General features: G+C 44.9%; 3 protein-coding genes across 4 annotated transcripts in view; 2 read left to right on the plus strand and 1 right to left on the minus strand.

The window, feature by feature from the left end:
• LOC120024617 (lysophospholipid acyltransferase 2-like) overlaps positions 1 to 30,447 on the plus strand; it is a 77,484-nt gene extending 47,037 nt beyond the window's left edge. Inside the window, exons 3-13 of the mRNA XM_038968913.1 lie at positions 8,527 to 8,604; positions 13,429 to 13,524; positions 14,129 to 14,184; positions 18,137 to 18,191; positions 25,190 to 25,376; positions 25,770 to 25,962; positions 26,852 to 26,955; positions 27,071 to 27,135; positions 28,025 to 28,157; positions 28,801 to 28,952; positions 29,537 to 30,447. Coding sequence (XP_038824841.1) covers positions 8,527 to 8,604; positions 13,429 to 13,524; positions 14,129 to 14,184; positions 18,137 to 18,191; positions 25,190 to 25,376; positions 25,770 to 25,962; positions 26,852 to 26,955; positions 27,071 to 27,135; positions 28,025 to 28,157; positions 28,801 to 28,952; positions 29,537 to 29,693 — 1,276 coding nt within the window. The 3' untranslated portion in view covers positions 29,694 to 30,447. The remainder of the gene's footprint in view (positions 1 to 8,526; positions 8,605 to 13,428; positions 13,525 to 14,128; positions 14,185 to 18,136; positions 18,192 to 25,189; positions 25,377 to 25,769; positions 25,963 to 26,851; positions 26,956 to 27,070; positions 27,136 to 28,024; positions 28,158 to 28,800; positions 28,953 to 29,536) is intronic.
• A 3,177-nt stretch (positions 30,448 to 33,624) lies between these two features.
• On the plus strand, positions 33,625 to 94,916 carry LOC120024186 (kinase D-interacting substrate of 220 kDa B-like). Its single transcript, XM_038968368.1, has 29 exons — positions 33,625 to 33,711; positions 38,944 to 39,108; positions 39,441 to 39,539; positions 39,742 to 39,840; positions 41,724 to 41,822; positions 41,989 to 42,090; positions 42,235 to 42,333; positions 44,063 to 44,260; positions 44,355 to 44,453; positions 44,790 to 44,888; positions 45,011 to 45,109; positions 57,479 to 57,656; positions 58,091 to 58,255; positions 62,625 to 62,804; positions 63,303 to 63,468; positions 63,580 to 63,731; positions 64,449 to 64,738; positions 65,647 to 65,787; positions 71,691 to 71,928; positions 72,200 to 72,288; positions 77,667 to 77,811; positions 78,959 to 79,121; positions 80,610 to 80,788; positions 81,071 to 81,306; positions 81,890 to 82,015; positions 86,601 to 86,738; positions 89,036 to 89,134; positions 89,406 to 89,636; positions 91,531 to 94,916. The coding sequence occupies exons 2-29, from the start codon at positions 38,977 to 38,979 to the stop codon at positions 92,716 to 92,718; spliced, it is 5,229 nt and encodes a 1,742-aa protein (XP_038824296.1). The 5' UTR covers positions 33,625 to 33,711; positions 38,944 to 38,976; the 3' UTR covers positions 92,719 to 94,916.
• A 541-nt stretch (positions 94,917 to 95,457) lies between these two features.
• Positions 95,458 to 97,762, minus strand: LOC120024192 (DNA-binding protein inhibitor ID-2-like). 2 transcript variants are annotated; one of them, XM_038968379.1, is made up of 3 exons: positions 97,329 to 97,762; positions 96,775 to 96,838; positions 95,458 to 95,886 (listed from the first exon to the last, which is right to left on the minus strand). In XM_038968379.1, the coding sequence occupies exons 1-2, from the start codon at positions 97,725 to 97,727 to the stop codon at positions 96,794 to 96,796; spliced, it is 444 nt and encodes a 147-aa protein (XP_038824307.1). In that variant the 5' UTR covers positions 97,728 to 97,762; the 3' UTR covers positions 95,458 to 95,886; positions 96,775 to 96,793. The 2 variants fall into 2 exon arrangements, with proteins under 2 accessions (XP_038824307.1, XP_038824306.1); XM_038968378.1 differs by having other exon boundaries at positions 95,458 to 95,901.
• Positions 97,763 to 144,179: the final 46,417 nt, after the last annotated feature.

Raw genomic sequence — 144,179 nt, forward strand, 5'->3', positions numbered from 1 at the left:
TATGTTTGGAACAGAGAGTACAAGGAGCAGGTTTCTGGGCGCGATGGAATAGATTCAAGGCATAATGAACAGACAAAGGTATGGTAGGATGTGAATACATTTGAGGTAAACCTACGCATTGTGTGATGATGAGAGAGATATTGTCTCTAGAAACATTTAAACCAGCCGATGTCACCGCATGTGTGGGAGGTGGAACTAAAGGGTTGGCTAAGGCATATTGAGCAGGGCTAGAGGCTCTACAGTGAAATAAGACAATCAATAACCAGAACAGAAATGACAAGGCATATTGACATTAGGGAGAGGCATGTGTAGCCGAGTGATCATAGGAGTCCAGTGAGTAGTTAGGCTGGCTGGAGACACGGCGATTCAGACAGCTAGCAGGCCGGGGATAGCAAGCTAGCAGAAGGGCCTAAGAGGGACGTCATGATGGAGGAAGTCTGTTATAGCCTCCTCGTGCGGTTACGTCGAATAGACCAGTCGTGATGGAGTAGTAGGGTTCCGTGTAGCAAAGGGGTTCAGTCCAGTTGGCAAAATGGGTATAGTGGCCCAAGAAATTGGCCGATGGATCTCTTCAGCTAACAGTCCAATATGCTCTAGACAGATAGCGGGCCGCGGCTAGCAGGCTAGCAGATGTGCATTCAGGCGACGTCGCGACAGAGGGGCCTGTTGGGGGGGAAAAAACCCTCGGGTAGATTACGTCGGTAGTCCAGTCGTGATGGATAAGCAGGGCTTCGTGTAGTAAATGTGGTCCAAGCCAATTGGCAAACTAGGTAGAGTGGCCCAAGAAATTGGCCGATGGACCTATTAGCTAACAGTTCGATATGCTCTAGACAGCTAGCAGGCCGTGGCTAGCAGATGAGCATTCAGGGGACGTCGTGACGTAGGAGCCAGTTGAATAACCCCCTTGGGCAGATTACGTTGGTAGTCCAGTCGTGAAGGAGCTCCGTACCGGCAGTAAAAGGGGTCCGGGCCAATTGGCAAAATAGGTGTTGTATACCCGGAGTGGCTGATGGACCTCTTCAGCTAGCCGGGAGATGGGCCTAGCATGGGCTACTCCAGGCTAATTGGTGCTTGCTTCGGGATAGAGGCGTTAGCCGAGAGTAGCCACTCGGATTGCAGCTAGTTAGCTGCGATAATCCAGGTGAAAAGGTTCAGAGCTTGCGATAGGAATCCGGGGATATGGAGAGAAAATAGGTCCGGTATGCTCTGGTTTGAATCGCATTGTGCAAATTGGCAAGAGTTTAACGAGCTAAAGGTTAGCTGATGACTGCTAGCAGTGGTTAGCTGGCTAGTAGCTAGTAAGCTTGCTAGCTTCTGTTGGGGGATTCCGGTTCCGAAGTAAAGAAAAATACTTTAGAAAAAAGCAGATCCACACCACATTGGGTGAGGCGGGTTGCAGGAGAGTATTTTGAAGTTGAGGTTTAGAAAAATATAAAAAGGATATGAAAAGAAAAAGATCTATACATGGGACACGACAGGACGATGACAAAGATGTCTGACTGCTACGCCATCTTGGACAGACCGGTGACTTTAAAACAATTGCAGAGTTTAACCTCTCTAGGTTAGACGGTAGCGTCCCACCTCTTCAACAGCCAGTGAAACTGCAGGGCGCCAAATTCAAAACAACAGAAATCCCATAATTAAAATTCCTCAAACATACATGTATTTTACACCATTTTAAAGATACACTTGTTGTAAATCCAGCCACAGTGTCCGATTTCAAAAAGGCTTTACGACGAAAGCAAACCAAACGATTATGTTAGGTGAGTGCCTATTCACAGAATAACACAGCCATTTTTTCAGCCAAAGAGAGGATTCACAAAAAGCAGAAATATAGATAAAATGAATCACTAACCTTTGATGATCTTCATCAGATGACACTCATAGGACTTCATGTATGTTTTGTTCGGTAAAGTTCATATTTCGTCTTACGGCGCCTTATGTTCAGAAGTTCCAAAACATCCTTTGATTTTGCAGAGAGCCACATCAATTTACAGGAATACTCATAATAAACATTGCTAAAAGATACAACTGTTATGCATGGAATTTTAGATGCACTTCTCCTTAATGCAACCGCTGTGTCAGATTTCAAAAAAGCTTTACGGAAAAAGCAAACCATGCAATAATCTGAGTCGGCGCTCAGAGCCCAATCAAGACACAAATATATCCGCCATATTGTGCAGTCAACATAAGTCAGAAATAACATTATAAACATTCACTAACCTTTGATGATCTTCATCAGAATGCACTCCCAGGAATCCCAGTTCCACAATAAATGTTTGTTTTGTTCGATAATGTCCATCATTTATGTCCAAATTCCTCCTTGTTGTTCTAGCGTTCAGTACACTTTCCAAACTCACGACGCGCGGGCAAGTCCAGCGGAAAGTACGGACGAAAAGTAAACAAAGTTATATTACAGTCCGTAAAAACATGACAAACGAAGTATTGAATCAATCTTTAGGATGTTTTTAACATAATTCTTCAATAATGTTCCAACCGAAGAATTCCTTTGTCTTCAGAAGTGCGATGGAACAGAGCTCGCTCTCACATGAACGCGCATGGTCAGCGCATGTTCAGCTCATGATAGACCTTACTCAATCCCCTCTCATTCACCCCCACTTCACAGTAGAAGCATCAGACAAGGTTCTAAAGACTGTTGACATCTAGTGGAAGCCTTAGGAAGTGCAACATTACCAATATCCCACTGTATCTTCAATAGGAGCTGAGTTGAAAATCGACCAACCTCAGATTTCCCACTTCCTGGTTGGATTCTTTCTCAGGTTTTTGCCTGCCATATGAGTTCTGTTATACTCACAGACATCATTCAAACAGTTTTAGAAACTTCAGAGTGTTTTCTATCCAAATCTACTAATATTCTAGCTTTTATGGCTTTGTAGCAGGCCGTTTACTCTGGGCATGCTTTTCATCCAGATGTGAAAATACTGCCCCCTACCCCAAAGAAGTTAATGGCTGTGATAGGAGAAAACTGAGGATAGACTTACTCCACAATACTAACCTAATTGACAGAGTGAAAAGAAGGAAGCCTGTACAGAATAAAAATATTCAAAACATGCATCCTGTTTGTAAAAATGAACTAAAGTAAAACTGCAAAATATTTGTCAAAGAAATTGTCTATGTCCTGCATACAAAGTGTTATGCTTGGGGCAAATCCAGCACAACACATCACTGAGTACCACTCTTCATATTTTCAAGCATATTGCTGGCTGCATCATGTTATGGGTATGCTTGTCATCGGCAAGGACTGGGGAGTTTTTCAGGATAAAAATTTATGGAATAGATCGAAGCACAGGGAACATCCTAGAGGAAAATCTGGTTCTGTCTGCTTTCCAACAGACACTGGGATACAAATTCACCTTTCAGCAAGACTAACCTAAAACACAAGGTCAAATATACACAGGAGTTGCTTACCAAGACCACATTGAATGTTCCTGAGTGGCCTAGTTATAGTTTTGACTTAAATCGGCTTGAAAATCTATGGCAAGGCTTGAAAATGGCTGTCTAGCAATGATCAACAACCAATTTGACAGAGCTTGAAGAATTGTAAAAATAATAATGTACACATCCAGGTGTGCAAAGCTCTTAGAGACTTACCCAGAAAGACTCACAGCTGTAATCGCTGCCAAAGGTGATTTGAGCTTGTATTGACTCAGGGGTGTGAATACTTATATAAATTAGATATTTCCTTATTTAAATTTCAATACATTTGAAAAAAATTCTAAAAACATGTTCTCACTTTGTAATTATGGTGTATTGTGTGTAGATGAGTGATAAATAAAATCTATATTATGCATTTTGAATTCAGGCTGTAACACAAGAAAATGTGGAATAAGTCAAGGTGTTTTAATACTTTCTGAAGGCACTGTATACTCACTCACTCACTCACTCACTCACTCACTCACTCACTCACTCACTCACTCACTCACACTATGTTGACACTCCCACACAAAACCCGACACAACACAGACATGTATACATACACGCACACACACTTTTACACTCATAATTTGCTGCTTTGTTTTACTCTTATCTATCCGGATGCCTAGTCACTTTACCCTGCCTTCATGTACACATCTACCTCAAGTACCTTGTACCTCTGCACATTGATCTGGTACTGGTACTCCCTGTATATACTGTAGCTCCATTCTTGTGCATTTAATTTTATTTCTCGTGTGTTACTATTTTATAAAAAAAATGTTACTTTTAAATTCTGAATCATTGAGAAGGGATTGTAAGCAAGCATTTCACGGTAAAGTCTACACCTGTTGTGTTTGGCGCATGTGCCATCAAATTTGATTTGAGTAGGACTGTGAATGGATATGACTGAAAAGGACTGTGGATGGATATGACTGAAAAGGACTATGGATGGATATGACTGAAAAGGACTATGGATGGATATGACTGAAAAGGACTGTGAATGGATATGACTGAAAAGGACTGTGAATGGATATGACTGAAAAGGACTGTGGATGAATATGACTGAAAAGGACTGAATGGATATGACTGAAAAGGACTGTGGATGGATATTACAGGTAGTGGGACAATTAGAGTATTGACATGCTGCCTCTTGGTAACTGTTACTGAAACATTTCATACAATTTTGAGCAAGCATTTAAATGAGTGGGAGAAAAAAAAGTAGGCCACTGTGTGTGTGTGTGTGTGTGTGTGTGTAAAATGCCCAAAATGGGACTCCCCCCTCTCTAGCCTGATTAATGGGGGGGGGGGGGGGGCGTACCAAGGGATACCATGCCAGTATGTGTATGCTGATAGATTTATTATAAGGCCAATACGCTGCTGGACTCTTCACCGACCATTGCTCTCCACTCAGGGCTGAATCAATGTTTATTAGCGCTGCTGAAAGAGTTCTGTCATTAACAGATCTGCTTTAATAAGACGAAACAGGTTGATGTACCGATGAGGCCTGATGCAAATGAGGGTTGCGTCCCCAAAATGGTACATTATTCCCTACATAGTCCACTTCTTTTGGCCAGAGCTCAATGGACCATGGTCAAAAGTAGTGCACTAAATAAGACATAGCGTGACATTTGGGATGCAGACAGGGACTGAGTGCCAGAACGTTTAGTTGTAACACCGTAAACTATCTGATTTTATTAGACCCACACACATATTTACAGGGTGTGCATCCCAAAAGGCACCCTATTCCCATAGGTCTCTGGTCAAAAGTAGTGCACTATGTAAGGAGTTGGCCACATTTAAATGGGGCGCCGTTTGTAACATGCTGTACATTGTGAAAAATATTTATTCCCTGACACAAAATGGCCTGCAAACATTGCAATCTTTTTGCCCACAAAATGACACACGTGGCCAAATGAGGTCAAAACTAGACAAAACATCTTTAATGTAAACAACGACTGGGTAAAGGATTTGTAGCACTAAATGATGTGCTTATGATGTGTTGTGTATCCACTATGGCTTTGCTACTGTGGCCCAGTCATGCTGTTGAGTGTGTGTGTGTTATCGGTGAATGTGTGTGTAATCTTTGTGTGTGTAGTCTGTGAATGTGTGTTAAATGAAGCTAATGTGCATTTGATGCCAGGGACAAATGGTTCTCTCAAGGCAGACTGGGCACATGAATCTTGGCCCATTACTCTGACAGGCACATACAGTGCCTTCAGAAAGTATTCACCCCACTTTACTTTTCCACATTTTGTTTTTTCACATCCTGAATTTAAAATGGATTAAATGTGTTTTTTTTTGTCACTGGTCTGCACACAATACTCCATAATGTCAAAGTGGAATTATGTTTTTCTAAATTTTTGCAAATTAATTAAAAATGAAAAGCCGAAATGTCTTGAGTCAATAAGTATTAAACTCTTTTGTTATGACAAGCCTAAATAAGTTCAGGAGTACCAATGTGCTTAACAAGTCACATAAGTTGCATAGACTCTCACTAATAGTGTTTAACATGATTTTTGAATGACTACTTTAACTCTGTACCCCACACACAAGTATCCGTAAGGTCCCTTAGTCAAGTAGTGAATTTCAAACACAGATTCAGCCACAAAGACCAGAGCGGTTTTCCAATGCCTCAGAAAGAAGGGTACCTGTTGGTAGATGGGTAAAAAAAAATAAGACATTGAATATCCCTTTGAGCATGGTAAAGTTATTAATTACACTTTGGGTGGTATATCAATACGACCTAACTCGGTTGCCGGAAAGGAAGGAAACCGCTCAGGGATATCACCATGAGGCCAATGGTGACTTAAAAAAAGTTAGGAGTTTAATGACTGTGATAAGAGAACTGAGGATGGGTCAACAACATTTTAGTTACTCCATAATACTAACCTAAATGACAGAGTGAAAAGAAGGAAGACTGTACAGAATACAAATATTCCAAACATGCATCCTGTTTGCAATAAGGTACTAAAGTAAAACTGAAAAAAAATGTGACAAAGAAATTAACTTTATGTCCTGAATACAAAGCGTTATGTTTGGGGCAAATCCAACAAACCTCATCACTGAGTACCATTCTTTGTATTTTCAAGCATGGTGGTGGCTGCATCATGTTATGGGTATGCTTGTCATTGGCAAGAACTAGGGATTTATTTTTATATATATATATATAAACTGAATAGTGTTAAGCACCTGCAAAATCCTATAGGGAAACCTGGCTCAGTCTGCTTTCCAACAGACACTAGGAGACAATTTCACCTTTCAGCAGGACAATAACCTAAAACACAAGGACAAATATATACTGGAGTTGCTTACCAAGATGACATTGAATGTTCCTGAGTGGCCTAGTTCGAGTTTTGTCTTAAATCGTCTTGAAAATCTATGGCAACTTGAGAATGGCTTTCTAGCAATGATCAATAACCAACTTGACAGCTTGAAGAATTGTAAAAATAATAATGTGCAAATATTGTAAAATCCAGGTGTGCAAAGCTCTTAGAGACATACCCAGAAAGACTCACAGCTGTAATTACTGACAAAGGTGATTCTAACATGTATTGGTTTGGAGTACTTATGTAAATGAGATATTTATGCATTTCATTTTCAATAAATTTGCAAACATTTCCAAAAACATGTTTTCACTTTGTAATTATGGGGTATTTTGTGTATATGGGTGAGGAAAAAATGTCATCCATTTTGAATTCAGGCAGTGACATAACAAGATGTGGAGTAAGTCAAGGGGATGAATACTTTCTGAAGGCACTGTTTATGGCGCAGGGGACAGGGAGGATGTAGGGAAGGAGAGAGACGGGGAGGATGGAGGGAAGGAAGGAAGGAGAGAGACGGGAAGGAAGGAGAGAGACGGGGAGGATGGAGGGAAGGAAGGAGAGAGACGGGGAGGATGGAGGGAAGGAAGGAGAGAGACGGGGAGGATGGAGGGAAGGAAGGAGAGAGACGGGGAGGATGGAGGGAAGGAAGGAGAGAGACGGGGAGGATGGAGGGAAGGAAGGAGAGAGACGGGGAGGATGGAGGGAAGGAAGGAGAGAGACGGGGAGGATGGAGGGAAGGAAGGAGAGAGACGGGGAGGATGGAGGGAAGGAAGGAGAGAGACGGGGAGGATGGAGGGAAGGAAGGAGAGAGACGGGGAGGATGGAGGGAAGGAGAGACATTGAGGGTGGGGGGAAGGAGAGACATTGAGGGTGGGGGGAAGGAGAGACATTGAGGGTGGGGGGAAGGAGAGACATTGAGGGTGGGGGGAAGGAGAGACATTGAGGGTGGGGGGAAGGAGAGACATTGAGGGTGGGGGGAAGGAGAGACTGAGGGTGGGGGGAAGGAGAGACGGGGAGGATGGAGGGAAGGAAGGAGAGAGACGGGGAGGATGGAGGGAAGGAAGGAGAGAGACGGGGAGGATGGAGGGAAGGAAGGAGAGAGACGGGGAGGATGGAGGGAAGGAAGGAGAGAGACGGGGAGGATGGAGGGAAGGAAGGAGAGAGACGGGGAGGATGGAGGGAAGGAAGGAGAGAGACGGGGAGGATGGAGGGAAGGAAGGAGAGAGACGGGGAGGATGGAGGGAAGGAGAGAGACGGGGAGGATGGAGGGAAGGAAGGAGAGAGACGGGGAGGATGGAGGGAAGGAAGGAGAGAGACGGGGAGGATGGAGGGAAGGAAGGAGAGAGACGGGGAGGATGGAGGGAAGGAAGGAGAGAGACGGGGAGGATGGAGGGAAGGAAGGAGAGAGACGGGGAGGATGGAGGGAAGGAAGGAGAGAGACGGGGAGGATGGAGGGAAGGAGAGACATTGAGGGTGGGGGGAAGGAGAGACATTGAGGGTGGGGGGAAGGAGAGACATTGAGGGTGGGGGGAAGGAGAGACATTGAGGGTGGGGGGAAGGAGAGACATTGAGGGTGGGGGGAAGGAGAGACATTGAGGGTGGGGGGAAGGAGAGACATTGAGGGTGGGGGGAAGGAGAGACATTGAGGGTGGGGGGAAGGAGAGACATCAAGGGTAAAGGGAATGGGAGACATCGAGGGTGGAGAAATAGTGAATATTATGTCTGTGATTGATTATAAACAGTTAATCACCTCTCTCTCTGTATTTAGGTATGCTCTCCACTTCCTGGTTCAGAGTGGGCTCACCTATGGCATCATGATCCTCACTGGAGTAGAACACATGCACAAGTAAGTCCAGTGTGTCTGTGTCTTTCTGTGTGTTCTAGTGCCTGTGTTGGTGTGTTGTCCAGGGTATGAGTAGTCTATGAAGGCCTGTCTGAATTATGATGTGCAGACTGGCTACAGATGTCATGCTGGACTTACTCCAGAGTGGCCGTGGCTGCTGCCGGACCAATAATGTTCAAAACATCAAGCAGAGGCAGGCACACAGTGACTCGCAACGTCATCTCAACATCGCACACTGTGTTTCCCATCAGCCACTTCTTTACTTCTCATAAATCACTCTCCGGGAGTCGACCTGCATGTACCAGCAGACCACCGCAGCCGCCCGCTCTTATTTTTCAAATGTATATCTGTTACACGCTGAGATCATTGGAACACATTTTTATTCTGAATTTAGTAAAGTAACTGGGGCAGTAAAAGTGTGATTAATCATAAGTTCTTTAAATGTGAGAGCCGTGTGTGCATACATGCGTATGTGCGTGCATTTTGTATGTGTGTGCGCGCTTCAGGAGTGGTGACCTAGCTCTACAGTTTATCATTATCTGTGTTGTAGCTAACCGTGGTGTGCTGACCACAGGCAGACTACTAGATACATACAGCAGCATGTCCTGGAATACTTAACTGAGCCGTCTTGGCTAGCGGCTCCTGTCGCTAATGAAGTGATAAGATCCGTTCCTCTCTGTCTGTCTCTCTGTCTGTCTGTCTGAGGCGAAGTGACTGTTAAGGCGCCGGCGTAATCGTCCTGGGTTGCATCCCAAATGGCACCCTATTCCCTTTTATAGTGCACTACTTTTGAACATAGGGCTCTGGTCAAAAATGGTGTACTATACAGGGAATTAGATGCCATTTGGGATCCCTGATGAGGGATTGAAAGCTGACCTGGTGATAATGATGATTGGCTATCATTCCTTCCTGTTGCTTACCACCTGTTGGTGGCCATTTTTTTCGTTTTTCTCTGGCTTCATCACTTTAATAACGTCTTCTAATTATTTCCCCTTTGATCTCCTGTGTCTTATTGCTGGTTGCGTCCACCGCCAGTTGTTTTCAGACAAATGAGCATCAAAGCATATGAGCCTCCTCTAGCTCACCCTGTCTTTATCCTCTGCTTGCCCAGCTGGGGCACCTCTCTGTGGGGTTGCTAACTAGTTGAGTCCCATGCCCCATCTGCAGGCCCAGAGGAAACTAATTATATAGATTACTTTGATGTTCAATTGATACTACAGTGGGAAAAATAGGATTGAACAGGGTGGCAAAGAGTAGCAGACTACTGTTATTTTCTTTCTTTCTTTGTCTCCAGTTGTGTGGGTAAGAGATTGTGGTACCAGAGGTGTTCTGTCACTGAAGAGGGGTGGTGGTGGTAGCTGTCTGGCTGATCTGGACCAGAGGTGTTCTGTCACTGAAGAGGGGTGGTGGTGGTAGCTGTCTGGCTGATCTGGACCAGAGGTGTTCTGTCACTGAAGAGGGGTGGTGGTAGCTGCCTGGCTGATCTGGACCAGAGGTGTTCTGTCACTGAAGAGGGGTGGTGGTGGTAGCTGTCTGGCTGATCTGGACCAGAGGTGTTCTGTCACTGAAGAGGGGTGGTGGTGGTGGCTGTCTGGCTGATCTGGACCAGAGGTGTTCTGTCACTGAAGAGGGGTGGTGGTGGTGGTAGCTGTCTGGCTGATCTGGACCAGAGGTGTTCTGTCACTGAAGAGGGGTGGTGGTGGTAGCTGTCTGGCTGATCTGGACCAGAGGTGTTCTGTCACTGAAGAGGGGTGGTGGTGGTAGCTGTCTGGCTGATCTGGACCAGAGGTGTTCTGTCACTGAAGAGGGGTGGTGGTGGTAGCTGTCTGGCTGATCTGGACCAGAGGTGTTCTGTCACTGAAGAGGGGTGGTGGTGGTGGCTGTCTGGCTGATCTGGACCAGAGGTGTTCTGTCACTGAAGAGGGGTGGTGGTGGTGGTAGCTGTCTGGCTGATCTGGACCAGAGGTGTTCTGTCACTGAAGAGGGGTGGTGGTGGTGGCTGTCTGGCTGATCTGGACCAGAGGTGTTCTGTCACTGAAGAGGGGTGGTGGTGGTGGTAGCTGTCTGGCTGATCTGGACCAGAGGTGTTCTGTCACTGAAGAGGGGTGGTGGTGGTGGTAGCTGTCTGGCTGATCTGGACCAGAGGTGTTCTGTCACTGAAGAGGGATGGTGGTGGTGGCTGTCTGGCTGATCTGATTCAGTGTTCCAAGCCACACACTGACGCGCATGTCCTCAGGTGTGACGCGCATGTCCTCAGGTGTGACGCGCATGTCCTCAGGTGTGACGCGCATGTCCTCAGGTGTGACGCGCATGTCCTCAGGTGTGACGCGCATGTCCTCAGGTGTGACGCGCATAGTCACAGGTTCTCACAGTGGTGCTGAACGAGCAGAGTGCTCTGAATGCCCTCCCCCCTCCACCCGAGTCTCTCCATCCTGACCTTAGTGTTCTGCAGGGAGCTCGACTGCATGCGTCATCGCCACGGAGTGTGTGAACAGACTGAGAGTGTGTTGTACTCCCAGAGACTTGAAACATGTCTCCCCTAACATACTCACACACTTATTTCCTCCCTATGGGGATGTGTGTGTGTTGTGCACATGTACTGGCTGTGCATGCTGTCTGAGGCTGTGTTCCAAACACCACCCTATTTCCATCCCCTATGGGTCCTAGTCAAGAGTAGTACCCTAAATAGGGAATAGGGTGCCATTTTGGGAGGCTGTCTGGGAGTAGCAGGGCCATTATATCCACTTTGCCTCATTACTGAGTTCAGAGGAAGGGAGGGAGAATGGAAGAATGGGAGGGAGCAGAGTGTGGGAGCAGAGTGTGGGAGGGAGGGAGGGAGGAAGAGGGTAGGCTAGGTGTAGATGAGGATGAGAGAGTGAGATCGAGAGAGGGTGGAAGAAAGATGGAGAAAGATGTGCCAAGGACATACCAAGCTTTAAGCTAGTGCATACAGAGCAACACAGAGCCCCTGCCAAATCACCTGCTCTGCTCAATAATGAGACTGCAGGAGCAGGTGTGTGGCTGACAGACTGGCTGACAGACTGGCTGGCTGGCTGAAACACAAGCTGCTCTACATCCTGCCGGGATGATTATGGGATTTTGTCACCTTAAAGAGAAACATGTCAAGGAAGTTGAAGGTCATTATTTGACTGATTTACCCGGATCCCTGTTGTCATCCATGTGTTCTGTTTGTATTTCCCCCTTGTCTCTTTTACTGGCAGTAATGCAGAGGCTGTGTAGTGTAACATATCCCTGTATCAGTCTCATTTGGCTCTGTTACCAGACCACTCATCATTCATGTTAATGGTCATGGGAACACCATGCAGCACCACATCCAGACTGCATCACATCACCACAGCAGACCGCACCACATCCCCACAGCACCACATCCGGACCGCACCACATCCCCACAGCAGACCGCACCACATCCCCACAGCAGACCGCACCACATCCCCACAGCACCACATCCGGACCGCACCACATCCCCACAGCAGACCGCACCACATCCCCACAGCAGACCGCACCACATCCCCACAGCAGACCGCACCACATCCCCACAGCACCACATCCGGACCGCACCACATCCCCACATCCGGACCGCACCACATCCCCACAGCAGACCGCACCACATCCCCACAGCAGACCGCACCACATCCCCACAGCAGACCGCACCACATCCCCACAGCAGACCGCACCACATCCCCACAGCAGACCGCACCACATCCCCACAGCAGACCGCACCACATCCCCACAGCAGACCGCACCACATCCCCACAGCAGACCGCACCACATCCCCACAGCAGACCGCACCACATCCCCACAGCAGACCGCACCACATCCCCACAGCAGACCGCACCACATCCCCACAGCAGACCGCACCACATCCCCACAGCAGACCGCACCACATCCCCACAGCAGACCGCACCACAGCACCACAGCAGACCGCACCACAGCACCACAACATACTTATTGTCCTCTTCAGATCATCAGGGAAACGGGGATACCTAGTCAGTTGTACAACTGAATGTATTCAACTGAAATGTGTCTTCCCCATTTAACCCAACCCCTCTGAATCAGAGAGGTGCGGGGGGCTGCCTTAATCGACATCCACGTCTTCGGCGCCCAGGGAACAGTGGGTTAACAGCCTTGTTCGGGGGCAAAACTACATATTTTTACCTTGTCAGCTCGGGGATTCGATCCAGCAACCTTTCGGTTACTGGCCCGGCGCTCTAACCACTAGGCTACCTGCCGATCATGAAGACGATCACAGCTACATAAATATCTTTGCTGTTTTCCTACACTGAAGGAATTGATTAAGAAGCAAATCAATGCTAGTTTCACAACTCAGACAACTGTTAACAAAATATTACATGAATGGATGTGGAAGATTGGAAATTGAGGCTATACATTTGCTGCTAAATCCAGAACAAATTCCAGAAAGTGTACAGTATTATATAGAGCCATTATTGCATGGAACTCCCTTCCATCTCATATTGCTCAAATGAACAGCAAACCTGGTTTAAAAAACACCTCACAGCACAACTCCTCTTCCCTATTTGACCTAGTTAGTTTGTGTGTACGTATTCATATGAAGGCCAAGTGTACATTTTTTAAATGTATGTAGTTCTGTCCTTGATGTTGTTGTCTATTAATGTTCTGTATTATTTCATGTTTTGTGTGGACCCCAGGAAGAGTAGCTGCTGCTTTCACAACAGCTAATGGGAATCCTAATAAAATACGAACTACTTACATAAGTGTACATAGATGTTCATCTAGCTTACTGTAGTGAACTATAGTGATTTTGTCTGTCTGTATATTTTACCTCAGGTACTGTCTGGTGGTAGCCCTGGGCTATCTCAGCTTCTGTCAGATCACACGCGTGTACGTCTTCGACTATGGCATGTACTCTGCTGACTTCACAGGGTAAGACTTCTCTTTTTCTCTCCGTCTGTGGGTTTGGGTCAGGGCTTGGGTGGAGTAATACAGTGCCCTGATGTCCTCATTTAACATTGTGTTGGAAGACTGTGCGAAACCATGCCTGAATTAATGGGACAGCTTTATAAACGACTATAGCTTTTTTTTCATGATAACTCTCTTATTCCCTTTCCCCCTTCTCTCTCTTTCATACTGCTCCCTCTCTCGCTCTCCCTCTTTCTCTCTCCCTCTTTCTCTCTCCCTCTTTCTCTCTCCCTCTTTCTTTCTCTCTCTCTCTCTCTCTCTCTCTCTCTCTCTCTCTCTCTCTCTCTCTCTTTCTCTCTCTCTCTTTCTCTCTCTCTCTTTCTCTCTCTCTTTCTCTTTCTCTCTCTTTCTCTCTCTCTTTTTTCTCCATATTTTTCTATTTCCATCTCTCTCCCTCTCTCTCTCTCCTTCCCCCTCCCTCCTCTCTCTCTCCATCTTTTTCTATTTCCATCTCTCTCTCTCCCTCTCTCTCTCACTCTCTCCCTCTCTCTCTCCCTCTCTCTCTCGCTCTCTCTCTCACTCTCTCCCTCTCTCTCTCGCTCTCTCTCTTTCTCTCTGTCTCTCTCAGGCCTATGATGGTGATAACACAGAAGATCACCAGTTTGGCGTTTGAAATCCATGATGGTAAGAAGCTTATTTTCTTCAAACCAGACATGGAGTATATATACTCATCAAAAATATAACCGCAACATGCAAAAATGTATTAGGACCTAATCAATGGATTTCACATGACTGGGAATACAGCAATGCATCTGTTGGTCACAGAAACCTTAAAAAAAAAAAAGTAGGGGCGTGGATCAGAAAACCAGTCAGTATCTGGTGTGACTACCCTTTACCCCATGCAGTGCGACATCTCTTTCGCATAGAGATGATCAGCCTGTTGATTGTGGCCTGAGGAATGTTGTCCGACTCCTCTTCAATGGCTGTGCGAAGTTGCTGTATATTGGTGGGAACTGGAATACGCTGTCGTACAAATCAATCCAGAGCATTCCAAACGTGCTTAATGGGTGACGTCTGGTGAACTGGGACATTTTCAGCTTCCGGGAATTGTGTACAGATCCTTTCGACATTATCATGCTGAAACGAGGTGATTGCGGTGGATGAATGGCATGACAATGGGCCTCAGGATCTCATATAGTTATCTCTGTGCATTCAAATTGCCATTGATAAAATGGAGGCTGCTGAGGGGAGGACGGCTAATAATAATGTCTGTAACGGATCAAATAGAATGGCATCAAACACATGGACACCATGTGTTTGATGTATTTGATACCATTCCACTAATTCCGCTCCAGCTATTACCACGAGTCTGTCCTCCCCAAATATGGTGCCATCAACCTCCTGTGGATAAAGTTAATTGTGTTAGTTGTCCATCGCTTATGTCTGCCCATACCATAACCCCACCACCACCATGGGGCACTCTGTTCACAACGTTGACATCAGCAACCCGCCATCTCACACTTTGCCATACACTTGGTCTGTGGTTGAGAGGCCGTTTGGACGTACTGCCAAATGATTAAAAAAACGACGTTGGAGGCAGCTCATGGTAGAGAAATTAAGATGTGTGACAAAACTGCACATTTTAGAGTGGCCTTTTGTCCCCAGCACAAGGTGCACCTGTGTAATGATCATGCTGTTTAATCGGCTTCTTGATTTGCCACACCTTTCAGGTGGATGGATTATCTTGACAAAGGAGAAATGCTCACTAACAGGGATGTAAACAAAATGTGAGAGAAATAAGCTTTTTGTTTGTATGGAACATTTCTGGGATCTTTTATTTCAGCTCTTGAAACATGGGACCAACACTTTACATTTTGCATTTATATTTTTGTTCAGTGTATTTCTGGATTAGTCACATGTCTCTTCCTCTGAAGTCAGATGGATGAAAAGGAAGGAAACTTTAGTAACATGGGGTATTCCTCACATCACAATGCCCACATGGCTGGAATATCTCACATACCATCTCTATTTTTCCATAGAGATGTGGAGGAGTTGGATCATACGGTTGTATTGTTTGTGAGCACACTGTTTCTATTGTACTCTGATAACTGAACGAACAGAAGGTAAAAGAGAGAAAGAAAGCAGAATAGAAAGTATGTTTGAGAGAATAAGATTCAATAGTTTCTCAAAAAGAATAGCTACACACACACACACGGTGACTCGCTCTGCTCTGGAACAGTGTTTCCCAACTCCAGTCCTCCAGTAGATCCCAACAGCACACCTTTTCCTTGTAGCCTTGGACAAACACAGCTGATTCAACTCATTGAGGGCTTGATGATTCGTTGACAAGTTGAATCCGGTGTGGGGAAAACTGGAGGACTGGAGTTGGGAACCACTGGTCTCACCTGTCACATGACGCTCCAAGCTGCATTTCTTGATCCTGTTGGATCCCCTGTGGTGCCTCTCTCTCTCTCCTGCCTTTTTCCCCATCCTCCTCCTACGTTATATTGCATTACACCTATTATCCTTGAACCCTGCGCTACATTCTCCTATCTACAAGTAACTGCCAAAATAAAGGAAACACCAACATAAAGTGTCTTAATAGGGCGTTGGGCACCACGAGCCAGAACAGCTTCAATGCAACTTGGCATAGATTCTACAAGTGTCTGGAATTCTATCGGAGGGATTCGAAACCATTCTTCCATGAGAAATTCCATAATTTTGTGTTTTGTTGATGGTGGTGGAAAACGCCATCTCTGGCACTGCTCCAGAGTCTTCCATAAGTGTTCAATTGGGTTGAGGGAGATCTGGTGACTGAGACGACCATGGCACAGGGTTTACATTGTTTTCATGCTCATTAAACCATTCAGTGACCACTCGTCCCCTGTGGATGGGGATATTGTCATCTTATTGGGGCAGACGCATGGTAGAAAAAAGAATAGCCAAAAGAATGGCCTGCTCAGCATTTTTATACATGACCCTAAGCATGCTGGGAAGTGAATTGCTTAATTAACTCAGGAACCACACCTATGTGGAAGCACCTGCTTTTAATGTACTTTGAATCCCTCATTTACTCAAGTGTTTGCATTATTTTGGCAGTTACCTGTATCTATGTACAGTATGTATGTAAACTCAGCAAAAAAATAAACGTCCTCTCACTGTCAACTGTGTTTATTTTCAGCAAACTTAACATGTGTAAATATTTGTATGAACATAACAAGATTCAACAACCGAGACATAAACTGAACAAGTTCCACAGACATGTGACTAACAGAAATGGAATAATGTGTTCCTGAACAAAAGGGGGGTCAAAATCAAAAGTAACAGTCAGTATCTGGTGTGGCCACCAGCTGCATTAAGTACTGCAGTGCATCTCCTCCTCATGGACTACACCAGATTTGCCAGTTCTTGCTGTGAGATGTTACCCCACTCTTCCACCAAGGCACTGCAAGTTCCCAGACATTTCTGGGGGGGGAGTGTGTGTGTGTGTGTGTGTGTGTGTGTGTGTGTGTGTGTGTGTGTGTGTGAGAGACAAAGTAGACTCTGCTCCCTGGCTTCCTTCACCTAGGTGAAGGCCTGTGACAGATGCTAGGGACATCTAGCCTGGTCCCAGATCTGTTTGTGCTGTCTTGCCAACTAGCAAGAGTTATGGGACATCCTGATTGGCCAGTGTTTTACTGTGTTCCCAGTATGGGACATTGTGGTTGGCCTGTGTTTGCTACTTCCCTTGGTACCTGTTCGATCTAACAAGACAGAAAGGTCTGTTTGAGATCCAAACTAAAGGTGGATGAAATGACCTCGTGTTTGGAAATGAACTTGTCCTAGTGTAAGCATTCTGGAATGTGTTCTTTCTGCCCTTTTTTAGCAGTCACTCATGCAGTCTTGTAGTCTGTCCTTGTGTCAAACAAAACCAAACAAGTCTGTGCTCAGGTCCGACATTACCACCCTTACTCCGTTCTCATTGTCTAGGGAGTCTGAGTTATGCCCTACTGTGTTGTTAGTTATTGAGCCTGTTAATGGAGCCAGATTTGGGGCGACGGTGCCGCCCAGTATTGGTGTTGGCACCTCTCCTCTCCTCCAGTCCCCAGCAGGCATTAGGCTGTAATGTGAGCTGATTAGCTGTGCTAATCTTGTTATCAGCATAATGGCCGCCATAAACAACACAGAATTATTCGGCCTGTTTCACTCCGTTCGCCTCGTCCCCGGTGTGCGGCGCGGGACAAGACAAAGCGCTGCGGCGTGGAGGCGGGGTTGGTGAGACAACAGGGACGCGCACTTCCTGGAAGTCAATTTATCCTCCTTTAATTAGCCCATAGATCAGCGGGGACCTGCAGAGAGTGAGAAAGAGAGACCACAGGGATGTAATGGATATCATTACCCACACAGGACAGACACAGGAGAGGACAAGACACTACTGAGTTCTCAGACCACTGCCTCTCTCTGGGACTAAGCCTATGGGCAGGGAATGGTGGCCTCACCCGTGTCAACCATGTACTGTATGTAGACTGTTATGACATGTTGTTTTCATTCCCTTCCATTGCAAAGTCAGTATCTTTGAATTAACTTTGAAACCAAACCCCACTGATCAAAAGCAAGCATTACATATGAGTTCTTCTCTACCTCCCTCCCCCAACAGGAATGTGCCGGAAAGAGGAGCAGCTGACCCCAAATCAGAAAGTCCTGGCTATAAGGTATGTTTTACAGGTATGTTTTAGTTATTTTGAGTAGAAAATGGCCGCTTCCTGTATGAGCCTGTGAGGACGGTCTAATTGGCTGTCTAGTCTGGGGGATGACAATACCCTCTTCCACAGGGCACAAGTGGTCACTGAATGGTTTGTTAGGGTTGGGACATTATTCCACAGGCCACAATCAACAACCTGATCAACGCTATACGAAGAAGATATGTCGCGCTGCATGAGGCAAATAGTGGCCACACCAGATGCTGACTAGCTCCATAGCCATGGTGTGCACAACATTTGAGAGAAATATGCTTTTTGTGTGTATGGAACATTTCTGGGATCTTTTATTTCAGCTCATGAAACATGGGACCAACACTTTACATGTTGCATTTATATTTTTGTTCAGTGTGTATTGTTGTTTCTCTGGAGAGAGAAATGCTTTGGGGATTCTAACTATGCATGTATCACAGTCTGTACTGTCACTGTAATTACTGTAGTGACTGTTGTGATTGTCTGTGAGAGACCGTTTCTTTGTGTCACAGCCCTTACTGTCAATGTGTTGTGATGGTCTGTGTGTCACAGCCCTTACTGTCACTGTTGACTGTGTTGTGATGGTCTTTGTGTCACAGCCCTTACTGCCACTGTTGACTGTGTTGTGATGGTCTGTGTGTCACAGCCCTTACTGCCACTGTTGACTGTGTTGTGATGGTCTGTGTGTCACAGCCCTTACTGCCACTGTTGACTGTGTTGTGATGGTCTGTGTGTCACAGCCCTTACTGCCACTTGACTGGGTTGTGGTGGTCTGTGTGTCACAGCCCTTACTGCCACTGTTGACTGTGTTGTGATGGTCTGTGTGTCACAGCCTTACTGTTGACTGTGTTGTGATGGTCTGTGTGTCACAGCCCTTACTGCCACTTGACTGTGTTGTGGTGGTCTGTGTGTCACAGCCTTACTGTTGACTGTGTTGTGATGGTCTGTGTGTCACAGCCCTTACTGCCACTTGACTGTGTTGTGGTGGTCTGTGTGTCACAGCCCTTACTGCCACTTGACTGTGTTGTGGTGGTCTGTGTGTCACAGCCCTTACTGCCACTTGACTGTGTTGTGGTGGTCTGTGTCACAGCCTTACTGTTGACTGTGTTGTGGTGGTCTGTGTGTCACAGCCCTTACTGCCACTTGACTGTGTTGTGGTGGTCTGTGTGTCACAGCCCTTACTGCCACTGTTGACTGTGTTGTGGTGGTCTGTGTGTCACAGCCCTTACTGCCACTGTTGACTGTGTTGTGGTGGTCTGTGTGTCACAGCCTTACTGTTGACTGTGTTGTGATGGTCTGTGTGTCACAGCCTTACTGTTGACTGTGTTGTGATGGTCTGTGTGTCACAGCCTTACTGTTGACTGTGTTGTGATGGTCTGTGTGTCACAGCCCTTACTGCCACTTGACTGTGTTGTGGTGGTCTGTGTGTCACAGCCTTACTGTTGACTGTGTTGTGATGGTCTGTGTGTCACAGCCCTTACTGCCACTTGACTGTGTTGTGGTGGTCTGTGTGTCACAGCCCTTACTGCCACTTGACTGTGTTGTGGTGGTCTGTGTGTCACAGCCCTTACTGCCACTTGACTGTGTTGTGGTGGTCTGTGTGTCACAGCCCTTACTGCCACTTGACTGTGTTGTGGTGGTCTGTGTGTCACAGCCTTACTGTTGACTGTGTTGTGGTGGTCTGTGTGTCACAGCCCTTACTGCCACTTGACTGTGTTGTGGTGGTCTGTGTGTCACAGCCTTACTGTTGACTGTGTTGTGATGGTCTGTGTGTCACAGCCCTTACTGCCACTTGACTGTGTTGTGGTGGTCTGTGTGTCACAGCCCTTACTGCCACTTGACTGTGTTGTGGTGGTCTGTGTGTCACAGCCCTTACTGCCACTTGACTGTGTTGTGGTGGTCTGTGTCACAGCCTTACTGTTGACTGTGTTGTGGTGGTCTGTGTGTCACAGCCCTTACTGCCACTTGACTGTGTTGTGGTGGTCTGTGTGTCACAGCCCTTACTGCCACTGTTGACTGTGTTGTGGTGGTCTGTGTGTCACAGCCCTTACTGCCACTGTTGACTGTGTTGTGGTGGTCTGTGTGTCACAGCCTTACTGTTGACTGTGTTGTGATGGTCTGTGTGTCACAGCCTTACTGTTGACTGTGTTGTGATGGTCTGTGTGTCACAGCCTTACTGTTGACTGTGTTGTGATGGTCTGTGTGTCACAGCCCTTACTGCCACTTGACTGTGTTGTGGTGGTCTGTGTGTCACAGCCTTACTGTTGACTGTGTTGTGATGGTCTGTGTGTCACAGCCCTTACTGCCACTTGACTGTGTTGTGGTGGTCTGTGTGTCACAGCCCTTACTGCCACTTGACTGTGTTGTGGTGGTCTGTGTGTCACAGCCCTTACTGCCACTTGACTGTGTTGTGGTGGTCTGTGTGTCACAGCCCTTACTGCCACTTGACTGTGTTGTGGTGGTCTGTGTGTCACAGCCTTACTGTTGACTGTGTTGTGGTGGTCTGTGTGTCACAGCCCTTACTGCCACTTGACTGTGTTGTGGTGGTCTGTGTGTCACAGCCTTACTGTTGACTGTGTTGTGATGGTCTGTGTGTCACAGCCCTTACTGCCACTTGACTGTGTTGTGGTGGTCTGTGTGTCACAGCCCTTACTGCCACTTGACTGTGTTGTGGTGGTCTGTGTGTCACAGCCTTACTGTTGACTGTGTTGTGATGGTCTGTGTGTCACAGCCCTTACTGCCACTTGACTGTGTTGTGGTGGTCTGTGTGTCACAGCCCTTACTGCCACTTGACTGTGTTGTGATGGTCTGTGTGTCACAGCCTTACTGTTGACTGTGTTGTGGTGGTCTGTGTGTCACAGCCTTACTGATGACTGTGTTGTGGTGGTCTGTGTGTCACAGCCTTATTGATGACTGTGTTGTGATGGTCTGTGTGTCACAGCCTTACTGTTGACTGTGTTGTGATGGTCTGTGTGTCACAGCCCTTACTGTTGACTGTGTTGTGGTGGTCTGTGTGTCACAGCCTTACTGTTGACTGTGTTGTGGTGGTCTGTGTCTCCTCCCCTGCAGGAGGATGACAGTGTTGTGATGGTCTGTGCGTATCCTCCCCTGCAGGAGGATGACTGTGTTGTGATGGTCTGTGTGTCTCCTCCCCTGCAGGAGGTTGACTGTGTTGTGATGGTCTGTGCGTCTCCTCCCCTGCAGGAGGATGACTGTGTTGTGATGGTCTGTGTTTCTCCTCCCCTGCAGGAGGATGACTGTGTTGTGATGGTCTGTGTGTCTCCTCCCCTGCAGGAGGTTGACTGTGTTGTGATGGTCTGTGTGTCTCCTCCCCTGCAGGAGGATGACTGTGTTGTGATGGTCTGCGTCTCCTCCCCTGCAGGAGGATGACTGTGTTGTGATGGTCTGCGTCTCCTCCCCTGCAGGAGGTTGACTGTGTTGTGATGGTCTGTGCGTCTCCTCCCCTGCAGGAGGTTGACTGTGTTGTGATGGTCTGTGTGTCTCCTCCCCTGCAGGAGGTTGACTGTTGTGATGGTCTGTGTCTCCTCCCCTGCAGGAGGATGACTGTTGTGATGGTCTGTGTCTCCTCCCCTGCAGGAGGTTGACTGTGTTGTGATGGTCTGTGCGTCTCCTCCCCTGCAGGAGGTTGACTGTGTTGGGATGGTCTGCGTCTCCTCCCCTGCAGGAGGATGACTGTGTTGTGATGGTCTGTGTGTCACAGCCTTACTGTTCACTGTGTTGTGATGGTCTGTGTGTCACAGCCTTACTGTTGACTGTGTTGTGATGGTCTGTGTCTCCTCCCCTGCAGGAGGATGACAGTGTTGTGATGGTCTGTGCGTATCCTCCCTTGCAGGAGGTTGACTGTGTTGTGATGGTCTGTGTGTCTCCTCCCCTGCAGGAGGATGACTGTGTTGTGATGGTCTGCGTCTCCTCCCCTGCAGGAGGTTGACTGTGTTGTGATGGTCTGTGCGTCTCCTCCCCTGCAGGAGGTTGACTGTGTTGTGATGGTCTGTGCGTCTCCTCCCCTGCAGGAGGTTGACTGTGTTGTGATGGTCTGTGTATCCTCCCCTGCAGGAGGATGACTGTTGTGATGGTCTGTGTCTCCTCCCCTGCAGGAGGTTGACTGTGTTGTGATGGTCTGTGCGTCTCCTCCCCTGCAGGAGGTTGACTGTGTTGGGATGGTCTGCGTCTCCTCCCCTGCAGGAGGATGACTGTGTTGTGATGGTCTGTGTCTCCTCCCCTGCAGGAGGATGACTGTGTTGTGATGGTCTGTGTCTCCTCCCCTGCAGGAGGTTGACTGTGTTGTGATGGTCTGTGTGTCTCCTCCCCTGCAGGAGGATGACTGTGTTGTGATGGTCTTTGCGTCTCCTCCCCTGCAGGAGGTTGACTGTGTTGTGATGGTCTTTGCGTCTCCTCCCCTGCAGGAGGTTGACTGTGTTGTGATGGTCTGTGTGTCTCCTCCCCTGCAGGAGGTTGACTGTGTTGTGATGGTCTGTGTCTCCTCCCCTGCAGGAGGTTGACTGTTGTGATGGTCTGTGTCTCCTCCCCTGCAGGAGGTTGACTGTGTTGTGATGGTCTGTGTGTCTCCTCCCCTGCAGGAGGTTGACTGTGTTGTGATGGTCTGTGTGTCTCCTCCCCTGCAGGAGGTTGACTGTGTTGTGATGGTCTTTGCGTCTCCTCTGTGCAGGAGGTTGACTGTGTTGTGATGGTCTGTGTGTCTCCTCCCCTGCAGGAGGTTGACTGTGTTGTGATGGTCTGTGTCTCCTCCCCTGCAGGAGGTTGACTGTGTTGTGATGGTCTGTGTCTCCTCCCCTGCAGGAGGTTGACTGTTGTGATGGTCTGTGTCTCCTCCCCTGCAGGAGGTTGACTGTGTTGTGATGGTCTGTGTGTCTCCTCCCCTGCAGGAGGTTGACTGTGTTGTGATGGTCTGTGTGTCTCCTCCCCTGCAGGAGGATGACTGTGTTGTGATGGTCTGTGTCTCCTCCCCTGCAGGAGGTTGACTGTGTTGTGATGGTCTGTGTCTCCTCCCCTGCAGGAGGTTGACTGTGTTGTGATGGTCTGTGTCTCCTCCCCTGCAGGAGGTTGACTGTGTTGTGATGGTCTGTGCGTCTCCTCCCCTGCAGGAGGTTGACTGTGTTGTGATGGTCTGTGCGTCTCCTCCCCTGCAGGAGGATGACTGTGTTGTGATGGTCTGTGTCTCCTCCCCTGCAGGAGGTTGACTGTGTTGTGATGGTCTGTGCGTCTCCTCCCCTGCAGGAGGTTGACTGTGTTGTGATGGTCTGTGCGTCTCCTCCCCTGCAGGAGGTTGACTGTGTTGTGATGGTCTGTGCGTCTCCTCCCCTGCAGGAGGTTGACTGTTGTGATGGTCTGCGTCTCCTCCCCTGCAGGAGGATGACTGTGTTGTGATGGTCTGTGTCTCCTCCCCTGCAGGAGGATGACTGTGTTGTGATGGTCTGTGTCTCCTCCCCTGCAGGAGGTTGACTGTGTTGTGATGGTCTGTGTGGCTCCCCTGCAGGAGGATGACTGTGTTGTGATGGTCTTTGCGTCTCCTCCCCTGCAGGAGGTTGACTGTGTTGTGATGGTCTGTGCGTCTCCTCCCCTGCAGGAGGTTGACTGTGTTGTGATGGTCTGTGTCTCCTCCCCTGCAGGAGGTTGACTGTGTTGTGATGGTCTGTGTCTCCTCCCCTGCAGGAGGTTGACTGTTGTGAAGGTCTGTGTCTCCTTCCCTGCAGGAGGTTGACTGTGTTGTGATGGTCTGTGTGTCTCCTCCCCTGCAGGAGGATGACTGTGTTGTGATGGTCTTTGTCTCCTCCCCTGCAGGAGGATGACTGTGTTGTGATGGTCTGTGTCTCCTCCCCTGCAGGAGGATGACTGTGTTGTGATGGTCTGTGCGTCTCCTCCCCTGCAGGAGGTTGACTGTGTTGTGATGGTCTGTGTGTCTCCTCCCCTGCAGGAGGATGACTGTGTTGTGATGGTCTATGCGTCTCCTCCCCTGTAGGAGGTTGACTGTGTTGTGATGGTCTGTGCGTCTCCTCCCCTGCAGGAGGATGACTGTGTTGTGATGGTCTGTGCGTCGCCTCCCCTGCAGGAGGTTGACTGTGTTGTGATGGTCTGTGCGTCGCCTCCCCTGCAGGAGGATGACTGTGTTGTGATGGTCTGTGTGTCTCCTCCCCTGCAGGAGGTTGACTGTGTTGTGATGGTCTGTGTCTCCTCCCCTGCAGGAGGATGACTGTGTTGTGATGGTCTGTGTCTCCTCCCCTGCAGGAGGATGACTGTGTTGTGATGGTCTGTGTCTCCTCCCCTGCAGGAGGATGACTGTGTTGTGATGGTCTGTGCGTCTCCTCCCCTGCAGGAGGATGACTGTGTTGTGATGGTCTGTGTTTCTCCTCCCCTGCAGGAGGATGACTGTGTTGTGATGGTCTGTGTGTCTCCTCCCCTGCAGGAGGATGACTGTGTTGTGATGGTCTATGCGTCTCCTCCCCTGTAGGAGGTTGACTGTGTTGTGATGGTCTGTGTGTCTCCTCCCCTGCAGGAGGATGACTGTGTTGTGATGGTCTGTGCGTCTCCTCCCCTGCAGGAGGATGACTGTGTTGTGATGGTCTGTGCGTCGCCTCCCCTGCAGGAGGTTGACTGTGTTGTGATGGTCTGTGTGTCTCCTCCCCTGCAGGAGGATGACTGTGTTGTGATGGTCTGTGCGTCGCCTCCCCTGCAGGAGGTTGACTGTGTTGTGATGGTCTGTGCGTCTCCTCCCCTGCAGGAGGATGACTGTGTTGTGATGGTCTGTGTGTCTCCTCCCCTGCAGGAGGTTGACTGTGTTGTGATGGTCTGTGCGTCGCCTCCCCTGCAGGAGGTTGACTGTGTTGTGATGGTCTGTGTGTCTCCTCCCCTGCAGGAGGATGACTGTGTTGTGATGGTCTGTGTCTCTCCTCCCCTGCAGGAGGTTGACTGTGTTGTGATGGTCTGTGTCTCCTCCCCTGCAGGAGGATGCCCAGTCTGCTGGAGTACTTCAGCTACAACTGTAACTTCCTGGGCATCCTGGCCGGCCCCACCTCCTCCTACAACGATTACATCGCCTTCATCGAGGGCACGCTCTGCCGTCGCAGTAAAGACCACCAGACCAACGGGAAGACCAACGGCAGACACAAACAGACTGACCCCTCCCCAAACGTAAGCACTGGTCTCAAATGCCACTATGATTTTTGGAAAGTTACCAAATCGGCAGCATTTTCATGCCAAGTTACTCTCAATGCTTGTCTGGAACTTTCTAAGACAGGAAAGCATCTCTGTGTAGTAAATGCACAGTATTCCCTAGTCACTTCATTGTTCACTGAATGAACAGCAACATGGCTGTCTTTTGACTTTCTCCTGAAGCTCTCAATTATGTAAAGCAGATGTGAGTCTTCGCTGAATGTTCTTCCTAAATGGCACCCTGTTCCCTTTATAGTGCACTACTTTTGACCATGGGCCCTGGTCAAAGGTAGTGAACTATATAGGGAATAGGGTTCTATTTGGGACAGAGTGTTTTTATTGGCTGATGTCCCCCCCCTTCCTCTTCTTCAGATTGAAGTCGTCCGTAAACTGGCCACCTGTTTCTTCTCCCTCATGGTTTTCCTCTCGGTCTGTAAAGTGTTCCCTGTGGAACGGAACATCGACGACGACTTCATCGCAAACACGCCCTTCTACGCCCAGGTGGTCTACCTCTACCTGTCCATGCTTACCACCCGGCCCAAGTACTACTTCGTCTGGACGCTGGGTGGGTCTTCTCTCTTTTCCGTTGGCTGATTCTCAACCCTTGTTTTTTTAATGTTTTTTTGAAGGGTGCACTCGTCATTAACAATGGTTGAAACTCCCTTCCGCCAAAGCTTAAACCAATCCAACGCTTTCAAATCCATTACAGGGGATAAAGGGAGAAGGGAGGAGAATCTTTATGTAGCCTTTGTCAGTTTTCAATAGTAAATCTCTTTAGGCCTGTATTCATTGATTGACCCAGAAACCAATTCTTAGCTGCAATATGCTCTGTTATTCCATGTTGACAAGTAACCCCTCACAGACTGAGAACAGATGAGCTTTGTAAGGGGGTGAGATCAGTCCGACTGTGTTTGTGTGTGTGTGTGATTGTTTGCAGCAAGGTGTGCGTCATAGAGAGTATGGTGATAACAAGCAAGTAGAGGTGGGACTCAATTAAACCTTCTCCACACACACACACACACACACACACACACACACACACACACACACACACACACAGAGAGAGAGAGAGCACGGCCTGTATAGCTCCTGTATTGTCCTTCACTGTGATAATACACTGTTATTAGAATGATAATGTTATTAATGATATTATCATCACTAAGAAATGGGGTACTTTGTGGATGTACAGTACAGTGATGGGACATGAAAAAGACCGGGACTCATTCAAAGGGGCGTCAGAGCTGTGCACGATAATACTGAGAATACGCCATATAAAGGCAATTTCCCTGACGTTTGCGGAGAGTACTTTCATGATAAACCGTGTAGATAAATTACCTTTTAAACGTAAATGACCTTTAAAAGTCAAGTGCAATGCGCTTGTTGCCAATTGGCCTTTGACTGAATGCCTGCCTGGAGATGGTGTTTCTGAAAGCATGTGTTTGAATTCTTAACAGCTGATGCCATCAACAATGCAGCAGGATTTGGATTCAATGGATACAACAGTGACGGCTCACCACGGTGGGATCTCATCTCCAATCTGAGGATAATGGATATTGAGGTGAAATGTTGAAACATTAGTAGTCTTCACTCATGTATGTTTTTCACAACTCTTTCTATTACAATCTACAGTTCATGTATGTATACTGATGTTGTCCTGCTCTCCTTGGTTCCAGTTTGCCACCAGCTTCAAGATGTTCCTTGACAATTGGAATATACAGACGGCACATTGGCTCAAAAGGTACAGAAACCAGGCTTAGTCTGTAATTGGTAAAGACAAAGAGACTTGGTCATCATTTCTTTCTGGAATTATCAACATTAGCTTTCTGACACATTGTACATACTATTTAAATACATTGTAATTGCAGTATAGGTTTCATGCTCTAAATCATTTGTGGATACGCCTAAAGCAAGTGCTCTGAGGTCTTGTCTGTCTGTAAAAGTCTGCCACCTAGTGGAGTCAGTTAGCACTAACAGTCTGCTTTATCTTTATACTGAGTATACCAAACATTAGGAACACCTTCCTAATATTAAGCTGCACCCCCTTTTGCCCTCAGAACAGCCTCCATTCATCGGGGCATGGACTCTACAAAGTGTTGACAGCATTCCACAGGGATGGTGGTCCATGTTGACTCCAATGCTTCCCACAGTTGTCAAGTTGGCTGGATGTCCTTTGGGTAGTGGATCATTCTTGATACCCACGGGAAACTGTTGAGCGTGAAAAACCCAGCAGCGTTGCAGTTCTTGACACAAACTGGTGCGCCTGGTACCTACTACCATACCCCGTTCAAAGGCACTTAAATATTGTTTTCTTGCCCATTCACCATCTGAATGGCAGACATACACAATCCATGTCTCAATTGTCTGAAGGCTTAAAAATCCTTCTTTAACCTGTCTCCTCCTCGTCATTTACACTGATTGAAGTGGATTTAACAAGTGACAGGGATTTTAGCTTCCACCTGGATTCACCTGATCAGTCTATGTCATGGAATGAGCAGGTGTTCTTAATGTTTTGTGCACTCTGTAGTCTGCACACAAGGAAATTGGAGTGGATTTATCAGTGAGAGGTTATTATGAGGTCTTGCTGTGCTGTTGTGTTTGACTGGCTGGTTGTGTGTGTGTGTGTGCAGGGTGTGTTACGAGCGCTGTCCCTACAACCCCACAGCGGCTACCTTCATTCTGTCAGCCATGTGGCACGGAGCCTACCCTGGATACTACCTCACCTTCCTCACTGGCATCGTGGTCACACTGGCTGCACGTGCCGTGAGTACTGTATCTCTGAGAAAGAGAGAGAGACTCACTGTCCTCTGAAGGTCTGGCCTGAATAAAGCATATTTATTAGAGTCTGGGTCTGAGTCCCAAATGGCACCCTATTCCCTATATAGTGCACTACTTTTGACCAGAGCCCTATGGGTACCTTATGGGTTCTGGTCAACAGTAGTGCACTATATAGGGTTAAATTTGGGATGCAACCTGAGTCCAGCTGGACTGCACAGATAACAGGCCAGCCAGACAGACGGAGAGGAGACCGGGCAGGACTCCGGCTAAGGGAGCGTCACCTGAGACACTTTGAGACTCACTGAGGCAGACGACCGCTGGTGGATGAGCTGCTGGGAGAGAAAGTTCAATTGGAAATGCATTACTTGACTCTTAAATTGCGTCCCAAATGGCACGCTATTCCCTAGTGCACTACTTTTGACCAGGGCCCATGCACTATATAGGGAATACGGTGTCATTTGGGACACAGTCTTAGATATGGTAACTGTAAACGAGGGAGGGAGAGAGTTAAGGGCAGTGCAACATATTTTAGATTTACAAGGGCCGTTTGTTATAAACTTAGATTTTCATTGTTTCACTTCTTATTTTACTCTGAATTCATTGCTTTGGTTATTATTTTTTTCTCCAGATGAGACACAACGTGAGGCCGTACTTCCTGGGCTCGCCTTCACTCAAGCTACTGTATGATGTGATCACGTGGGCGGGCACCCAGATTGCCATTTGTTACACTGTGGTGCCTTTTGTGCTGCTGTCTGTCGGGCCCTCTATGAAGTTCTACAGGTGAGTGGCCAGAAACTATGTCTACGTCCCAAATGGCATCCCATTTCCTTTATGGTGCACTACTTTTGACCATGGCCCATATGTCTCTGGTCAAAAGTAGTGCACTATATAGGGAATAGCATGCCATTTGGGACATATACAGAGAACAGTACTTTACCTCACTCAAGTAAAAAAAAAAGTATTCATAGTTTGTTACCTTGGATGGAAGTGCAAGAAGAATTGTGTTTTTGTCTGAACTTCTGACCAACAGGAGAATTTGTTGCTGAAATGTAGAGGACCGTTAGTCCCTCAAACAGACATTCATATTTAGAATATGAATAGAGCTAGCAAGCTCTAGAGATATTTGATTTATGATCTTTGAGAATAATCAAGGGCATTAAATACATTTGATGTTAACAATAATTCTACTTAGTGGCTTTTTGTTCTTTTTCTGAGAAGTTGAATGAACTTGTTGTGTGCCTGGTTGTTGATGAAAAATGTGTACAACACCAAGAGAAAGTCCTAGCAACACTTGTTGCTTAGCAATAAGGTTTTCTGATTCTGATATTGATCCCTAAATCATCCTCTCTCGCCTCTGTCCCCAGGTCCTGGTACTTCAGTGTCCACATCGGCTGTGTCCTCCTGGCCGTAGCACTGCCAGTCAAACCCCGACACTTGCGCCTGAAGGAAGCTCCCGTCCTCTCCCACCAGGACTCCACCTCCACAGATGGCCACTGCAACCAGAAGACCAAAGCCACATGAAGCAGATTCGGAGACCAGCAGCGGTGCACACACACAGAGACTAGCACCAAGGACTGCAGGGACTGTCCAACACATTATTAGAGAGCGAGACTGTCCAAGCTGTGTTTTGGAGTGGGATGACGATTCTCATTTGTTCACGTGAGAAGGGATGGATGGACTGAAAGCTTTGTGATTTACCTATTTAGTGCACTACTTTTGACCAGAGCCCTATGGGCCATGGTCAAAAGTAGTGCACTAGAAAGTGAATAGGGTGCCAATAAAATTTTATTTTATTTGGAACGCAGCCCCCTACTGTATTATGAGGACTATTGGCTGTGGCTCAGCGGGATGGAGGGGTCCCGAATCGATGATGAAATGCCAGTATTGTACTGTTACTGTATTATGGGAGTATGCAAACTTGCCTTATAATCTTTGTCTCTTTCTCCACCCATTTTTATTTTAGCTTTTGTGTATCCTCCTCAAATTGGATATTATTGTGTGTGCGGTGTTTCTCACTCAAGGTGAACAGGTTTTAGGATCAGGTGAGAGAGAGTGGAGTGGTTTCAGTTAATGGTGTTATAGTCCAGGTAAAAAGCAAAGATACAGGAAATTAGGACACAAGAATTAAAAGAGAAGGAAAACAAGATAGTGTCCTTGAGGTCTTTTCACAAAATATGTAGGGTGTCCAACCACTCTGCCCAGAAGTGGGTGAAAAAAAACACACTTTGGTGATGAAATTTCACTTCCTTATGTTATTAAATACATTTTACCAATACCAATATGATTATTCATGTTCTGAATCGTGGGGACTTTCGCTTTCATATCATTAACATTATAGCCAAAAAAGTCTGATTTTGTTACCTAATATGATAATAAGCACCGAACTCTGTTGACATAGCGGTGCAGATTTCTCATCACTTTTGAGGATTTTACTTTTTGTGGTCCTCGTCTTCAAAGTTGTTTCCGCGGGTCACAAAAAGCAAAATTAGCATGACACAAGCTGAATTAAATGTAAAATGCTTTGAAAAGAAAAAGCTTGGTATACGCTCAGTGCTCCGTTGACATTTCAGAGATATGCTTGCTTTTGAAAGAAATCTTCGATAAAGGACAGGATTTTTGCATTAATATGAAAAGCGTATACTAAAATATGAAAATACTACATGTCATGTCTCAATATCTATATCTATCTTACCTCTATATTGTTTCATGTCCTCCGGATTCAAGAAGAAAGCCTGTCAGTTTGCCTTAATTCAACAACATCCAAGCCTAGTTGACGGAATGCATTTTTTCAGATTTTTGACCACTCCCCCCCCCTCCTCCCTTGGCCTCCATTGATTTAGTCACCCTAATTTTTAGAGGCATGAGGTTTGGACCATTGGTTCTCTTGGAGGAGTATTTACACAATATTATACTGAAGAAAAATATATGAATGCAATATGCATCAATTTCAAAGATTTTACTGAGTTACTGTTCATATAAGGAAATCAGTCTATTGAAATAAATGAATTAGGCCCTAATCTATGGATTTCACATGACTGGGCAGGGGCGCAGCCATGCGAGGGCATAGGCCTAACCAATTGGGAGCCAAACCCAGCCAATCAGAATGAGTTTTTCCCCGCATAAGCGCTTTATCACAGACAGAAATACTCCTGACCCGTGGTTACACGTGGTCTGCGGTTGTAAGGCCGGTTGGACATACTGCCAAATTCTTTGAAACATTTTTGGAGGCGGCTTACGGGAGACAAATGAACATTTAATGTAATTCTCCGGCAACAGCACTGGTGGACATTCCTGCAGTCAGCATGCCAATTGCACACTCCCCCAAAACTTGAGACATCTGTAGCATTGTGTTGTGTGACAAAACTGCACAATTTAGAGTGGCCTTTAATTGTCCCAGCACAAGGTGCACCTGTGTAAAGATAATGCTTTTTAATCAGCTTCTGATATGCCACACCTGTCAGGTAAATGGATTATCTTGGCAAAGGAGAAATGCTGACTAACAGGGATGCAAAGAAATGTGTGCCCAACATTTTTGAGAAATAAGCTTTTTGTGTGTATGGAACTTTTATTTCAGCTCGTGAAACATGGGACCAACACTTTACATGATGAAGTTATATTTTTGTTCAGTGTATTTTACCCATTGGTCAAAATATGCATTTTGGATTGGACACCCTACAGTATGATGATTCATGGTCTCAACAGGGAAAATTTCCCAAATTACACCCCTTTTCCTACATACAGTAAGTAGTACACTTCTTCTGACCAGAGCCCTATAGTCCCTGGTCAAAGTAGTGCACTATACAGGGAATAGGGTGCCATTTGGGCAACACCCATGGACTTACTCCGGACAGTTTGCTTTTACTGGGTGATGTTATTGGCTCACTTCAATGTCACTTCTGTTTTCTTCTGTTGAATGTCATTGTGTGTTGTTATTATATAACGGTTTGACACAATCAAAATCTGAAAATAATGGTTGAATAGAGAAAGAAACCATTGAGGGATTATTAGGGAACGTATCAATGATGATTTAAATCAGTCACCTAAGCTCATTTAGCAGGTAATTCCATGCTGTGAGAGTAGCTACTAACCCCTTATTCATGAATTGTGTGTGAGCAGTGTGAGAGGGGAGATGGTCTAGTATTTCCATGTGTAGAGGTACATTTTGTCATTTCATGTACTTGTTATTTATGTGATTCTAATGGACTCGTGGTATGTTCGACAAAGGTGAAAAGGTGGTGGAAAGGTAGGATAATTAACATAGGATCATGTTGAGCTGGAGGTGAAAGGGACAAAATTACAGTATTTATAGACCGTGCTTCTTCAGACCGTTCTGATTCTATTTTCATTACGAGGGGAAGTGAAAACTAAACCTACTTTCTTCTTGAGTCGATTGTACGTTTAGGTAAATATGGTCATTGTAAGAAACCTTTGCTTGAGGCTCTGGAGCAAAGAGAATGGAATGCTCATCATAGTCCCGAGCAGCCAACCCTGCTAATTGTTCATGTGGATGGTTTGTTTTTGTATATTATGTGATTAAAAGATGGATCTTTTTGGAACTTGACATAGTAAGTGTGATATGTAAAAGGTGAATAACTGTGGTTTAATTGTTCCTATTACATTGTTTGTCCCCATGCTCAATTGCTACCATATGCTGTAGGTTTGACAGCGAGGGAGAGAGACGGCCAGTGGTCTAGATTACACAGGAGAAACCAGCATGCTGAGAAGCACATGACAAAAAAAACTGACTCATACAACCTACATGGCTTAATTTACAAGTCAAGGTCATTATTTGTTCGGAAACCATATTTGTTTAAGCCCTGACAGCACTGTTTGAATGGCGTGAAGTAGGCTAGTCCTTCCTCACATAGGCCACTGTAGAATACTCATGTAAACTGTGAGTCAGAGCTTGGAAATATGTTACCTTGGCTTCATACCCCAAGGGAGTAGGCCTATAGCTTTGCACAGGCACCTGCCTCTGTGTCATAAGCAGTGCATATTATTAGATGGCATTGAATATTTCTGGTGGTGGAATGGGCCTATACACCACCCCGGCAATAACAGCTCAGCACCTGCCCTTTACTCTCCTCATAAAATGCTGGACTTTGACCTACCATACAATAATTATTAGTCAGCCTGGCAAAAGGGTTTTGAAACATTATTTTCCTCAACACAACAGCAGCTCCTTTGCAAATTAAGAGTTCACAATATTATTACATTCACAATATTTTCTAGTCCGTTAATAAAATATAATTACTAACGTTGCAGTTTTCGGCAATGGCAAATTGAAGTTGTACAGTAACTTAGTAGCCTAGTAAACCCAGCATCTCAAAGCTCCACACGTCACAGTTTGTAGGCGGGGAGAAGATGATTTGACCGACAGCGGGGAGGAAGACACCCTAGTAAGCGCTGTGTTTTTCTGGTCCACTAAAATGGCTGTTGTCGAGGATGGGGACTAGCCTGTGAGCACTACACGCATATAAATCGAGGATTGAGAAGACTACACCGAAGTGTGGAATATTTATATTCGTTTTATTAAAAGGTATGTCACTGTGAAATCCTGTTTCTCACGTATAAGCATCGAAATGTGTCCTCCATTGATAGATGACGTTTGATTGACAGCTCGAGCACATCTGAATGTTATTGTCTGACTCTGCTTGCTAACGTTAGTAACTGCAGTCGTCTAGCAAATGTCATATTCGCTTTTAAACAAATGTTATCAACTAATTACGATCATTTCCATTTATTCAAAATACTGCAATCAATAATGGTCGCAGTCAGGCACGGACATATTATTTTTATTTCAGAAGATGTGATATCTCGTGCGATCTAACGTTAAGCTAGCTGACAGTCGATGGTTTAGTTAACATTCGATATGTCAAGCCAAATAAATAGCTGCGAGCTAGATCTTAATGTTGTTGGAAATTGAAATGAGCTAGCTACCTTATTATTCACTTGCTAGCTACTGTAACGGTACCAAGGTTGTCCGCTTGTTACGTTGTAGCTCGATAGTGTGCAAGTGCAGCCCACAATTCTGGGCGTTCCTGCATGTGGGCATTCCTTCCCCTGCAGGAACGCCTACCCTCGAGCATCCCATTGGTTCCTGCATGAACTCCGTTGTTAACAGAACTGCAGGAAAACCGTGCCTGACAGGCGGGGGCGAAAGACACTGTCTACCTGTGTACAGCTAGCTAGCTACCGTTGTCACCCCTGCCCTTTCTTCTGTGGGGTTTATTGGCGGCTGGCATCCAACTGTATTGGGCATTAATGCCACTTACTGTACTGCCCATGCCTCCCTCCAGTCCTAGCTTAAAAATTGACCGATAGAAGTACACTATATATACAAAAGTAAATATTAGGCTATTTCAGCCACACACATTGCTGACAGGTGTATAAAATCGAGCACACAGCCATGCAATCTCCATAGACAAACATTGGCAGTAGAATGGCCTTACTGAAGAGCTCAGTGATTTTCAACATGGCACCGTCGTAGGATACCAACTTTCCAACAAGTCAGTTCGTCAAATTTCTGCCCAGCTAGAGCTGCCCTAGTCAACTGTAAGTGCTGTTATTCTGAAGTGGAAACGTCTAGGAACAACAACGGCTCAGCCTCGAAGTGGTAGGCTACACAAGCTCACAGAACGGGACTGTCGAGTGCTGCCCTCGATTGCAAAACTTACTCCCGAATTCCAAACTGCCTCTGGAAGCAACGTCACCACAATAACTTTTCGTCTGGAGCTTTATGAAATGGGTTTCCATGGCCGTGCAGCCGTACACCAGCACAAGCGTTGGCTGGTGTGATGTAAAGCTCACCGCCATTGGACTCTGGAGCAGTGGAAACGTGTTCTTTGGAGTGATGAATCACGCTTCACCATCTCGCAGTCCGACGGACAAATCTGGGGTTTTGGTGGATCCAGTAGAAAGCTACCTTCCCCAATGCATAGTGTCAACTGTAAAGTTTTGTGGAGGAGGAATAATGGTCTGGGGCTGTTTTTCACTGTTTGGGCTAGGCCCCTTAGTTCCAGTGAAGGGAAATCTTAACGTTACAGCATACAATGACATTCTAGACAATTCTGTGCTTCCAACTTTGTGGCAACAGTTTGGAGAAGGCCCTTTCCTGTTTCAGCATGACAATGCCCACGTGCACAAAGCAAGGTCCATACAGACATGGTTTGTCGAGATCAGTGTGGAAGAACTTGACTGGCCTCCTCCCGAGTGGCGCAGCGGTCTAAGGCACTGCATCTCAATGCTAGAGGCTTCACTACATACCCTGGTTCGATCCTGGGCTGTATCACAACCGGCCGTGATCAGGAGTACAATTGAGCAGCGCACAAATGGCCCAGCGTCGTCCGGGTTAGGGGAGGGTTTGGCCGGGATAGGCCGTCATTGTAAAATAAGAATTTGTTCTCAACTGAATTGCCTAGTTAAATAAAATAAAAAATAGAGCCCTGACCTCAACCCTATTGAACATCTTTGGGATGAATAGGAGCGCCAACTGCAAGCCAGGCCTAATCGCCCAACATCAGTGCCCGACCTCACTAATGCTCTTGTGGCTGAATGGAAGCAAGTCCCCGCAGCAATGTTCCAACATCTAGTGGAAAGCCTTCCCAGAAGAGTGGATGCTGTTATAGCAGCAAAGGAGGGACCAAGTCCATATTAATGTCTGTGATTTTGGGATGAGATGTTCGACGAGCAGGTCACATACTTTTGGCCATGTAGTATATAAAGAGGGGTTCCTGCAGATTCAGGAATGCCCACATACAGGAACGCCCTGAATTGCGTGCCGCAATTACAACCTTTTCTTGTAGGTAGCTAGTAGCAGGCAATGATTGGTAGCAGCCCCCATTGGTTGAACAAGTCATTTCTTTCTACATCCTGATGGTGATGACTGATGATGGTGTAGCCTAATCTAATGCATCGTATCAAAGCAACAAGCGGTGTCACTGCACACACTGAGTATGCATAAACTATGCATCATTTTGATGTAAATCCCACATTTAAAAACCTTGCATTATTATTTGAGCTAGCCGACTAAACTCAACTCCACGATTTACGATGGAGTTGAGAGCTGACCAGGGTGTGCGGACTGGAGTTCTGATATCACATACAATGAAGTAAAAAAAAATTAAAATGATTTCAGCACCCAAAGAATAGCCCGCAATTACACGCTACATTGTTCTGTGTAACTGTGGGCTATTCTTTGGGTGCTGAAATAAAAACTTTGTGACGTCGGCTCTCCAGTCCGCCCACACTAGTTGCCGCTCAACAACATTGTAAATCATGGAGTTGAGTTTAGTCAGCAACAACCAAGCTTGCACAGATGTAATTTCTGTATGTTTATTTTTCAGTACTTTTGCTTTGGTACAGAGAAGCACAACACATAAATAGATGTAGCCCAGTCTGAACAGACAGCAGAGACACTGCAGTAGTTCCAGATTTTGACCTATAGCCTAGTCTACTTATCCCTTTTATATTTGTTGCATACCACAGATACTGTACTATAGCTGTTCCATCTAGGCCTATATTTGTTGCATACCACAGATAGAAGGGACGGTCAGGTTCCAACCCTCCTCATACTAGGCCTACATCATATTAATGAAGTTACTAACTGCTGATGTAATAAGGGCTTAATAAAATACTTTTGATATTAGTCTCTAGGTCAGTGGTGCTGCTGGCCTATATTGAGCCTGTTTTTCTCCACTGTTCCCTGTCCTCTGAGCATGTGCCAGAGAGGCTGGGTGGTACCTCATCCTCATGCATAATTCAATATCAGCAGCCACAGCCAGGGGGAATAGCCTAGTCAATAAGGCTGGCCAGGACCAGTGTATGTGGAGGCATAAATTACAGAGCGAAGAGACAGCAGGCAAAAACAACCCACAGAGAGAACAGTATTATTCCCATAGGTAAGATTGCTCGGTTGTGTCAGTGTAATAATTGCGCCATGTCCTGTCTGTATGCGACAGCCGACAGGTTAATGGCGTTGACAGCAGTGCAGCACGGCGATGTGTTTTGATGTTTAGCTGCCTCGCCTCCACTTTCTATTCTTTGTGGCTGCTTTCAGCTGTTGTGTTACTGTTGCTGCAATAGGTAGTGAGTGACGTGGGGTGGAATGCTGGAGGGCTTGTGCTGCACTCTGCTCTGTGGGGATGGAAGGAATGCTTTTAACTGGCTGTCAGCCTGCCGGCAGGACCAGGCTACTTAATCTAGTCATTCTTTTCATGTCACACAGAAGGGGTTTGTTTTTGTGGCTTGACTGACCGACGCCCACACCCATGTTAAGGTCATAGGCTTGGCTGGCTGACTGACTGAATTGTAAGCTTATATTGTCTGCGCTTGTATTGTGTTGGATAGGAATGTAGTTACTGTACTAAAACTGGCCAGTTTTCTGGAGAAACACATTATGGATGATGATTAATAAACTTGAGTTAATGGTTACAGGTAGACATCACTTAGCTACCTAGTCTATAAATCTGCCTCAAAGAGCCTGTGTGAATAGTTGTAAATATGTGATTATAAACTGGGTGGTTAGAGCCCTGAATGCTGATTGGCTGACAGCCATGGAATATCAGACCGTATACCACGGGTATGACAAAACATTTATTTTTACTGCTCTAATTACGTTGGTAACCTGTTTTATATTAGCAATAAGGCACCTTGGGGGTTTGTGGTATTTGGCCTATATACCACGGCTAATGGCTGTATCCAGGCACTCCATGCTGCATCGTACATAAGAACAGCCCTTAGCCGTGGTATATTGGCCATATACCACACCCTATCGTGCCTTATTGCTTAATTCTTTGCAATACATTTTTGGTTGTATTTTTATGCCATTGGTGTTTACCTATGAATTTATAGTATGACCTAGGCTAAAATATATTTTTTAACTATGCCATAAACAAATGGGTAATTACAATGCAATAGCACTTTATATAACCTAGCGCCAATAACAGCAAAGCACATGCTTTGAGAAGACTAAAAAAACAAATTAGACTAGCTGCCATTTTGTGTGCCTGTAAAATATGAAGACTCTGTGTACACAAGCATTGCCAAGAAGAGGCTATTCTCTGAGTGAGAAAATAAATACTGTATATGTCACACGATGATAGCAGCCAGGAGGACTTTAATAAACCAAGCAAATATATCTTTCAACTCTTGCTGCTGTGGCTGCCTGCCTGGGTGACAATCCTGTCACCAAAGCAGTGAGTGAGTGGCCCATTGAAATCTGGCGCTGGCTTAATTCTCTGAGTCTGATGTTCTTTAAATGTCAGGAGATAGCTAGGCCTAGGCCCAGGCCCCCTGTGCTGCAGGAGCCAGATAGCACTGGAGTGAGTCGACCGACACGCACACAGTAGTCGACCCACTTGCTGGTTGCCAGAGTCAGATAACTAGGCTATGTCCTCTGTTCTAGCTCTTCTCACACATTCACTGTTTCACACTGCTTTTTAATCCAACTCCAAATATAGCATAACCTAGCCTTTTATAAATGAAAGTTAGCCTATAACTAGTGCGGGAAAAGCATGTTTTTTGCTGTTGGTGCAAAGCTATATAAAGTGTTTATTACACTGTTAGCATCCCATGCCTTCCCACCAATGTTATCCCACCCTAACATCCCTTCTGTCCTGTATCTCTCCCACAGAACTAGGGTGAGTAGAACGGAATCCCCAATCAAGTCAGTGATGCCATAATGTGTGGTTTGGCAGCCATTTTGTGTGTACCCATGCCATAGGTAAAATTTTTGTAAAGCGTTCTATTTCTATGATCTCTCCCCATGCAGGTGCTGTGGTGGTGAGGGGAAGTAGCTGCAGCCATGGACACCACCACCTCCATTAAGATGACCACTCTGGCCATCCAGAACCTCTTCAGCTACGTGGAGGAGGAGAACCTGGCAGCGCTCAAGGCCCACCTGGACAAGTTCAAGGAGGTGGACGGCAGGAGTGACGTGAGTATCCTCATACTATCTAATAGGCCTACAGGTATACTAATCTATCTGTAGTTATTATATATATGTTGCATCCCAAAATGGCACCCTATCCCCTATATAGTGTGCTACTATTGATCAGAGCACAATGGGCCCTGTTCAAAAGTAGTGCCCTGTATAAAGAATAGGGTGCCATTTGGGGGACACCATCTAATAAAGGTAAAATATAGCTTAGAGAAGCGTATGTTGAAGATAAATGGGAAGGTTGGGTCTATTATTGTACAAAGAAATATCGTTCATTGTGTTTCTAGTATGTCTTTCAAAATACATGCATTTTTCTCCCTCCCTAACAGAATGGTCAGACACCCCTGATGCTGGCTTCGGAGCAGGGTAGTATTGAGATTGTACAGGAGCTCATCAGGAGAGGAGCCAATGTTAACCTGGATGATGTGGTATGAGAGATGGATCATAAACCCTCTCCGTCTTTGTTCCCGTTAATTTCAAGGCCTAGCCTATTATGAAGACATTGACTTCATTATAACAATCATCGTGAATGTGCCAATCATTGTGAACTCTGCCTGATGTCTCCATGGTAACGGTAGTCACCGTTGTCTCCATGGTGACCGGTGTGATGTGCTATTCTCTCTCCCTCAGGACTGCTGGTCTGCTCTGATCTGTGCTGCTAAGGAAGGCCATGTAGAGGTGGTGAAGGAGCTGTTAGAAAGCAGTGCTTACATAGAGCACCGAGACATGGTGAGATACCTGTTTTATTGGCCACAACCCCTAAGTAATAGCAGTGTTTTGGTGGTTTAATTAGCTACAGTACCAGTGATTCCAGGATTTTTCTTTATTTTTACTATTTTCAACATTTAGAATAATAGTGAAGACATCAAAACTATGAAATAACACATATGGAATCATGTAGTAAACAAAAGTGTTAAACATATCAAAATATATTTTATATTTGAGATTCTTCAAAGTAGCCACCCTTTGCCTTGATGACAGCTTTGCACACTCTTGGCATTCTCTCAAACAGCTTCATGAGGTAGTCACCTAGAATGCATTTCAATTAACAGGTGTGCCTTGTTAATTTGTGGAATTTCTTTCCTTCTTAATGCGTTTGAGCCAATCAGTTGTGTTGTGACAAGGTAGGGTTGGTATACAGAAGATAGCCCTATTTGATAAAAGACCAAGTCCATATTATGTCAAGAACAGCTCAAATAAGCAAAGAGAAACGACAGTCTATCATTACTTTAACATGAAGGTCAGTCAATCCGGAAAATTTCAAGAACTTTGGAAGTTTCTTCAAGTGCAGTCGCAAAAACCATCAAGCGCTATGTTGAAACTGGCTCTCATGAGGACCGCCGCACGAAAGGATGACCCAGAGTTACCTCTGCTGCAGAGGATATGTTAATTAGGGTTAACTGCACCTCAGATTGCAGCCCAAATAAATGCCTCATAGAGTTCAAGTAACGGACACATCACAACATCAACTGTTCAGAGCAGACAGCGTGAATCAGGCCTTCATGGTCGAATTGCTGCATAGAAACCACTACTAAAGGACACCAACAAGAAGAAGAAGAGACTTGTTTGGCCAAGAAACACGAACAATGGACATTAGACCGGTGGAAATCTGTCCTTTGGTCTGATGAGTCTGATGAGAGTTTTGGTTCCAACCGTTGTGTCTTTGTGAGACGCAGAGTAGGTGAACGGATGATCTCTGCATGTGTGGTTCCCACCGTGAAGCATGGAGGAAGAGGTGTGGGGGTACTTTCCTGGTGACACTGTCTGTGATTTATTTAGAATTCCAGCATGGCTACCACAGCATTCTGCAGCGATACGCCATCCCAACTGGTTTGCGCTTAGTGGGAATATCATTTGTTTTTCAACAGGACAATGACCCAACACACCTCCAGGCTGTGTAAGGGCTATTTGACCAAGAAGGAGAGTGATGGAGTGCTGCATCAGATGACCTGGCCTCCACAATCACCCGATCTCAACCCAATTGAGATGGTTTGGGACGAGTTGGACTGCACAGTGAAGAAAAAGCAGCTATAAAGTGCTCAGCATATGTGGGAACTCCTTCAAGTGTTGGAAAAGCATTCCAGGTGATTACCTCATGAAGCTGGTTGAGAGAATGCCAAGAGTGCAAGCTGTCATCAAGGCAAAGGGTGGCTACTTAAGAATCTCAAGTATAAAATATATTTTGATTTGTTACTACATGATTCCATATGTGTTATTTCATAGTTTTGATGTATTCACCATTGTACTACAATGTAGAAAATAGTACAAATAAAGAAAAACCCTTGAATGAGTAGGTGTGCCAACTTTTGACTAGTACTGTATATTATACTGTACAGTCCTATCTCAGCAGCGCTTACATAGAGCACAGGGACATGCCGAGACACTCAATCAGTTCAACTGGCCACAATCAGTAATAAGCTATAATGTTTTGGTGATTGTATGAACTTGATTTGTATGCTTGTCCCAGTCCACTTCAGTTAGTGTTTTCAATAAAAACACAGAGCTATTCAATGTACAGGCTATGCTTGTAATGTTTTTGCATGCAAAGGCTTGAAGGTACTGTAATGTGTGCAGGATTGTGTTTGTGTACAGTAATTGATGTTGTTCTGCAGGGAGGCTGGACGGCCCTCATGTGGGCTGCCTATAAAGGCCGCGTGGAGGTAACCGAGGTTCTCCTTGAGAACGGAGCCAACCCCAACACTACTGGGCAGGTAATGGCAGTCAATCAAATACCTATTCATGACGTATTCCTCACACGGGTAATGACGTTCCTATACCTGTCATTCATAAACCCTCATGGCTAAGAAGATGCAGTACGTCACAACCCCATCTATCCAGCCATTGACTAAGTGCCTCTGACTCTGTCTTCCTCATCAGCAATACAGTGTGTACCCCATCATCTGGGCAGCAGGCAGAGGTCATGCTGAGATCGTCCAGGTCTTGCTGGAGAACGGAGCCAAGGTCAACTGCTCTGACAAGGTGAGACAACTGATTGGGACGCATGGCTGGGCAATGCCAACCTTTGGGTTAATGGTGGCCCACTGGGTTAGTGGTGCCCCAGTTTGGCCAGAAATGGGGACCTGTGCCAGTATGGATAACCCTGTGTGTGTCTTTCTCTCTCAGTATGGTACCACCCCTCTGATCTGGGCAGCCAGGAAGGGCAATTTTGACTGTGTGATGCACCTGCTGGAGAATGGAGCCGATGTCGACCAGGAGGGGGCGGTATGTCTCTACGCCACAGAAATACAATATCATGTTAATGAACAGAGATGTTAATTAATAGATATTCTAATGAACAGAAATGTTAATGAACAGACATTCTAATGAACAGACATTCTAATGAACAGACATTCTAATGAACAGACATTCTAATGAACAGACATTCTAATGAACAGACATTCTAATGAATAGACATTCTAATGAATAGACATTCTAATGAATAGACATTCTAATGAACAGATATTCTAATGAACAGATATTCTAATGAACAGATATTCTAATGAACAGACATTCTAATGAACAGATATTCTAATGAACAGACATTCTAATGAACAGACATTCTAATGAACAGACATTCTAATGAACAGACATTCTAATGAACAGATATTCTAATGAACAGACATTCTAATGAACAGACATTCTAATGAACAGACATTCTAATGAACAGATATTCTAATGAACAGATATTCTAATGAACAGATATTCTAATGAACAGATATTCTAATGAACAGACATTCTAATGAACAGACATTCTAATGAACAGATATTCTAATGAACAGATATTCTAATGAGCAGATATTCTAATGAACAGATATTCTAATGAACAGACATTCTAATGAACAGACATTCTAATGAACAGACATTCTAATGAACAGACATTCTAATGAACATACATTCTAATGAACATACATTCTAATGAACAGACATTCTAATGAACAGATATTCTAAAGAACAGATATTCTAATGAACATACATTCTAATGAACAGACATTCTAATGAACAGACATTCTAAAGAACAGACATTCTAATGAACAGATATTCTAATGAACAGATATTCTAATGAACAGATATTCTAATGAACAGATATTCTAATGAACAGATATTCTAATGAACAGACATTCTAATGAACAGACATTCTAATGAACAGACATTCTAATGAACAGATATTCTAATGAACAGATATTCTAATGAGCAGATATTCTAATGAACAGATATTCTAATGAACAGACATTCTAATGAACAGACATTCTAATGAACAGACATTCTAATGAACAGATATTCTAATGAACATACATTCTAATGAACATACATTCTAATGAACAGACATTCTAATGAACAGATATTCTAAAGAACAGATATTCTAATGAACATACATTCTAATGAACATACATTCTAATGAACAGACATTCTAAAGAACAGACATTCTAATGAACAGATATTCTAATGAACAGATATTCTAATGAACAGATATTCTAATGAACAGATATTCTAATGAACAGACATTCTAATGAACAGATATTCTAATGAACAGATATTCTAATGAACAGACATTCTAATGAACAGACATTCTAAAGAACAGACATTCTAATGAACAGACATTCTAATGAACAGACATTCTAAAGAACAGACATTCTAATGAACAGACATTCTAATGAACAGACATTCTAATGAACAGACATTCTAATGAACAGACATTCTAAAGAACAGACATTCTAAAGAACAGACATTCTAATGAACAGACATTCTAAAGAACAGATATTCTAATGAACAGATATTCTAATGAACAGATATTCTAATGAACAGACATTCTAAAGAACAGAAATGTTAATGAACATTGTTGTTCTGCAGTCTACACCTCTCACTCTGATATCACCTGTCTAAAGTCATAGAGAAAGGCTCTGTACTTCTGTTTCTCTACATCTTCTTCCAATCTTCTCCCTCCCCCTTGTAGAACTCGATGACAGCTCTGATCGTGGCAGTGAAGGGAGGTTTCCCTGAGGTGGTGAAGGAGCTTCTGAAGAGGAACCCTAACGTCAACATGACAGACAAGGACGGCAACACAGCCCTGATGATCGCTGCCAAGGAGGGCTATACTGAGATAGTACAGGACTTGCTGGATGCTGGCACCTACGTCAACATACCAGACAGGGTGGGCAAGGGAGCGCACACACAGATTGTGGATTATAAGTGCTGTATTGAGATGTGGATGTAGTGTAAACTGTGTGCTGACCTGTGTTGTACAGAGTGGAGACACGGTGCTTATCGGAGCAGTGAGAGGAGGACATGTGGAGATAGTGAGGGCTCTGCTGCACAAATATGCTGACATAGACATCAGAGGACAGGTAGGGAGTCTGACGCCTGACTACTTATATATAATATATGTGTGTATGTATGCCATTTAGCAGATGCTTTTATCCTAAGCGATTTACAGTCATGCATGCACACATTTAATTGAACCCACTATCCTGGCATTGCAAGCATCATGCTCTACCAACTGAGCTACAGAGACCCATAACTTGTGTCCCAAATGTTACTCTACTGCGTGTATAGTGCACCACTTTTGACCAGGGCCCATAGGGCTCTGATGAAAATGAGTGCACTATATAGGGGATAGGGACACAGACATTCAATACTACATTATTGATGACAGTAAATGCAATCCACCTCACCTTCTGCAGGACAACAAGACAGCCCTGTACTGGGCTGTGGAGAAAGGCAACGCCACCATGGTGAGAGATATCCTCCAGTGCAACCCCGACACAGAGACCTGCACCAAGGTGAGAGAAAACACCTTACAGTAAATCTAACCATATCTCAACTATCACCAGACGCGCACACACACAGTCACCTATTCTATTTAAACGGCTTTCTCACCTGTTTTTATGTGTCCTGGTGTCAGGATTTAGAGAGCCCTCTGATCAAAGCTACTAAGATGAGGAACATTGACATAGTGGAGCTTCTGCTGGACAAAGGAGCCAAGGTGTCTGCTGTGGACAAGGTATACCTCTTTTACGTCTATACCCATTTAAAGCATTTTATAAACTGGGTGGTTCGAGCCTTGAATGCTGATTGGCTGACATACTGTACTGGCTTGGGTATTTTCTATCCACATCGTCCTTTCCAGCACGGTTCCAGAAACTATGGTGGACGCGTAACCAGGCCAGTCTAGTACAGCTCGGCTTGGTTACTTAACATTATAAACTGGGTGGTTTGAGCCCTGAATGCTGATTGGCTGACAGCTGTGGTTTATCACGGGTGTGACAAAACATTTATTTTTACTGCTCTAATTACGTTGGTAGCCCATTTATAATAGCAATAAGTCACCTTGGGGGTTTGTGATATATGGACAATATACACTCCATGTTGCGTCATGCATAAGAACAGCCCTTAGTCTTGGTATATTGGCCATATACCACACCTCCTCTGGCCTTATTGCTTAAATATTTTCACAGAGTGTACAAAACATGCTCTTTCCATGACATAGTTTTCACCTGGTCAGTCTATGATCCCTAATTGATGTCAATCAGTGTAGATGAAGGGAAGGAGCCCGGTTAAAGAAGGATTTTTAAGCCTTGATATAATTGAGACAAGGATTGTATATGTTTTTCATTTAGAGGGTGACAGATTTTAGTGCCTTTGAACGGGGTATGGTAGTAGGTGCCAGGCGCACCGGTTTGAGTTTGTCAAGAACTGCAACACTGCTGAGTTTTTCATCTCAACCGTTTCCAGTGTGTATCAAGAATGGTTCACCACGGGCCTCCCGAGTGGCGCATTGCATGTAGTGCTAGAGGTGTTACTACGGTCCCGGGTTCATATGCCGGGCTGTGCCACAACCGGCTGTGGTCGGGAGTCCCATAGGACAACGCACAATTGTCCCAGCGTTGTCCGGTTTAGGGGAGGGTTTGGCCGGTTGGGCTTTACTTGGCTTATCGCGCTCTAGTGTCTCCTTGTGGCGGGCCGGGTGCCTGCGGTCTGACCCCGGGTGCCTGCGGGCTGACCCCGGGTGCCTGCGGGCTGACCCCGGATGCCAGTTGAACGGTGTTTCCTCCGACACATTGGTGCAGCTGGCTTCCGGGTTAAGCTGGCGGGTGCACGGTTAGCACGGTTAGGCGGGCCATGTTTCAGAGGACGCATGACTCCACCTTCGCCTCTCTCCAGCCCGTTGGGGAGTTGCAGCGATGAGCCAAGATTGAAAAAAGGGGTAAAATACATTGTTTCACCACTAGTGATCAAAATGTTTGTCAATTTTGTTGCCGACTAACCAACGCCCATTAACTGGTTAACAAATGGTTAAATTAATTCCAAACAGTAAAATTAAGTGACCAACAGAAAATACTATGCATGGAAGGAACTGACATTTTAAGAGCTTAAAAAACATGTGACAATAGCAAGCCTATCCTCTCAAATTATTGAACATGCAACTACTGTAATGAAGCCGAGAATGCAGGACACCACTACTCTAAAAGACACACTGGATGCCCTCACCTGACATAGATGAGAGAAACATGAGAGAAAGGCCCTACGCCTCGGCCAGAGTGTCCGGTGTACACTCTAAATTTACGAACGGACAATCTGACAACGCTCTGAATTTACAAACACTCTGAGCGCTCTCTGGCACTCCAGATTAAATTTACAAACACACCCGAAGTCGTAAAATGTCTAGCTAGTAATTTGTTATGCTGAAAAGCTAGCGAGAGGTTGCATAGCAACATTATCAACTTCCGGTAGACAGGTGAAGCGCTAGTACGCTCAACTGGAAGGATAATATTCGTTTATAGTATACTAAAATGAACTAATAGTATGTAGTAAATACTCATTAAGTATGTATTATACAGTATGTTAGTATGTGTATTCGAACACAGCTTTTAGAAATATCACATCTAGATAAATATTCAGACCCTTTACTCAGTATATTTACATTTAAGTCATTTAGCAGACGCTCTTATCCAGAGCGACTTACAAATTGGTGCATTCACCTTATGATATCCAGTGGAACAGCCACTTTACAATAGTGCATCTAAATCTTTTAAGGGGGGGGGGGGGGTTAGAAGGATTACTTTATCCTATCCTAGGTATTCCTTAAAGAGGTGGGGTTTCAGGTGTCTCCGGAAGGTGGTGATTGACTCCGCTGTCCTGGCGTCGTGAGGGAGTTTGTTCCACCATTGGGGTGCCAGAGCAGCGAACAGTTTTGACTGGGCTGAGCGGGAACTGTACTTCCTCAGAGGTAGGGAGGCGAGCAGGCCAGAGGTGGATGAACGCAGTGCCCTTGTTTGGGTGTAGGGCCTGATCAGAGCCTGAAGGTACGGAGGTGCCGTTCCCCTCACAGCTCCGTAAGCAAGCACCATGGTCTTGTAGCGGATGCGAGCTTCAACTGGAAGCCAGTGGAGAGAGCGGAGGAGCGGGGTGACGTGAGAGAACTTGGGAAGGTTGAACACCAGACGGGCTGCGGCGTTCTGGATGAGTTGTAGGGGTTTAATGGCACAGGCAGGGAGCCCAGCCAACAGCGAGTTGCAGTAATCCAGACGGGAGATGACAAGTGCCTGGATTAGGACCTGCGCCGCTTCCTGTGTGAGGCAGGGTCGTACTCTGCGGATGTTGTAGAGCATGAACCTACAGGAACGGGCCACCGCCTTGATGTTAGTTGAGAACGACAGGGTGTTGTCCAGGATCACGCCAAGGTTCTTAGCGCTCTGGGAGGAGGACACAATGGAGTTGTCAACCGTGATGGCGAGATCATGGAACGGGCAGTCCTTCCCCGGGAGGAAGAGCAGCTCCGTCTTGCCGAGGTTCAGCCTGAGGTGGTGATCCGTCATCCACACTGATATGTCTGCCAGACATGCAGAGATGCGATTCGCCACCTGGTTGTCAGAAGGGGGAAAGGAGAAGATTAATTGTGTGTCGTCTGCATAGCAATGATAGGAGAGACCATGTGAGGTTATGACAGAGCCAAGTGACTTGGTGTATAGCGAGAATAGGAGAGGGCCTAGAACAGAGCCCTGGGGGACACCAGTGGTGAGAGCACGTGGTGAGGAGACAGATTCTCGCCACGCCACCTGGTAGGAGCGACCTGTCAGGTAGGACGCAATCCAAGCGTGGGCCGCGCCGGAGATGCCCAACTCGGAGAGGGTGGAGAGGAGGATCTGGTGGTTCACAGTATCAAAGGCAGCCGATAGGTCTAGAAGGATGAGAGCAGAGGAGAGAGAGTTAGCTTTAGCAGTGCGGAGCGCCTCCGTGACACAGAGAAGAGCAGTCTCAGTTGAATGACTAGTCTTGAAACCTGACTGATTTGGATCGAGAAGGTCATTCTGAGAGAGATAGCAGGAGAGCTGGCCAAGGACGGCACGTTCAAGAGTTTTGGAGAGAAAAGAAAGAAGGGATACTGGTCTGTAGTTGTTGACATCGGAGGGATCGAGTGTAGGTTTTTTCAGAAGGGGTGCAACTCTCGCTCTCTTGAAGACGGAAGGGACGTAGCCAGTGGTCAAGGATGAGTTGATGAGCGAGGTGAGGTAAGGGAGAAGGTCTCCGGAAATGGTCTGGAGAAGAGAGGAGGGGATAGGGTCAAGCGGGCAGGTTGTTGGGCGGCCGGCCGTCACAAGACGCGAGATTTCATCTGGGGAGAGAGGGGAGAAAGAGGTCAAAGCACAGGGTAGGGCAGTGTGAGCAGAACCAGCGGTGTCGTTTGACTTAGCAAACGAGGATCGGATGTCGTCAACCTTCTTTTCAAAATGGTTGACGAAGTCATCCGCAGAGAGGGAGGAGGGGGGGGGGAGGGGGAGGAGGATTCAGGAGGGAGGAGAAGGTGGCAAAGAGCTTCCTAGGGTTAGAGGCAGATGCTTGGAATTTAGAGTGGTAGAAAGTGGCTTTAGCAGCAGAGACAGAAGAGGAAAATGTAGAGAGGAGGGAGTGAAAGGATGCCAGGTCCGCAGGGAGGCGAGTTCTCCTCCATTTCCGCTCGGCTGCCCGGAGCCCTGTTCTGTGAGCTCGCAATGAGTCGTCGAGCCACGGGGCAGGAGGGGAGGACCGAGCCGGCCTGGAGGATAGGGGACATAGAGAGTCAAAGGATGCAGAAAGGGAGGAGAGGAGGGTTGAGGAGGCAGAATCAGGAGATAGGTTGGAGAAGGTTTGAGCAGAGGGAAGAGATGATAGGATGGAAGAGGAGAGAGTAGCGGGGGAGAGAGAGCGAAGGTTTGGACGGCGCGATACCATCCGAGTAGGGGCAGAGTGGGAAGTGTTGGATGAGAGTGAGAGGGAAAAGGATACAAGGTAGTGGTCGGAGACTTGGAGGGGAGTTGCAATGAGATTAGTGGAAGAACAGCATCTAGTAAAGATGAGGTCAAGCGTATTGCCTGCCTTGTGAGTAGGGGGGGAAGGTGAGAGGGTGAGGTCAAAAGAGGAGAGGAGTGGAAAGAGGGAGGCAGAGAGGAATGAGTCAAAGGTAGACGTGGGGAGGTTAAAGTCACCCAGAACTGTGAGAGGTGAGCCATCCTCAGGGAAGGAACTTATCAAGGCGTCAAGCTCATTGATGAACTCTCCAAGGGAACCTGGAGGGCGATAAATGATAAGGATGTTAAGCTTGAAAGGGCTGGTAACTGTGACAGCATGGAATTCAAAGGAGGCGATAGACAGATGGGTCAGGGGAGAAAGAGAGAATGTCCACTTGGGAGAGATGAGGATCCCAGTGCCACCACCCCGCTGACCAGAAGCTCTCGGGGTGTGCGAGAACACGTGGGCAGACGAGGAGAGAGCAGTAGGAGTAGCAGTGTTATCTGTGGTAATCCATGTTTCCGTCAGTGCCAAGAAGTCGAGGGACTGGAGGGAAGCATAGGCTGAGATGAACTCTGCCTTGTTGGCCGCAGATCGGCAGTTCCAGAGGCTGCCGGAGACCTGGAACTCCACGTGGGTCGTGCGCGCTGGGACCACCAGGTTAGGGTGGCAGCGGCCACGCGGTGTGAAGCGTTTGTATGGTCTGTGCAGAGAGGAGAGAACAGGGATAGACAGACACATAGTTGACAGGCTACAGAAGAGGCTACGCTAATGCAAAGGAGATTGGAATGACAAGTGGACTACACGTCTCGAATGTTCAGAAAGTTAAGCTTACGTAGCAAAAATCTTGTTGACTAAAATGATTAAAATGATGCAGTACTGCTGACTGGTGAAGTAGGCTAGCTAGCAGTGGCTGCGTTGTTGACTATGTTTGGAAGTGTTGCTGGCTAGGTAGCCTCGATAACTGGCTAGGTAACCTCGATAACTGGCTAGATAATTACTCTAAACTACACAATTATCTTAGATACAAGGACAGCAAAGACAACTATGTAGCTAGCTAACACTACACTAATCAAATCGTTCCGTTGTACTGTTTCGGTAGAAGTTGGCTAGCTGGCTAGCTAGCAGTGTTGACAACGTTAGGAGGGCGAAAATAGCTGGCTGACTTTGTTTAAAAGTGGAGCTGGCTAGGTAACCTCGATAACTGGCTAGATAACTACTCTAAACTACACAATTATCTTAGATACAAAGACAGCGAAGACAACTATGTAGCTAGCTAACACTACACTAATCAAATCGTTCCGTTGTACTGTTTCGGTAGAAGTTGGCTAGCTGGCTAGCTGGCTAGCTAGCAGTGTTGACGGCGAAAATAGCTGGCTAGCTGACTTTGTTTAAAAGTGGAACTGGCTAGGTAACCTCGATAACTGGCTAGATGATTACTCGAAACTACACAATTATCCTAGATGCAAAGACAACTATGTAGCTAGCTAACACTACACTAATCAAATCATTCCGTTGTAATGATTCGGTAGAAGTTGGCTAGCTGGCTAGCTAGCAGTGTTGACAACGTTAGAAGATTCGATAATTCGATAATAATCTAAACTACACAATTATCTTTGATACAAAGACGGCTATGTAGCTAGCTAAGAAAAAAGTGCTAAGATCAAACAAATCAAACCGTTGTACTGTAATGTAATTAAATTAAATGTAATTGTAATACTACCTGTGGAGCAATGCGAAATGCGACCACTCGCTCCAACCCGGAAGACACAAAAAAAAAAAAAAAAAAAAAAAAATTAAGATTTTATTTTTTTTACAAGTTTTAGAAAAAAGAGGAAATAAAAAAAGAAAAAAAACTTTGTTGTACTTTTGTACTTTGTTGAAGCACCTTTGGCAGCCTCAAGTCTTCTTGGGTATGACGCTACAAGCTTGGCACACCTGTATCAATTTTATATGCAGATCCTCTCAAGCTCTGTCAGGTTGGATGGGGAGTGTCACTGCACAGCTATTTTCAGGTCTTTCCAGAGATGTTCGATATTTTTCAAGTCCGGGCTCAGCCATTCCTGCGTTGTCTTGGCTGTGTGCTTAGGGTCATTGTCCTGTTGGAAGGTGAACCTTCGTCTGAAGTCCTGAGCGCTCTGGAGCAGGTTTTCATCAAGGATCGCTCTGTACTTTGCTCTGTTCATCTTTCCCTCGATCCTGACTCCCAGTCCCTGCTGCTGAAAAACATCCCCACAGCATGATGCTGCCACCACCACCAAGCTTCAACGTAGGAATGGTGCCAGGTTTCCTCCAGATGTGACGCTTGGCATTCAGGCCAAAGAGTTCAATCTTAGTTTCATAAGACCAGAGAATCTTGTTTCTCATGGTCGGAGAATCCTTTAGCTCGCTTGGAGTATGCCAAAAGGCACCTATCATGTGCCTTTTACTCAGGAGTGGCTTCTGTCTGGCCACTCTCCCATAAAGGCCTGATTGGTGGAGTGCTGCAGAGATGGTTGTCCTTCTAGAAGGTTCTCCCATCTCCACAGAGGAACTCTGGAGCTCTGTCAGAGGGACCATCGGGTTCTTTGTCACCTCCCTGACCAATGCCCTAGCCAGCTAGCCCCCGATTGCTCAGTTTGGCCAGGTGGCCAGCTCTAGGAAGAGTCTTGGTGGTTCCAAACTTCTTCCATTTAAGAATGATGGAGGCCACTGTGTTCTTGAGGACCTTCAATGCTGCAGACATTTTTTGGCACCTTCCCTAGATCTGTGCTTCGACACAATCCTGTCTCAGAACGCTACGGACAATTCCTTCGGTCTCATGGCTTGGTTTTTGCTCTGACATGCACTGTCAACTGTGGGACCTTGTATAGACAGGTGTGTGCCTTTTCCAAATCATGTCCAATCAATTGAATTTACCACAGGTGGACTCCAATCAAACTGATCAATAAAAACAATGTTGTCTGATGCATATAATCGGCCTACGAAAAGCGGAGACGCAAATACAATATGACGTCCATCTAACCCGGAGGAGGAAATGATTGTCCAAAAACAAACGAAGTAGCAATGACTAAATGATAAAGACAGTGAATATGCACACTCACCAGGGATATGGCCGATGTTCTCCGCTAGTGCCAATTAAATTAAGATTAAGAATATTGATAACTAAAAGACAGATTGGATTATTTTCATTGTTATCAATAGCGATTTGCTTTCCAAACAGTTTTTCCGCAATTTATATTTTTAAATATTGAGATATGCCTGGCTGGGTCTCTCTGCTTTTCACTGACAGTCGCAACTCAACAAACATCTATTTGGTATTTGCAGCGCGCGCTGCCCAAATTGCGGGCTATGCTGTTTAAAACAATCCACTTGTCTTTTTCTTTTTTTTCTTTTTTTAGCTAATGATCCTCTGTAGCCAAATCATGCTTTCTCGTATAGTAGCCTATTTTAAATGATTGTATTTATTTCTGTATAGACAGGATTAGGCTAATTAGGCTGTATTATTTTGGCAATTTAATTCAATTTACTTTAGGGAAAGCTTAGCTTCCTCTAGCTTCATGGACACGCCACCTATGCCTTTTAATGTTGCATAAACACAAGTAGTCATGATGTTTTCATCTGATTATCAAACAATCACTTAAAACCTCTACGGGATCGGTGTCCCCCCCGCAGGATGGGTGAGCTAACGTAGGCTAATGTGATTAGCATGAGGTTGTAAGTAACACATTTTTTTCCCCAGGACATAGACATATCTGATATGGGCAGAAAGCTTAAATTCTTGTTAATCTAATTGCACTGTCCAATTTACAGTAGCTATTACAGTGAAAGAATACCATGCTATTGTTTGAGGAGTGTGCACAATTATGAAATTGAAAATGTATTAATAAACCAATTAGGCACATTTAGGCAGTCTTGATACAACATTTTGAACAGATATGCAATGGTTTATTGGATCAGTCTAAAACTTTGCACATACACTGCTGCCATCTAGTGGCCAAAATCAAAATTGTTTTTCTTTTCTTCTTTGTATTATCTTTTACCAGATCTAATGTTTTATATTTTACATTTGACATTTTAGTCATTTAGCAGACGCTCTTATCCAGAGCGACTTACAGTAGAGTGCATACATTTTATTACATTTTTACATTTCATTACATTTTACATACTGAGACAAGGATATCCCTACCGGCCAAACCCTCCCTAACCCGGACGACGCTATGCCAATTGTGCGTCGCCCCACGGACCTCCCGGTTGCGGCCGGCTGCGACAGAGCCTGGGCGCGAACCCAGAGACTCTGGTGGCGCAGCTAGCACTGCGATGCAGTGCCCTAGACCACTGCGCCACCCGGGAGGATTATATTCTCCTACATTAATTTCACATTTCCACAAGCTTCTTGGAATTGTTTCATTTCAAATTTTATCAAGAATATGCATATCCTTGCTTCAGGTCCTGAGCTACATGTAGTTAGATTTGGGTATGTCATTTTAGGCATTTTTTTTTTAAAGGGTCTGATCCTTAAGAGGTTCAAAGGTGCTCCTGTTGGCTTCCCGCGCACATTCTTTCACTCACAAAATAGTTTAAGCATGCAAACTCCAACAGTGCACTGTGCATCTGCAATTTGTTGAATGGAAAGAGACATCAGTTACAAAACTGAATTGATGCATCCACGGTTGTCCACGCGCGCCTCGGTCTCAGCCACTCATGTCCACGGTTGTCCACGCGCGCCTCGGTCTCAGCCACTCATGTCCACCTTGTCCACGCGCGCCTCGGTCTCAGCCACTCATGTCCACCTGGTCCGCGTGCGTCTCACTACTCATCTCTGCTTTATCAGAATGTGAGTGTTCTCCTCAAACCACAGTGCAATTTGGAATGTATTCTACCTGGTTTCCAGTCAATTTGCAAATGTTTCATGCGGCTGACATGCAGTAATGTTAAATAATGGTGTTATAGCCTATAGTTTTTTGGGCATGTTGTATTAATTGTGATATGTTCATGTTTTACCGGCACGGCGTACCCCCACTATTTATTTTGCCAGGACGCCGTACTGGACCGTACCACCTTACTTTCACCCCTGTATATATATCTAAATTCAGCAAAAAAAGAAACGCCCCTTTTTCAGGACCTTGTCTTTCAAAGATAATTTGTAAAAATCCAAGTAACTTCACAAATCTTCATTGTAAAGGGTTTAAACACGGTTTCCCATGCTTGTTCAATGAACCATAAACAATTAATGAACATGCACCTGTGGAACGATCGTTAAGACACTAACAGCTTACAGATGGTAGGCAATTAAGGTCACAGTTATGAAAACTTAGGACACTAAAGAGGCCTTTCTACTGACTCTGAAAAACACCAAAAGAAAGATGCCCAGGGTCCCTCCTCATCTGCGTGAACGTGCCTTAGGCATGCTGCAAGGAGGCATGAGGACTGTAGATGTGGCCAGGGCAATAAATGGCAATGTCCGTACTGTGAGATGCCTAAGACAGCGCTACAGGGAGACAGGATGGACAGCTGATCATCCTCGCAGTGGCAGACCACGTGTAACAACACCTGCACAGGATCGGTACATCCGAACATCACACCTGCGGGACAGGTACAGGATGGAAACAACAACTGCCCGAGTTACACCAGGAACGTAGAATCCCTCCATCAGTGCTCAGAGAGGCTGGACTGAGGGCTTGTAGGCCTATTGTAAGGCAGGTCCTCACCAGACATCACCAGCAACAACGTCGCCTATGGGCACAAACCCACCGTCGCTGGACCAGACAGGACTGGCAAAAAGTGCTCTTCACTGACGAGTTGCGGTTTTGTCTCACCAGGGGTGATGGTCGGATTCGCGTTTATCGTCGAAGGAATGAGCGTTACACCGAGGCCTGTACTCTGGAGCGGGATCGATTTGGAGGTGGAGTGTCTGTCATGGTCTGGGGCGGTGTGTCACAGGATCATCGGACTGTGCCTGCAATGACAACAAGCTATCTCAATGCTGTGCGTTACAGGGAAGACATCCTCCTCCCTCATGTGGTACCCTTCCTGCAGGCTCATCCTGACATGACCCTCCAGCATAACAATTGCCACCAGCCATACTGCTCGTTCTGTGCGTGATTTCCTGCAAGACAGGAATGTCAGTGTTCTGCCATGGCCAGTGAAGAGCCCGAATCTCAATCCCATTGAGCACGTCTGAGACCTGTTGGATCGGAGGGTGAGGGCTAGGACCATTCCCCCCCAGAAATGTCCAGGAACTTGTAGGTGCCTTGGTGGAAGAGTGGGGTAACATCTCACAGCAAGAACTGGCAAATGTGGTGCAGTCCATGAGGAGGAGATGCACTGCAGTACTTAATGCAGCTGGTGGCCACACCAGATACTGACTGTTACTTTTGATTTTGACCCCCCATCCTTTGTTCAGGAACACATTATTCCATTTATGTTAGTCACATGTCTGTGGAACTTGTTCAGTTTATGTCTCGGTTGTTGAATCTTGTTATGTTCATACAAATATTCACACATGTTAAGTTTGCTGAAAATAAACACAGTTGACAGTGAGAGGCGTTTCTTTTTTTGCTGAGTTTATATATACTGTATATACATTGTACGTGGCATATACAGTCAGGGTTCATAATTATTGGCACCATTTGATGAAGATGAGCAAAAAACGGTATAAAAGAAATAATACAAATACTGATCTATATTGCATGCTAATTTTTGTTGTTGAAATTGTTATTTTATACTAATACAATTGCTTAACTTATCATCTCAAAAAGAGAGGGGTAAAAATGATTGGCACCCCTGGTTTCAATACTGATACTGAGCGTTTTTCTAAAATGTTTTATGAGATTGGGGAACACATTGGGAGGGATCTTAGACCATTGGTCTATACAGCTTCTTTCCAGAGCTCTATTTTCATGTCATTAGACATAGCACTGGTTCCAATCAAGTGCCAATGCCGTTTATCAAACTCCAGGCGGTGCTATGGTCAGGTGACATGAAAATACATCTCTTTGGCCACTTGGACAGAAGCATATGCAGAAATTTATCTCATACCTACAGTAAAATATGGTGGTAGATCTTTGATGTTATTCAGCTATTTTGCTTCCCCTAGTCCTGGGGCCCTTGTTAAGGTCAATGGCATCATGAACTTGACCAAGTACCAGGACATTTTTGCCTAAAAACCTGGCTGCCTCTGCCAGGAGGCTGACACTTGGCCACAAGTGGATCTTCCAGAAAGACAGTAACCCCAAGCACTAATCAAAATCCACAAAGAAATGGTTAATTGACCACAATCTACATTTGTCAATGGCCATCTCAGTTACTGGACTTGAACCCCATTGAAAACCTATTGTTTGTATTAAAGAGGGTAGTCCATAAGAGCAAAGTATATCAAGGATTTGGAAAGATTCTGTTTGGAGGAATGGTCCCAACGTTTTAGCCAATCTCATGAAACATTTGCGAAAAAGGCTCAGTGTTGTTTTTCTCGCAAGGGGAGGGTGCTAGAGTATTGAAAACAGGGGTGCCTGAAAACAGGGGTCCACTATCTTTTTTAGATTTATTTGTATTATTTGTTAAACAGAATCTCTCTGAGCAATTGTATTAGTCTAAAATAACCAAATGTTTAAATTTTCTGGAGAACATAATATACTATATTATTTATTTTATGGTATTTTTTGCTCATCTTTATCAAGGGATCCAATAATACGTAATCTGTTAAAGGCAGAAGAGTCAGTGGGTATACAATCTGATACATGGAAAAAGCAAAGGAGAGCCACACACTCTAGGAACTCAGATGCAATAATTTAATAACCAACGTTTCGACAGACAAGCTGTCTTCATCAGGGTATAATGACAAACACTGAGGGTCACTAGTTTATATAGTGTCAAAGGACACACACAGGTGTCTGTAATTATGGCCGGGTGTGGCCTGATATCATTGGTTAATTCTCAGATATAAAAATAACATACCAAAAACATGAATGGATAACATATGATCATAGATACAATTTGGCTACATAGGCCTACAAACATTTACAATGAATAGCAAAATCACAAGAATGGCTTCAGATCAAAGTCTATGTTGATACCGAAGGGAGCAATGCTCTTTAAATTAAAGATACCAACCGTCTTTCTCTAGAGAGGTGACACCCCCCTCCACATTGCCATCCGTGGGCGGAGCCGCAGACTGGCGGAGCTCCTCCTTCGTAACCCTAAAGATGGCCGCCTGCTCTACAGGCCCAACAAGGCCGGCGAGACCCCCTACAACATCGACTGCAGCCACCAGAAGAGCATCCTCACCCAGATCTTTGGAGCCCGTAAGTTTCCTTACTCTCCGGCAGCTCAGTCACTTTCGCCAGTTAAAGGAAAATTCAACCCAAAAACAATCTTTTTGGTATTTGTTTTTTAGTCTATTGTTGACTAATGAAAGTAACTATATGTAACTTTCAAAATACAGAAATCATCCCTGTAATAATGCCTTTTTCAAGATATATAAAACTTGATTGCTGACAAGCAAAACATTTTGGGACTATGCAAACAATGGACTAATGAAACAAATACCAAAATATTGTTTTTGGGTGGTTTTCCTTTAATAGTCTAACTGCTATAACCTTTGTGCTGGACGATAGGGTGTACAAAATGTACAGAAATTGACAAAGAAAATTGGTACACACAAATTATACACTGTATGTACTCTCATCTAGAACTGTGTTGACTAACCTCATCCTATCTTTCTATGTGTCCCTCCCAGGACACCTGTCCCCTACTGAGTCTGATGGGGACATGCTGGGTTATGACCTGTACAGCAGTGCCCTGGCTGACATTCTCAGTGAGCCCACCATGCAGCCACCCATCTGTGTGGGCCTGTACGCCCAGTGGGGCAGCGGCAAGTCTTTCCTGCTCAAGAAACTGGAGGGTAAGGAACTAGGCAGTCCTCTTGTCAAGACTCCACTCACTTCTTTACAAGAGTCTGAGCGTTTATTATACTGCTCAAATAGAACAGAGCTCAACTGTCAAACATAAAAATAATGATATGTTAAAAATATGTTATACATGTTAATAATAAGATAGCTGTTAAGGCCAGGCATCACACCCTAATAGAGTAAATGTTTTTGTGTTGGAGAACATTCTGTTCTCCAACACAATTACCAGACTAGATACAGTTGTATGTGTATGTAAACTTCTGACCCACTGGAATTGTGATTTAGTGAATTGTATGTACAGTTCAAGTCGGAAGTTTACATACACTTAGGTTGGAGTCATTAAAACTCGTTTTTCAACCACTCCACAAATTTCTTGTTAACTTCTTACGGCTGAGATCCCGTTAACGGGATCGATATGACAACAGCCAGTGAAAGTGCAGGGCGCCAAATTCAAAACAACATAAATCTCATAATTAAAATTCCTCAGACATACAAGTATTTTACACCATTTTAAAGATAAACTTGTTGTTAATCCCACCACAGTGTCCGTTTTCAAAAATACTTTACGAAGAAAGCACACCAAACGATTATGTTAGGTCTGCACCTAGTCACAGACAAACACAGCCATTTTTCCAGCCAAAGAGAGGAGTCACAAAAAGCATAAATAGAGATAAAATGAATCACTAACCTTTGATGATATTCATCAGATGACACTCATAGGACTTCATGTTACACAATACATGTATGTTTTGTTCGATAAAGTTCATATATATATCCAAAAATCTTAGTTTACATTGGCGCGTTATGTTCAGTAATGTTTTGCCTTCAAAACATCCGGTGATTTTGCAGAGAGCCACATCAATTTACAGAAATACTCATAATAAACATTGATAAAAGTTACAAGTATTAAACATGGAACTTTAGATAAACTTTTCCTTAATGCAACCGCTGTGTCAGATTTCAAAAACACTTTACGGAAAAGCACACCATGCTATAATCTTGAATACAGCGCTCAGAGCCCAAATAAGCCATAAAGATATCTGCCATGTTTTGGAGTCAACAGAAGTCAGAAATAGCATTATAAATATTCACTTACCTTTGATGATCTTCATCACAATGCACTCCCAGGAATCCCAGTTCCACAATAAATGTTTGTTTTGTTCGATATAGTCCATCATTTATGTCCAAATACCTTAATTTTGTTTGCGCGTTCAGTCCAGTAATCCACATTCATGACGCACAGGTCAGACGAAAAGTCAAACAATTCCATTAAAGTTCGTAGAAACATGTCAAACGATGTATAGAATCTATCTTTAGGATGTTTTTAACATAAATCTTCAATAATGTTTCAACTGGAGAATTCCTTTGTCTTCAGAAATGCAATGGAAAGCAGGTCGCTCTCACATGAGCGCGCATGTTCAGCTCGTGCCAGACACCTGACTCAAAGAGCTCTCCTTCCCTCATTCTTCACAGTAGAAGCATCAAACAAGGTTCTAAAGACTGTTGACATCTAGTGGAAGCCTTAGGAATTGCAAAATGACCAATATCCCACTGTATATTGGATAGGCAAACCTACAAACCTCAGATTTCCCACTTCCTGGTTGGATTTTTTCTCAGGTTTTTGCCTGCCATATGAGTTCTGTTATACTCACAGACATCATTCAAACAGTTTTAGAAACTTCAGAGTGTTTTCTATCCAAATACTAATAATATGCATATATTAGCCTCTGAGCCTGAGTAGCAGGCAGTTTACTCTGGGCACCTTTTCATCCAAGCTACTCAATACTGCCACCCAGCCATAAGAAGTTTAACAAACTATAGTTTTGGCAAGTCGGTTAGGACATCTACTTTGTGCATGACACAAGTCATTTTTCCAACAATTGTTTACAGACAGATTATTTCACTTAAAATGCACTGTATCACAATTCCAGTGGGTCAGAAGTTTACATACCCTAACTTGACTGTGCCTTTAAACAGCTTGGACAATTTCAGAAAATTATGTCATGGCTTTAGAAGCTTCTGATAGGCTAATTGACATAATTTGAGTCAATTGGAGGTGTACCTGTGGATGTATTTCAAGGCCTAACTTTAAACTCAGTGCTTCTTTGCTTGACATCATGGGAAAATCAAAATAAATCAGCCAAGACCTCAGAAAATAATTGTAGACCTCCACAAGTCCGGTTCATCCTTGGGAGCAATTTCCAAACGCCTGAAGGTACCACGTTCATTTGTACAAACAATAGTACGCAAGTATAAACACCATGGGACCACGCAGCCGTCATACCGCTCAGGAAGGAGGGGCATTCTGTCTCATAGAGATTAACGTACTTTGGTGTGCGAAAAGTGCAAATCAATCCCAGAACAACAGCAAAGGACCTTGTGAAGATACTGGAAGAAAGAGGTACAAAAATATCTATATCCACAGTAAAAAGGAGTCCTATATCGACAAAACCTGAAAGGCCGATCAGCAAGGAAGCCACTGCTCCAAAACCGACATAAAACAGCCAGACTATGGTTTTCAACTGCACATGGGGACAAAGATCGTACTTTTTGGAGAAATGTCCTCTGGTCTGATGAAACAAAAATAGAACTGTTTGGCCATAATGACCATCATTATGTTTGGAGGAAAAAGGAGGAGGCTTGCAAGCCGAAGAACACCATCCCAACTGTGAAGCACGGGGGTGACAGCATCATGTTGTGGGAGTGCTTTGCTGCAGGAGGGACTGGTGCACTTCACAAAATAGATGGCATCATGAGGAAGGAACATTATGTAGATATATTGAAGCAACATCTAAAGACATCAGTCAGGAAGTTAAAGCTTGGTCGCAAATGAGTCTTCCAAATGGACAATGACCCCAAGCATACTTCCAAAGTTGTATCAAAATGGCTTAAGGACAACAAAGTCAAGGTATTGGAGTGGCCATCACAAAGCCCTGACCTCAATCCCATAGAAAATTTGTGGGCAGAACTGAAAAAGTGTGTGTGAGCAAGGAGGCCTACAAACCTGACTCAGTTACACCAGCTCTGTCAGGAGGAATGGGCTGAAATTCACCCAACTTATTGTGGGAAGCTTGTGGAAGGCTACCTGAAACGTTTGGCCCAAGTTAAACAATTTAAAGGCTATGCTACCAAATACTAATTGAGTGTATGTAAACTTCTGACCCACTGGGAATGTGATGAAATAAATAAATGCTGAAATAATGAATTCTCTCAACTCTTATTCTGACATTTCACATTCTTAAAATAAAGTGGTGATCTTAACTGACCTAAGACATGGGACTTTTACTAGGATTAAATGTCAGGAATTGTGAAAAACTGAGTTTAAATGTATTTGGCTAAGGTGTATGTAAACTTCGACTTCAACTGTACATACTGTACATTACATACTGTACTTTAACAATGCAATAATGCAACCAAACTTCACCAGCAATGCAAACAACACACAGATATAAGGGGTTTTTATTTAAAAAAAATCTGAAATATTGTTTACAAATATGCAAATTAAGTGTGCATATTTGCATATCACACAAATTCATTTTTCTGGACACTGGAGGAAGTCAGCCTAATTTAAAATTGTTAACATTGCTTAAGACACTACAGGACCTGACTTATACGTAACATATTGAGGATAAATACTTCTTTCTACCTGTAAAATACTATAGAAAGGTATGTCAAAGTCATTTTTGGCAGATTCTTCTGAAGAAAATGTCATCTAGAGTAGAAATTTGACAACGTATCAACAATTCCCTATGTATAAGTCTGAAGAATAAGTTTAAGGATAACCACGCAACATTTGGTGAATGCAGATGCTTCTGAGGCTGAGAAACACGAGTTGACGTGTAGGAAAAGTCTGACTTCTGAGGCTGAGAAACACGAGTTGGCGTGTAGGAAAAGTCTGACTTCTGAGGCTGAGAAACACAAGTTGGCGTATAGGAAAAGTCTGACTTCCGGGAAATGGCAGTTAAAGACAAGGACACTGAATTTAGACTTAGAAACACCAAACAGCTATTTAGACCCAATCACCATCTCTTCAAAGTAAGTTACTATATATAGTCCAGTTTGTTACATTCTCTATGAGATGGGCTTTTAAATTATGTGTGATTCAATGTAGTGGTTTGAAATAATGGATCATCAACATTTTGACATTGTTTTTACTTTTTGAAAAAACAAATATTAATGGGTCAAAATACCAAACAATCGCAAAATTGATAAGTAGATGCAAAAAATGTAATTTTAGCCTGTGGTGCCTGGATTTAATATTAACAGATTATTTTATCAGATACTTATAAGATTGAGTTTTACAAATGAACCTACAATCTCATAAGTATCTTTATCCTCCTTTCATCTCCTTCCTCTCTTCAGATGAGATGAAGACGTTTGCTGGCCAGCAGGTGGAGCCGTTGTTCCAGTTCTCCTGGCTGGTGGGGTTCATGTCCCTGCTGCTGTGTGGTTCTGTAGCTCTGGTCCTGGGCTTCACTGTCGACCCCAAGCTGGCCATCGCTGTCTCCCTCAGCCTGCTGGCCTTGCTCTATGTCTGCTTCGGTGAGACCGTCACTCTGTCATCCATTTTCTATGGTCTAGTAGTCGTTGCTATCTGTGATCGTTGGTACATCCCTACCCCCATTGACGTTGAAATGTAAAATGGTTAATAAGCAAAGTTAGGGTTAGGTAAGGGTTAAGGTTAGGTTTAGGGTAGCGACGTCCCGAGGATCCCATAGTCTAGTAGCCTATGCTCCCGAGTGGCGCAGCGGTCTAAGGCATTGCATCTCAGTGCTAGAGGTGCCACTACAGACCCTGGTTTGATTCCAGGCTGTATCACAACCGTCCGTGATTGGGAGTCCCATAGGGCGGTGCACAATTGGCCACTTTCAATGACACAGTAAGAGCTCATTCTAACTGTCTGTCTCTCTGGCTTTTCCAAACACTTTCAATGACACAGTAAGAGTTTGACGCAGTAACTCTGTTTGTCTTCCTTTGTTTTGTAGTGGAGGTGGCTTTTAATGATCCAGTTAGGAGATAACAGTTCCCCTCTCTGTGTAGTGGTGGTGTACTTCGGCAGTCGTCGTGAGGGTGAGAACTGGAGCTGGGCGTGGGTGATAAGTACCCGTTTGGCCCGACACATCGGTTACCTGGAGCTGCTACTCAAACTGATGTTTGTCAACCCCCCTGACTTGCCAGAGCAGACCACCCGCGCTCTGCCCGTTAGGTACCCACACACACACAAACCACCCATGTCCTGCCCGTCAGGTACCTTTATAAGTTGTAGTTTGTGTTTGACCGCTGATTTAATGTCCACCCCTTCCCTTTACTGTTGCAGGTTCCTGTTCACTGACTACAACCGTCTGTCCAGTGTGGGAGGGGAGACCAGCCTGGCAGAGATGATAGCCACCCTGTCTGATGCCTGTGAGAGGGAGTTTGGCTTCATGGCCACCCGCCTCTTCAGGGTCTTCAAGACAGAGGAATCAAAAGGTAACCAATGAGCAGAGGAATCACTAGGCAATGAGCAGAGGAATCACTAGGCAATGAGCAGAGGAATCACTAGGTAATCACTTGCTCCTGAGTGGCGCAGCAGTCTAAGGCACTGCATCGCAGTGCTAGAGGCGTCACTACATACCCTGGTTTGATCCCAGGCTGTGTCACAACCGGCCGTGATCGGGAGCCCCATTGGGCGGCGCAGCATCGGGTTAGGGGAGTGTTTGGCCAGGGCAGGCCGTCATTGTAAATAAGAATTTGTTCTTAACTGACTTACCTAGTTAAATACATTTTTAAAATCTAGTCATGAGCAGAGAATCACTAGGTAGTGGGCAGAGAATCACTAGGTAGTGGGCAGAGAATCACTAGGTAGTGGGCAGAGAATCACTAGGTAGTGGGCAGAGAATCACTAGGTAGTGGGCAGAGAATCACTAGGTAGTGAGCAGAGAATCACTAGGTAGTGACAAATTAGTCAGGTCAGTTTACTTGATTGAATCCCCTTTATTGGCACTACTTTAAATCACTGTCGGTCACTACATTTATAAATACACCAACCACATACTCTGGTGGTTTTCAGTAAGAACTAGGAACAAAGGGTTGTCTAACAGACAATGACAATAAACATTGTTGTTGCACAAGTTTAGTCAGTAGCCTACCTCCTGCTTCCAAATGTTTTTATGAACACTGAGTACTTTAAAATGGATTGTATTTTAGGGAAGAAGAAGTGGAAGAAAACTTGCTGCGTTCCCTCCTTCGTCATCTTCATCTTCATCCTGGGCTGCCTGATCACCGGCATGGCACTCCTCGCCGTCTTCAAGGTGGATGGGGCCAACCAGACGGTGAACGCCGTGCTGATCGCCATGGCCTGCGCAGTGGGCCTGGCACTGGTGCTCAACTGCCGGACCTGGTGGCAGGTGGCCGACTCGGTGCTCAACTCTCAGAGGAAGAGGCTGCACAGCGCTGCCAACAAGATGCACAAGCTCAAGAGCGAGGGCTTCATGAAGGTAGGGATGGAAGGCCAGTCGTATATATGCGCACAAGCACTTGGAAACACATACACATGCACAAAGCATACACATAAACACACACAAACACACACACACACACACCTGTTTGATTCTCCCTCTCACCATATCACTGGCTTGTAAGGCTAGTATGACCTTTCTCACCCATCCTCCTCCTCTCTCTGTCTCCATCTCTCCTTCTCTCTCTCTCGCTCTCTCTCCTCCCCCTCTCTCCTCTCTCTCTCTCTTCCTCCCCTCTCCTTCTCTATCTCTCTCACCCATCCTCCTCCTCTCTCTGTCTCCATCTCTCGCTCTCTCTCCTCCCCCTTCCTCCCCTCTCTCTCTCTCCTTATCTCTCTCTCACCCATCCTCCACCTCTCTCTGTCTCTCTGTCTCCTCTCTCTCCTCACTCTCTCTCCTCCCCTTCTCTTCCTCCCCTCTCTCTCTCCTCTCACCCATCCTCCTCTCACTCTCTCCTCTCTCTCTCTTCCTCCTCTCCTTCTCTCTCTCACCCATCCTCTCTCCTTCCTCCCCCCCCTCTCTCTCTCTCTCTCACACCAATCTTCCTCTCTCTCTCTCTCTTTCTCCTCCCCCTCTCTCTCTCTCACCCATCCTCCTCTCTCTCCTCTCTCCTTCTTTCTCTTATCATCCTCTCCTTCTCTCTCACACCAATCTTCCTCTCTCTTTCTCCCCTCTCTCTCTCTCTCACCCATACTCCTCTCTCCTTCTTTCTCTCTTCCTCCTCTCCTCTCTCTCACCCATCCTCCTCTCCTCTCTCTCTCTCTCTCTCTCTCTCTCTCTCTCTCTCTCTCTCTCTCTCTCTCTCTCTCTCTCTCTCTCACGCCAATCTTCCTCTCTCTCTCCTTCTTTCTCTCTTCCTCTCTCTCTCTTTCTGTCTCCTCCCTCAGGTGTTGAAGAATGAGGTGGAGCTGATGGCGAGGATGGCTAAGACCATTGATGGCTTCACTCAGAACCAGACGCGTCTGGCTGTCATCATAGACGGCCTGGACTCCTGTGAACAGGACAAAGTACTGCAGATGCTGGATACGGTAAGACACACACACACACACACACGCATGCAGCGCTCGGGCACATACACACACGAACACACACGAACATACAGTCACAGGGTGATAGGGTAAACAGTATCACTCTGAACAGGAACGGAATGGTTTTGACCAACTGTTTGGACCGTCTCACCCTTTGTGTTGCCTTGGTCTGCAAATTTAGTTATTTCTGAAGACAATCTTTCCCAAGAGAGAAAAGATGACCTAGTTATACTGTACATAGTTATACATCAGTCACAAAGTTTCCAGAAGCTGTCATGGTTTTTCTTATTATTTACAGTAATAGAATTGTCTTTAATCTAATATTCAAGGGACATAGTCATCTGAACCAGCTGTTTCTTGTTTACTAATGAAATCTTTGGTCTGAGGAAATAATGGATCTTTTATGCATGATGTCTTTGTAATAATAAGCAACATCCCTCAAACGTTTAGAGTGATTTATCTAGACATTTGATAGTAGTCACAAAATCTAATATTTCAATGTCTTTTGCACATTGGGATAATGGAGTTATTAGCTAACTGTGAGCTATGGCAGAAAGAGTTTTAGAATAGATTAGAACAAACTAATATACTGTATCCAACACACACACACACACACACACACACACACACACACACACACACACACACACACACACACACACACACACACACACACACACACACACACCTTTGTTTCTCACAGACCTCACCAGAACATACTAAGTGGGGTTCACTCTGGCTTTAGATCGGAGACCAGCACCGCAACTGCACTTATGGCATTGGCAAATGACATCATAAATGCGCTTGATAAAAAGCAACATTGTGCTGCTCTGTTTGTGGATTCATCAAAGGCATTTGATTCAGTTGACCATGAATTGTTGCTAGCTAAACTCAGTAACATTGGTCTCAGTGAAGGGGCAGTAAATTGGTTTCGGAACTATCTTTCTGACAGAATACAATGTGTATATGCTGACAATAGCTTTCTTCAGATTAATAGAGGTGTGCCCATTTTAGGTTCTATTTTAGCTCCTGTGTTGTTCTCAATTTGTATTAATGATTTGGGAAATGGGATGCAACCAGCAAAGTTACATCTATATGCAGATGATAGTCATATATTCATGTGCTCCTTCTCTTGTTCAGGCTGTTGAAGAGCTCCAGACTGCTTTTCAGTCACTGCAGTCCTCTCTTTATGTTCTCAAACTGGTCTTGAATGTACAAAAAACAGAATTCATGACCTTTACCAGATCTAGAACTCAGCCAGAGAAGGTTAGCATTGTCACATCTGGTGGCTTATCCATTGAGAAAGTGTCATCCTACAAATACCTAGGTATATGGTTGGATGGCAAGTTGTCCTTTAAAGTTCATATGGATAATCTTGTGAGGAAGCTTAAATTGAAATTGGGTTTTTATTTTCGTAATAAGACTTGCTTCCCACTTATGACTAGAAAGAAGCTTTTCATGCCACTTTTCTCTCTGTAATTGATTATGGTGACTTGTTGTATATGCATGCAGTCTCCTCTGTCTTACAGAGACTGGACTCTGTTTATCATTAATCCTTGCGCTTTATTACAAATGCCAAGTCACTCACCCAACATTGCACCTTGTACCAAATGGTGGGTTGGAACTCACTATATATGCTCAGAAAGCTACATTTGTATGAGTTTATCTACAAAGCCCTTTTGGGTAAACTCCCTCTTTACCTCTATAGTCTGGTCTCCTTCACCACCTGCATGACGGTTGCTACTTAAAGTCCCCAGACATTTACAGCATTAGCCAAGACTGCCTTCTCGTCTTGTGTACCAGTGGCATGGAATAGTCTACAATCCATACTTCATCTAGATATGTTAGTGCCACTGAATGAATTGAACATTTTGATGGGAAATTCTGTTACAGAGGAGTGGAAATGCTTTTTTTAGGCTTGATCATGTTGTTTATGTGTATTGTTGAATGTTTTAATACTGTAATATAGTAATAATGGCGCTGGGGGAGATGGCTGCTGTTTTATGGGCTCCTAACTAGAGGTCGACCGATTATGATTTTTCAACGCCGATACCGATTATTGGAGGACCAAAAAAGCCGATACCGATTAATCGGCCGATTTTTAAAATGAATTTATTTGTAATAATGACAATTACAACAATACTGAATGAACACTTATTTTAACTTAATATAATACATAAATAAAATCAATTTGGTTTAAATAATGCAAAAACAAAGTGTTGGAGAAGAAAGTAAAAGTGCAATATGTGCTATGTAAGAAAGCTAACGTTTCAGTACCTTGCTCAGAACATGAGAACATATGAAAGCTGGTGGTTCCTTTTAACATGACTCTTCAATATTCCCAGGTAAGAAGTTTTAGGTTGTAGTTATTATAGGAATTATAGGACTATTTACCTCTATACCATTTGTATTTCATTAACCTTTGACTATTGGATGTTCTTATAGGCACTTTAGTATTGCAAGTGTAACAGTATAGCTTCCATCCCTCTCCTCGCTCCTCCCTGGGCTCGAACCAGCAACACAACGACAACAGCCACCATCAAAGCAGCGTTACCCATGCAGAGCAAGGGGAACAACTACTAGAAGGCTCAGAGCGAGTGACGTTTGAAACGCTATTAGCGCGCGCTAACTAGCTAGCCATTTCACTTCAGTTACACCAGCCTCATCTCGGGAGTTGATAGGCTTGAAGTCATAAACAGCACAATGCTTGACGCACAACGAAGAGCTGCTGGCAAAACGCACGAAAGTGCTGTTTGAATGAATGTTTACGCGCCTGCTTCTGCCTACCACAGCTCAGTCAGATACTTAGATACTTGTATGCTTGTATGCTCAGTCAGATTATATGCAACGCAGGACACGCTAGATAATATCAAGTAATATCATCAACCATGTGTAGTTAACTAGTGGTTATGATTGATTGTTTTTTATAAGATAAGTTTAATGCTAGCTGGCAACTTACCTTGGCTTACTGCATTCGCGTAACTTGTGGAGTGCAACGAGAGAGAGGCAGGTCGTTATTGCGTTGGACTAGTCAACTGTAAGGTTGCAAGATTGGATCCCCCGAGCTGACAAGGTGAAAATCTGTCATTCTGCCCCTGAAATAGGCAGTTAACCCACCGTTCCTAAGCCGTCATTGAAAATAAGAATGTGTTCTTAACTGACTTGCCTAGTTAAATAAAGGTATAAAAAAAATCTGTAAATCGGCACCCAAAAATACCGATTTCCGATTGTTATGAAACCTTGAAATCGGCCCTAATTAATCGGCCATTCCGATTAATCGGTCGACCTCTACTCCTAACCAATTGTGCTATTGTGTGTGTTTTTTTGTGTTATTTGTAACTTTTTTTGTACGTAATGTTTCTGCCACCGTCTCGAGTGACCGAAAATAGCGTCTGGATATCAGAACAGCGATTACTCACCTCGTACTGGACGAATATTTTTTCTTTAATGAGTTGAACGCGAAGGATTTACTTCAGACACCGGACAAGGCCCAAATCCCCATCATTCGCATAAATAAGAGACAGAGATATAGGGGTCGTAGGTTGGGGTGCTATGTAAGAATCCAACGGCGAGAGGGTAACCCACTTCTACCATCAGTCCTATTAGCCAACATGCAATCATTGGATAATAAACTGGATGAGCTCCTATCAAGACCTTCCTACCAACATGACATTAAAAACTGTAATATCTTATGTTTCACCGAGTCGTGGCTGGATGACGACATGGATAACATACAGCTGGCTGGGTTTTCCGTGCATCGGCAAGAGAGAACAGGTGCCTTTAAGACAAGGGGTATTGGTATTTTATTAGGATCCCCATTAGCTGTTGCAAAAGCAGCAGCTACTCTTCATACCCCAACCAGAAGCATACCCTAACCAGAAGCCATGGATTACAGGCAACATCCGCACTGAGCTAAAGGGTAGAGCTGCCGCTTTCAAGGAGCGGGACTCTAACCCGGACGCTTATAAGAAATCCTGCTATGCCCTCCGACAAACCATCAAACAGGCAAAGTGTCAATACAGGACTAAGATTGAATCCTACTACACTGGCTCCGACTATTTCGGACTACAAAGGGAAGCACAGCCATGAGCTGCCCAGTGACACGAGCTTACCAGACTAGCTGAATTACTTCTATGCGCGCTTTGAGTCAAGCAATAGTGAAGCATGCATGAGAGCCCCAGCTGTTCTGGACGACTGTTATCACGCTCTCCGTAGCCAATGTGAGTAAGAGCTTTAAACAGGTCAACATTCACAAGGCCGCAGGGCCAGACAGATTACCAGGATGTGTACTCCTCCCGAGCATGCGCTAACCAACTAGCAATTAATTAGGGCCGATTTCAAGTTTTCATAACATATTTTTTTTTTTTTACACCTTTATTTAATCTTTATTTAACTAGGCAAGTCACTTAAGAACACATTCTTATTTTCAATGACTGCCTAGGAACGGTGGGTTAACTGCCTCGTTCAGGGGCAGAACGACAGATTTTTACCTTGTCAGCTCGGGGGATTCAATCTTGCAACCTTACAGTTAACTAGTCCAACGCTCTAACCACCTGATTACATTGCACTCCACGAGGAGCCTGCCTGTTACGCGAATGCAGTACAAGCCAAGGGAAGTTGCTAGCTAGCATTAAACTTATCTTTATAAAAAACAATCAATCAAAATCACTAGTTAACTACACATGGTTGATGATATTACTAGTTTATCTAGCGTGTCCTGCGTTGCATATAATCGATGCGGTGCGTATCGTTGCTCCAATGTGTACCTACCCATAAACATCAATGCCTTTCTTAAAATCAATACACAGATGTATATATTTTTAAACCTGCATATTTAGCTAAAAGAAATCCAGGTTAGCAGGCAATATTAACCAGGTGAAATTGTGTCACTTCTCTTGCGTTCATTGCACGCAGAGTCAGTGTATATGCAACAGTTTGGGCCGCCTAATTTGCCAGAATTTTACGTAATTATGACATAACATTGAAGGTGTGGAATGTAACAGGAATATTTAGACTTATGGATGCCACCTGTTAGATAAAATACGGAACGGTTCCGTATTTCACTGAAAGAATAAACGTCTTGTTTTCGAGATGATAGTTTCCGGATTCGACCATATTAATGACCTAATGCTCGTATTTCTGTGTGTTATTATGTTATAACTAAGTCTATGATTTGATTGAGCAGTCTGACTGAGCGGTGGTAGGCAGCAGCATGCTCGTAAGCATTCATTCAAACAGCACTTTCCTGCGTTTTGCCAGAAGCTCTTTGCTGTGCTTCAAGCCTATCAACTCCCGAGATTAGGCTGGTGTAAGCGATGTGAAATGGCTAGCTAGTTAGCAGGGTGCGCGCTAATAGCGTTTCAAACGTCACTCGCTCTGAGACTTGGAGTAGTTATTCCCCTTGCTCTGCATGGGTAACGCTGCATCGAGGGTGGCTGTTGTCGTTGTGTTCCTGGTTCGAGCCCCGGCCTTAAGGCACTACATGTATAGTCACTTTACCTGTACCTACATGTACATATAACCTCAACTAACCTGTGCCCCCGCACATTGACTCTGTACCAGTACCCCCTGTATATAGCCTCGTTACTGTTATTTTATTGTTGCTCTTTAATTATTTGTTCTTTTTCTATTTTTAATTTGTTGTTTACGTTAGTTAATACTTTCTTAACACTTATTTTTTCTTAACTGCATTGTTGGTTAAGGGCTTGTGAGTAAAGATTTCACTAAGACTTTCACCTGTTGTATTCGGCGCATGTGACAAATAACATTTGATTTGTATTGATAGTTGCTGCCTTCTTGGCGTGGTCTTCCTTGAAAAAGAGGCTGGGTCTCAATGGGCTTCTCCTGGTTAAATAAAGGCTAAATAAAAAATAAAACATATGTATCCTGTTCCTCTCCACCAGGTGAGAGTGCTCTTCTCCAAAGGCCCCTTCATCTCCATCTTCGCCAGCGACCCCCACATCATCATCAAGGCCATCAACCAGAACCTGAACAGCGTGCTCAGGGATTCCAACATCAACGGCCATGACTACATGAGAAACATCGTCCACCTGCCGGTCTTCCTCAACAGCCGGGGGTTGAGCAGCGCCAGAAAGATGTGTGTGGCAGCGCCCGCTAACGGAGACACCGGAAACTCAGACGGTAATCCAAACCATTCAGACGGTAAAGACAGACTCACACACACACACGCCCTGCCCTGTATGAAAGGAGCTGTAAAAATCTCAGACCACACACACACGGGCATGTACACACATGAACACACACATTCAGGCATACACACAAATTAACACACTCACATCCACCTTCGCATTCAGATATGTACACCGGCACACACTTAACTGTAAGTGTCAAATCATTGGCTAATATTAGGTCTGGTTTCTCATCTCCTGTCTTTGTTGATATCTGTGTCCAGGCTGGCATGAGGAGCTGGACAGGAAGCTATCCCAGCACAGCATCGGAGAGATGACCAAGTTTGGCAGCAAGACAACCCTGAACCGCAGGGTAAGAGAGAGAAGAGAGAGTGTGTGTGGGTGGGTGGGTGGGTGGGTGGGTGGGTGGGTGGGTGGCCTGGTGCTTGACCCCAACCTGTTGGGTTCCCAAAGAGTACAGGCATATGGGTCAACACCGCCCGTCACCAATAGTATGGTCAAAGGACTTCAGAGGTGTCATCATTAAATCAATATAATAACCACACGTCTACACATTAACAGGTTGTCACTTGTTCCCTTCAAAGGGCACTGCTTTTGTTTTCTGTTCAAAAGTACTGCACTATAAAGGAAATAGGGCTCCATTTGGGACGCAGCCAGTAAAAAGCCAATAGCTGGAAATACGCAATAGGAAATAACTACAACTTCTGTGCATTAGGATCTCTTGACTCAATTGTGTTTTTAGAACCCAGTGTGACTGTCCAGCTACTGCGCTTATTGTGACTTTAATCGAATGAGGCTTAATCCAATCTGCTGCGTTTCTCCCCCACCAAGCCACATGATGTGCAGTATAGTGTGACTTTAATGTGAGTGGAACCAGCCTGATTGCTGTGTTCACCATTCTATTCCATATCACTCATCAGTCTGGCATTCCTCCACATTGAGACTGTTTGACCCTATGCTATGTCTGCACATCTATTGGAGAAAGGCCATACTGATACGTGCGGTAAAACAGAATGGTGAACACAGCGATCAGGCTGCTTCCACCAGACTAATGCGACCACTCCAGCTGTAACCTACCCTAACCTTAAAGGGGTGATTTGCAGTTGCTACATCCATGGACTTAATCAATTAATAATATGTACCCATTGATTCTTGAAGAATATAACTTATAAATGCCTCATGAGTTTAGTTCAACTGTCACACTCCATGAGAACCCAATGTTTGCAAACAACGTAAATGTAAACAAACACTGTATAGCCTCAAATCAGGGTTAAAACTATACTTTTGATGTCATGGATGGTCTGTCCTTGTATCCATAGCTCTGTCTATGAATTTGAGAGTGGTTACATTTCTCCAGCCCCATCCTTCAGCTTTTTTACCAAAACAGTAGCCGGGTCACGCTTTGTTATATAACTGCAGATTACTCCTTTAACCTTAAACACAAGCCCCTCTTATTCTATTGAGACCCCAGGTGTTATGTACTCAAGGACCTATGCCAAATCTCAGACTCAATTTGTCAAATTTTTCCATTATATTCCCATTTTCTCTACTTTTGAAATATAAGTACACTACATGACCAAAAGTATGTTGACACCTGCTCGTCGAACATCTTATTCCAAAATTGTGCGCAATCATGGGCATTAATATGGAGTTGGTCCCCCCTTTGCTGCTATAACAGCCTCCACTCTTCTGGGAAGGCTTTCCACTAGATGTTGGAACAGTGGTGCAGGGACTTGCTTCCATTCAGCCACAAGAGCATTAGTGAGGTTACTGAGTTACAGTTCATATAAGCAAATAAATTAGGCACTAATCTATGGATTTCACATGACTGGGAATACAGATATGCATCTGTTGGTCACAGGTACCTTCAAATAAAAAGGTAGGGGTGTGGATCAGAAAACCAGTCAGTATCTGGTGTGACCACCATTTGCATCATGCAACGCGACACGTCTTCGCATAGAGTTGATCAGGCTGTTGATTGTGGCCTTTGGAATGTTGTCCCACTCCTCTTCAATGGCTGTTGCTGGATATCAAATCAAATGTTATTTGTCACATGCTCCGAATACAACAGGTGTAGTAGACCTTACCGTGAAATGCTTACTGACAAGCCCTTAATCACAATGCAGTTTTAAGAAAATAGAGTTAAGAGTTAAAATATTTACTCAATAAAATAAATTATCAAATAAAAAGTAACACAAAATAACAATAACAAGGCTATATACAAGGGGTACCGGTACAGAGTCAATGTGCAAGGATAAAGGTTAGTCGAGGTAATTTGTACATGTAGGTAGGGGTAAAGTAACAACTATGCATAGATAATAAACAGCGAGTAGCAGCAGTGTAAAAACAGGGGGGGGTGTCAATGCAAAAAGTCTGGGGGGCCATTTGATTCATCAGTCTTATTGCTTGGGGGTAGAAGCAGTTAAGGAGCCTCTTGGACCTAGACTTGGTGCTCCGGTACTGCTTGCCGTGCGGTAGGAGAGAACAGTCTATGACTAGGGGGGCTGGAGTCTTTGACAATTTTTGGGGCCTTCCTCTGACACCGATATTGGCGGGAACTGGAACACGCTGTCGTACACGTCGATCTAGAGCATCCCAAACATGCTTAATGGGTGACATGTCTGGTGAGTATGCAGGCCTTGGAAGAACAGACATTTTCAGCATTCAGGAACTTTGTACAAATCCTTGCAACATGGGGCCGTGCATTATTGTGCTGAAATAGGAGGTGATGGCGGCGGATGAATGGCACGACATTGGGCCTCAGGATCTCGTCACGGAATCTCTGTGCATTCAAATTGCCATCGATAAAATGCAATTGTGTTCATTGTCAGCAGCTTATGCATACCCATAACATAACCCCACCACCACCATGGGGCACTCTGTTCACAACGTTGACATCAGCAAACCGCTTGCCCACACAACGAAATACACGCTGTCTGCCATCTGCTCGGTACAGTTGAAACCGGGATTCATCTGTTAAGAGCACACTTCTGCAGCGTGACAGTGGCCATCAAAGGTGAGCATTCACCCACTGAAGTCTGTTACAACGACGAACTGCAGTTAGGTCAAGACCCTGGTGAGGATGATGAGCACGCAGATGAGCTTTCCTGAGACAGTTTCTGACAGTTTATGCAAACCCACAGTTGCATCAGCTGTCTTGGTGGCTGGTCTCAGACGATCCCGCAGGTGAAGAAGCTGGATGTGGAGGTCCTGGGCTGGAGTGATAACACGTGGTCTGCGGTTGTGAGGCCAGTTGGACGTAATGCCAAATTCTCTAAAATGCTGTTGGAGGTGGCTTATGGTAGAGAAATTAACATAAATTTCTCTGGCAACAGCTCTGGTGAACATTCCTGCAGTCAGCATGCCAATTGCACGCTCCCTCAAAACTTGAGACATCTGTGTCATTGTGTTGTGTGACAAAACTGCACATTTTAGAGTGGCCTTTTGTCCCCAGCACGAGGTGCACCTGTGTAATGATCATGCTTTTTAATCAGCTTATTGATATGCCACACCTGTCAGGTGAATTGATTATCTTGGCAAAGGAGAAATGCTCACTAACATAAACCCCAGAGGTGCCTATTTGCTATTATAAACTGGTTACCAACATAATTAGAGCAGTAAAAATAAATGCTTTGTCATACCCGTGGTATATGGTCTGATAAACCACGGCTGTCAGCCAATCAGCATTCAGGGCTCGAACCACCCAGTTTATATATATATATATATCTATATCATGCTATATTACATGTGACAGTTTAACACTGTGTAAACAGCAAACCGTATCTGATTGTTTCCTCTCATGCGTTAATATAATGTTAATATGTGTTTGCTCTGTGTAAGCTTGGGCGATATACCGTTTATAGACGACGGTGTGATGTTCCAAGTGGCTTGATGTCAAGAGCAAGTTTCTTGGTTACAGCAGAGACATTCAATCCCCTCGTGGATCAAGATCCCTGTTGTTTTGTGCATCCCCCTCCCCCAGAAATACATATACAGTACAGTGCCTTCAGAAAGTATTCAGACCCCTTGACTTTTTCCACATTTTGTTACGTTACATCCTTATTCTAAAATGTATTAAATTGTTTTTTTTTACTCATCAATCTACACACAATACCCCATAATGACAAAGCAAAAACAGGTTTTTAGAAATGTTTGCTAATTTATTAAAAATTAAAAACATATCACATTTACGTAAGTATTCAGACCCTTTACTCAGTACTTTGTTGAAGCACCTTTGGCAGCGATTACAGCCTTGAGTCTTCTTGGGTTTGACACTACAAGCTTGGCACACCTGTATTTGGGGAGTTTCTCCCATTCTTCTCTGCAGATCCACTCAAGCTCTGTCAAGTTGGATGGGGAGCATCACTGCACAGCTATTTTCAGGTCTCTCCAGAGATGTTAGATTGGGTTCAAGTCCGGGGTCTTGCTGGGCCACTCGAGGACACTCAGAGACTTGTCCCGAAGCCACTCCTGCTTTGTCTTGGCTGTGTGCCTAGGGTCATTGTCCTGTTGGAAGGTGAACCTTCGCCCCAATCTGAGGTCCTGAGCACTCTGGAGCAGGTTTTCATCAAGGATCTCCCTGTAGTTTGCTCTGTTCATCTTTGCTTCGATCCTGACTAGTCTCCCAGTCCCTGCCGCTGAAAAACATCCCCACAGCATGATGCTGCCACCACCATGCTTCACTTTAGGGATGGTGCCAGGATTCCTCCAAACGTGACGCTTGGCATTCGGACCAAATAGTTAAATCTTGGTTTCATCAGATCAGAGAATGTTGTTTCTTATGGTCTGAGATTCTTTAGGTGCCTTTTTGCAAACTCCAAACAGGCTGTCATGTGCCTTTTACTGGGGAGTGGCTTCCGTCTGGCCACTCTACTATCATAAAGGCCTGATTGGTGGAGTGGTGCAGAGATGGTTGTCCTTCTGGAAGGTTCTCCTCGGTCAGAGTGACCATCGGGTTCTTTGTCACCTCCCTGACCAAGGCCTTTTTCCCCCGATTGCTCAGTTTGGCTGGACGGGCAGCTCTAGGAAGAGTATTGGTGCTTCCAAACTTCTTCCATTTAAGAATGATGGAGGCCACTGTGTTCTTGGGGACATTCAATGCTGCAGAATATTTTTGGTACCCTTCCCCAGATCTGTGCCTTGACACAATCCAGTGTCAGGGGCTCTACGGACAATTCCTTCAACCTCATGGCTTGGTTTTTACTCTGACATGCACTGTCAACTGTAGGACCTTTATATATACAGGTATGTGCCTTTCCAAATCAATTGAATTTACCACAGGTGGACTCCAATCAAGTTGTAGAAACATCTCAAGGATGATCAATGGAAACAGGATGCACCTGAGCTCCATTTTGAGTCTCATAGCAGAGGGTCTGAATACCTATGTACATAAGGTATTTTTTAAATATTTTTTTCATAAATTTGCAAACAGTTCTATAAACCTGTTTTCGCTTTGTCATTATGGGTTATTGTGTGTAGATTGATTGTGAAAAAAAGTTGTAATCAATTTTAGAATAAGGCTGTGACGTAACAAAATGTGGAAAAAGTGAAGGCATCTGAATATGTTCCGAATGAACTGTGTATATAATGCCCAACCATATATCTATTATTATAATATATGTTACTGTTATATATATTTTTGTAAATAGCGCCCCTTTTGTGCACTTCCGGTAATACCCTACACCCCGGTATGGTAATCTGGATACCTCCCAACCATATGTCTCTGCATAGGACACGTACCGGCGACGTCAGATGCAGAGGACTGTGACACGGCAGATGTCCTTTGACCTGAGCAAGCTGCTGGTGACAGAAGACTGGTTCAGTGACATCAGCCCCCAGACCATGAGGAGGCTGCTCAACATCGTCTCTGTCACAGGTGGGTCAACACACACCCACGTTGACTCACGCGTCCACACACACGTATGGACACACCTACACACACATGCACACCCACATGTGCGCATGTACGCATGCACATGCGCACACACAGACACACACACTAGAGGTCTTCACAGATATACCCGAACCCGATTACCTGAGATACGAACAGGTCGGATCCACATTTCTGTAGTTGACCCTTGGATCCCGGGTCGGATCACGCTCGGTGGCCATGGACCTCGGATCTGCTGAAAATATGTGAAATATCAACCAGATCCAAAATTATATTTGAAGAAGAAAATATCCTGATGAAAATATATCCTCTATAAATCACATTTGCTACGCATGGCATTTGGTTCAGTCAATAGCATTAATCTCTCTCCGCTGCCTCTCTCTGTCTGGCTTGAGCTATAGTGAACTTGCAACATTGTTTCAACTGGGCCCTCACTGTTTCCCAGACACAGCTGTATTTGTGTTCAGAGAAGTGTTCAGATAGCCTATTTTATGACGTTTCCACTGGAGATATGGGATCAGCAATATGTTGCTATTTCACACCAAGGCGCAGAGGTTACTTAAGCCCATCGAGAAGTCTGATATTGGAAAGATTTTTCAAATACAGTGAGGAACTATGGTCATTCACAATGGATGTACAACACTCTGTTGGCTTTCTGTGTGTGGTGACAAAATAAATACTTTGAGAGGCTCGGCTGGTCATAAGTGGTGTTGAGTTAAAGAAATGGCCTACTATCAGACATACCCAAATGGGAACTTTTATAGGCCTACATTTGTGCACAGTGCACATTTGTACTTCTATGCATGCTGAAGCAAAATATATAAAAAAATAAACATGAAGAAAAAGGGCAAACAATTCACACAATGAAACAATGAATGTGCACAAAGCGCATTCTGGAGAGAGACGCCTATAGTGCCTTTTAGCCACACACCCCTTCTGGTATCGACGTTTTAAATTAGGGATGTCATTTATGAAAATCCTAAACTAACACACACACTTTGTTTACCACAAGTTTACCCACTGAGTTTACTACATGAACCACAATGAACCATACAGATTATGGATGAATTTTATTGAGGAAAGCATGTTAGTTTTGTCCAGTCTGACTTACACAATGCTGGTCTGTCTATAGGTCGTCTGCTGAGGGCAAATCAGATTATGTTTAACTGGGACCGCCTGGCATCGTGGATCAACCTTACTGAGACCTGGCCCTACAGGACCTCCTGGCTCATCTTGTTCCTGGAGGAGACTGAAGGCATCCCTGACCAGGCCGCCCTCAAGACTATCTACGAGAGGTAATGTAGAGACCCCGTAAAACTACATCCAAGACCATCTAGCAGAGGTAATATACTGTAGTCCCCCTCTACACCTATAAAACTGGGCCACCCTCAAGACCATCTAGCAGAGGTAATATACTGTAGTCCCCCTCTACCCCTATAAAACTGGGCCACCCTCAAGACCATCTAGCAGAGGTAATATACTGTAGTCCCCCTCTACCCCTATAAAACTGGGCCACCCTCAAGACCATCTAGCAGAGGTAATATACTGTAGTCCCCCTCTACCCCTATAAAACTGGGCCACCCTCAAGACCATCTAGCAGAGGTATGCATGCTGTAGATCCCCAACCCCCTTTCCCAACCTTAAAATGTCTTCTTGAAACACCTGTCCTAATTATAGAACTTAGGAACTGTTTAGTTGCGTGAGAGAGGGTTTTATTTCATTTTGAATGATCTGTCTGAAAATGTGAGGCCAAAGAAGAACTACATTTTCACAAAAAGACACAGTGGAAAAGTTATTATCGAAGAAAGAATACATTTACTCCCACTGATCCAGTGAGAGAGGTACATCCCAAATGGCACCCTATTCCCTATATAGTGCACTACGGCAGGTCGCCTGGTGGGTAGGAGCATTGGGCCAGGAACTGAAAGGTTGCTGGATCGAATCCCTGAGCTGACAAGGTAAAAATCTGTCGTTCTGCCCCTGAGCAAGGCAGTTAACCTACTGTTCCCCCAGGCACCGATGACATGGATGTCGATTTAAGACAGCCCCCCCCAGCACATCTCGGATTCAGAGGGGTTGGGTTAAATGCAGAAGACACATTTCAGTTGATGCGTTTAGTTGTACCACTGACTAGGTATCCCCCTTCAGTTGATGCGTTTAGTTGTACCACTGACTAGGTATCCCCCTTTCTTTTCCTTTTGTACAAGAGTAGTGCACTATATAGGGAACAGGGTGCCATTTGGAACACACAAATCTCTGACGTGATGAAACAGTCAGATTATTCACTGGGCAATAAGGATTAGTTTAATTGGTTGAATCGTCATTATAATTGCATCCCATTGGTTGGATTATTGTATTTTAATGTCAGTTACTTCTCAGACAGAAGCTTAGTCGCTGCAAAATAAAGTTGGGTGGTTTTTCGTGTGTAAAAGGGTGTTGCCAAATATAAATAATGACTTATGTTCTATTCACGTTTTTGCCCCTGAATGATTCAAATGTCCTTCATTGTCACTCCAAATACAATAATATGTCATTCAAAAGACTCTAATCCATGAAGCTCACAGAATCATTATTTTTAGAAAGGAAAATGACATTTTCTTCATTGCAATTTATTCCCTGTTTTTGGATATAGATATATTTTATGTATGTTTTTGTATTTACATTTTATTGTTGGTCAGCTGCGAAAAATGTCAAACTAAAGAAGCAACCTTTCAGTGTAGAAGAGCTATAGCTCTTTCCTCGCTTGTCTTCATTAGGCTTCAGTCTAACCTCTGGTGTTTTAGGATCTCCAAGAACATTCCGACCACTAAAGACGTGGAGCCCCTGTTGGAGATTGATGGGGATGTGCGTAGCTTCGAGGTGTTCCTCTCCTCTCGGACACCTGTCCTCAATGCGCGCGACATCAAAACCTTCCTACCCTGCACCGTCAACCTCGACCCCAAACTACGAGAGATCATCGCAGGTGAGGAGAGCATATTTCTGTTTGTGTCACCGAATAATCAGGGTTCCACACAAATAATTCCAATACGTTTTGGTATTATTATGCAGGCATCCATTCTCTTTCCAACTTGAATAACAACTTGCAGATTTTGGAATGTATCATGAATTTGTCAGATGAGTTAGTCATTATGGTTTCATGTCTATGTGCAGATCCAACTTTTTTTCCGGACTTTACATTATAAATTACATTATAACATTTAATGACACATTTCTCTTTACCTGTCTGTCTCTTCTTTCCCCCCAGACGTGCGTGCTGCCAGGGAACAGATGAGCATCAGAGCAGTGACCTATCCCAGCCTGCCCCTGCAGGAAGCCGCTCCCCGCCCCACCTCAGTCTACAGCCAGCAGTCAGGCATGTCCGCCTGCTCCCCCTCCATCTCCTTCAACGGGCACTTCAACCCCCCAGGGCTGGTGTCCCCACCGCCCCACAGCAGCAACTACAGTGGTATGGCTGGCCCCCAGCACCCCTTCTATAACAGGGTGAGTGTATGAGAAAGAACACCCTCATGTCGCCAAGGACATTGCTATTCTATATAGGACTGAGAAGGGCCTGGTTCCAAACGGAATGACCAAAGTTTCACTTGTAGATCGTCTGGCTCGTGTCAGTTAACTCATTCAGTCATATGCTGCCTGGTAGGCGATCACTGACGGCCTCTGTAATCAAACAAAGGGCTTTGAACCTCAACACATTCCTTACATTTCCCACCTTGTTATCGTCCCCCTTCTCACTTTGTGGGACAATTCTGGTTTATAATTTGCAGAGCTGTCTTGTTATTTATAGTTCCCATTTAAGTTGAAGTCTCTGTGCTGTAACATGAGGTGTTTGTACTGTGTGACCCCTTGTTTGTACATAGATACATACATTCATACATACGTACACTAAGTACGCATGTATGTATGTATTTGACATGCTGTTGCTGTTTAATTTGCTTCAGTCTGTATTTCATAATATCTCAGACACCTCAATTGTTACGCTGGTTTCATATTTAAGTGTTGTATTTTTTATTTATTTCACCCCATGGTAAATGTGTTTCCTTTCTCCCTGGTATTCCCCTCCCTCCAGCCATATTTTCCCCATCATGTTTACCAGCTGCCACGCCAGTATGTGGGCAGTTTCCCTGTTCATGCTCCTCCACCACGCCCATTCCCACTTAAAAGTGGCTTTCCCCGGGATCCGAGCAGTGGACTCGTAAGTATTAGAGGTAGTGAGTAGAGATAGTTCATCTAGAATGGATGTATAACCATGTTATAGAGAGAGAAATGATTTTCCTTTCAAATTTCATTAGCTTATATATGCTTGTTTGAACCTTCTGATTTGGGTTGTTTGAACATCAGAACATTCCGATTCGGATTCTATCAGAGATGTTCATCTCACCAGATAACCCACCCCCTATTGCAGAAACATGCTTCCACTCTCCCTTTCTCTTTCTTTGTCAGACATCCAACCTCCCACACAGACACACACACAGACAGGGCTCTAAAGTGCAACCGAGTTTGGTCTCATATCCCACAAAATATTTTTCTGTGCGACCAGTAGTTTTATTTTGAAAGCACTGTGCGACTAGGAAACAAATCTCCCAGATAATTGTTGTAGTGATAAGGCTTCCCTGTACTGAAAGTGTATGAGTGCCCTAGAGAAAACAGCTGATTCGATAGGGTTATGGTTGCACCATTACTACAGAGAAAACGGCTTGCTTCTAGCCCAACCAGGTCAAAAGATTTGACCCATATTACCGGGGCAACATTTGTATCTGTAGCAAATCGCCGGGACCGACTTTTACATTCATAAACCATGTCGTGGGCCGTTGTAAAACTACTTGTGCGTTAACCACTTGTTTACACATTGTTCAGTCATATTACCTCATTGGCTAGCTAGCTAACAACCTGGTAACTTTACCAGTATATCCAAACATTTGGGGTCACCAATAGGAAAAGGGACAGCTTCTTCAGGAGATCAATGATCATAGCAATGAATGAATTACATATCTCTTGCGTGTTGTCATCACAAATCGGACGTTTTTAAGAGACAGTGTACACTGTTCAATGTAATCCATCTCAATAGGAAAATCGAGCTTTAACACAATGTAGAAACCTATTATTACACATAGTATTTTGTCATTTCAATGACAGTTATTCCTATCAAAATTGTAGCTTTTATAATAACCTAATTTCTTTACAATGTTACATGTTAGTTTCTAGGGCTCAACATGTGCTTCAAAAGCAGCTAGAATTCATATAAGCCCGATATAGGCTGTGTATGCTGTATATGCTCCTAGATTTCATGTGGTGCTCCTAGATTTCATGTGGTGCTCCTAGATTTCATGTGGTGCTCCTAACTTTTTTAATTTGGGAGCACCAGTGCTACCAATGAAAAATTATAATTTAGAGCTCTGTACACAGACACAAACACACAGAGAAACTAGAAACACAGAAACATTGACCCTGCTATTACAGCATCCAACTGTCCAAAAAAACACTGAACGCCGCAGAGACATCAAAAACATTATTCTCATCCTCACAATGAAGGCATGCCCTCTCTCTCTCTCTCTCTCTCTCTCTCCACTCTCTTCCTCTCTCTCTCTCCACTCTCTTCCTCTCTCTCTCTCTCTCTCTCTCTCTCTCTCTCTCTCTCTCTCTCTCTCTCTCTCTCTCTCTCTCTCTCTCTCTCTCTCCACTCTCTTCCATTCTCTCTCTCTCTCTCCCTCCATTCTCTTTCTCTCTCTCCCTCCATTCTCTTTCTCTCTCTCTCTCTCTCTCCACTCTCTTTCTCTCTCTCTCTCTCTCTCTCTCTCTCTCTCTCTCTCTCTCTCTCCACTCTCTTTCTCTCTCTCTCCCTTTCCACTCTCTCTCTCTCCACTCTCTTCCTCTCTCTCTCTCCACTCTCTTCCTCTCTCTCCACTCTCTTCCACTCTCTTCCTCACTCTCCACTCTCTTCCTCTCTCTCCACTCTCTTCCTCTCTCTCCACTCTCTTCCTCTCTCTCTCTCTCTCTCCACTCTCTTCCTCTCTCTCTCTCTCTCTCTCTCGCTCTACTCTCTCTCTCCACTCTCTCTCCACTCTCTTCCTTTCTCTCTCTCTTCCTCTCTCTTCCCCTCTCTCTCCTCTCTCTCTCTCTCAATGTCTTGTCTTGAAGATATGTATGTCTCCCTAATGTTTTTTTCTCCTCTAAGACGATAATGTTGGCATCTGTGTGTCTTCCTAATGTTCTCTCCTCACATCCCTCTCTGATGAAAACCTGCTGTAGCCACTCCCTCCTCACCTTTCCATCTGTTTCTCTCCACCTCTCGTTCTCTCTCCTCCCTCCAAGCAGTTTAAGGTACCGTCTTTGAAAAAGAAGCAGGTACTGAATCCATTCAGACGTTTTCTCTAACTCCTCCTAACTAGACCTAGACCGACAAACTCACCCCCTTCGGAAGGGATCTGACCTCTGTAATCCCATCATGCACATTGGAAACTCTAGCCCACTCTCTTGAATGGGAACTAGGAGTTACAGGCATGCTACACTGGAGTAATACCTTTTTGCAGAGCGCAAGAAGCTCCCATTCATGTCAATGAAACCTGGGTGGAAGTGGTACGCCTCAGCTCTGGTTCCCGAGGAGGTGTGGTATATGGCCAATATACCACGGCTAAGGGCTGTCCTTATGAACGACGCAACACAGAGTGCCTGGATACAGACCTTAGCCGTGGTATATTGGCCAAATATCACAAACCCCCAAGGTGCCTTATTGCTATTATAAACTGGTTACCAATGTAATTAGAACAGTCAAAATAACTGTTTTGTCATACCTCTGATATACCACAGCTTTCAGCCAATCAGCATTCAGGGCTCGAACCACCAGTTTATAAATATTTTTTTTGTCACGTGGCTCACACCCAAGAACACTTGATAAAGTGGCGTGTATTCTGCTCACGCCAGCAAAAAACTACACATCCAGTATAGTAGCTGAAAACCTGGTTATGTGACACTAGTGTTGCTCCCTTGTTAGGGCACTAAGTGATGCTACAAGGCCGCTGACTAGTGAAATCTTTGATCTGCTTCTGTCATACTATTTAAGACCTATTTACAATTACAGATGTTTTGTAACTTTGTAAGATACATTGTAGATTTGTAACACTTGTACAAGTCTCTATAAGCATTTCAAACATTTGATTTTGTCTGGCCCTTCTAGCTGAACTCTCCTTACCTAAACCCTCATACACCCCACCCTCTTCCACCTCATCAAAGTGGACATGTCTTATGAAGACCGCCCTCCTACTCTGAGTCAGTGGCATTGAACATATAGCCTGTGCCTGTGGTTTCATAAAGACCTAAAACTAACCTGTTTGAAAAGTGAATAATAATCCTGCACCATGTGTACATTCTATCCATACTCAAAGTTACTGTGATACTGGGTGTATATCACTTACCGGTTAATTACTAGAACAGACATCCTCATTCAAGTCAAGTCAATGGTCTGAGGGGCTTGTTCTAGTGATTCTATTTCTACACTCTTAGACAAAAAGGTGCTATCTAGAACCTTAAAGGGTTCTTCGGCTATTCCCATAGGATAACACTTTGTAGAACCCTTTCTGGTACTAGGGGAGGACCTGTTTGGTTCCATGTAGAACCTGGTCCACAGAGAGGTTTTCCTATGGGGAGACAGCCGAAGAACCCTTTTAGAAACCTTTTTTCTAAGAGTGTATGGTCTAACTAGTGAGTAGCCTAGTAGTAACAGTAGATAGCAGGAAGTGATGTCACAGATTACATCCATGTTTTTTTTTTAACCCTACAGTATTCTCTCATCCACTCACTGACAATGTTTGGTTTGGACCTAACCTCTATTAACCCCATTGTCATATTGTACTCACCCTCAGGGTAGCTCCACTCTCATCCACAACCCATTGTAGATGAAATCATATTGTACTCACCCTCAGGATAGCTCCACTCTCATCAACAACCCATTGTAGATGAAATCATATTGTACTCACCCTCAGGGTAGCTCCACTCTCATCCACAACCCATTGTAGATGAAATCATATTGTACTCACCCTCAGGGTAGCTCCACTCTCATCCACAACCCATTGTAGATGAAATCATATTGTACTCACCCTCAGGGTAGCTCCACTCTCATCAACAACCCATTGTAGATGAAATCATATTGTACTCACCCTCAGGGTAGCTCCACTCTCATCAACAACCCATTGTAGATGAAATCATATTGTACTCACCCTCAGGGTAGCTCCACTCTCATCAACAACCCATTGTAGATGAAATCATATTGTACTCACCCTCAGGGTAGCTCCACTCTCATCAACAACCCATTGTAGATGAAATCATATTGTACTCACCCTCAGGGTAGCTCCACTCTCATCAACAACCCATTGTAGATGAAATCATATTGTACTCACCCTCAGGGTAGCTCCACTCTCATCAACAACCCATTGTAGATGAAATCATATTGTAGTTCTCTCATACCTACTGATGCTTTATGTCGCCTACGTTCTTCTCATGTTGCTCTCCCCTTTCACTGGGCCTTCCTGTGTTACCTTTGCAGATTTCAACAGTGTTTCAGCATGGAATTCCAATTCTATTATATTTTGTATCACTGCATTTCTACTCAAATGGGAGGAGGGTTACTATTGATGAGTACAGCACATGATAACTTTGAGAAATGTAATCTTGACCTCCATCAAATGTAGCCATACTGTATTAACCAATAAGCCATGTTTTACCTGTTGGTTGACTCCTCTATCTGGTCGTTGACGGTGTGTTCTGGACCTGGTTGTGTGTGTCAGGGTTCAGCCTCGGTGGTGTCGGGGACCCCGGCCATCCTCCTGAGCTCCATGAACACAGACACAGTGTGTGAACGTGTCAAACAGATCGAGGGTATCGACCAGAGCATGCTGGCCCAGTACACTGCCACCATTAAGAAGGTGAGCAGAGAGAGAGAGATCTCTACCATTAACCTCCTCTCTCTCTACTATTAACCTCCTCTCTCTCTACCATTAACCTCCTCTCTCTCTCTCTCTCTACCATTAACCTCTCTCTCTCTCTCTACCATTAACCTTCTCTCTCTACCATTAACCTCCTCTCTCTCTACCATTAAACTCCTCTCCCTCTCTCTCTCTACCATTAACCTCCTCTCTCTCTCTCTACCATTAACCTTCTCTCTCTCTCTCTACCATTAACCTTCTCTCTCTCTCTCTACCATTAACCTTCTCTCTCTCTCTCTACCATTAACCTCCACTCTCTCTCTCTACCATTAACCTCCACCCTCTCTCTCTACCATTAACCTCCCCTCTCTCTCTACCATTAACCTCCACTCTCTCTCTACCATTAACCTCCACCCTCTCTCTCTACCATTAACCTCCACCCTCTCTCTCTACCATTAACCTCCACTCTCTCTCTACCATTAACCTCCACCCTCTCTCTCTACCATTAACCTCCACCCTCTCTCTCTACCATTAACCTCCACTCTCTCTCTACCATTAACCTCCACTTTCTCTCTCTACCATTAATCTCCACCCTCTCTCTCTACCATTAACCTCCACTCTCTTTCTCTACCATTAACCTCCACCCTCTCTCTCTACCATTAACCTCCACCCTCTCTCTCTACCATTAACCTCCACTCTCTCTCTCTACCATTAACCTCCACTCTCTCTCTCTACCATTAACCTCCACCCTCTCTCTCTACCATTAACCTCCACTCTCTCTCTCTACCATTAACCTCCACTCTCTCTCTCTACCATTAACCTCCACTCTCTCTCTCTACCATTAACCTCCACTCTCGCTCTCTACCATTAACCTCCACTTTCTCTCTACCATTAACCTCCACTTTCTCTCTCTACCATTAACCTCCTCTCTCTCTACCATTAACCGCCTCTCTCTCTCTACCATTAATCTCCACTCTCTCTCACTCTCTCTCTACCATTAACCTCCACTCTCTCTCTCTACCATTAACCTCCACTCTCTCTCTCTACCATTAACCTCCACTCTCTCTCTCTACCATTAATCTCCACTCTCTCTCTCTCTCTACTATTAACCTCCACTCTCTCTCTCTCTCTCTCTACCATTAACCTCCTCTCTACCATTAACCTCCTCTCTCTCTCTCTACCATTAACCTCCTCTCTCTCTACCATTAACCGCCTCTCTCTCTCTACCATTAATCTCCACTCTCTCTCACTCTCTCTCTACCATTAACCTCCACTCTCTCTCTCTACCATTAACCTCCACTCTCTCTCTCTACCATTAACCTCCACTCTCTCTCTCTACCATTAATCTCCACTCTCTCTCTCTCTCTACTATTAACCTCCACTCTCTCTCTATACCATTAACTTCCACTCTCTCTCTCTACCATTAACTTCCACTCTCTCTCTCTACCATTAACCTCCTCTCCCTCTCTCTACCATTAACTTCCACTCTCTCTCTCTCGCACTACCATTAACCTCTCTCTCGCTCTACCATTAACCCCCACTCTCTCTCTACCATTAACCTCCACTCTCTCTCTACCATTAACCTCCACTCTCTGTCTCTACCATTAACCTCCACTCTCTCTCTACCATTAACCTCCACTCTCTCTCTCTCTCTACCATTAACCTCCACTCTCTCTCTCTACAATTAACCTCCACTCTCTCTCTACCATTAACCTCCTCTCTCTCTCTCTACCATTAACCTCCACTCTCTCTCTACCATTAACCTCCACTCTCTCTCTCTCTCTACCATTAACCTCCACTCTCTCTCTACCATTAACCTCCACTCTCTCTACCATTAACCTCCACTCTCTCTCTCTCTCTACCATTAACCTCCACTCTCTCTCTCTCTCTCTACCATTAACCTCCTCTCTCGCTCTACCATTAACCTCCTCTCTTTCTCTCTACCATTAACTTCCACTCTCTCTCTACCATTAACCTCCATTCTCTCTCTACCATTAACCTCCTCTCTCTCGCGCTACTATTAACTTCCTCTCTCTCTCGCTCTCTACCATTAACCTCCTCTCTCTCTCTCTCTCTCTCTCTCTCTCTCTCTACCATTAACCTTCTCGCACTCTCTCTCTACCATTAACCTCCTCTCTCTCTCTCTCTCTCTCTCTCTACCATTAACCTTCTCTCTCTCTCTCTCTCTCTCTCTCTCTCTCTCTCTCTCTCTCTCTCTCTCTCTCTCTCTCTCTCTCTCTCTCTCTCTCTACCATTAACCTCCTCTTCCTTGTCTCATTCTCCTCTTTGTCTCTCAGGCTAATGTGAATGGCAGAGTTCTGACCCAGTGCAACATTGATGAGCTGAAGAATGAAATGAAAATGAACTTTGGAGACTGGCAGCTCTTCAGAGGAACTGTGAGTTTAACCCTAACTTTGCCTCTTTCCTGTTATTTTGTTTTGTAGTGGATTTACCAATAGCTTTAACACTGGACACTGCTGTTATCAAGCACTTCTTAACCCAGTAATTACTATTTAGCCCAGCCGTATTTAGAGATCGGTGCATTGTTCCTTTCTTTTCTTCTTTCTCTCTTCCTCTTCTACTTTCTCTTCCTCTTCCTCTTCTTCCTTTCCCTCCTACTCTTCTGCCTTCTCTCGCTTCTTCTTCCTCTTCCTCCTCTTCCTCTAGGTGTTGGAGATGCGTCACGTGGAGAGCCAGGTGCTTCATGAGGAGGCTCCCAGCGAGGTGGACAGCAGTGTGGTGGGCCACGGGGAACCGAGGCGCCAGGTCGCCCCGCCCCATGCCGGTGCCGCCAACCTCGACGCCAACTCACCCATGTACAGCTTCAACCTGAGCTTTGAGGAACTGAGCAATGTGGGACTGGACGAGCCTCCCAGGCATAGCAACAACACATGGATGGTGAGTGACTGGTGGTCTCTTCCATTGTAGAGAGGTCTATGTTGCGTCATTATATTACGTTGACAGAAAGACTAGAATTGTGTAGCTATGTACAGTACCAGTCAAAAGTTTGGACACCTACTCATTCAAGGGTTTTTCTTAATTTTTACTATTTTCTACATTGTAGAATAATAGTGAAGACATCACAACTATGAAATAACACATATGGAATCATGTAGTAACCAAAAAAAGTGTTAAACAAATCAAAATATGTTTATATTTTTGATTCCTCAAAGTAGCCACCCTTTGCCTTGATGTCAACTTTGCTGACTGTTGGCATTCTCTCAACCAGCTTCATGAGGAATGCTTTTCCAACTGTCTTGAAGGAGTTCCCACATATGCTGAGCACTTGTTGGCTGCTTTTCCATCACTCTGCGGTCCAACTCATCCCAAACCATCTCATCCCAAACCATCCCAGGCCAGGTCATCTGATGCAGCACTCTATTCCCACTAAGTGCGAACCAGATGGGATGGCGCATCGCTGCAGAATGCTGTGGTAGCCATGCTGGTTAAGTGTGCCTTGAATTCTAAATAAATCCCAGACAGTGTCACCAGCAAAGCACCATCACACCTCCTCCTCCATGTTTCACGGTGGGAACCACACATGCAGAGATCATCCGTTCACCTACTCTGCGTCTCACAAAGACATGGCGGTTGGAACCAAAAATCTCAAATTTTGCGTCCGAGCAGGGTCTTGGAGGAGCCATGGGGGTCCTGCTTCTCGTCCTCCTCTGTGATGGGGTCCAGGGGGGCTTCGGCGGTGGTGAAGTCCGGGGCATCCACGGCGGGAAGCTTGGAGGTGCTTCTCTTGGTGGTAGCCTTGTCCTTGGTTTTGTCCTCGGAGCTGGCGGAGGTCATGAACTGGTTGGGGTGGGGCTGGACGGGCTTCTCTCCCCCGCCAAAAATCTCAAATTAGATCGAAGGACAGATTTCCACCGGTCTAATGTTCATTGCTCGTGTTTCTTGGCCCAAGGAAGTCTCCTCCTCTTATTGTTGTCTTTCAGTAGTGGTTTCTTTGCAGAAATTTGACCATGAAGGCCTGATTAACTCAGTCTCCTCTGAACAGTTAATGTTGAGATGTGTCTGTTACTTGAACTCTGTGAAGCATTTGTTTGGGCTGCAATCTGAGGCTGGTAACTCTAATGAACTTATCCTCTGCAGCAGAGGTAACTCTGGGTCTTCCTTTCCTGTGGCGGTCCTCATGAGAGCCAATTTCATCATAGTGCTTGATGGTTTTTGCAACTGCACTTGAAGAAACTTTCTTAAAAATTTCTGGATTGACTGACCTTCATGTCTTAAAGTAATGATAGACTGCCATTTCTCTTTGCTTGTTTGAGCTGTTCTTGCCATAATATGGACCTGGTCTTTTACCAAATAGGGCTATCTTCTGTATACCACCTCTACCTTGTCACAACATAATTGATTGGCTCAAATGCGCAAACTAACTTTTAATAAGACATTCCTGTTAATTGAAATGCATTCCAGGTGACTACCTCATGAAGTTGGTTGAGAGAATGCCAAGAGTGTGCAACGCTGTCATCAAGGCAAAGGGTGGCTATTTGAAGAATCTCAAATCTCAAATATATTTTGTTTTGTTTAACACTTTTTTGGTTATGACATGATTCCATGTGTTATTTCATAGTTTTGATGTCTTCACTGTTATTCTACAATGTAGAAAATAGTCAAATAAAGGTAAACCCTTGAACGAGTAGGTGTGTCCAAACTTTGCACTAGTACTGTATATGTACAGAACCATGAATTAAGCCGTTGGCCTGTATGTAAACCAAATGATAGCCTACATATGTACTTAGACCACAGATCTAGGAGATGCAATGTTCCATGTCCCCCTCCCCAGGCCCCCACCCACCGTACCCCCAGCATGTCCAGCCTCAACTCCCAGGAGTCGTCCAACGACATCGTCAAGCTGACGGAAAAGCAGCAGTCGGAGTACCGCAACGCCTACCAGGAGTACATCGCCCAGATGGCCACGCTGGAGGTGGGCGGAGGCGGGGGAGAGAAGCCCGTCCAGCCCCACCCCAACCAGTTCATGACCTCCGCCAGCTCCGAGGACAAAACCAAGGACAAGGCTACCACCAAGAGAAGCACCTCCAAGCTTCCCGCCGTGGATGCCCCGGACTTCACCACCGCCGAAGCCTCCCTGGACCCCATCACAGAGGAGGACGAGAAGCAGGACCCCCATGGCTCCTCCAAGACCCTGCTCGGACGCAAGGCGCCCGGGTCCAGTGACCGGGGGAGCGGCCTGTTCCAGGGAGCAGCCGACCTCAAGATGAAGACCGGCGGGCTGCCCTACCAGAAGCTCACCAGCGACGACGAGGATTCAGAGAACTCCGACGCTCCTCTCCTGGGGGACGCGAAAAAGCCAGGTGACCCCAAAGCATCCTCCCTGGCTCTGGCTAAGGGTAAAGAATACCTGTCTGACGCCATGCTGGATAAGAAGGATTCTTCTGACTCCGGCATGCGCTCCAACGAGAGCTCGCCCAACCACTCCCTGCAGGACGAGGAGGCTGACCTGTCCCAGCTGGAGCAGGCCAACCTGATCGAGCTGGAGCAGGAGGACAGCCAGAGCCGGGCGGCCAGTAAGAGGGGTCTGCCCAGCAGCCTGAGTGGTCTCCAGGACTCAGCTGTGGCCCGCATGTCCATCTGCTCCGAGGACCAGTGCAGCCTGCTGGCCAGCAGCCCCGAAGAGAGCTGGCCCTTATCCAAGAGCTACAACCTCAACCGCACGCCCAGCAACACCACCCTCAACAACAACACCAACGACCAGCAGCGTTGCCAGGGACAGAGGGCTCCAGTGGGGTCCACCGACACCACCTGTTCCACCCCTACTTCCTCCTCCATCAGCGAGGTCATCGTCTCCACGGGTTCCAGCACCACCAGTACCACCACCAAGCCCGGCCCGCACAACGAGAACGTGCGCGTGGTGCACCTGAAGAGGGGGCTGAACCCCGGGGATCCTCCGGAGATCACCACCGTGTCCTCCGACACCGTCACTTTCGGAGAGGAGCGCGAGAGCATCCTGTGAGCCCCCTGCCCATCTCATACCCAGGAGAGCACTTAGTCAGTAGATGTTTGGTGTGGTAATCTGACAATGCATGCGTAGCAAGGTACCGTAGCTAGCTAAATGGGTAAATAAATGATGTTCGTGCTTGGTGTGCACTAAGTAGATAGCCTTGTTAAACCAGGCTGATCTGGCAACCTCACATTCTGTTACAGGAGGTAGCCTGGTGAAGGTAGCTCACTGAGATGTTGTACTCTGTATTTGTATTGTCTAAAGTGAAGTGAAGTGACCTCTACTAACCGGCTTGATATTCTCTAGAGGTGAAGGTAGCTAGCTACGTACACTGTAAAACAAATTATCTTTAGATCAACCTAATTTACTTCACCTCTGGTAAAAACAACAACATTATTATGACAAATATATGATTCAATGCCAACTGTTATATTTCATTATATTTGAAGTTGTAGCCTGTTTATTTCAACACTAAACCTACATTTCCCCTTTGGTTAAACTTAATATAACAAATACAACAAATATTTAATGACAATACATCCAATTTTTTTCGTCTTGTTCCTAGTTCACTTTTTACTTTGGAATTACCTTTCCAAATGTATTAAATTGTGTTACAAGCAATTTAAATCAACAACCTAAAAAAATAAGATGTTTTAAAATAATTTTTCCAAACTAAAGACCTTTACATTTAGGAACCACAATATCATAACCAAGCAATGGCTACCGTCACATAGAAACGTTATCAGGCGCTTTAGTGTCATTACAGATGACAAATACAATAGACCACCTCAACTGGAATGACATTCACTCTCAGGGGTGGGCAAAAATAACCAACTGAAAGCCACGCGCCCCCCAATAAGCCACGCCTCGGCAACTCTTCTGATAGGCTGCCGCCGCTACATTGCCCCTACCGCTATTCGATGTGCATGAGGTGTGGAAAGCAATTTAGAAGCTTTCATTCAAATAAAAAAATCACATTGATCTGACGAATTAGTTATTTGATTTCAGACAAATTGATAGAACAGATTGAATGAACCAAAGCGTAAATTTCGATCATTCCAATCAGTAAAAGCACTTAACAGCGCCGTCCCATTTTTTACAGTGCAGTATAATTGAAAACTTAACTACCTACGTACAGTGACTAACTATCTGTTTATTATTTTGCACTACAACAAGCATGGTAGCCTGGGTGTCAGTCTGTCTGTGCCATCTCGCCAACTCCTTGTCATGCCAATGGCTTGACAATGAGCAATGGAGCTGGCAAGAGCACAAACAGATCTGGGACCAGGCTACAAGCATGCCTCAACAGTGTTAATATTAGCTGCTGCTGCCTATGTGTGTCAACAAGTGATGTATTGAGCTTGTGGGTGGGTAAAAGAGAAGATACCTGGTATAGATGAAGAATGAATGCATATGAACACGTGAGCCAAATGAACAAAATTGTGTGTGGGATCTGTTTTTGTCGTGTCTCAGCAAATGACATGGAGGAGAATCAACTGAACTATTCATCTCATTGCAAAAGCCACAGGGCTTTTACCTATTTTACCTTCCTATGGGCCCTGGTCCAAAGTAGTGCGCTATCGGTGGAATAGGGTGCCATTTGGGACGCATCTCCTGCCAACACGAACAAAAGTGTTGGATAAAAGGGAGGGACGTTGACACTAATATGTGACAATAATAGAGAAGTAATCTTCTGAAAAAGTTATTGATCGCTGCAAAATTCAGTTGCTGACTCTTCGCCATATGATACATGGGACTGTATGTATGCTGCTTTGTAATGAACAGTGGTTGTAAAGTTATTTGGTTTATTACATGTTGTCAGGGCCTGTCTCCTCCCTTAACGTAGTAGAGGCCAATAGTAGAGGCCCCATTTGTGAATCCGATGCCATTTAAATACATTTTAATTAAGCAGATATGAAATGTACACTTAATGGCGTCCGATTCACAAATCTGGCTACAGTAAAGATTGGTGTTGCATGCGTACCTAATGAACTGTACATTGCATGCCTAAATGAGTTTGCAAATATCAGTGCAATGTCAGAGTGCTCTCCTATGTGTTGCATGCACTGTGATGTTGTATGGTGTCTTAACCAGTCGGATGATAACCATGTGGGAGAAGAACACGAGATATTCTATCTATGAAGGGAAAGAAGTGAATGGTGCCGTCAGACATTATCTGACTGAAAAATAAAACCTGGTTGTTGACCTTCTACAGTCTAGCCTCTTGTATGTTCTCACAGAGAATTTATACGTATGAACCACTAAGTATTCTCATACTTTCATATAGCAGTTCCTTCTTAACGTCGGCCAGCAGGAGGCGTGCTCCCCCATGCAAAAATAGTATGTGCCATAATATGTAATATTATGTGCCATTTTGCAGACGCTCTCATCCAAAGCGACTTAAGAGTCATGCGTGCATAAATTGTTTAACATATGGTTGATCCCGAGAATCGAACCCACTATCCTAGAGTTGCAAGTGCCATGCGTTACCAACTGTGCTACAGAGAACCACCAGTGAGTGACTAGATGGATCTGGGCACGCCAGCACACCATCCTGGATAACTAGATAAGATTAGTAACTGCAATGCATTGAGCCTTGTGATATCGTCTTCCTAATAAATCTCACTCTATTCAGATACATTTAAAAGCAATATAAAGGGAAGTTGCAACATCCTTTGATGTAAGAGAAAGTACAGTGACAGTAATTTAAAAGATTGAAATAGGTCAGGTAATATGGATATTAACATAATGTACAGTATAAGGAATATACTTTATTATTGTATAAAAGTGCAATTTACAACATTTCTTTGAAAGCCGCAGTACAATAAAATGCATCTTTATATTCTCTGCAACAAATCAGCTACTATACAGGCATGATTTTGTCTTAACATTTTATATACATCGACTGACCATTAGTCTGTCTGTAGTAATGTGCCACTTCCAAAAGAAAAGGCTATCTCCTCTTGTGGAAAGATATCTTGTTTCAATACTGTAATTTCAGTCAGTCTGTCGTTGTCTTCCCATCGTTGTTGAGGAATCATTCTTCAGTTGGAAGAAAAGATATCAGCCAGGCCAGTAGATAAATAAAAAGTAAAAACAACACACATCTCCTTTTAGGAAGACAAATGAAAGTTAAATCAAGCGGAAATCCAGCCAGCCATTGGAGGGGAACATGAGGTCCTGTTTAAAACACAACTGTAAGAGATTGGGAAGTGAAAAGAGGGTCGTGTTTAAAGAGAAGCAAGGCTAAAGGACAGACGGGGAACTGGACAGTCAGACTGGCGCCTGAGAAGAAGACACACTTCTTTTTCTACTTTAACCAAACACTGAAATACTGGTGAGGTATGTCTCATATGGCACCCTATTCCCTATGTAGTGCACTACTTTTAACCAGGGCCCTTAGGGCACTACATAGAAAATATGGTGCTATTTGGGATGCAAACACTGAAATACTGGGCAATCCCTGAGCACCAGATGGAGGCGTCAACGGAGGAATAAGCAACATCCTGTCAACCTCTAAGTACAACGTGGGAATGGATCTATACTATAGCTATAATGATGCTGGCTGGCGCCTGCTTTTCCTCTCTGCAAATTATCTACAGACTGGTAGTTTTCAGAACCCACAACCACTGACTGGAGTAGCCAGTCTGTCTTATGTAGCCAGAGACTATTATTTCATGATAGGTTATTCCATCTACAGTGATGTCATATCTTAGTCAAGTCAACAATATAACACTTCACATAGACTACACTTTTCAAAGAGCAACTTATACCAAGTATCCATGACTTTATACACAAAAAAAGGCGATATCTAGAATCTAAAAAGGAGTATTTTGCCTGTCCCCATAGGAGAACCCTTTGAAGAACCCTTTTTGGTCCCAGGTAGAAGATAGAACCCAAAAGGTTCTATCTTTCCACAGAGGGTTGGACCTGGAACCAAAAAGCATTCTCCTATCGGGACAGTGTAGTTTGGACCCATTTGAGCGCAGCTTGTTTTCTCCTAATGAACAAAATGACCATTCCAAATAGAAATGATGGATACAATAATGGCAGTAAGGAAACACTTACCCAGTCAGTGAAGGAGAGTTTAGCTGTCATGAGTCTCTGTCCCTTTGGGGAAGTGGTCAGTTGACTGTAAAAACAGGCAAGACAACCACTGTTAAATATCACCATTTACAGAGAGAGGCTCCTGGCATTGCTGAGTTAGTACAGTTGCAGTGGTATGGTCTCTATTGGGCTGATGCTACATTCATTCACCACCAAGCTGTCATGTGTACAATAACCAACAGTGGCACATAGTCAAATGCAAAAGCTTTATGAGAAGCCAAATAGGCAGACTGCTTGGAAATAATGTAAAAAATAGATATATTCTAAAAGCCTTTAATTAAAGTAAGCATATAAACATATATTTTATTTTTTTCTCATATAAACATATATTACCTAGGCCACATTAAAACTATACATGTCATAGGATTTAGGGGATCTATTAAAATATAGGAATTCCAATTGAACACGCTAGAATCTGTGTAGCCTACTATGGTTTCGTCTATTTCTTTTTCTGAACCACTCCAAAACAGAAGTCCTCTAATTGAAAAAATAAAGCTATTCGATTCTATTTTTACCTGAAAGGTGATGAGGCTGATGTCTGAGTTGATGGTTGCTAGGGGATTCCTGGGTGATGCTGCCTGTCCCTGTCCCAGTCGCTGCTGCTGATGTTGGCAGCTGGAGAGGGACGAGCTAGAGTCCAGTGCAATCTGAAGGTCCAAGATATAGTCTATAACATGCTGCAATATCTCAATTTTACTGACGTTCCCGTTCTGTGGGAGGCTGGGCACGAGTTCCTTCAGCATTGTGTAGCAGTCGTTCATATTGTACAGCAGACTCAGAGGGTCATCCATCGGGCTCTTGCTCCGGGAGATGCCGAGGGTATGTTCCGACGAGTTGGAGATGTTGTTCCTCATAGACCGCTCCGGGCTTATTGCTTTCATGACGACAGTTGAGTGTGATAAGATATTATGCATGAAAGAAACCGGTATTTTAGGCCAGTCTTCGCCGTGTACAATCAGTCAGCACGCTGTCAATTGTTCTTATAAAGGCTCGTGAACGGGGCTTGTCGCACATCAGGCCGAAATGCACGTCAATTGGCTATCTAGGAGTGTCAATCACTATCCCAAGCAACAGTATTGGTTTAAATGCGGTAGATATTTTACATCCCTCCCATATTTTCCGCATTCTTGAGCAAGTTATGTGAAGGCGCGCACTAAAGTGATGCTCTTCTCTGTTACCTGCGAGATGAGGTTGGCGGGCCCTTGTGAAAATCTGTTTTGAAGTCATCTGAGTCTGTATTTCTGATCTAAATGAAGGCACATCCATGTGCCGAATGTAGGCTACCTCATAATTACGCAGATACAATTAAGTTTGATGTTTTACCATCTATTACATTTCCAAGTTCCAGCTATTGTTAGTCTATATTATTTTCCATAGAGGGAAATTGCAGGGTTTCGTGGCCACTAGCTCATCTGGAGTGAGTTTACTTCACAATGCGTTAAGCTATGCTCAGTTTCTCAATTTCTTTCCCACTGTACCAAGTTGAACCCAATCGGATGATGGCTTGGCACAACAGAGCTCAACACACACACTGCAGTAGCTGCGAGTTGCCTGCATCGCCGCAAGCTCCCACTTCTACCGACTCCCTGGCGCCAGCGCTGTGACGACATCCAATTCACAGCAGCCCTAGAAGCCAGTCGGCGCGGCGCGGTTCAGGCGGCTGCTATGACGACGGCAGCTGCAAGTCAGCGCGCGGGCTCTCAGCTGACTTAAGATGGAGCTCCTCCCGGTGCCTGCCCTGGAGTGTACGGAGTCATACACCTGCACTGGTGGTTTGCTTTTCTCAACACAACAGATCTACTGTTTCATAACTGTATACCGTCTTATTTCACTAGCTGTCCTAGATTCCACTTTTCTTTTCCTCTTCTCATTTCAAAGTACCCTGTCACTCAATGATGGTGTCCCAAATGGCACCCTATTCCCTATATAGTGCACTAAAATATAGGGAATATGGTGACATTTGGGTTTAATACACTATATAGGAAATACGGTGACATTTGGGTTTAGTACACTATATAGGGAAAAGGGTGCCATTTGGGTTTAGTACACTATATATAGAATAGGGTGACATTTTGGACGTTACCAATGCTTCATTATGTATTTTCCATGGTCACTCTTGGAAAAGAGTATAGGGAATATGGTGACATTTGAATGGATGCAGCAGGTACCCACTTTCCCTCGGTTTCATATGGAGGATGCAGCAGGTACCCACTTTCCCTCGGTTTCATATGGATGATCCAGCAGGTACCCACTTTCCCTCGGTTTCATATGGTTGCAGCAGGTACCCACTTTCCCTCGGTTTCATATGGTTGCAGCAGGTACCCACTTTCCCTCGGTTTCATATGGTTGCAGCAGGTACCCACTTTCCCTCAGTTTCATATGGAGGATGCAGCAGGTACCCACTTTCCCTCGGTTTCATATGGAGGATGCAGCAGGTACCCACTTTCCCTCAGTTTCATATGGATGCAGCAGGTACCCACTTTCCCTCAGTTTCATATGGAGGATGCAGCAGGTACCCACTTTCCCTCGGTTTCATATGGATGCAGCAGGTACCCACTTTCCCTCGGTTTCATATGGAGGATGCAGCAGGTACCCACTTTCCCTTGGTTTCATATGGAGGATGCAGCAGGTACCCACTTTCCCTCGGTTTCATATGGTTGCAGCAGGTACCCACTTTCCCTCGGTTTCATATGGAGGATGCAGCAGGTACCCACTTTCCCTCGGTTTCATATGGAGGATGCAGCAGGTACCCACTTTCCCTCGGTTTCATATGGTTGCAGCAGGTACCCACTTTCCCTCGGTTTCATATGGATGCAGCAGGTACCCACTTTCCCTCGGTTTCATATGGTTGCAGCAGGTACCCACTTTCCCTCGGTTTCATATGGTTGCAGCAGGTACCCACTTTCCCTCGGTTTCATATGGATGCAGCAGGTACCCACTTTCCCTCGGTTTCATATGGATGCAGCAGGTACCCACTTTCCCTCGGTTTCATATGGATGCAGCAGGTACCCACTTTCCCTCGGTTTCATATGGATGCAGCAGGTACCCACTTTCCCTCGGTTTCATATGGAGGATGCAGCAGGTACCCACTTTCCCTTGGTTTCATATGGAGGATGCAGCAGGTACCCACTTTCCCTCGGTTTCATATGGTTGCAGCAGGTACCCACTTTCCCTCGGTTTCATATGGAGGATGCAGCAGGTACCCACTTTCCCTCGGTTTCATATGGAGGATGCAGCAGGTACCCACTTTCCCTCGGTTTCATATGGTTGCAGCAGGTACCCACTTTCCCTCGGTTTCATATGGATGCAGCAGGTACCCACTTTCCCTCGGTTTCATATGGTTGCAGCAGGTACCCACTTTCCCTCGGTTTCATATGGTTGCAGCAGGTACCCACTTTCCCTCGGTTTCATATGGATGCAGCAGGTACCCACTTTCCCTCGGTTTCATATGGATGCAGCAGGTACCCACTTTCCCTCGGTTTCATATGGATGCAGCAGGTACCCACTTTCCCTCGGTTTCATATGGATGCAGCAGGTACCCACTTTCCCTCGGTTTCATATGGAGGATGCAGCAGGTACCCACTTTCCCTCGGTTTCATATGGATGCAGCAGGTACCCACTTTCCCTCGGTTTCATATGGTTGTAGCAGGTACCCACTTTCCCTCGGTTTCATATGGATGCAGCAGGTACCCACTTTCCCTCGGTTTCATATGGATGCAGTAGGTACCCACTTTCCCTCGGTTTCATATGGAGGATGCAGCAGGTACCCACTTTCCCTCGGTTTCATATAGATGCAGCAGGTACCCACTTTCCCTCGGTTTCATATAGATGCAGCAGGTACCCACTTTCCCTCGGTTTCATATGGATGCAGCAGGTACCCACTTTCCCTCGGTTTCATATAGATGCAGCAGGTACCCACTTTCCCTCGGTTTTATATGGATGCAGCAGGTACCCACTTTCCCTCGGTTTCATATGGAGGATGCAAACAAACAACACAAATAAGACATAGTCTCTTAAAGTTAGGGGGAAATAACACACTGATGTTTTCATGATATTCAAACTGGGTAGGAAGAAGAGATCTGGAGCAGTTCTCATACATAGAGTGAATGTGTTCATGTTAACCTTCTGAGTTAAGAACGACAGGCACATTTGATGGAAAGAAAGACAGAAGTATGTATTTACACGGCAGTGACTGACTGCCAACCTAGATTTATCGTATTAACTAAATGTCTCACTTTGTGTTATTTTCCACCCTGCTCATCAATGTTGCACTTTATCCAACAGGGTAGTATTACAGAGCTTATGTTCTATCCTATGATATTTATTCTGGACAGCATGCTTGTTGAAGCTGGGACAACATTTACCTTGCATTTCAGAGCAACTATTAATCCTCTATCATAGAATGAACTCAGGGACTCCCTTACTTTCAGATGAAAAGTTTTCCTGTCCACTCTTAGAAAAATGGGTTCCAAAAGGGTTCTTCAGCTGTCATCATAGGAGAATCAATCAATCAAATATATTTATAAAGCCCTTTTTACATCAGCCGATGTCACAGCCTAAAACCCCAAACAGCAAGCTGATGTAGAAGCATGGTGGCTAGGTAAAACCCTTTTTGGTTCCAGGTAAAAACCCTTTTTGGTTCCAGGTAGAACCTTCTGTGGAAAGGAAGCAAAATAGTTCTACCTGGAACCAACAAGGGTTCTTCAAAGGGTTATTCTATGGGGACAGCAGAAGAACCCTTTTAGGTTCTAGATAGCAGCTTTATTTCTAAGAGTGTAGAGTAATCGTTAGTTATCTAGGTTTGATTTCCATTGATTTCTCCCAGTTTCTCAATTGTTTTTACGTGTCATATTTGTTGACATGTTTGTTGACATACAGTATATTTGCTCTGTGGGAAGAATAGCAGCATCCCACATTCCACCTATTTATGTGCTAAAGAAAAGAAGGCACTTTAGTTTGGTGTTCCCCGTGGGTCTCGTTCTACCTCTGTCTTCTGAACGACTCCTATGGAAATGGGTGCTGGCAGGCCTCTGTAATGACTCCTATGGAAATGGGTGCTGGTAGGCCTCTGTAATGACTCCTATGGAAATGGGTGCTGGCAGGCCTCTGTAATGACTCCTATGGAAATGGGTGCTGGCAGGCCTCTGTAATGACTCCTATGGAAATGGGTGCTGACAGGCCTCTGTAATGACTCCTATGGAAATGGGTGCTGGCAGGCCTCTGTAATGACTCCTATGGAAATGGGTGCTGGCAGGCCTCTGTAATGACTCCTATGGAAATGGGTGCTGGCAGGCCTCTGTAATGACTCCTATGGAAATGGGTGCTGGTAGGCCTCTGTAATGACTCCTATGGAAATGGGTGCTGGCAGGCCTCTGTAATGACTCCTATGGAAATGGGTGCTGGCAGGCCTCTGTAATGACTCCTATGGAAATGGGTGCTGACAGGCCTCTGTAATGACTCCTATGGAAATGGGTGCTGGCAGGCCTCTGTAATGGCTCTGATGCATCCCAAATGGCACCCCATTCCCAATAGGACACTATAGGACTCAAAATATAGAAATCATCCCCGTATGATGCATTTTTCATCATATGATACAAAATGCAACATAATATGATGCAAAACACATCATACGGGGAAGATTTCTGTATTTTGAAAGTTACATATCTTGAAAACTTCATTGCTGACAAGCAAAACATTTTGGAACTATGTCAACAATGGAGTAATGAAACAAATACCAAAAGATTGTTTTTGGGTGGAGTTTTCTTTTAACATTCCACAAACATAGATCCGCTAACGTAGACATGACTTTGGCTGGGACTTAATTCCCAACCTTCAACATACAGTAGAGAACACCTACTCAGACGTACATCCATTTCAACAAACATTAATGTAAGGGGGTGCGATTCTGGTGGCAGGGAAGTCAGACGCAGGAGAGCAGAACTTGATAATAGCCGGAGCAGTTTAATAGTAAAACCAACGGCATAAGAAATACAAAGTATGGGCACAATAACATCCCTTCTCATTTCTCATCTTTTGGATATTTACAGTGCTTGTAACACCTTGTGCCACATGGCTTGGGTATCTCACCGCACCCTCATATGCCATGTCTTGAAATATACAGATAGACGGATTATAAGTAAACGTACATTGTTAAACTTCTGCCAGACAGCTTTCTAACGCCGGACATCATTTTTGGACTTTATAGCACTCCCAGAAGGCATGGATCATTGAGTCATTGTTAGTTTTACACTTATGACATGACTGCCGTTGTGCTTTACCTTAGTGGGCTAAAAGTCTTTGACCAGGTCAAAAGTAGTGCACTACATAGGGAATAGGGTGCCATTTTGGACGTATTCCCATTTTGGACGCACACAATCTGACATATTTTCCTCTGGATTACAGTGCTTTCGTTCGTAGTTCTCAGTTCTGTTCTGTCAGTTCAATACGATCACACAATCATGTTATGATTTCTCCTGGGGAACCACTTTTACATGAGGTCTTCTTATTGCTCACAGTGCTGCCTCTCTCTCTTTCTTCAATACAAAGGGCTTTATTGGCATGGGAAACATATGTTTACTTTGCCAAAGCTAGTGAAATAGATAAGCAAAAGTCTCTCTCTCTCTCAATTCAAAGGGCTTTATTGGCATGGGAAACATATGTTCACATTGTCAAAGCAGATATCTAGAGAATCACACTACTCTTCCTTCCTCTTATTCTTCTTCCTTTACCTCGTCATTCTGTCTCTGTCTGTCTCTGTGTTGAGGATAGGAGATGCCTCTGGCAGAACTTCATAGGACAGGTGTTATTTGCTCTGCTGTCTCAAGGCCATGCTGCTGAAACTTCAAAGGGGGAGATGGAAGAGAATACCTGCATAAAAGGTTAGCCTTGGCGTCTCTTTCTGTTTGGCCTGGACTTCCTCTCGCCTGGCCTCTGAGCTCTGGACGGCAAATGAGTCCCAAATGGCACCCTATTCCCTATTTAGGGCACTACTTTTGACCAGGGCCCTATGGTATAGGGTGCCATTTGGGACGTATATGATGTGTGTGTGATGAGCTACAGGCCCCATTTGCTCACATAGTCCTGGTGGAAATACACACCCTCGTGTCAGAGATGGGTCACAAGCCTCGCTGTGTACAGAGAAGATTATTATTGGGAAGGAAAGCGGTGAGGGTGGAGCATCTCGGAAGGAAGGTGGTAACAGAAATCTATCCAATTACTATTGAATGTTTTTTGTTGTTGTGGTGGTTTAACTCCTTTTCGTTTCTCTCTAACTCAACCCCTGATCAGACCTGGTTTTGACCTTCATAGAGTGTGAACTCATACTTGTATGTGTAACGGAGTTCACTCCACAGCTAGCTTGAAATGTTGTACATAGAGCCATCCAACTGATACCTTTTGGGTGGCTCAAACCGTTGGAACGTTGTCAAGGAGGGCGGTCACGTCTGTTAGCAAAGCAGAGGTCCCGAGTTCCAGCCAGGTATGAGCCAAATCAAGGGGAAGTGGTACTCAATAAGCAAAAATCTAATCAAATCAAATTGTATTTGTCACATGTGCCGAATTCAACCTTACCATGAAATGCTTACTTACAAGCCCTTAACCAACAATGCAGTTCAAGAAATAGAGTTAAGTAAATATTTACTAAATTAACTAAAGTACAAGCATTTCGCTACAGGTTAGTCGAGGTAGTATGTACATGTAGGTAGGGATAAAGTGACTGTGTCCCATTGTATAATGATCGGAGACAGGCGCAGGAATACATACGGGGGGGGTTTCAATTACTCCACCCAAAAATACAACATGTCATGAAAAAGGCATGGGGACGAACCCAAACAAAGAGCGAGGAGTAAACCTCTAATAAATACACGGGACGAGACCCTTAATAACACTACACGGACGAGACCCTTAATCACACTACACGGACGAGACCCGAAATAACACTACACGGACAAGACCCGAAATAACACTACACGGACAAGACCCGAAATAACACTACACGGACGAGACCCTTAATAACACTACATGGACAAGGCCCGAAATAACACTACACGGACAAGACCCGAAATAACACTACACGGACGAGACCCTTAATAACACTACACGGACAAGACCCGAAATAACACTACACGGACAAGACCCGAAATAACACTACACGGACGAGACCCTTAATAACACTACACGGACAAGACCCTTAATAACACTACACGGACGAGACCCTTAATAACACTACATGGACAAGACCCGAAATAACACTACACGGACAAGACCCGAAATAACACTACACGGACGAGACCCTTAATAACACTACACGGACGAGACCCTTAATAACACTACACGGACAAGACCTGAAATAACAAGTGCACAATACATGTAGCACGAAAGCCGAAACAACAACGCGCAGGTACTCATAAGATCAACAGACGGGAACAATAATCGACCAAGACAATGGTGAACATATATACAATTACTAATCAGGGGGAATGGGAACCAGGTGTGCGTAATGAAACAGTTTAGTGACGCCTAGATTCCAGTGAGTAGACCTCCGGAATGAGCAGCAGTACCACGCGGATCCGTGACAGTACCCCCCCTGAGCGCTGCACCAGCAGTGGAACGACACCGGTCTCGGGGATGACCACAGGGAATCAGTGCGGGTCAGTTGCAGCTGCCAAAGTTGTGTCGTCGGACGGACGGGCCATTCCCGCTGTCTCCATTTAGGGTCAGTTATTCTGTCACGTTGTATAAATGATTAGAGACAGGCGCAGGAATACGTAACATTGGTTTGAAGATTCCACCCAAAATACAACATGACATGAAAAGGCACGGGGACGAAGCCCAAAACAAACATGTATACAAAAACACAGGGATGTGACCCAAACAAAAGAGTGGTTACACCTCTAATAAATATACGGGACGAGACCCATAATAACAATACACGGGACGAGACCAGTAATAACAATACACGGGACGAGACCAGTAATAACAATACACGGGACGAGACCAGTAATAACAATACACGGGACGAGACCAGTAATAACAATACACGGGACGAGACCAGTAATAACAATACACGGGACGAGACCAGTAATAACAATACACGGGACGAGACCAGTAATAACAATACACGGGACGAGACCAGTAATAACAATACACGGGACGAGACCAGTAATAACAATACACGGGACGAGACCAGTAATAACAATACACGGGACGAGACCAGTAATAACAATACACGGGACGAGACCAGTAATAACAATACACGGGACGAGACCAGTAATAACGAGTACACAATACGCGTAGGTACTCACAAGACCAACGGACATGGGAACAATAACCGACCAAGACAATGGTGAACAGAGGGCACATATATACAATTACTAATCAGGGGGAATGGGAACCAGGTGTGCATAATGATCCAGTTAAGTGACTCTTAGAGGCCGGTGACATAGACCTCCGGAACTGGTGCACGGAATGAGCAGCAGTACTGGGGGGATCCGTGACACTATGCATAGATAATAAACAGCGAGTAGCAGCAGTATAAAAACAAATGGGGGGGGTCAATGTAAATATGTAAAAGCAATCAACGTGACGTCCATAACATATGCAGACACACACTCACACACATTTGCATTTAAGGAAGTGCAAGTCCGGAAGGCACGGCAGGCTAATTAGAGTGTATTCCAAGCCTATCTCAAATCAGACCATTAAGCGATGTGACACTACATTCAACAGAGCCATAGCTTGCGTCCCAAATGCCACATTATTCCCTATTTAGTACACTACTTTTAACCAGGGCCATGGGGGCTCAGATTTACAGTCAGCAGAGAGAGGAAAACGGATATCTAGAGAATCACACTACTCTTCCTTCCTCTTATTCTTCCTTCTTTACCTCGTCATTCATTCCCCTCTTTCCTGTCCTCTATGGTGGGGGCCAGGCTATGGGACCAGACTACGGAGCCAGGCCAGGTGAGAAGTGTCTTTGCATGGGTCAGTGAACACCGTGCTGGGGGAGAGACCCACAGGGAGAACACCTGCCTGGTGCTGCCCATCCTCCCTCTCTCTCTCTCGCTCTACCCCTCCTCTCCTCCCCACTCCCCTTCTCCTTTTCTCTCTCTCTCTCTCTCCCTCTCTACCTCTCCCCTCCTCTCCTCCCCACTCCCCTTCTCCTTTCCTCTCTCTTTCTCTCTCTCTGTCTCTCTCTCTCTGCCCCTCCCTCTCTCTCTCTCTCGCTCTACCCTCCCCCCCCCCCCCCCCTCCACTCCCCTCCTGCTCCACTTGCTTCAGCTGCTAACACAATCAGGCGCCAGGCGGACATCTGCCCACCTCTGGGTAATGGAGCTGTCACTAATGTAGTCCGTTTACGCCCTGCTCTCATTTATGTCTCTCTCTCTCCTCCTCTCTTCCCCTCACACTTCACTCCCTCCTTCCATCCCTCTGAGCACTGAACTGTATAACTGCTGAAATTATGTCAAACTTTTCTCACCCTCCTCTCACTCCCCCTGTGACTGCCCCTATGTGACGCAAATTAAGATAGTTCTAATTTAGGCACTGTGAACACCTTGAGATATTCTGCAAGAATCTCAACTGCATACTCCCCACGTCATCTCTCCTCTCCTCCTTTTCAAAACCCATTAGAGTAGAAGGTTAGAGGGGAGGGACATCTGGCTTTCTCATCCAATGGGTTTTGAGAAGGAGGCGAGTAGTGAGGAGAGAGGATGTAAGGAGTACGCAATTGAGATTCTCCCCACCTTCAGTTTTATGTTATGTTTTATGTTATGCTACGTTTTTTTTATTCAATACTGATGATAAACAAAGACTTTCAATTAGTCACAGCCAGGGTGAATCAATGTGCACTGTAAAGGGATTAGGGTGCCCTTTGGGACGCATCCTGGGTCAGCGGCAGGCCAGAGACTGGGCTCCTCCACCCAGGAAGACTGGGGGTACTCATCCTCTCCTCTGGTTCTCCTGTGTCTCTTGTGCTCCTGCATCTGCACTGCTTGCTCTTTGGGGTTTTATGCTGGGTATCTGTAAAGCACTTTAACAACTGCTGATGTAAAAAGGGCTTTATAAATACATTTTATTGATTGATTGATTGTGTTACATTAGCTGCCCTGTCCTACTGTGAACTGGAATGCTCCTCCCTATAAATGACTGAATGACATCTACTTAGCCATTGGTATTCACTTTGATCTATAATTAAAGAAGCAACTCGAAAACAACATAGCTCTAATATAAAGATGTAGGATCTTAATTTGAACCAGTTTGCTACAGCAGGAAAATAATAATTCAGCAACAGGAAATTTGAATTATTACGTGGAATGTTATTAATGGGCATTAAGGGTAATCAAATTAAGATCTTAGATATGTAGTATGTACAAATAGTATGTATCCACTTACAGCTGGACAAAGCTGCATATCATACAATGAGATGTGACAATATAAAAGCTGTGGCCCTGTGAGTAAGACTACTAACCAATGATCCTGAGAGAGGCATTGATTAGACTGGAAGGCTCTTCAGAGGGACAACAGCCTCTCCTTCACACCAAGGCCATGGCAGCCATTGTCATGCACTCCGCATTCTCACATATAGGCCTGGGAGGCATTGAATCTGTTGTGGTTGTTTTTCTCATTAAAGTGTCAAATTATTATTGTTATTATGAACAATAACAACTATTTGGATTATCCACTTATGTATTCATATGAAAATGAAAATGAGTTTGTGGAATGAATTAAGTGTTGTGTTAACTATTGTGGAGATGGATGATGGGTGCTGGGTGTGGTTTATTGTACAATGCACAGTAACAACCTTTATGCTATTCTGTCAGATAGCTCAGTGCTGGACTTATGTGGAAAGTGGAGACACTTTAAAATCAGCGTTGATGAAGGGACATAAAAGTTACAATGCATCTGGATGACTGTATATGTCTGGTAAGATAAAGTAACACACAAGAGAAAGGAATGCATTTCTGCATTCAGGTCTCTAGCTGCCCTCGCTCATTAACCTTCATATCTGTGGAAATTACGAGAGTCTGATTATAATGATGAATTACAGGTGGAGGAGTGCTATCTGCATGCACACCGTTTTCTCTGTATGTGTTTTATGAGAGGTTTTATATAAGCAGCTGGAGACCGGGAGATGAGTGGAGAGAAGAGTGGAGAAGGATCAGAGAGAAGAGTGGGGAGAGGAGCGGAGAGAGGAACGGAGAAGGAGCGGGGAGAGGAGCGGAGAGAGGAACGGAGAGAGGGGCAGAGAGAGGAAAGGAGAAGGAGCGGAGAAGGAGCGGAGAAGGAGCGGAGAGAGGAGCGGAGAGAGGAGTGGAGAGAGGTGCAGGGAGAGGAGCGGAGAAAGGAGCGGAGAGAGGAGCGGAGAGAGGAGCTGAGAGAGGAGCGGAGAGAGGAGCTGAGAGAGGAGCGGAGAGAGGAGTGAGGATCTGGTAAAAAGATTCACTGGTAATAAAAATGCGACTTTAAAGGTAATGATTAAATTGCATGTTTCGTGGAGTGCTGTATAATATGGTAATTGCTGCAGCACAGTGGCGAGATGCCAGATCAGGAGGGACAAAACAGTAATCAAGACTAGATGATATGGAGGAAAGCCACAAGGAACCATCAAACTATCCCTGCTTTACAAGCTCTTTGTCATGCCTCCTCTATCCTCCGCTGTTTTGTTTTATTTTGTTGTTTGTTTCAGTGGCTTAAAATAAGTTAGGGGCCTGGGTGAGTGTTATGGATTATTGCCTATTGTGAACCAAACCAGTGGCTGCTGAGTGGCACCATATTAGCTGCTGGGATTATGAGTGACTGTCAGAGGAGAGAGGTTACATATCCTGTGGAGTTTGACACTTCCACCCATAATCATGCTCCCGTAGAAAGTATATGTCTATGTACCAAATGGCACCCTATTCCCTATATAGTGCACTACTTTTGACCAGAGGCCTGGGGAATAGGGTGCCATTTGGGATCCAATAACCCCTTTATTTTATTCCGTTCTCCCCAAAACATATTACGTTGGAAACAATGCTCTGTCTCTCTGTCTGAGCCAATGAGTGTCTTTATATCTCTACATCAATATACTGCACAACTAGGCCTACATCTCAATCACTTCCACTGTGTACACACTTTATTCAGCTCCCATCTACAATACTTTATATTATTCAAAGGCATACACAGGTGTGTGAAATCATCTTCCTCCCTTTACAAGCTCACAGACAGACAGCCAGACAGACAGGCTGGCAGGCAGGCAGGCGGGCAGACATACAGGTAGGCTGGCAGGCAAGCAGACACACAGGCAGATAGGCAGGTAGCCAGCCAGACAGGCAGACCTACAGGCAGACAGGCAGGTAGCCAGCCAGACAGGCAGACCTACATGCAGACAGGCAGGTAGGCAGCCAGCCAGCTAGACAGCCAGACAGGCAGACCTACAGGTAGACAGGCAGGTAGCCAGCCAGACAGGCAGACCTACAGGCAGACAGGCAGGTAGGCAGCCAGCCAGACAGGCAGATCTATAGGCAGACAGGCAGGTAGCCACCCAGACAGGCAGACCTACAGGCAGACAGGCAGGTAGCCAGACAGACAGGCAGGTAGGCAGCCAGACAGGCAGATCTACAGGCAGACAGGTAGGTAGCCAGTCAGACAGGCAGATATACAGACAGACAGGCAGACCGACAGGCAGGCAGACAGATTATTTTTAGCATCCTCCTGATTCTGAGAGAAGGAACCCTGATATAATGTATATTTAACGTTCATGTCAGCTATTCTACCACTACCACCTATGTCATCTTGTTTCCATTTCAATGGTAGGCTGGTGGTACAGTATTTCAGTGAGTGGAATTTCTCCTTTGTTTTCATTTCCAAGATGGTGTCCTCCCAGGCAGGAGTGGGCGGACCGGTGTGTGTCCACTTCCATGGGTGAGGACATCCGTGTCCGTGCTACCACTGTGACTCGTCCCAAACTGCATCCTTTCCCCCTAAATAGTGCACTACTTTTAACCAATGCCCTATGGGCCCTGGTCAAAAGTAGTGCACTATATAGGGAAAAGGGTGCCATTTGGGATTGAGCCTGGGATAGAACCTAATCTTTCTCTGTCTCAGTGAGGAGGATATCCCTGCAAGATAAACTGAACACCAGCACAAGGCGTTTTTATCAGGATTCTGTTGTAAGGTACAGCACTCAATCTGTTCCACAGCAAGTAAATATGGTGGGTTGTGTCCCCAATGGCACCCTATTCCCTATATAGTGCACTACTTTTGACCAGGGCCTTGATCAAAAGTGGCACGCCATATAGGGAATAAGGTGCCATTTGGGATACAGGCTGCATGGCCTTTTCTGCCGGAGCACAGAGCATAGAGCACAGAGGCTACCGTGCAGGCCGGACTCTGATTACAATCCAGGAAAAATACATTGTTTGCGTCACAATGGCACCCTTTTCCCTCTTTGGTGCACTACTTTTGTACAGGCCTTGGTCAAAAGTAGTGTCCATAGGGCTCTGGTAAAACGTAGTGCACTATACAGTAGGGAATAGGGTGCTATTAGGCAGTTATCTGTGACACTGTTCAGACAGTTCCCTTTCTGCTGACAAACCCTCTGTTTGTCTTCAGTATCTCAGGCTGATAGTTGAGGTAGTCTTCAGTATCTCAGGCTGATAGTTGAGGTAGTCTTCAGTATCTCAGGCTGATAGTTGAAGTAGTCTTCAGTATCTCAGGCTGATAGTTGAGGTAGTCTTCAGTATCTCAGGCTGATTGTTGAGGTAGTCTTCAGTATCTCAGGCTGATTGTTGAGGTAGTTTTCAGTATCTCAGGCTGATAGTTGAGGTAGTCTTCAGTATCTCAGGCTGATAGTTGAGGTAGTCTTCAGTATCTCAGGCTGATAGTTGAGGTAGTCTTCAGTATCTCAGGCTGATAGTTGAGGTAGTCTTCAGTATCTCAGGCTGATTGTTGAGGTAGTCTTCAGTATCTCAGGCTGATAGTTGAGGTAGTCTTCAGTATCTCAGGCTGATTGTTGAGGTAGTCTTCAGTATCTCAGGCTGGTAGTTGAGGTAGTCTTCAGTATCTCAGGCTGATTGTTGAGGTAGTCTTCAGTATCTCAGGCTGATAGTTGAGGTAGTCTTCAGTATCTCAGGCTGATAGTTGAGGTAGTCTTCAGTATCTCAGGCTGATAGTTGAGGTAGTCTTCAGTATCTCAGGCTGATAGTTGAGGTAGTCTTCAGTATCTCAGGCTGATTGTTGAGGTAGTCTTTAGTATCTCAGGCTGATAGTTGAGGTAGTCGTCAGTATCTCAGGCTGATAGTTGAGGTAGTCTTCAGTATCTCAGGCTGATAGTTGAGGTAGTCTTCAGTATCTCAGGCTGATAGTTGAGGTAGTCTTCAGTATCTCAGGCTGATAGTTGAGGTAGTCTTCAGTATCCCAGGCTGATAGTTGAGGTAGTCTTCAGTATCTCAGGCTGATAGTTGAGGTAGTCTTCAGTATCTCAGGCTGATAGTTGAGGTAGTCTTCAGTATCTCAGGCTGATTGTTGAGGTAGTCTTCAGTATCTCAGGCTGATAGTTGAGGTAGTCTTCAGTATCTCAGGCTGATTGTTGAGGTAGTCTTCAGTATCTCAGGCTGATAGTTGAGGTAGTCTTCAGTATCTCAGGCTGATTGTTGAGGTAGTCTTCAGTATCTCAGGCTGATAGTTGAGGTAGTCTTCAGTATCTCAGGCTGATAGTTGAGGTAGTCTTCAGTATCTCAGGCTGATAGTTGAGGTAGTCTTCAGTATCTCAGGCTGATAGTTGAGGTAGTCTTCAGTATCTCAGGCTGATTGTTGAGGTAGTCTTTAGTATCTCAGGCTGATAGTTGAGGTAGTTGTCAGTATCTCAGGCTGATAGTTGAGGTAGTCTTCAGTATCTCAGGCTGATAGTTGAGGTAGTCTTCAGTATCTCAGGCTGATAGTTGAGGTAGTCTTCAGTATCTCAGGCTGATTGTTGAGGTAGTCTTCAGTATCTCAGGCTGATAGTTGAGGTAGTCTTCAGTATCTCAGGCTGATAGTTGAGGTAGTCTTCAGTATCTCAGGCTGATAGTTGAGGTAGTCTTCAGTATCTCAGGCTGATAGTTGAGGTAGTCTTCAGTATCTCAGGCTGATAGTTGAGGTAGTCTTCAGTATCTCAGGCTGATTGTTGAGGTAGTCTTCAGTATCTCAGGCTGATAGTTGAGGTAGTCTTCAGTATCTCAGGCTGATAGTTGAGGTAGTCTTCAGTATCTCAGGCTGATAGTTGAGGTAGTCTTCAGTATCTCAGGCTGATTGTTGAGGTAGTCTTTAGTATCTCAGGCTGATAGTTGAGGTAGTTGTCAGTATCTCAGGCTGATAGTTGAGGTAGTCTTCAGTATCTCAGGCTGATAGTTGAGGTAGTCTTCAGTATCTCAGGCTGATAGTTAAGGTAGTTTCTTGCACACTTCTTTGCTCGTGTTTTTGTCTCTAAAGTCCTGTATGATTGAGAGGAGCTGTTGAACTTATTTTACATAATGCTCAGTGGTTAACTTGAGCTGGAGCTGTGGGCATTAAGCTAGGGTTAGGGTTCTCATCACTGAGTACATCCTATGAACAGTGTTTGATAGGGCGTTACAGAGTGAGGAAAAGAAAAGTGGTGGTGGATATGTGGATATGTGGAAACCTTGAATAAGGGTTTCAAATTTGGGGAAATGACACTCTAATTGTTTTTTGTCAGGAAATGCAGCTCCATCTCAGGTTCTGCTCTTGTGCAGTGGTTGCACAGCCTTTCCTCTACAGGGAGCCAGGTTTTCCTGTGTGGTTTTCCACTCAGTAACCATGGTCAAATAGTTAGCCTCGGTGTACTGTCGATTTAGGGCCAGATAGCACTGCATTTTGCTTTGTGCTTGTTTTTCCCAATAAGCAATGTAGTTTTGTTTTGACTGTGTTGTAATTTGGTTTATTCTGATTGATTGGATGTTCTGGTCCTGAGTCTTCAGTGTGTTAGTAGAACAAGTTTGTGAACTCATTCCCAGTACCAGCTAGATGAGGGGACTCTTTTCTTTGCTCAGCTCTTGGCATTGCAGGGCTTGGTAATGATATGAGATATTAGATGTTTCCAAAACTTAATTGCTCTTTGAGTTTTTATTATTAGTGGATATTGGCCTAATTCTGCCCTGCATGCATTGTTTGTAGTTTTCCTCTGGACATGTAGGAGAATCTTACAGAACAGGGTTGCAGGGTTTCAATTGGGTGTTTGTCCCATTTGATGAAATCTCTTTTTGCAAGTGGACCCCACACCTCACTGCCATAAAGTGCAATTGGTTCAATGACACATTCAATTAGTTTTAGCCAAATTTTAATAGGTATTTCACTTTGAATTAGTTTTTTAATGGCGTAGAATGCCCTGCGTGCTTTCTCTCTCAGTTCATTCACTTCATTAAGGTGTCCAGTTGAGCTTATTTTTAAACCTAAGTAATTGTAGTGTGTGCAGTACTCTATATATTTTGTACCAATTGAGAACTTTGGTTTGATTCCCTGAGATCTGGATCTTCTCTGGAAAATCGGCCATGTGCTGTGGGTGAGAGCAGGCATAGGTCATCTGCGAAGAGTAGGCATTTAACCTCTGAATTGTGGAGACTAACACCAGGGGCTGAGGACTTTTCTAGAATAGTGGCCAATTCGTTGATGTAAATATTGAAGAGTGCGGGGCTCAGATTACAACCCTGGCGAAGGCCCCGCCCCTGGTTAAATATTTATATTATTTTCTTGCCAATTTTAATGCTGCACGTATTGCCAGTATACATTGTATACATCTCTCTCTCTCTCAATCTCTCTTTCAATTTCAATTTAAGGGCTTTATTGGCATGGGAAACATATGTTAACATTGCCAAAGCAAGTGAAATAGATAATATACAAAAGTGAAATAAACAATACAAATGAACAGTAAACATTACACTCACAAAAGTTCCCTAAAGAATAAAGACATATAAAATGTCACATTATGTGCAAATAGTTCAAGTGCAAAAGAGAAGATAAATAAACATAAATATGGGTTGTATTTACAATGGTGTTTGTTCTTCATTGTTTGCCCTTTTCTTGTGGAAACGGGTCACAAATCTTGCTGCTATGATGGCACAATGTGGTATTTCACCCAATAGATACGGGAGTTTATCAAAATTAGATTTTTTTTGGGGATTCTTTGTGGGTCTGTGTAATCTGAGGGAAATATATGGCAGGAGGTTAGGAAGTGCAGCTCAGTTTCCACCTTGCACGCTTCTTGGCTCGTGTTTGTATGATTGAGAGGAGCTGTTGAACTTATTTTACATAATGCTCAGTGGTTAAATTGAGTTGGAGCTAGGGTTAGGATTCTCATCACTGAGTGCATCCTATGAACAGTGTGTTTGATAGGGCGTTACAGAGTGAGGAAAAGGAAATTGAAGTGGATAAGACGTGTCCTGTTGTGATTATAGGAACCCCCCTCTCTCTCTCTCTCTCTCTCTCTCTCTCTCTCTCTCTCTCTCTCTCTCTCTCTCTCTCTCTCTCTCTCTCTCTCTCTCTCCCCATCTTGCTGCTGGGATGACACACTATGGTATTTCACCCAATAGCTATGGGAGTTTATCAAAATGGGGTTTGTTTTCGAATTCTTTGTGGGTCTGTGTAATCTGAGGGAAATATGTGTCTCTAATATAGTCAATATATTTTGGCAGGTTAGGAAGTGCAGCTCTGTTTTCACATCATTTTGTGGGCAGTGTGCATATAGTCTGTCTTTTCTTGAGAGCCAGGTCTGCCTACTGCGGGCCTTTCTCAATAGCAAGGCTATGCTCACTGAGTCTGTACATAGTCAAAGCTTTCCTTAAGTTTGGGTCAGTTACAGTGGTCAGGAATTCTGCCACTGTGTACTCTCTGTTTAGTGCCAAATAGCATTCTAGTTTGCTCTGTTATTTTGTTAATTCTTTCCAATGTGTGTTGTGTCTGTGAACAGAGCCCCAGGACCAGCTTGCTTAGGGGACTGCATAGAAGGCCCTTCTTGCCTTGTCTCTCAGATTGTTCATAGCTTTGTGGAAGTTACCTGTGTCGCTAATGTTTAGGTCGAGGTATGTATACTTTTTTGGGGCAACGGTGTCTAGATGGAATTTGTATTCGTGGTCCTGGCAACTAGACCTTTTTTGGAACACCATTATTTTTGTCTTACTGAGATTTACTGTCAGGTCCCAGGTCTGACAGAATCTGTGCAGAAGATCTAGGTGCTGCTGTAGGCCCTTCCTGGTTGGGGACAGAAGAACCAGATCATCAGCAAACAGTAGATATTTGACTTCAGATTCTAGTATGTTGAGACCAGGTGCTGTAGACTGTTCTAGTGCCCTCACCAATTCGTTGATATACATGTTTATCAGGGTGGGGCTTAAGCTGCATCCCTATCTCACCCCACGGCCATGTGGAAAGAAATGTGTGTTTTTTGGCAATTTTTGTTTGTGTACATAGATTTTATAATGTCATATGTTTTTCCCCCAACATCACTTTCCATCAATTTGTACAGAAGCCCCTCATGCCAAATTGAGTCAAAAGCTTTTTTGAAATCAACAAATCATGAGAACACTTTGCTTTTGTTTTGGTTAGTTTGTTTGTCAATTAGGGTGTGCAGAGTGAATACGTGGTCTGTCGTACGGTAATTTGGTAAAAAGTCAATTTGACATTTGCTCAGTACATTGTTTTCACTGAGGAAATGTACGAGTCTGCTGTTAATGATAATGCAGAGGATTTTCTGTTGCTGTTGGTGCACATCCCACGGTAGTTATTGGGGTCAAATTTGTCTCCACTTTTGTGGATTGGGGTGATCAGTCCTTGGTTCCAAATATTGGGGAAGATGCCAGCACTAAGGATGATGTTAAAGAGTTTAACCTGTCGAGGACTGGGGTTCCGCTAGCAGGGCGCCAAATACAAATCAACAGAAATCTCATAAATCACATTTCTCAAACATACAAGTATTAGGCACCATTTTAAAGATACAATTCTCGTTAATTCAGCGAAAGCTCCACAAACGATTATGTTAGGTCACCACCAAGTCACAGAAAAACCCAGCCATTTTTCCCACCAAAGAGAGGAGTCACAAAAAGCACAAATAGAGATAAAATTAATCACTAACCTTTGATGATCTTCATCAGATGACACTCATAGGACTTCATGTTACACAATACATATATGTTTTGTTCGATAAAGTGCATATTTATATCCAAAAATCTAATTTTACATTGGTGTGTTATGTTCAGTAGTTCAATAACATGCTATGATTTTGCAGAGAGCCACATGAATTCACAGAAATAGCCAAAAGAAATTTCCGCCAGCCAAAAGAAATATCTGCCATGTTGCGCCGTCAACATTAGTCTGAAATAGCATTATAAATATTTACCTTTGATGATCTTCATCAGAATGCACTCCCATAAATCGCAGTTCCACAATAAATGTTTGTTTTGTTCGATAATGTCCATCATTTATGTCCATTTATGTCAAAATAGCGGGGTGATGGGGTGATGAGAGGTGTTGGGTGTTGGGTTTGCACCAGACATAGAGTTTTCCTTAATGGCCAAAAAGCTCAATTCAAAGCCCAGCTCTGTGTAGTGTTTGGCTTAAAGTGGTCCTATGGACAGATACTCAAATCTCCGCTGTGGAGCTTTGCAGCTCCTTCAGGCTTATCTTGGTCTCTTTGTTGCCTCTCTGATTAATGCCCTCCTTGCCTGGTTCGTGAGTTTTGGTGGGCGGCCCTCTCTTGGCAGGTTTGTTGTGGTGCCATATTATTTCAATTATTTAATAATGGATTTAATGATGCTCTGTGGGATGTTCAAAGTTTCAGATATTTTTTTTGTAACTCAAACCTGATCTGTACTTCTCCACAAATTTCTGTTTGGAGAGCTCTTTGGTCTTCATTGGGGCGGCAGGTAGCCTAGTGGTTAGAGCAATGGACTTGTAAGCGAAAGGTTGCAAGATCGAATCCCTGAGCTGACAAGGTAAAAATCTGTCGTTCTGCCCCTGAACAAGGCAGTTAACCCACTGTTCCTAGGCCGTCATTGAAAATAAGAATTTGTTCTTAACTGACTTGCCTAGTTTAATAAAGGTTAAAAAAAATTGTGCTTAGTGGTGTTGCAGACTCTGGGGCCTTTCAGAACAAGTATATATATACTGAGGTCATGTGACAGTTAGATTGTACACAGGTGGACTTTATTTAACTAATTATGTGACGTCTGAAGGTAATTGGTTGCACCCGATCTTATTTAGGGGTTTCATAGCAAACGGGGTGAATACATATCCACGCACCACTTTTCAGTTTTTTATTTTGGGGAATTTTTTAAATCAAGTTATCTTTTTCATTTCACTTCACCAATTTTGAATATTTTGTGTATGTCCATTACATGAAACCCGAATAATTATCCATTTAAATTATAGGTTGTAATGCAACAAAATAGGAAAAGCACCAAGGGAGATGAATACTTTTGCAAGGCACTGTATATGGCCAAAAAGATTGGAGAAGTTGTTTACCCATACATCTTTGTTTTGGATAGATAACTTTTCATGTGTTTCCTGTTTTCCAATTTTCCCAGAAGTGGTTTGAGTCTATGGATTCTTCAATTACGTTCTGACGTGCTGTTTCTTCTTTTTCCGTAGTGTATTTCGGTATTGTTTTAGTGATTCACCTTAGTGAAGGCGTAGGCTCAGGTTGTCTTTCTCTCTCTTTCTCTCTCTCTCTCTCTCTTCCTGTCTCTTTCTCTCTCTTTCTTTCTCTCTCTCTTTTTTTCTCTCTCTTTCTCTCTTTCTGTCTAGGGGTAAGTGGCAGCTCAACAATTTTCTGCTGCATACTCATCATGGCTGCATCCCAAATTGCGCACTATTCCTTATATACTGAATGTACTACTCAAAAGTAGTACAGTGTATAGGGAATAGGGTGCCATTTGGGATGCAACCTGGGCACCACTGTGGGTAATAGGCACCTATATTAACTGCCTGAATGGTGTCTAGACACATTAATTAAGATCTAAAATGGGTGTCTTTAAGGCTCTCTTGGAACGGAGCACACAGTCGATGTATTGTCAGGTGATCTTGTCTGATCTCTATCAGTCAGCCTTTTGACCGTCTCCCACAGCAAGTAAAAATGCTCTGTTGGTCTGTCACTTCGCTGGCTTATTTTGTACCATTTTGGCAGAGAGGACACTGAGATTTCCCCACTGTAAATTAATCCTTTAACGTTTTAGAGTATACTATCTACATCTACAATATTATGTTGGTGCCAACAATTGTACTATCTTGCCAAAATGTACATTATTGTGCCTCAAAGGCATACAGATGTAGGATCTTAATTTGATAACTATTTTGTTGCTGAGAATTTTCCTGCACCGCAGGAAATGTAGAGGAGCTTTGTGATTTACATAAATTCACTGAAAACCTACACTAACACAGGGCTGCTGAGGGGAGGACGGCTCATAATAATGGCTGAAATGGAGTGAGTGGAATGATATCAACTACATGGAAATGTGGTTGATACCATTCCATTAATTCTGTTCCAGTCATTACTATGAGCCCGTCCTCCCCAATTAATGTGCCGCCGGCTGCCTGTTCCTAATTTTGGCCAGCTAAAGTGCCTTGCAAAAGTATTCAGGGACAGTATTCATAATTTTAAAAAAATTTGGGGGGGATTTTATGTAATGGAAATACACAAAATAACACAAAAGTTAAATTAAAAATAATTAAAAAAAAAACAGAAAAGTGGTGTGTGCATATGTATTGCTATGAAGCCCCTAAATCAGATCTGGTGCAACCAATTACCTTCAGAAGTCACATAATTAGTTAAATAAAGTCCAACTGTGTGCAATCTAAGTATCACATGATCTGTCACATAATCTCAGTATATATACACCTGTTCTGAAAGGCCCCAGAGTCTGCAACACCACTAAGCATGGGGCACCACCAAGCGAGTGGCATCATGAAGACCAAGGAGCTCTCCAAACTGAAAGTTGTGGAGAAGTATCTTGATTTGAGTATCTGTCCATAGGACCACTTTAAGCCACACACTCCACAGAGCTGGGCTTCACAGAAGAGTGGCCAGAAAAAAGGCATTGCTTAAAGTGTTCACCAAAAGGCATGTGGGAGACTCCCCAAACAGATGGAAGAAGGTACTCTGGTCAAATGAGACTAAAATGTATATTTTTGTCCATCAAGGAAATGTCTGGTGCAAACCCAACACCTCTCATCACTCCGAGAACACCATCCCCACAGTGAAGCATGGTGGTGGCAGCATCATGCTGTGGGGGTGTTTTTCATCGGCAGGGACTGGGAAACTGGTCAGAATTGAAGGAATGATGGTTGGGGCTAAATATAGGGAAATTATTGAGGGAAACCTGTTTCAGTCTTCCAGAGATTTGAGACTGGAACGGAGGTTCATTTTCCAGCAGGTTAATGACCCTAAGCATACTGCTAAAGCAATACTTGAGTGGTTTAAAGGGAAACATTTAAATATCTTGGAATGGCCTAGTCAAAGCCCAGACCTCAATCCAATTGAGAATCTATTACTTAAAGATTGCTGTCCACCAGTGGAACCCATCCAACTTGAAGGAGCTGGAGCAGTTTTGCCTTGAAGAAAGGGCAAAAATCTCAGTGGCTAGATGTGCCAAGCTTATAGAGACATACCCCAAGAGACCTGCAGCTGTAATTGCTGCAAAAGGTGGCTCTACAAAGTATTGACTTTGGGGGGGTGAATAGTTACGCACGCTCAAGTCTTCTGTTTTTTTGTCTTATTTCTTGTTTGTTTCACAATAAAAAATATTTTGCATCTTCAAAGTTGTGTAAATCAAATGATACAACCCCCCCCCAAAATTCATTTTAATTTCAGGTTGTATGGCAACAAAACAGGAAAAATGCCAAGGGGAGTGAATACTTTCGCAAGCCAATGTGTGTACAGACTCAGTGAGCATAGCCTTGCTATTGAGAAAGGTTGCCGTAGGCAGACTTGGCTCTCAAGAGAAGACAGGCTATGTTCACACTACCCACAAAATGAGGTGAAAACAGAGCTGCACTTCCTAACTTCCTCCCAAATGTATGACCACATTAGAGACACATATGTCCCTCAGATTACACAGACCCACGAAGAATTCTAAAACAAATCCAGTTTTGATAAACTCCAATTTTGTTTGGGGCAGCAAGTAGCCTAGTGGTTAGAGCGTTGGGCCATTAACCGAAAGGTTGGTGGATTGAATCCCTGAGCTGACAGGGTAAAAATCTGTCATTCTGCCCCTGAACAAGGCACTGTTCCTAGGACATCATTGTAAATACGAATTTGTTCTTAACTGACTTGCCTAGTTAAAAAATTTAAAACATGCATATTTATTGGGTGAAATACCACAGTGTCCAATCACAGCAGCAACATTTGTGACCTGTTGCCACAAGAAAAGGGCAATCAGTAAAGAACAAACACCATTGTCAATACAACCCATGTTTATTTGATTTCCCTTTTGTACTTTAACTATTTGCACATCGTTACAACACTGTATATAGACGTCATATGACGTTTGAAATGTCTCTATTATTTTGGAACTTGTGTGAGTGTAATGTTTACTGTTCACTTTTTATTGTTTATTGTTCACTTTTGTTTATCCATTTCACTTACTTTGGCAATGTTAACATACGTTTCCCATGCCAATGAAGCCCCTTGAATTGAATTGAGAGAGAGAGAGAGAGAGAAAAAAAAGAGAGAGAGAAAGAGAGAGAGAGAGAGAGAGAGGGGGGATGCAGAGACAGAGAGAAAGAGAGAGAGAGGTGGAGAGAAATAGAAAGAGGGATGGGATGAGGAAGGAGATGGATGGGGGAGGGAGGGAGGGAGGGAGGGAGGGAGGGAGGGAGGGAGGGAGGGAGGGAGGGAGGGAGGGAGGGAGGGAGGGAGGGAGGGAGGGAGGGAGGGAGGGAGGGAGGGAGGGAGGGAGGGAGGGGAGGGGGATGGTCTGATGGAGTGATGTAGTGGATGGATGGGGGAGGGAGGGAGGAGAGGGGGATAGGTCTGATGGAGTGATGTAGTGGATGGATGGGGGGAGGGAGGGAGGAGAGGGGGATAGGTCTGATGGAGTGATGTAGTGGATGGATGGGGGGAGGGAGGGAGGAGAGGGGGATAGGTCTGATGGAGTGATGTAGTGGATGGATGGGGGGAGGAAGGGAGGAGAGGGGGATAGATCTGATGGAGTGATGTAGTGGATGGATGGGGGGAGGGAGGGAGGAGAGGGGGATAGGTCTGATGGAGTGATGCTCAGCTGGGGGATGGGATGAGGTCAAATGGGGGAGTCTCTCTCTCAGGAAGCATGGGTCATACATCCTCCAGGGAAATAGAGATAGAGAGGAGGAATTCTGATCCGATAGGAGGAAAGAAAGATGGAGGGAAGGACGGTGGAGGGAAGGACAGTGGAGGGAAGGAGGGAATGACGGTGGAGGGAAGGATGGTGGAGGGAAGGATGGTGGAGGGAAGGATGGTGGAGGGAAGGACGGTGGAGGGAGGGAAGGATGGTGGAAGGAAGGAAGGAGTGAATGACGGTGGAGGGAAGGATGGTGGGGGGAAGGATGGTGGAGGGAAGGATGGTGGAGCGAAGGATGGTGGAGGGAAGGACGGTGGGGGGGGGGGGAGGATGGTGGAAGGAAGGAGTGAATGACGGTGGAGGGAAGGATGGTGGAGGGAAGGACGGTGGAGGGAAGGATGGTGGAGGGAAGGATGGTGGAAGGAAGGATGGTGGAGGGAAGGAGTGAATGACGGTGGTGGGAAGGACGGTGGAGGGAAGGACGGTGGAGGGAAGGACGGTGGAGGGAAGGATGGTGGAAGGAAGGACGGTGGAGGGAAGGACGGTGGAGGGAAGGATGGTGGAGGGAAGGATGGTGGAAGGAAGGATGGTGGAGGGAAGGATGGTGGAGGGAAGGACGGTGGAGGGAAGGACGGTGGAAGGAAGGAGTGAATGACGGTGGAGGGAACTCCTGAACAGGCATGTCGCACTGTATGTTTTTGTACAATGTGCTCAAATGTTACAGTTGTGTTGAGTTTGTAGCCTTGTGGGCTTTTCCAAGTACCAGTTCTGTATTTGGTATTTAGTATTTATTAGGATCCCCATTAGCCGCTGCAAAAACATCTGCTAATCTTGCTGGGGTCCACATGAAACATGACATAATACTTAATACCAAACATTATTAGTCAAGGACTGAAATACATCAATTTAAAACGTCACACATAGCCTACATATCAGTACTTACACACAATATGTAGGTCGAATACATAGTACAGTGCAAATTACAATACAAGATATATAAAATGACTGTGTCTCTTCACAGTCCCCTTTGTGCACTAAGGTGTTCTTTTATCTGTTTTTTGAAACTGGTTTTATTGCTTGAGTTACCTGGGGTGGCAGAGAGTTCCATGTAGTCATGCCTCTATTTAATACTGTGCATTTCCCAGCCTCCGTTCTGGACCTGGGGACTGTGAAGAGACCTCCAGTTGCATGTTTTGTATTGTGCCGATTAGTGTCCGAACTGTGTGCCAACTGCTTGAACAGACAGTTCAGTACCTTCAACACACCAATCTCTCCTCAACTTTGCGCCAGGAGAGACTGACATGCATGTTACTGACAATTTACCTCCGTTCACATCTAAGTGTGATACGCGCTGCTTTGTTCTGGACGAACTGCAATTTAGCTACAGTACCGGTCAAAAGTTTGGACACACCTACTCATTCAAGGGTTTTTCTTTATTTTTACTATTTTCTGCATCTAATAATAGGGATGACATCAAAACTATAACACATATGGAATCATGAAGTAACCACAAAAGTGTTAAACAAATCAAAACATATTTTATATTTGAGATTCTTCAAAGTAGCCACCCTTTGCCTTGATGACAGCTTGCACACTCTTGGTATTCTCTCAACCAGCTTCACCTGGAATGCTTTTCCAACAGTCTTGAAGGAGTTCCCACATATGCTGAGCACTTGTTGGCTGCTTTTCCTTCACTTTGCAGTCCATCTCAATTGGGTTGAGGTCAGGTGATTGTGGAGGCCAGGTCATCTGATGCAGCACTCCAACACTCTCCTTCTTGGTCAAATAGCCCTTACACAGCCTGGAGGTGTTGAAAAACAAATGATAGTCCCACTAAGCACAAACCAGATGGGATGGCGTAGCGCTGCAAAATGCTGTGGTAGCCATGCTGGTTAAGTGTAACTTGAATTCTAAATAAATCACCAACAGTGTCACCAGCAAAGCACCCCCACACCATCACACCTCCTCCTCCATGCTTCAAATTTGGACTCATCAGACCAAAGGACAGTCCATTGCGCGTGTTTCTTGGCCCAATCAAGTCTCTTCTTCTTGTTGGTGTCCTTTAGTAGTGGTTTCTTTGCAGCAATTCGACCATGAAAGCCTGATTAACGCAGTCTCCTCTGAACAGTTGATGTTGAGATGTGTCTGTTACTTGAACTCTGTGAAGCATTTATTTGGGCTGAAATCTGAGGTGCAGTTAACTCTAATGAACTTATCCTCTGCAGAGGTAACTTTGGGTCTTCCTTTCCTGTGGCGGTCCTCATGAGAGCCAGTTTCCTCATAGCGCTTGATGGTTTTTGCTACTGCTCTTGAAGAAACGTTCAAAATTCTTGAAATTTTCCAGATTGACTGACATTCATGTCTTAAAGTAATGATGGACTGTCGTTTCTCTTTGTTTATTTGAGCTGTTCTTGACATAATATGGACTTGGTCTTTTACCAAATAGGGCTATCTTCTGTATACTACCCCTACCTTGTCACAACACAACTGATTGGCTCAAACACATTAAGAAGGAAAGAAATTCCACAAATTAACTTAACAAGGCACACCTGTTAATTGAAATGCATTTCAGGGGATTACCTCATGAAGCTGTTTGAGAGAATGCCAAGAGTGTGCAAAGCTGTCATCAAGGCAAAGGGTGGCTATTTGAAGAATCTCAAATATTAAATATGTTTTGATTTGTTTAACACTTTTTTGGTTACTATATGATTCTACATGTGATAGTTACAACATGTGTTAATTCATAGTTTTGATGTCTTCACTATTATTCAACAATGTAGAAAATAGTAAAAATAAAGAAAAACCATGGAATGTGTAGGTGTCCAAACTTTTGACTGGTACTGTATGCCCTTTTTTGCTGCACATGACCACAAAGCTGGGCAGTTGTCCCGGTGCGACAAAACTGGGGCCTGTAAGACTTGTCTGGTCGACTGAGATGTCAAGAAGGCAGAGCAACGCCCTATCATGGACAGACCTCTTCCCATTTTAGCAACCATTGAGTCTATATGTTTTGACCATGACAGCTTGCTATTTAGGGTTACACCTGGCAGTTTAGTGTCCTCAACCTGCTCAATAGCCACATTATTCAATAATAGATCTAAACGAGGTTTACCGTTGAGCGAGTTGCTTTTGTATAAATGTGCTTTTGATTTTTGAGATATTTAGCACTAGCCTGTTGGAAGTTACCCATTCTAAAAGTGACTGGAGCTTTATGTTAGGGGTGTCAGTTTTTCTTTTTACTCTTGCAGACGACGTGTATACTGTTGAGTCGTCAGCATACATAGAAACACAGTATTTGATCAAACACAAGTTTTTCTAAAAGTTTGCTAAGCACTTGTAACAGGCTGATTGGTCCGCTGGTTGAACCATTAAAGGGTGCTCTGCTATTCTTGGGTAGTGGAATGACCTTTGCCCCCCTCCATGTCTGAGGGCCCACACCGTATTCTAGGCTTAAATTTCAAATGTGGCAAACAGGAGTCACAATGTGTTCCGCTACCAACGTCAGCAGTTTACCATCCAGGTTGTCAGTACCAGATGGTTTGGCCTTATTTATAGAAACAAATATTTTACCTCTTCCACACCCCCTTTGTTGAACTCAAAACTACAGTGCTTGTCTTTCATTATTTAGTCCATTATGCATGACTATGAAGGCTCAGCATTTGTTGTTTGCATGTCATACCTAAGTTTGCTAATCTTATCAACAAAAAAGTTACTAAACTGGTTGGATACTGAAGGTAGTTAAAGTACTGGGACTGGAGAGTGGTAGTGGATACTGAAGGTAGTTAAAGTACCGGGACTGGAGAGTGGTAGTGGATACTGAAGGTAGTTAAAGTACCGGGACTGGAGAGTGGTAGTGGATACTGAAGGTAGTTAAAGTACCGGGACTGGAGAGTGGTAGTGGATACTGAAGGTAGTTAAAGTACCGGGACTGGAGAGTGGTAGTGGATACTGAAGGTAGTTAAAGTACCGGGACTGGAGAGTGGTAGTGGATACTGAAGGTAGTTAAAGTACCGGGACTGGAGAGTGGTAGTGGATACTGAAGGTAGTTAAAGTACCGGGACTGGAGAGTGGTAGTGGATACTGAAGGTAGTTAAAGTACCGGGACTGGAGAGTGGTAGTGGATACTGAAGGTAGTTAAAGTACCGGGACTGGAGAGTGGTAGTGGATACTGAAGGTAGTTAAAGTACCGGGACTGGAGAGTGGTAGTGGATACTGAAGGTAGTTAAAGTACCGGGACTGGAGAGTGGTAGTGGATACTGAAGGTAGTTAAAGTACCGGGACTGGAGAGTGGTAGTGGATACTGAAGGTAGTTAAAGTACTGGGACTGGAGAGTGGTAGTGGATACTGAAGGTAGTTAAAGTACTGGGACTGGAGAGTGGTAGTTGATACTGAAGGTAGTTAAAGTACTGGGACTGGAGAGTGGTAGTGGATACTGAAGGTAGTTAAAGTACCGGGACTGGAGAGTGGTAGTGGGTACTGAAGGTAGTTAAAGTACCGGGACTGGAGAGTGGTAGTGGATACTGAAGGTAGTTAAAGTACCGGGACTGGAGAGTGGTAGTGGATACTGAAGGTAGTTAAAGTACCGGGACTGGAGAGTGGTAGTGGATACTGAAGGTAGTTAAAGTACCGGGACTGGAGAGTGGTAGTGGATACTGAAGGTAGTTAAAGTACTGGGACTGGAGAGTGGTAGTGGATACTGAAGGTAGTTAAAGTACTGGGACTGGAGAGTGGTAGTGGATACTGAAGGTAGTTAAAGTACTGGGACTGGAGAGTGGTAGTGGATACTGAAGGTAGTTAAAGTACCGGGACTGGAGAGTGGTAGTGGATACTGAAGGTAGTTAAAGTACCGGGACTGGAGAGTGGTAGTGGATACTGAAGGTAGTTAAAGTACCGGGACTGGAGAGTGGTAGTGGATACTGAAGGTAGTTAAAGTACCGGGACTGGAGAGTGGTAGTGGATACTGAAGGTAGTTAAAGTACCGGGACTGGAGAGTGGTAGTGGATACTGTAGGTAGTTAAAGTACTGGGACTGGAGAGTGGTAGTGGATACTGAAGGTAGTTAAAGTACTGGGACTGGAGAGTGGTAGTGGATACTGAAGGTAGTTAAAGTACTGGGACTGGAGAGTGGTAGTGGATACTGAAGGTAGTTAAAGTACTGGGACTGGAGAGTGGTAGTGGATACTGAAGGTAGTTAAAGTACTGGGACTGGAGAGTGGTAGTGGATACTGAAGGTAGTTAAAGTACTGGGACTGGAGAGTGGTAGTGGATACTGAAGGTAGTTAAAGTACTGGGACTGGAGAGTGGTAGTGGATACTGAAGGTAGTTAAAGTACTGGGACTGGAGAGTGGTAGTGGATACTGAAGGTAGTTAAAGTACTGGGACTGGAGAGTGGTAGTGGATACTGAAGGTAGTTAAAGTACTGGGACTGGAGAGTGGTAGTGGATACTGAAGGTAGTTAAAGTACTGGGACTGGAGAGTGGTAGTGGATACTGAAGGTAGTTAAAGTACCGGGACTGGAGAGTGGTAGTGGATACTGAAGGTAGTTAAAGTACCGGGACTGGAGAGTGGTAGTGGATACTGAAGGTAGTTAAAGTACCGGGACTGGAGAGTGGTAGTGGATACTGAAGGTAGTTAAAGTACCGGGACTGGAGAGTGGTAGTGGATACTGAAGGTAGTTAAAGTACCGGGACTGGAGAGTGGTAGTGGATACTGAAGGTAGTTAAAGTACTGGGACTGGAGAGTGGTAGTGGATACTGAAGGTAGTTAAAGTACTGGGACTGGAGAGTGGTAGTGGATACTGAAGGTAGTTAAAGTACCGGGACTGGAGAGTGGTAGTGGATACTGCAGGTAGTTAAAGTACCGGGACTGGAGAGTGGTAGTGGATACTGAAGGTAGTTAAAGTACCGGGACTGGAGAGTGGTAGTGGATACTGAAGGTAGTTAAAGTACCGGGACTGGAGAGTGGTAGTGGATACTGCAGGTAGTTAAAGTACCGGGACTGGAGAGTGGTAGTGGATACTGAAGGTAGTTAAAGTACTGGGACTGGAGAGTGGTAGTGGATACTGCAGGTAGTTAAAGTACCGGGACTGGAGAGTGGTAGTGGATACTGAAGGTAGTTAAAGTACCGGGACTGGAGAGTGGTAGTGGATACTGAAGGTAGTTAAAGTACTGGGACTGGAGAGTGGTAGTGGATACTGAAGGTAGTTAAAGTACTGGGACTGGAGAGTGGTAGTGGATACTGAAGGTAGTTAAAGTACCGGGACTGGAGAGTGGTAGTGGATACTGAAGGTAGTTAAAGTACCGGGACTGGAGAGTGGTAGTGGATACTGAAGGTAGTTAAAGTACCGGGACTGGAGAGTGGTAGTGGATACTGAAGGTAGTTAAAGTACCGGGACTGGAGAGTGGTAGTGGATACTGAAGGTAGTTAAAGTACCGGGACTGGAGAGTGGTAGTGGATACTGAAGGTAGTTAAAGTACCGGGACTGGAGAGTGGTAGTGGATACTGAAGGTAGTTAAAGTACCGGGACTGGAGAGTGGTAGTGGATACTGAAGGTAGTTAAAGTACCGGGACTGGAGAGTGGTAGTGGATACTGAAGGTAGTTAAAGTACCGGGACTGGAGAGTGGTAGTTGATACTGAAGGTAGTTAAAGTACTGGGACTGGAGAGTGGTAGTGGATACTGAAGGTAGTTAAAGTACCGGGACTGGAGAGTGGTAGTGGATACTGAAGGTAGTTAAAGTACTGGGACTGGAGAGTGGTAGTGGATACTGAAGGTAGTTAAAGTACCGGGACTGGAGAGTGGTAGTGGATACTGAAGGTAGTTAAAGTACCGGGACTGGAGAGTGGTAGTGGATACTGAAGGTAGTTAAAGTACTGGGACTGGAGAGTGGTAGTGGATACTGAAGGTAGTTAAAGTACTGGGACTGGAGAGTGGTAGTTGATACTGAAGGTAGTTAAAGTACTGGGACTGGAGAGTGGTAGTGGATACTGAAGGTAGTTAAAGTACTGGGACTGGAGAGTGGTAGTGGATACTGAAGGTAGTTAAAGTACCGGGACTGGAGAGTGGTAGTGGATACTGAAGGTAGTTAAAGTACTGGGACTGGAGAGTGGTAGTGGATACTGAAGGTAGTTAAAGTACCGGGACTGGAGAGTGGTAGTGGATACTGAAGGTAGTTAAAGTACTGGGACTGGAGAGTGGTAGTGGATACTGAAGGTAGTTAAAGTACTGGGACTGGAGAGTGGTAGTTGATACTGAAGGTAGTTAAAGTACTGGGACTGGAGAGTGGTAGTGGATACTGAAGGTAGTTAAAGTACTGGGACTGGAGAGTGGTAGTTGATACTGAAGGTAGTTAAAGTACTGGGACTGGAGAGTGGTAGTGGATACTGAAGGTAGTTAAAGTACCGGGACTGGAGAGTGGTAGTGGATACTGAAGGTAGTTAAAGTACCGGGACTGGAGAGTGGTAGTGGATACTGAACGTAGTTAAAGTACCGGGACTGGAGAGTGGTAGTGGATACTGAAGGTAGTTAAAGTACTGGGACTGGAGAGTGGTAGTGGATACTGAAGGTAGTTAAAGTACTGGGACTGGAGAGTGGTAGTGGATACTGAAGGTAGTTAAAGTACTGGGACTGGAGAGTGGTAGTGGATACTGAAGGTAGTTAAAGTACTGGGACTGGAGAGTGGTAGTGGATACTGAAGGTAGTTAAAGTACTGGGACTGGAGAGTGGTAGTGGATACTGAAGGTAGTTAAAGTACTGGGACTGGAGCGTGGTAGTGGATACTGAAGGTAGTTAAAGTACCGGGACTGGAGAGTGGTAGTGGATACTGAAGGTAGTTAAAGTACCGGGACTGGAGAGTGGTAGTGGATACTGAAGGTAGTTAAAGTACTGGGACTGGAGAGTGGTAGTGGATACTGAAGGTAGTTAAAGTACTGGGACTGGAGAGTGGTAGTGGATACTGAAGGTAGTTAAAGTACTGGGACTGGAGAGTGGTAGTGGATACTGAAGGTAGTTAAAGTACTGGGACTGGAGAGTGGTAGTGGATACTGAAGGTAGTTAAAGTACTGGGACTGGAGAGTGGTAGTGGATACTGAAGGTAGTTAAAGTACCGGGACTGGAGAGTGGTAGTGGATACTGAAGGTAGTTAAAGTACCGGGACTGGAGAGTGGTAGTGGATACTGAAGGTAGTTAAAGTACTGGGACTGGAGAGTGGTAGTGGATACTGAAGGTAGTTAAAGTACTGGGACTGGAGAGTGGTAGTGGATACTGAACGTAGTTAAAGTACCGGGACTGGAGAGTGGTAGTGGATACTGAAGGTAGTTAAAGTACTGGGACTGGAGAGTGGTAGTTGGTACTGAAGGTAGTTAAAGTACTGGGACTGGAGAGTGGTAGTGGATACTGAAGGTAGTTAAAGTACCGGGACTGGAGAGTGGTAGTGGATACTGAAGGTAGTTAAAGTACCGGGACTGGAGAGTGGTAGTGGATACTGAAGGTAGTTAAAGCCCACAAATTTTCCGAAGCATTGACGGATTTGACAAATGGCCCTGTGCCACTGTGGCCCTCTGACAACGTTGACTTGACCCAGCAGCAGCACAGAGCAGTAGGAGACTCACACTTAGACTCTCAGCATCTCTAGGTAAATGGCTGCTACCTGAGAACTGTCAGATGGGGATGAAAAATAGAGCTGGTAAGATGTAATACATGAAGGCAATAAAAACAGTTGATGCTCTCTCTGCTATTGCTGTACATGAGATAATGACAGAAATATGCCCACGTCTGGGTGAATTTGTCATGAATAGCAGTTATTGTTCTCTGAAATAATCAAATAGATATGTACAGTCTATATGATTTATACTGTATATGACCACCTGGGTTTCTCACTTGCTGAATGTTGTTCTAGTCTGTTTTGCAATGTTGCAATGTCTTCTTCCATCGGGTTGGTGGACTGCAGCATGGGAAGGATAGGTTTTCCAAGAAGGTATAGCTAGGATGTGTACCAAATGGCAACCCATTCTTTATGTAGTGCACTCCTTTTGACCAGAGCCCTATGGACCCTGGTCAAAATTAGTGCACTTTATAAGGAAAAGGGTGTCATTTGGGGGGCATCCTAGAGCACTTACTGCAGGTCCCTGCAGGGCAATAGCCAATGACAGGCCGGGCTGCTGGCCGCTGTGAAATATGATGGTAGTAAGACTGCTGCATTTAAAATCAGATGAGTCAGGGCTGTGGGAGAACGGTCTCTCTCTCTCTCTCTCTCTCTCTCTCTCTCTCTCTCTCTCTCTCTCTCTCTCTCTCTCTCTCTTTCTCTCTCTCTCTCTCTCTCTCTCTCTCTCTCTCTCTCTCTCTCTCTCTCTCTCTCTTTCTGGGCTGTGGGAGAATGGTTTCTCTCTCTCTCTCCCTCCCTCTCTATCTCTCTCTCTCTCTCGATTAAATTCTCTTTCTCTCTCTGGGCTGTGGGAGAAAGGTCTCTCGCTCTCTCTCGGGCTGTGGGAGAATGGTCTCACTCTCTCTGGGCTGGGGGAGAATGCTCTCTCTCTCTCTCTCACTCTCTCTGGGCTGGTGGAGAATGGGCTGTTCTCTCTAGCCTCTGTATTGCAGCATGGCATAACTCAGCCATGGGAAGCTGGCCTGCCTGGGCATACTGTATGTACCAGTACTTGGTATGGCTCCTAATATAATCTGGATTTTCTCAATAGAGCAAATAATCTTATTCTCTGGTTAAAACAATACGTACCTTTGAAAACTATTTAAAACCTCAAAGAACCCCCAGAGGATGGCACATGAAAGCACTAGAAACCCTTTATGTGGTCCTCATAGCGTCAAATAAATCATCCTGTTTGTATCCTCATGAGGTTTCTTGGGCACATCTTGTCAAATCTTGTCATTTTTCTTTGTGGTCATGGAACAACAACATAAAATCCAATCACAAGGAATGTTATGGTATCCAATCACTTCACAGAATATTACATCTCGAAATGGATGAATAATTCCATAACGACAAAGCATTCAACGGGAAACGTAATGAAGGACAAATGAATAATGAATAAGGACACATTTAATACCACTCAAATCCCATTTCATGGATGCAATTATGCCAAGACCCTGAGTGGTGAATGAGGTCAGTCAGTACATTGGTTGGTAGCCTATCTGACATGGGTTGCTGCTCTACTCTATGGTTAAATTGCTCAACAGAGGTAAATGGCAGAGTGGGAATAGACTGTTCTGAAGAGAATGGGCTGTGTGAGAAGAATGAAGGCTAAATATTGAAACATTGATTTGAAAAGAAGATCATGTTTTTACCTTTAATATAAAGTAGTTTGTTTCACCAGATGGAGACAGTGAAGGAAATAGGAATTATTTATGCACATTACTGTATTGTACATGGTTTTCAGACTGAATGACTGGTTTTCAGACTGGATGAATGGTTTTCAAACTGCTAATTGGCAAAAAGAACAGTATTAAAATCAAGAACATGGAATTGTTTAATTGCATTTATCAAACACCAAGATGGTGTTTTTTGAGTGACTTGTTAAATGAATGCTTGATTCCCGTTAATCTCCTGTGTAGCATGGGTTCCATTTGCTTACTGTTGGGGAACATGATCTGCATGTAAAAACATCTCCGCCAGAGCAAAGTACAATATCATATCATATATGATAACTGATGGTTTTTGAACACTAGATGACACAGAAGTTCAGTCTTTTCTCCATAGTTTTGACACTGTTTGTTGTCAAGGCCTCTGGCACTGAGAGATAATATATTCTATTTAATTATAAAACATGCACTCTATAACCAAACCAATGACCAAAACAAATTAACACAAAAACAACAAAAACATGATGGTTCTCAACAACATGATGGATAGCTAGGAAAGTATCTGCCTGAAAATGTCTAAATTGCCCCTGAGAAAGTAGCATCAGTCATTTAGTTGAGGTGTGACTGCTGTGAGGCCCTGAGGAGCTGTCTGGGTCTTGTTATCAGCTTCAAAATATGACAAGACAAGTGGGACCAGCCCACGATCGGGGCTGAAGAGAGTGAGAGAGACAGGAACAACATGTATGTGGGGCGGCAGGTAGCCTAGTGGTTAGTGCGTTGGACTATCAAATCCCCGAGCTGACAAGGTAAAAATCTGTCGTTCTGCCCCTGAACAAGGCAGTTAACCCACTGTTCCTAGGCTGTCATTGAAAATAAGAATTTGTTCTTAACTGACTTGCCTAGTTAAATAAAGGTCAAACATTTTTTTTTTTTTTTTACGATAAGTGGCACCAGAGAAAATGTTGTTTTTACACGACAGGAACTAGAGCAACGACACTTGATTTCACAGAGCGTGTTTTCAACTGTACCGTTTATGGTATAAGATGCTCAACAGAGCATGTACAATACGTACCTTTAAAAATGATTTAAAACCTCAAAGAACCCCCAGAGGGTTCTTCATGGCACATGAAAGCACTAGAAACACTTTATGGGTGGTGCATCTTCTCAAAGATAGTGTGTTGTGAGTTTCCTCTTTGAATCTGTCACTCGGCATGACGGCACCGTATACTTTTCATGACCTTTGTCCATAAAGGTCCCACATTTGCAAGACAAACAACAATGTGGTTTTGCATCCGTAACCAGTACGTTGCCTCTGTTCCAAACGGCACCCTATTCCCAATATAGTCCCCAGTGCACTACATAGGGAATAGCCTGCCATTTGGGACACACCCACAATAAGAAAATCCCTTTGTGACCCATAACAGTAAAACACCCCTGTTCACATCACAAACATTTGAATACACTCCTACCAGCGTGAAAATCCATAGAAGCAGCTGTAAAACAGTGAGCTGTAGTCTGAAGTGTTTTGCATGTGTTGATACTGGTTACCCATAGCAGTACTGGCTAGCTGAAAGGACAGACAGATCCAGAACAGGATAAGATGCAAAGTCTCGGAGTTGATCCCGCTGTGGCCATTGTTGTGCAGTTGCGGTAGATCTATTTAGGTAAATGTCACACTCCTTTGATTAAGGCCATGGGAGCAGGCAGAGGGACACCTGTGAGATAGGACACACCTGAGATGACGAACTCCCTTGTCTGGACCAGAGGGGACAAGACACCGAAGGGCAGCATCGTTAGTGAATGTACAGTTTAGCTTGTAGCCACGTATCTAAGAGCATAGCGGAATGTCTGCTAAATGACTAAAATGTCAAATGTAAATACATTGTGTGGAAAATCTAATAGAATAGTTCTAGAAATTGTCTTCTGAGGCCAAAATGCTTCTGTCATCATCCAGTAGAAAAGGTTCATGAAGTTCTGTATTGGTCAAGCTATTCACTGTGTCTCATTATTGGGAATGATTTAGCTTTACTGAAGTCACATTTCACCTTCCACCAAAACATTAACCAATGCCCCATTTTAGATAATAGCTAATTGATGAAAGACGAAATGACAGAGTCTGACTTTGAGGGTCTGAAAGGTTGGCTTGATTGTTTTTTGATTTATATGGATATCAATTAAACCCCATCTGTTGTGATAGTCTCTTCTTTGTCCTCTACGGTGAAAGCAGATCTCTCTTTTTAAAATGACTTTTTGTTAAGACAGACATCGTTGCAGACTTAATGGTTTATGAAACACTTGTACGCGGCAGCAGTCTCTTGGAGTCTGAGAGCTATAGAAAAGGGCTGGTCCGTTGATCCAGGCTGAGCTAGAAAAGTGAAGCTGTCGATTGTAACAGAGGTGGTTCAGTGAACATGATGAGTAACCTGAGGTCTTGTGTTAGCTCCCCACGCAAATACCTAGGCTTTAGCTCAGAGGACTAACACAGTTCTGTGGCGTGTAGGTGTCCCGGGTTTGAACCCAGCGGCAGTCTCTCTCTGCCCTCTATGTAGTGCTCTTCCCCATCTGCCTGGCTAGTAACAGGTCCTCTCTCAGAGCTGGGTCATATTCATTAGCGTGCACCATTAAAAAACATTTTGCGATAGAAAATGGTTGTTTCTTATTGGACATGTTCAGGTAAATCCCTCCCTGTTCAGTCTGTTTTCTTCCGTTTGGTGCTTAATGAACACGACCCTCTTCAGGCTTGTGTCTAAAGTCTATCTTCTGCCATTACCTGTGTCTGTGTTATGGCTGGCTACTGGGACTCTGCTGTTTCTCCCCAGTCTAATTATGTCACATGTTAATAGGCAGGAACCCGTGAAGAGTATCTCTCTCTCTGCCGCAGACGCAATTATAATGGCTCTGCCGAATTAAAAAAAATCAGATGACAACCGATTGTGCTGAAGAATGGGGTCACTTGAGTTTCGCATCAGAGTGACTTTATTCATCAGGAGGGTTCAAGTGTAATTTTGAATTGTTTTGAATTGAATCATGATCTTAGGGATCAGTAAAGTAGTGTAAACATGACAAATGTAACATTTCTGATGAATGATCAATGCTTAGAAGTCTGCATAACCTTGGTGTCAGTTGAGCTCTTTCTCTGAAATGATGACTTAATCTAGGGAGGACGGAGGAGAGAGAGGTGGAAGGGAGGATAGAGAGAGGTAAAAAGGGGGTGCACGGTGAGCTCCAGGTGTGAAGCCTCACACACACGCACGCACGCACGCACACACACACACACACACTGTGGGCCTTATCCAAATACCGTGGGCCCTTGAGCAACAGACACAGCCTCCCTCCCTCCCTTCTCACCTGAAAGTGAAACACATGGACGTACGGGCGTGCACACACACACACACACACACACACACACACACACACACACACACACACACACACACACACACACACACACACACACACACACACACACACACACACACACACACACACACACACACACACACACACACACACTGTGGGCCTTATCCAAATACCGTGGGCCCTTGAGTGACAGACACAGCCTCCCTCCCTCCCTTCCCACCTCTGGTTCATGTGTGAACCACCCACCACCGCCAGCCATGAGCCTAACCAGCGACAAGCCTACCACAGGGAGAGCAAAACCACCCAACCCTGCCTGTCTATACTCTTCAGTCTTCACTGAGAGCTGCCACCTAGAGAACGCAACAGTTTCTACATCCCAAATGGCACCCCATTCCCTATGTAGTACACTACTTTTGACCAGGGCCCATACATAGGGAATGCAGTGTTATTTGGACCCAGATAGGGCCTTTCCTCCTCTGCCAGCACGCCTGTTTCCTCCTGCCTCCCACGCTGCCACAGTACTCAGATTGTATCTGGTTGGACTATATGCAGTGTCAGCCCAGTTTTTATTCATGTAATGTAATCTCTGGCAGCACGGTCATAAAGCATTTCACACATGTCATGTTTCGACTCCAGGGTTGGTTTTGGGTCAGAGAGAGAGGGGAGAGAAGGGAGAGAGAGGAGAGAGAGGAGATAGAGAAGGAGAGAGAGAGAGGGGAGAGAGGGGAGAGAGAGAGGAGCACCGTGAAAAGAAACAGGAGCTTAATTTGCTAAAGTGCCATTTCCTGCTGCTTAGCGTTGAGTCTGTTTCCATTAGCTTAACGAGAACATAAATATGTCTCTTCTTTTTCTCTTTAAGAAACAGTTGGCTGGTGCAAGGAGGCTCCCTTTTCACAGTCTGCAGGATCTGCATGTGACTGCAATGTTCCATGGTACAACCAGAGGACTTTTTACTTGAGGTGACAGAGTAGCTGTGGTGTGTAAGGTTTTTCTGTCAGTTTTGCAGGCAGTGCAGTAAATGTCCAATGATCTATGGGGCCGATTCAGAACCGAGTTAAGCGACCGCAAATGGAACAGAATTCCCTTTTAATGCTCTTCTCTCTATGCGTATTCTGACCTTAAACTTAAGCATGAAAGTAGCATGCTATTCACCCGCTATTCGTTCAAGGTGTAGATCTAAGAAATGAAGGTGTGTCTACAGCATTGGAGGCTGCTGAGGGGAGGACGGCAATGTATGAGCCGTCCTGCCCTCAGCATCCTCCACTGGTCTACAGATATGTCGTATTTTGACCTTAATTCCTTCATAATTCCGCCACGTTAATGCGTGAGGAAATTGTATTTAGTTTATTTTACAATTTGTACATTTTAAATATTAGCAACTATCAGGAGCCATCATCAGTAATACCAACATTCATTTATAAATGGCACTTTTCTTCAATTTGTAGCTTACATTTTGCATCATTCCCTTCGGTTTACCTTTCCTCTGTCATGTCTGTGTAGTTGTTGCTGAGGGTCGCTAGCATTAGTGGATCATGTTAGGCTATCGTTGTGCAATAACTTGGGACATGTAGTCTATTTGAATGATGGAACTCAGACCACACTAGCAGGTTAAACGTGGAGCCTGGAGCCTGGAGCATGGTTCACCACGACTGGACCGTTGTCATACACTTCCATGATTGGTGAGAATTGTTCAAATCTGATTTGTACACTTTTTTCCACCTTCCAATATTTCATGGTTTGAACTTGAATATGACAACCTTCTGTCACGAATCCCGCTTCCTGAGTCTGGGTTTGCCTGTGTGTCTGTCCTGGAGTGTGTTTCAGGTGTCCTGGAACGCACCCTGTCTGGTTGCCGGGCGAATTAGCTCGTTGGGAGATTGATGTTCACCCGCACCTGTTTCCCATCAGTAATCTGCACACCTGTCCTGATCATCATCTCTTCCCTTCAAAAGCTCTGACCTGACTTCCATTCCCTGCCGGATCGTTAGCCATGAACAGTATGTTGTGCCTGAGTACCAGACTCCAGTTGGATAGTATTTGTTTTGTTGTTTTCATTTACGTATTGCTTGCCTTGAACTTACCTCCGTTTGTTTTGCCTTCAGTTACTCACCTGGATCATTCACTCCATTCCCGCCTGGTTGACAGAGGATTCTACTACTACATTGGATTCACCTATTTCCCCTCATCTATTCACCACCGCTGCCCGCTACGCCATCTGGATATATCTACCTTTTCACATTTAATTGTAAATAAATACTCACCTTCTTCCTACGCTCCTTGTCCTGGTCTGCTTCTGGGTTCGATCTTGAAAGATCGTGACAGAACGATCCGGCCAGTGATGAACCCAGCGGACCTGGACTCCGTTTGCCATGCCATTACCCAGCAGGGGAAGACATTGGGACAACACAATACGGCGCTACAGGAGATAGCGAGTTCGATCCAGAACTTATCTGCTAGCTTGACACAAATCCAGGATCAGCTCAGTTTGCCGGCGATTCATTCACCACCGGTTTCACCCATCTCACCTGCCGTGTCTGGAGCGGTGTCATTCCGTGAACCCAAGGTACCGACGCCTGATAAATATGAAGGGGATTTGGGAAAATGCCGTTCGTTTCTTATGCAGTGTGGGTTAGTGTTTGATCTACAGCCCCATTCTTACGCCACTGACAAGGCTAGGATAGCCTTTGTTATTGAACTGTTGCGTGGAAGAGCTCTGGAATGGGCTTCAGCCGTTTGGGAACGACAGGGAACCTGCACGGCTTCATATCAGGAGTTCACGGGAGAGATGAGAAAGCTTTTTGATCATCCAGTCCGAGGTAAGGATGCAGCTAAACGTTTGTTCTCTCTTCGCCAAGGAGATCGCAGTGTGGCAGATTTTATGATTGAGTTCAGGACATTGGCTGTGGAGAGTGGTTGGAATGAGGAGTCACTACAAGCGGTTTTTTACAAGGGGTTGTCAGAGGAACTTAAGGACGAGCTGATATCTTATCCAGAGCCTAGTGACCTGGACAGCTTGGTCGCTTTATCTATTCGGGTAGATAATAGAGTCCGAGAGAGAAGGAGGGAGAAGCAGTGGGGCCCATCCAATCAATCTGCAACTCGGTTACCATTCGGTTCAGGAGGTGAACCAGGACGTATTGATCATTATTCTCCACACGGGATTAGTGGAGGGGTCTTGCCACCAGATTCTGAACCAATGCAAGTGGGGCGACACGGGCTAACTAAGGAGGAGCGCCAACGTAGACGTGAGACCAATAGCTGTTTCTACTGTGGTAGATCGGGACATTACATCTCCGCTTGTCCACAGCGCCCGTTAAACTGCCCGGCTCGCTAGTTTTGGGAGGAATTTTAGCGAGCCAGTTTCAATCTCTCAAGGATCTTGTCAGACCCCGTTTTCCTGCGACCCTTATGAATAAGGATCAGAGTTTTGACATGAACGCTTTTATCGATTCAGGTGCCGATGGCAGCTTTATGGATGCCGACTTGGTGGAACAGCTGGGGCTTTCCAAGGAGCAATTGCCGGAAGCCATTGAAGCAACCACTTTGAACGGCAGTAGTCTGGCACGGATCACTATGAGGACTGAACCGGTTAAGATGTTGGTGTCGGGAAATCATTCAGAGTTTATCTCTTTCTTCATTTTGTCCTCGCCCCAGGTTCCTCTGGTTCTTGGTTACCCCTGGCTGAAGGAACACAATCCCTCGTTTGATTGGGTGACAGGGAAGGTAACTAGTTGGAGCATTGAGTGTCATGCTAACTGCCTTAGGACTGCCTGTTCTCCTGCTGTTTCCAGTCAGGTCAGTGACTCTGCTCCTCCTGATTTGTCCCTGGTTCCAGAAACATATCACGAGTTGGGTGAGGTATTCAGTAAACAGAAGGCTCTGTCCCTTCCTCCCCACCGACCTTATGATTGTGCGATTAATCTGTTTCCTGGATCTGCCTTTCCCAAGGGACGGTTATACAGTATCTCTCGACCGGAACGTGAGGCCTTGGAGACCTACATCAAGGAGTCTCTAGCTACAGGTCTCATTCGGCCATCGTCATCACCTTTGGGAGCAGGATTTTTTTTTGTGAGCAAGAAGGATGGCTCTCTTCGACCGTGTATTGATTATCGGGGTTTGAATGAGATTACGGTTAAGAACAAGTATCCCCTGCCCTTGATGAGCTCGGCTTTCGATTCCTTACAGGGTGCTACGGTTTTTACGAAGCTTGATTTACGTAATGCTTATCATTTGGTTCGGATCAAGGAGGGGGACGAGTGGTTGACTGGGTTCAATACTCCGATGGGACATTTTGAGTACCAGGTGATGCCGTTTGGACTGACCAACGCTCCGGCGGTGTTCCAAAGTATGGTGAATGACGTTCTGAGAGATATGATTGGTATTTTTGTGTTCGTTTACCTGGATGATATCCTCATCTTCTCAAAGGAGCTTTCTAGCCATGTTCTGCATGTCAAGCAGGTCCTGCAGCGGTTATTGGAGAACCGTCTGTTCGTGAAGGCTGAGAAGTGTGATTTTCACGCCCACACAACGTCCTTCCTCGGGTACATCATATCCAGGGGAGAGATCAAGATGGACCAAGAGAAGGTTCGGGCGGTTCGGGATTGGGTCCAGCCCGGTACAAGATTGCAGCTCCAGAGATTCCTGGGGTTTGCGAATTTTTATCGGAGGTTTATCCGTGACTACAGCCGGGTGGCTGCGCCTTTAACTGCCCTGACGTCTTGCACCAGAAAGTTCTGTTGGACTCCTGAGGCAGACCGAGCATTTCTGGACTTGAAGAGCCGATTCACCAACGCCCCGATTCTCTCTCAACCTGACACTTCCCGTCAGTTCGTTGTGGAAGTGGATGCTTCTGATGTGGGTGTGGGCGCCATCCTGTCCCAGCGTAGCTCCACTGACGGTAAACTCCATCCCTGCGCTTTCTACTCTTGTCGTCTTTCTCCAGCTGAAAGAAACTACGATGTGGGTAACCGGGAGCTTCTCGCTGTGAAGCTTGCCTTGGAGGAGTGGCGTCACTGGTTGGAGGGAGCGGAGCAACCGTTTGTGGTCTGGACTGACCACAAGAATCTGGCTTACGTGCAATCGGCTAAACGTCTCAACGCCCGTCAGGCCAGGTGGGCTTTGTTTTTTGGACGTTTCAATTTTTCCCTGACGTTCCGACCTGGGTCGAAGAACGGGAAGGCGGACGCCCTGTCCCGGATGTTCTCTAAGACGGAGGAGAGTGGGGTCAAGACTGAGACGATTCTTCCCCAGAATGTTGTCGTGGGAGCCGTTACATGGAGGATAGAGGAGGATGTGATGGCGGCCCTTCGGACGCAGCCCGGCCCCGGTAACGGTCCACCCGGTCGGTTGTTCGTACCCGAGTCGGTCCGTTCTGCTGTCCTTCAGTGGTCCCACGCCAGCAAGATAGCTTGTCACCCTGGCGTTGCTCGGACTATGGCACTACTGCGCAGACGTTTTTGGTGGCCTGCCATGGGAGAAGATACCCGGAGGTTTGTTGCCGCATGTCCTGTTTGTGCCCAGAACAAAAGTACCAATCGGCCCAGCTCTGGGCTTCTTCACCCCCTACCTATTCCTCGGCGACCTTGGTCGCATCTGGCCCTGGATTTTGTCACGGGATTGCCCCCTTCTGTTGGGAACACGGTCATTCTGACCATTGTGGACAGATTCAGCAAGTTTGCTCATTTTGTTCCTCTCTCCAAGCTTCCATCGGCTACGGAGACGTCCGAGATCCTGGTCAGGGAGGTTTTCAGGGTTCACGGATTGCCCAGTGACATTGTTTCTGACCGTGGTCCTCAGTTTACCTCTGCTGTCTGGAAATCCTTCTGTTTGGCCATTGGAGCTACAGTCAGTCTCACTTCGGGATTTCACCCACAATCTAATGGTCAGGCGGAGAGAGCCAACCAGAAGATGGAGTCCACGCTGCGTTGTCTTGTCTCCTCTGATCCTACCTCTTGGTCATCTCAATTACCCTGGGTTGAGTATGCCCATAATACTCTTCCTTCATCTGCCACTGGGATGTCCCCCTTCCAATGCCTTTACGGATACCAACCTCCTTTGTTTCCTTCTCAGGAAAGGGATCTCTCGGTTCCCTCTGTCCAGACCCACATTCGTCGTTGCCACCGGACCTGGCATCGGGCCAGGAAGGCTCTCCTTAGAGTTTCTGACCGGTATCAGATCCAGGCGAATCGTCGCCGTATTCCTGCCCCAGCTTATACGGTTGGAGATAAGGTTTGGTTGGCTACACGGGATCTTCCTCTACGGACGGAGTCAAGGAAGTTGTCACCGAAGTTCATTGGTCCGTTTGTAGTGGAGAGAATCATTAATCCTGTGGTGGTTCGACTCAAGTTACCTGCAACACTTAGAGTGCATCCCACTTTTCATGTCTCCTGTCTCAAGCCGGTTCACCTCAGTCCTCTGTTGCCTCCTCCTCCTCGTCCTCCTCCTCCTCGGATGATCGGAGGTGGTCCGGTCTACACGGTGCGCCGCATCATGGACTCCAGACGGCGGGGTCGAGGGTACCAGTATCTAGTGGATTGGGAAGGATATGGTCCAGAGGAGAGGAGTTGGATTCCTCGGCGTCAGATCCTGGATGACGACCTGCTTCGTGACTTCTACCGCCTCCATCCTGGCGCTCCAGGTAGTCCGCCCGGTGGCGTTCGTCGGAGGGGGGGTACTGTCACGAATCCCGCTTCCTGAGTCTGGGTTTGCCTGTGTGTCTGTCCTGGAGTGTGTTTCAGGTGTCCTGGAACGCACCCTGTCTGGTTGCCGGGCGAATTAGCTCGTTGGGAGATTGATGTTCACCCGCACCTGTTTCCCATCAGTAATCTGCACACCTGTCCTGATCATCATCTCTTCCCTTCAAAAGCTCTGACCTGACTTCCATTCCCTGCCGGATCGTTAGCCATGAACAGTATGTTGTGCCTGAGTACCAGACTCCAGTTGGATAGTATTTGTTTTGTTGTTTTCATTTACGTATTGCTTGCCTTGAACTTACCTCCGTTTGTTTTGCCTTCAGTTACTCACCTGGATCATTCACTCCATTCCCGCCTGGTTGACAGAGGATTCTACTACTACATTGGATTCACCTATTTCCCCTCATCTATTCACCACCGCTGCCCGCTACGCCATCTGGATATATCTACCTTTTCACATTTAATTGTAAATAAATACTCACCTTCTTCCTACGCTCCTTGTCCTGGTCTGCTTCTGGGTTCGATCTTGAAAGATCGTGACACCTTCAGGATGAATCAAACTACTCGATTTTTATTCATCAATATATTTTATGAGTAAAGGCTCTCCAAACCTGTTTTTTTAGTTTATGAATCATACATACTTTCCTAACCCTAAAATGTACAAGATCAGAGTATTTATAAATCTACCAGTTGGTGCTGAAGCAGAGACATTTCATTGATCCCTATAACTGAACCCGTTCTCTCGATGTATTCTGTCGACAAAATTCTAATTAAAGCTACACCGTATTTAGTATGTCTTAAGATAAACGTACTGAACCCTATTGAATGAAAACTCAGAAAATCTGTTGGTCAGTCAGTAGGAGGGTTTTCAGCTGTTGAATTAAATGTATTCAGCGCGCAAGGGAACCACACCTGCATAGCCTGTTACTCACCTGCATAAGGTGTCTGAAGACTAACTACTGAACACTTTTGGTATCACGGCTCAGACTAAGACCCAAATACAGACACAGGAGGCAGATAGTACGAGTCTCAGAGTTTATTATAGTTTAGGGGGCAGGAGAAAGGTAAGTCAAGACAGGCAAAGGGTCGTAATCAGGAAGGTACAGGACGGCAGGCAATCGGTAGGTCAAGACAGGCAACGGGTCGTAATCAGGAAGGTACAGGACGGCAGGCAATCGGTAGGTCAAGACAGGCAACGGGTCGTAATCCAAATCAGAGTCAGGCAGGTACAGGAAGGCGGGCAGGTTCAAGGTCAGGACAGGCAGAAAGGTCAGGACAGGCAGAAAGGTCAGGACAGGCAGAAAGGTCAGGACAGGCAGAAAGGTCAGGACAGGCAGAAAGGTCAGGACAGGCAGAAAGGTCAGGACTGGCAGAAAGGTCAGGACAGGCAGAAAGGTCAGGACAGGCAGAAAGGTCAGGACTGGCAGAAAGGTCAGGACTGGCAGAAAGGTCAGGACTGGCAGAAAGGTCAGGACTGGCAGAAAGGTCAGGACTGGCAGAAAGGTCAGGACTGGGAAGACTAAGAAAGAAACAACTAGAACACGGTAATAGCTGGTAGACTGGCAACTGACAAACAGAAAAGGGAGGTATATGAGGGGAGATGGGCGACACCTGGTGGGAGGTGGAGACAAGCACAAAGACAGGTGAAACAGATCAGGGTGTGACATTTGGTTGATGTTTTCAATATAAGGCCATTCCATTAATAACAACACGATTAAGCAAGTA

The sequence above is a fragment of the Salvelinus namaycush genome, chromosome 29 (genome assembly GCF_016432855.1).
Source record: "Salvelinus namaycush isolate Seneca chromosome 29, SaNama_1.0, whole genome shotgun sequence".
In the NCBI taxonomy this organism is placed as follows: Eukaryota; Metazoa; Chordata; class Actinopteri; order Salmoniformes; family Salmonidae; genus Salvelinus; species Salvelinus namaycush.

Bases quoted from the DNA above. Each gene is read 5' to 3' on its own strand.
- LOC120024192 (XM_038968379.1), bottom strand. From the start codon at position 97,727: ATGCATAATATCTTATCACACTCAACTGTCGTCATGAAAGCAATAAGC. The intron at 96,839-97,328 runs GTAAAAATAGAA...CTGTTTTTACAG, and splicing joins TCAGCCTCATCACCTTTCAG to TCAACTGACCACTTCCCCAA.
- LOC120024186 (XM_038968368.1), top strand. From the start codon at position 38,977: ATGGACACCACCACCTCCATTAAGATGACCACTCTGGCCATCCAGAAC. The intron at 44,454-44,789 runs GTAGGGAGTCTG...CACCTTCTGCAG, and splicing joins ACATAGACATCAGAGGACAG to GACAACAAGACAGCCCTGTA. The intron at 72,289-77,666 runs GTAAGAGAGAGA...GTCTCTGCATAG, and splicing joins AGACAACCCTGAACCGCAGG to GACACGTACCGGCGACGTCA.